This window comes from Pelmatolapia mariae, linkage group LG10_11 (assembly GCF_036321145.2).
Source record: "Pelmatolapia mariae isolate MD_Pm_ZW linkage group LG10_11, Pm_UMD_F_2, whole genome shotgun sequence".
Lineage (NCBI taxonomy): Eukaryota > Metazoa > Chordata > Actinopteri > Cichliformes > Cichlidae > Pelmatolapia > Pelmatolapia mariae.
In genome coordinates, this window is record NC_086236.1 from 32,900,017 (window position 1) to 33,012,196 (window position 112,180).

The window sequence follows — 112,180 nt, forward strand, 5'->3', positions numbered from 1 at the left end:
GTGAAGAAACACACACACACACACGCACGCACGCACACGCGCGCATGCACACGCACGCACACACACACACACACACACACACACACACACACACACACACGTTCAGATACCTGCCCCCTACTGAACCTGAGAACTAGCGAAACTGCGTCAAGTTTAATTTTACAGACAGTAAAAAAATAAAGGTGGAACATTTTTGTTTTCAAAATAAAAGACATCGTCTAAGGCAGTGTTTCACGGACCTTATTTTGTTGGAGGTTTCCGGAAATTGCGCTCGACACTGAAGCTGAATCTACAGCTCTACCGCGGAGGTGGCACGTCTCTCTCTCTCTCTCTCTCCTCTCTCTTAGGAAAGGTCTCGGGATGACAACTTGCAGAGTTATAACCCACTCGCCGCCGTGTCGATAAGCAGGGAATTGTAGATGTTAAAAGGAGGAGAAGAAGAGTCTCGGATGACCTTTAGTGTCGTTGCCAATCCAGTTTTCACTCCACTTTAATATTCGCATCGCTCCACCAAGTCAGAAAAGGGGATCCGTGCGTCAGTGGGATAAGACCCTTTCCACACTTCCTCACCTGAAGTGTCCCCTACCTTACCTTCCTCGGCCAGCGCGTGGAGATAGTGGGAAGCCCGCTGAGCAGACTTGAAGAGCTTTATTTGCCCGAGGCGGAGTGCTCACATAAAGCCGGGTGAAGGACGTTGACAACTGAGAAGTGTGTACATCAGCCATGGGAGCCTCCAGCACTACTTCGAGGAAACTTCCTCTGCTCTACTTTACCTTTCTGTGCGCGCTCACAGGTAAGCTTCTTCACCTGCCTTATATAAATGCCTTCTGTTGTGTTTCCTTGTTTGTTCACATTTCCAGAAGCACACACACGCAAACAGTGGTTATCACTTTGTATTTCAGATCTTAAAATAATGCGACTAACATCACATTTTCATCCATCCTGTTAGCATTAAATATCAAAGCAACATAATGTACATTAGAATGTGGGATTTACTGAAGTCCGACCACGTTGTGCTGACATGAGTCATAATCAGAAACCTGTAACTAATGACAGAAATGACAGCATGGTCTGCTTCTGGGGGTTCTTTGCTGTATGTGTGCCAGAGGATGAAGAGCTGGATTTGAAGCTGAAACACCTGTTTGTTTTTCACAGGATTTGAAACAAGTGTGTTACACATGATTATGTCTTCCAGGGAAGAATAATCCCTTTATAGCTGCTGCAACACTGGCTCAGCCGTCACTCTCTCTAGCAATGTATTAAACTCCTACTTTCACTGATAGCTGTACAGTACAAGCAGCCTACTTTTCCCTCTCTTTGATTTAGAAATTGGGCCACGGTACAGCTGCACGAGTATTTTGCAAACGTTTTGGGGAGCAAGAAGTTTTTAAATGATTAATTCCAGTAAAAAAATGTAGTGGCTGCACCTAGAAGGGAGTATTTTTTTTCTTTTTTTCTGCATTTCAAGAGAATATTAATATTTCTTGAGTTTTGTGTTTCTTCTAATTCAGAGACCTACTAGAGTTCATATAAAGGCACTACTGATTTAATAGTCATTCTCCTTGAAAAGCAACAAGGAACTGCTGGATGTTCACGAGCTCATGAATTTTGAATCATCATTTTATCGTCCCTCTTGCCTTAATTTAACCCTCAGCAACGACAGAAATGATTTTTTTTAATCAGTGTCAGCGATGAAAGAGTCAAACACTCAGTTTTTGGACTGCTCACATGCTTCACTCCACTCTCATATGGAAAAACTGGAAACATCTATTTAAGTTGTAGAGCCCCATCTGCTCCAGGTGAGCACCTGTCACTTCCAAGAGTCTGGGTGCTGACTTTCATATTGCTCTGTGAGACATGAAAGCCAGTGAGAGATACACACTTTGCCTGAATTTGTTCTCAGCTGCCCGTAGCTTATGTGTGCTTTTCAGTGCTGTTGCCAAAACAATCACATTCCCTGTCAGCGAGGGAGTTTCTCTCTGAGGGAGTATTACCTGAGTAACACTTCCATTTTGCACCATCTAGGTTCACTGCGGTGAGACAGTGATTTAAGTCATTGTAAGGGGTGACTGCAAGCAATGTCTGGCAACCAATTTTATCAGCAGGCTATGATTCAGGGTCACAGGACAACAGGAAGATATGAGCACAGTAGCTGACCTTGACCTCACCATCAATCGCCCTGCAGGTGTGTCCTGAAAACACTGAGCAGTCAAGACACAGAGAGGAAATGTTCATGAATAGCACCCGGTGGCAACAGGAAAACTGTGAGCTCTTTGAATCCCAGATGTGTGTGTTAGAGCAGGAAGTGAGCAAACCTCCTCCTACAAACAACATGGTGGTTCAGTTCAAAATCCAGAGTATTGGAGATTGTTATCAGACTCGCAAGCAGCTGCTGAGTGATTGAGGATATGTTAAAAACATATGACTTCACTTCCATACTTACTCTTTTTTGAGTGTGTTTGCACTATGACTACATGATGTACTCATAAGAGTGAAAAAGTTACGAGTGAAAAATTCTCACCAACAGAAAAATGCAGGAGTGAGCATGTGTAATGAACGATTTGAAATTCTGCTACTCCTCTGAGAGGACAACCTTAATGAATAGAATATTGTCCTTTTCTGTCTCTCTGTAATCTTTACAATTTACCACATGTTGATGTATAAATTATCTTTTTCACAGGATGTTCTGACCGTATTCTGTGACCACGTCGGGTAAATAACTTGTTTCTAAAAACGATTCCATGCTTATTATTCTTCCTTGTCAGAAGCCTGGCGACTGCTGTCGCACATGTATTGTTGTTTGACCCATTTTCTCAGAAGGACCGCCTTTTTGTGTGAAAATCTATTTATTTAAGATTTCCGAAACAGTCGCAGCATTTCAAATGTCATCTCGAGGGCACAACTCGCCATGTTTGAAATCTATCCCAGCTGCCATAGGGTGAGAGGCGGGGTACATGCACAGGTTGCCAGTCTCTCACAGGGCCAACACAGAGAGACAGAAAACAGTCCACACTCACACCTATGGAACTTTAGAATCACCATTTCACCCAAACTAACTGGCTTCCTTCCTGTGGGAGGAAGCGGGAGTACCCACAACTCCACACAAAAAGGTAGATTTAAACCCAGAATTTTCCTGCTGTGAGGAACACAGCAGGAAAACCACTGTGCTGCCCCCTAAAAACGAATGTTTAATTCATTGTCCTGCTGCACCATAGATTTTGGTGCCAGTTCAGGCTTTTGGTCAATGACGAATCATCGCAGATTGAGACTGGACTGCATTTGGTTGTCCTACATTATAGCAGGACAACCAAGTCCAAGTCCTGAGTCTCAAAAATGCCTTCAAACTTGTGGGAACCAGGATTTGGGTCCCCATAAGGGCTGTTGGTCCCCACACACACACACACATTAGTAGTAGTAAGACCATCTGAAACAGCTGCACATAGTCAGCTTTACCATTGTGGCACAGTGCTGAACTTCAGTGTTGTCCTCTGATTAATTCAGTGTTACCTTTCCTAATTAAACGTGACACTTACCTTCTGTGCTACCACCCAGCAGTTGTATCTTTTTATATTAAGCCTTGCTAGCATGAACAGTTCTCCTCAGTCACACAAACTCATTAAGATTGTCTCAGTGAAGTTGTGTTTGGGTCAGCTAATTTGATTATATTAGCTTAGGTTCATCAAGCACTGTGCCTAATTATTCACTCGTGTCTAATTGCTTAATTTGCTCTTTGTCTTTTTCTGAGGTAAGCTGTGTCAGTTGGCAGAGTTTAATCCTTTCCTGGTGTTATAGCAGTCTTACCACTAAAAGTCCTTGTCGTGTGTATTTAGCGTTTTATTCCTAGAAGTATGTGGTTCACACCCCTGCGTTCATGTTATCAAGGCATCCTGGTGAGGGGTGCAGACATAGATTCTGAAGAATAAAACTTTAAAGTCAGATTGTTGGCTAATATGATCGTAAAATGAAGGTATTGTTAGAGAAATTGTACTGACACTTGTTCGCTCTGGATACTCAGCACTATTCTTAGATGTTTCTAGAACCAATAAAATGGACAGAGTGCAACTGAAAGAGTTGCTGTTTTAGCTCGTCCCAGCACCGTGTTCTAGCACCGGATTTACATAAGCACACACAATAATCTTGAAGCTTGACGTCACTTATCAAAGACCAGCGGCGGCGATGTATGAGCTATGCCTTATCTCTTCAGCAGCCGCTGTACAATTAATCTTGCATTCTGGACACACCATCTGGCAAGAAAGCACATCTTCATTTGTTTTCCAGGTGTGTCCTGTGATGGACGCTAGTTATTTAACAAGGTCAACCGATACAAGCTTCAAAATGCTCTGTTGGGAGGTGAGGCAGCGGTGTCCTCACCGCTGATGATTGTGAGTGATTTATAATATTAAGTGAGAGTGCTGCGGTAATTATTAATAGTAGCATGTCTTATTTTAACATAGAGTCACTCTTGGCTATGAGCGTTCCTGCTTTAGAAGATAATAGGTATTGAAGCTTGGTATATTAGCACACTTGACATGTGCTAAGTTGAAGTTTCACGCATTAGCACTCAATTCCAAAATGTGTTTTTAACTCTAAGAAGATGAAAAAGCCGAGCTATTCAATGCAGTTTGTCCTGCATATAACTATGGCCTTATCTCTAATTGCCTGTTTTTTAGAATAAAACCAAATAGATGTGCAGCAAAGCCCCTTTTCCACTCTGAGCCGGGATTACAAGGGTTTGAAGGCTGCACTCCTCACGTATGTGTCCCCAGCAACTGTTGCAATTTTGATTTCAGGGGGAAGATTGAGGGATTTATCGGTACATAATGACATACATACAGCAATGCACTCTTTCCTCTTTAGTGAGGTAGTTTGTTGTCCAGTTGTCAGTCTGTGCAAGTGTGCCAGTGTCCCTTGTAATCTTTTATATTTACACTCACTTGCACCCTGTACAAAGCCCAGGAGGATAAGAACTGGAGTGGAGATTAGTTCAGATTCAATCTCACAGCATAATATATCACATCCCAAAAAAGCCACGATGTCCTTCTTTTCTTTCCCTGTAGTTGTTTTCACTGTCTTTGTTCTTATTTCATATCTTCTTTGTGATCATTCAGCATGTTATTATCTACTGAAATTCAAAGAAGTCATGTTAAAAAGGTTTGAAGTCTGCACATCTGCACAAAGAACATGCTAACACAACGCTAGTGCACAACCCAGTGTGACATTAAAGCTGTTGTGCGTTTTTAAGAGATCTTCCCAAGAGGGCAGCAGCAACTATAACATCACATTTCCATAAAGACATTTTAAGGGGCTGGAAAAAAGGCTGGATTTAATATAATGCACGTCATAAAGACAGGTCATTTCTTTATTTTATATGTAACCCCTTCATAAATCCTGTTGACTATAGTCTATTTGCCATTATAAGCACAGATATTACACAGAAAAAATGAACGGAAACTTCGGAAATCACTTTCTGACACCCCAACCCAGCAGCGAGACCTGATCACTGTAATGAGCAGTCAGGCTACAGCTGAGTAATGAGAAAGTAGTGTAAAGAGTAGTGTAACAAATTACTTTCTCCAGGGACTAACTATGTAATATACGCCTGCTTATGCTTAAGAGATGTAATGTGTAATACAATGACTCCAACGCCAGTTATCGTTCTCTAAATCTTTGGTTTCATTTGGTACCTCACGCTCTTCTTCTCTTAGCGGTCATTTAGCACGTCTGCAAGATTATTTTTCTGGTCTTTGTCTGAATGAGAGATGTTAACATTCACTTCAGACAGACAATCTCACATTGATACCTCAATCCCAGTCTTATACTGCAATTAAGTCTGGGGTCATTCAACCACCTTGATCTAATTATATTGCAATAATTAGGCCCATTCACAGGATTAGTGATGTGATTGAAGCATGTGGAGCACTGCAGTGCTGGCTGCATTTTTAAGCACTGCATTGACCTGTAAAGACCATGCTCAGTCCAGCCACTGGAGGTTTGATGATTTGCAACTCGTGCCCCACATTCACTGAGTTACTACTATTTTTAAGTCCATACAAACATTCTTATTTTTAGTCTCAATATGGGATAAACTGTGGGAAAGAGACAAAAGAGTAACACAACTAGGCCTGTGTAATGTTACTTGGAAATGTGTGGATGTAATAGAGGAATTTTTCACCGAGAACATGGAAATAGCAGTTAGATGACAGATGTACAGTGAGACATGGTGCCAGCCGTGACTTTTACTGTATGTGGCAAGTGCCCCTTTCGTGGGTTTTCAGTGACATCTCTTCTCCATCCATGGACCCAGAAGGAAGAAGGCCTCCTCTCTGGGGTCATGAGAAAATCACTTGGTGACTTTCCCAACGATCAGCTCTGGCCTGGGGACTCTTAAAGGCACAGACGCTCGTGCTTCTTTATTTTGTCTTTCTTTTTCTGTCTGTCCCTCCCCTTCATTCTTTCTTGACCAGAAACCTGGACATAGTGGCTGTTTTGGGGTGTTGATTGATTTTTTTCTTTGTTTGTTTTTTGAGAACATTCCTGCAAATTCTGACAGAAATCTTATCTGGACAGTAAACATATTGTTGTTTTTGATTTGGGCTGTTATTCCCAGCTGATATTTGCATTCAAACATTTATGACCCTTTGCAACCCTCTACGTTTATACATAAATGTAAGGCGTGGAGGAGTTATGTTGGTTTTATGGGGTCTTAAGAACATTATATACTGTGGAATTAAACACACATTGCAGACTGCAGTGTCAGCCTTATACCCACTGTTTAATTCAGGGTTGCCTGTGATGTGGCCAGGCTTTGACAGCATACTAGCTAATGACTATTTACAGCTGAGGGAGCCGCAGGAGGCTTATCAGGTGGTTCTTAAGGCCAGTCTGAATCCTTTGCTGGGTATTCTCCCTCTATTACCAGTGCATCAGCAGTCTGATGTAAATAGCCCTATTATGGTAAACACTAACTGTTAACTAATAATTAAGTCTTTCACAGACACTGCTAATTGGAATATCTGGCTCTTGTCCAGATTGTCAGAATTTTCATTTCAGGCTTGTAAGTTTCGCTAAATTCCACAAAACACTTTCAACACATTAGGCTTGTAAAATAGAATCAATGTAACATCTGCTAGTAGAATTGGTTCTCTTTAAAAGCATTTCAGGAGAAGCAAATTATACGACATAGTGAAATAAATCCAGAAGTGTTAACCTGAACCTTCAAAATAAAATCATCCACTCACTTCTACACGTCACCAGAATTTATGGTATACGTTTCTAATGCAGAGGTGACAAAACCACTTCTCAATCAAATCAGGAAACAGCATGCTTATAATAAACTGGCATCCAGTCATTTTATTTATTTTTGTTTAAGCTGGTACCTTTAGTGACAATTTTGATCTCCTTATTACAGTATGCAGTCGAGTAGCAGAGAGAAGGTAAAATATTTTATTTTTCTTTTAAAAAAAGAAAAAAAACATAGTTGTCACAGTTATTTAATGGGGTTTGAAAAGGTCTCCTAAGGCCAAGGTCTGTAGAATTCACTCAACCCACAGGGGATGGAGTAAGAAGAGCCTTGACTCCAGCCACTTTAGTGAACACATGTAGCTTGCTTCCAGTGCTGCTAACAGATGTTGCAACCAGAATTTGTCAACAATCGCACATTTCCTTCACCCGTCCTTGAGAAAAACTAAAGCAGAAGTCAATAAAGCAGCTCACAGAAGGTAATGAAGTCATGGGCTTAGATGAGATATACCATGTCAAGTTATTCTAAATGAGGGTGAGGGTTAGAGGTTGATACTCTAACAACTTCACAGAGTCATAATCCTGGACATAATCCTAGGTTTTTTTCTTCAAGTATTAGGGCAGGTCATACGCACACTCAATGATTACTTTATTAAGTGAATAGACTTCATCATTTTCAAATATGAACTCGTTTGATGCCTGTGACACACACAAGAACTCTGCTACAACATGTATCAGGAGCACATCACTGGTTGCTAACAGGAGAGCTAGCTTCCTCATCATGGAGGAAGCTAACAACAAAGGCACAGCAGTTCAGAAGTCGAGCTAGCCCAGCAGCTTTTATTTGAATTCTTCCAGCGCTTTTTAATTTAACCACAAACTGAAAAGCTCATACAGCAACCAGGGCAGTCCTCATGTCATGTGTGAGTAAAAGGAGTTGTGATCAGACTGAGAGGATGATAGGAGAAACTAGCAAAACATGCAGCAGTGTGTCACGTACACATGAAATAAGACTAGTGCAAATTAATGAGGTTTGTATGTTTATTAATTAAAGTTTAAAAAAGAGTAACTAACGTGATTACATTTTTTAAACTCTTGAAATTCTGATGGCAGCAGCGTTTAAATGTCAGCACTGACATTTATTATCAGCACTGCAATAGCAGGTAGAGGTGTAGTAAGAAAGAATGACGTTAATTTTGGATGATATGACCCATTAAAAATCTATTGAAATATGCTGTTGCACTGATCTGTAACATCAGTTGGGACATATTAGTGGTATTTCAGTCTGACAAGTAACTTTTGAAATGATTTCTTATGCAGCAAAATATAGTTTGGTGTCAAGGCTCTAAATGAATCTCCTCCCGCAGATTTACAGTTGCGAGAGTGATGAGTAAATATACCTACACATGGATTCTGCGGGTGGTGCAGGGGTTGAAATAGCAGGCAGAGAAAACTGATCAAGAGATGAAAAAATTTGCAGCTTGAATAGACCAACAAAGTGGGAAAGCATGTCTGGTATGTGACGTGAAGAGATTGAGCTATATTACTGTGGAGGACACAGTGCAGCTCAACCTGCTTGCCTGAACTAGCTCGCAGTCTTTGCTCCGTTGAGCAGCCCTACACATATACCCCGAAAAGCCGTTAACAATTTTCCAACCATACGTTTTCTTAAACATGTATCTAATTCGAGGTCACGGGGAGCTGGAGCATATCCCAGCAGGTGTAAGGTGAGAGGTACTAGCCTATCACAGGGCTTTACCACATATTGCGTTTAAAAAACAAAAATTTATCATTTTATCATGATATCATTTGATACATACTAGCATGTAGATTACAACAAAGTAACTAGCGTGTGTCTTGATCAATGATGTTATAACTACAGAACACACAGAGCATGTGGACAGACAGGGAATGGCCATTTTTTGCAGATGCTGACACTGACACCTGTGTGAAGAGAACAATTTCTCCAGCTTTATCAAAGACATAATTGCAGTGTCTCAGTGGAAGTCAGATGGAGTAATTGTGTAAGAGGTGACACTGGCAGCTATGTGGAAAAAGCCATTATAGTCACATTATTAAGCTGGAGCCTTCAGGCCATCAGAGGTTGGACTCGTGTTCTCAGCGAGGCAGAAAAAGCAAAGAGGTTCTGTTAGAGAGAGAGTGGGAAGAACAGGTAGGGTTTATGTCCCGTGTCTCTTCAGACGCCTCTCAGGATTAAATGTCATTCATCAGTCTGATGTGGAGTGCTATTTTTTAGTTAGCGTGACTCTTCATAATCCTCTGTCATCTGCTAATTTCCTACTTTTCCTACAATTAAATGTATCAGCACCCGAGAATCAGAGCCGTCGACTTTAGATAGCACATAAAAACATACAAAAAGAGACACTGCAATTCTGCTTAAGAATAATCTGGGAATTTATGGTTGGGCTGCTTAACACGGTAATGCTGCGACCTTTAAAAAAAGAAGAAAAAAACAGATATAACAATAAACAAACACAGTAATCTGGGAAAAGTGTGTTAACAGAGTGGAGACACTTTCAACCCTTACCTTCGTATGGTGCATATAGCAGCATGCTGCTTCATTGCCAGTGGCACACACAGCCATGTGTATTGTTGGATTGCTGTGAACTTCAATTCTCTGAAGTTGTGATGAAAGGTGCATTAAGAAAGGTTTCAGTAATGATCAGCACTGTGTGAACGAATGCTATGATTTGCTCCTGTACTCCAAGACAACCAAAAGCATTAAGGAGCTGACAATTTCAGATCTATTTCAGTGGTTTTACAGGATGAAGATTGTGTCGACAGTATAAGAAAAACTGATTTCCACATACCTTTGGGAAGCATGTTTTTTTGTTTTTTCCTAAGAGGACTAATAACGCTTAGTTAATCATTGATAATTAAGGTAAAAAGATAAGACATATATTCCATCCATCCATCCATTCTCTTCCGCTTATCCTTTTCAGGGTCGCGAGGGAGGCTGGAGCCTATCCCAGCTGTCTTAGGGCGAGAGGCAGGGTACACCCTGGACAGGTCGCCAGTCTGTCGCAGGGCTAACATATAGATACAGGAAACCATTTGCACTCACATTCATACCTAAGGGCAATTTAAAATTTCCAATTAACCTAATCCCATTAACAGCACATCTTTGGACCGTGGGAGGAAGCTGGAGTACCCGGAGAGAACCCACACAAACATGCAAACTCCACACAGAAAGACCCCGACCCGATGGTGGAATTGAACTGAGTACCTTGTTGCTGTGAGACAACAGTGCTAACCACCATGGAAGACATATATTATTTCTTTATAGCAAATAATTTTTGTCACAGCAATTATTATAATACTAAATAACAATAACATTATTATTAAAAATAATAATTGGCCAATAATCAACATTTCTGTCAGTAAGGTTTAACAATGTATGCATTGTAAGATTGTAAGAGTGATAATTGTAAGAATGTATCTATAAAAAGACACTCAGAGAATAAATAACTTACACCCCTTCATGTCACAGTTCTGTCTGTCTTCTACAAGGACATTCATTCTAAGTTTGTGGTTGAAATCAACTGAATTTGCCTTCCCAACACATCCCAAAGCTACAGCAGTGTTCTGAGCACACCTACAGCTCAGCTCTTATTTGACAGACAGATATAGAAGCTGTTCATGAAGGACCAGTGTAAGCGGAGCTTTCCCATCATTGCAGTCCTTTAAGTCCTGTAACCACGAGCATAGAAAAGCAGCCAGCCGCTCTATTGATCACATTATTTCACTGGCTCGTCTGTGACGTTCCAGAGGGCAGCACCCCCTGTCATCTCATAAAATGTTTTTCTGCCCAATCACCACCTCACGTCGAGTCATTAACAACACTTTATTCACCTCAGTTTAGATTTTTTTAAATATAGGACCACATCAAAACAACAGCCACCCGAAGGCGCTCGACGTTACTAGTCACTGACAGAGCAAGAGTAAATTCTTAGCTTATGGACCTCCTTTATTGTCCTTAAGATTTCAATAGTTTTTTCATCACAGAACGCTGTGTCTTTTATCAGCATGATTAAATCTTCCTCCCCCTCCTCTCTCTTCTTGCCCTTTTCCTTTTCATCTTGTTGTCTAGTCCTCCTCCTCCTCTTTTCCTCTTCTTCTTCTTCATCACATCTCTCCTGAAGCCTGCAGCTCGAGCATCTCATCAGCATCAGTGTCTCGGGTCAGCCGGAAGGATTAGAGTGAGGGGCTTAAGATGTCTGTGTAGTGTACATGTACGTGTGTGTGTGTTTTTGTACATATTATATATGTATATATATTCCTCCTCCATTCTTTTACTTAGTGCTTTTAGTGTTTCTGCATAACTATATCTGTAATACTTTCTGTGTAAGGATTTATATTCAGACCTGCATCTGCACTTCTTAGCCTCGCACTTTTGTGGATTTACTCTCCTTTTCTTTAAATTGTTACTCATTCCATATCTCCCTGTGTTTTTCTTCTTTTTCCACAGCTCCTCTCCTCCCTGGGTGGTGCATAATTATAAGCTCTTATCTATTTTTTTGTCACACACAACTACACTCAGGAGAGAGCTCAGTTGATGTCATTATCTCCGATAATAGCTCAGTGGTGCAGCAACCCCCCACACCCCCATCTTCCCCAGACCTCACCACGCTCCACCATATACAATATAATTGCTGTTTATTAGAAAAAAATATCCTCTGCACCGTGACCATACCTTATTCTATCTTGGCACCTCCTCACACAGATAGCCATGATGTGTTTTTCGCTGCTAATAAAGTTTGGGGGTTTTTGACAGTGTAAGGGGATCTCTGCCAATACTGTCATAATTGGATTTCGTTTTCTTCATTTTCAGTCCAAGTGACAACAGCCCTCTGAGAAAACATGAGAAAACATGGTTGCTGCCATCAAATTGCTCTAAGGCCAAAGTGCTCTAATTGCTTAAACTCTAATTCAGTCAAATCCACTGTCAGGCATCAATGATATCAGTGACAGATATAACACAGATTATGTCACAAACAACATAAAGCCAGAGGACCTGAAGTAGAGAAGGGTTGCAGAGTGGCAATGCATATGCAACTCTGATTTGTGCAACTGCAGGCTAAAGGAGTTTAAATGTCTGTGTTTGCTGCTGGGGGCTTCCCAACATTTAATCATTAGTTATTGTAATCTCTGCCTCTCCTTTGTCTTTTGTCCTGTTTCTCCCTGTTTCCCTGTTAAAAGGGAGTTCTTCTTTCCCACTGTCGCCAAGTGCGTGGTCATAAGAAGCCATCTGATTTTTGTTTCTCTGTATTATTGTAGGGTCTTTACCTTATATCATAAAGCACCTTGAGGCAACTGTTCTTGTCTGTGTAGTATAAATAAAATTGAATTGAATTGAATACAGTGAAAAATGCCATCGTCAGCAAATAGTTTACACATAATAATGTCACTTTGATTCCATAACTGGTCATAAAGTATCTGAATTTTGGGAGCCGGGACCACGCCTCCAAACACATTCCTTCCGGTTCTCATCTATATATGTTCCCCCAGCTCTACAAGCTGTTCGTTCTTGTTTACATGCCCCTCCCTCCCTGTCCTTTTTAATCCTTTAACTTAATTCTTAATTCCTTAATTGAAGTATTTAGTACATGGCGGCCAGGCCCGGGAGCTGCCTTCTCCAAACTGCAGAACAATTCATGTCCAAGCCATTCACCTTTATCTACTAAAACGCTGTCAAACCTCAAATGAGCACGTGGACCCAGCGAGTGAAGTTGTCTATAGGACAAAGTGCTCTAATCCACAAGGTAGGTAGATAGGTTGTGTGTGTCCCTACACTCTGATGCAAATCATCAGTGGTGATTGTTAAGTTTAAGGAGAGCTCATTATATTTGTCATTTGGATTATGGGATATTTATCTTCTTAATGATAGTGACAGGCCTAAGATGTAATTAAGAAGACAGCTTGAAGTGGAAATGAACTACTTACTGCTTTGTTAAAGTTTTATCAACCCATCCACGTCACCTCCTCCTTATTGTGTTTGGGATGTTTCACATTGTTATTATTAGATCATTTCTTATGTTAGGACAGTATCCCTAATTGCTCCAGTTAGGGGGTTCTGTTAACACGTGTTTGGGGTAAACGATTGAGGGGGTTATTGTATTTGGAACAAATAATAGTATTCCTTTCCTTGTGGTGATCCCTTTGCTTCTAGTATTTCCAAAGCATTCCCTTTGCTTTTGGTAAATCTCACGACGACCTGATATCAGTCGCTCATGTCCAGCTGTCCTCACATGCAACCATTGTTAAGTGTGAAAATAGAAAAGGATATATGGTCCTTTGAAAGGCTAGTTCCGTTCTGTTGCAGAGAATGTCTGACGTAAGCTCTATTTTCTCCAGACTAAGTACAATGGTATATAAACCGACGTGTAGCTATGAGACAGGAAAGTGCAGAGGAAATACTGACTGTTATAGAATGCAGTGTATTCCTGAGAATTCTCCCTTAATCCTAAATGTCTCTCTGTTGCCTTTACTGTGCCCCCCCCCCCCCCCCCCCCACCCCCCCCACCCCACACACACACACACACACACACACTCCATCTACAACTCCTTCATAGATCTCATGTATCCGTATACAGGAGCACTCTGTGACGTACAGTACAACAGAGCCATGGAATAATATATCATATAATCACCTCTTCACATTTTTTGAAGAGGTGGAAGTCTCTGATCCGAATGCTAAACAGGATCTATCAGGATTAAATCCAGGTTGGAGGCAGTTTAGCTTTTTGCTGACTCGATTTCACAACTGGGAATTTGGAAGTGTTTGCTACATGAACCACAAAGCGACAGAAAACTCTGTCTTTCACACTGCTGGGTCTGTTTTTTAGAACATGCCACAGACAAAATCCTTTCAGCTGAGTATCATTGATGTTTGGAGCATTCATTAGTGACTGGTCATTATGTTCACTGATTTCCTGAGGCCAGCCATCCGTGAGAGTCCATTAACTTCAGACATTAGAGTAATTAGGCAGAGTGCTCACTTTTTGTGCACATATTTTCAGTTTCAGGATTGTTTATGTGGATGTATGCATTGGTGTCCTGAAGCAATTACAAATCTACATTAGGTAGGCAATTGACCTCTTGATGCTATCTTTCTGTATTTAAATTGTTATATAGCTCCATATTATCCCAGCAGAACACTTCAGAGTGCAGACTTACATTGGGCACCTAAAGTGAAGTGAAATGCACAGTTTTCATCTATCAGGGCCTTTTCCTGTTTGGTTTCAGGAGACAGATCGATAGGGCTTTCAGCTTTTTGATAAAGCTCATAATAAGGGATGGATCAGATTACTCAGAATCATCACTTAGTTAACCATCTTATTATGGGACTTTCCATTTTTATGCCACTTTCACATGTTGTTTACTCTTTGTCTTACTCTCTCCTGTAGTTTTTGTTTTGTCCTGTCTTTTGTGCTTGGTCTCTCTGCGCCTCTTTTCTGTCTTCTCTTCAGCTCCAGCTGGTTGTGGCAGATATATGTCCCTTCATGATCCTTCTCTCTTTCCTTTAAAAGAGAGTTCTTCCTCTTCACTGTCTTCACTGTCTTCACCCAACAATCTAAAGGGATCTTCAGATTGTTGGGGTTTTCTCTAACATTGTGGTGTCCTTATTTTGCGCTATAAGACCATCCATCCATCCATTCTCTTCCATCCATTCTCTTCCGTGAGGCGGGGTATACCCTGGACAGGTCGCCAGTCTGGCACAGTTATAAAGAATTGACTCAGTAGTAGACATCAGTAGGCACACTCACATGCACTTAGAATATATGCTCTGTGCACATACATGGCTTTATTTATTTACAAAAGCCTTATAAAACGGCATCACCACACTGTCATGTGAAATGAAAATCCTCATTTGGAAGCAACATGTGTTCCAACCCTACACTGAACACATGTCCATTCTTCCCTAATGTTGTCGGACACCCCCTCCCAGCTCCCGTGAGACTCCTGCCAATTCCCTGGATGCGAACGGTTTAATCGCGGTGGCAGATCCATATATCCCTACACCCCCTCCATCGGCGCGCTCGTGCTGACTTGCTTTAACACACACCCTCTGGGAGCACGAAAGGCAAGCCTCGTCTGATCCGTAATCGCTGTCTCGAGTTTTCCCCCCCGCTCCGCTCCCGGTGCGCCTCCTCCACAATCGCAATCATCAGGAGAATAACTTTACAGATTCCATTTAATAGCAGCTTTGGCATGCATGTGAAACCCACAGAGGAATACAAGCTTCTGTCTCAGCTCCCCCTTTTGTCACCGCCTGTCAGTGAGCAAGATATCACAAGCAAGGCACAGGAGAAATGATCAGAACCCCCCTTAACCGCCAAAACTTGTCACTCATCTGCCTTTTACCTCTTCCCCGTGTTAAAAATAGACCCAAGCTGTCAAGTGTCAACCACATTTTTTTTTTTTCCTTTCTCGGTTTGCCTCCACCGCCGCTGCTCCCTTGGTTCAACGTTTCATAATTTGCTGGCTTTAATACTTTTCTTGGTCATTAGAGGCCATGTGAGTTAATGCTTGTAAAGCTTGCAGACAATACAATAAATAGTACTGTTGTGGCCCTAAAAATAGGGCTTTTTTTTACAGCTGGTATCACAACATTTCAGAGATAACAAATGAATTACAAATCGTTATTTGTGATTTAAAGAGGACTGATGTAAACGTGCAGCTCCCTGCAGATACAAAGTCTCTATAAAGAAAGAATGTCTGGTGCTTTCATCAGGATAGATGGTGATTAGACTTCCCTTCATCAAACGTTTGTTTATGTTTTTCCAGCGTAGTTTAGAACTACAGTTATGCAATCAATAACTGGTACAGTACCAGCAGCGTGCAGAGCGTGTGATAAGATTGGAACCCTGTTTTTTTCTGCTGTACTGAAGAGCTTCATGTAACATGAGTGAACAGACACAAACGTGCACACTTACACGCAGAATTTTAATCTTTGATTGTTATCACTAACAGAGGGCTCATTTATCTTCTGCTTGGTGTTTGATGAATGGGTTATGTAAATAGTTGATACTGCAAATGTGTGTCTGTGTGATTAATTTAACATGGCTTTGGAAATGAACTCTGAGGTTTTAGAGAAACTTTTCTACAAGGACCTTCGACTGTTCGCCGATCTCTTCATAATTTCCGTTTTTTCATTTGTTTCTTTACTTGGTTTTCTTGCTGTCTTTTCACAGCAAGAGGGTCGAGTGTTCAAGCCAGCTGGGAACTTTTTGCGTGGAGTTTGTATATTCTCCCTGGGCCTGTGTGCATTCTCTGTGACTCCAGTTCCATCAAAACGCTGTATTGAATAGGTCAGGGGTGTCCAACTCCAGGCCTCAAGGGCCAGTGTCCTGCAGGTTTTAGATCTCACCCTGGGTCAACACACCTGAATCAAATGATTAGTTCATTACCAGGCCTCTGGAGAACTTCAAGACATGTTGAGGAGGTAATTTAGCCATTTAAATCAGCTGTGTTGGATCAAGGACACATCTAAAACTTGCAGGACACCGGCCCCTTGGCCTGGAGTTGGACACCCTTGGAATAGGTGGTTAAGAAAATGAATGGATGGCAAGTTGTTCAGACATTTAACAAACCAAATAAGAAAGATTTTTTGTGAGCTCACTGCAGATTTATTCTTGTAGATACTTTTGATGTTAAAAGGAGCCTTTTTGAGCCTGCTATGGTCCGACCGTGAAAAAACTAAAGTGAAAGTGGTTGCACTTAATCACAGGACAGCTGATGTGGTACTTACATTTAAACATAGGCTCTACAAGACCATTCTAAAAGGTTTAGATTAGGTAAATCAATTACGATGATTTTTCTGTATATTAAAATGAATAATAATATTTGCAGCTAAAAATCGAGCCAAAGTATTAATACACAGTAAAAACAACATAACATTTTGGTACCTCAATTATTTTTAAGGTACAATACAGGAATGTAGTGTAACATAATACCTTTGCATTCAAATGATGGTGAAACATCTCTTTACACTGAATGGTAATCAACGAATTGAGAGGCTTGTAAATGCAGAAAAATAAGTATGGGACTGCTCTTATCCAGCATGCATATCAGGAGGGAGATGATCAAGGATGATCTCTGGCAGCGGATAATCTTTCTTTGGCCATCCACTCACTTCTTCCCAGAGGACGCTGTCTGATTTCAGTGTTCTCTTTGGTACTTACCCAGGGTCGCAGGAGTCTTTTGTATGATTTTTATATAGCATATTACAAAACTTGCACATCACAGTTGAAAAAGGAATAATTTTGATATGCTGAGGTTAACACAGATGTCTATCCAGACTTGACCTTTATATAATTTTATCATATTAGGCATTTTTGGTGAAATGTGGCAATAGTTTACCTATGAACTGAGTTATGGCCAAAAACATGTTTTATTGATTTTCACCAGAAAATCAATAAAACACGGTTCACATTTTACCCGAGCCACAAGAGGGATGTGACAAAAGCTTCTTGGGTATGCTAAGATAGAACAAGAGTTTAAAAGAAGACCAGAGAATAAGCGAGTGGCTTGACGAGAAAAAGGTAGATGAGACAAAGAAAGATAAGGAAGATTGTGTTTAGAGTCAAGAGGTGGAGGGAAGGGCATGGAACAAGAGAGAAGGGAGAGGGTGAAGGAGAAAGTGAGTACAAATGAAGAGTGCAGCTGATAGGGCCAGATACTGAGCTGGAGATTTGGTGGTTTAATCGAGTCAGTGAGGATTAGAGCCGGATTATGTAGGAATTGTGACATAGCAGCAAGTTAGCCTGGTAGCTTTAATCTGAAAGGCGGACAAAGCCCAAGTACTTGACCAGACAGCTCTGTGTGTGTGTGTGTGTGTGTGTGTGCGTGTGTGTGTGTGTGTGTGTGTGTGTGTGTGTGACATGCAACCAGGTGACATCATTTATGGTGTCAGTTAAAACATACCACAACATGGGCTCAGATGTCATTGGCAGATTAAGTAACATGAGCATGCTGTTATGTGTCTCTACGTTTGTCTGTGGACACATTTTGTCAGCACAAAATCTTTTTTCCCCTTTGAAACCAGTATAACAGCTTACAAAATACCAGTAACAGGTTGCTACTGTAACATGAATGACTTGGTTATGTGGTTCATTTAGAGGAAAATTGATCTACAGCTGTTCTCAAGCTAGTGAGGCATTTTACATTTAAAAATGCCAAAGTATTAAATGTAAAATGAGTATTGAATGGGTCTTTTCTGACATTTTGTTTTATAGAAAAACAGTTACCCAAGAAATCTGGTATATAATCAGAATAATAATAATGAAATTAAATGAATTAATAACATGCTGACTGATGACCCTTGCGGGGACAGGGCCCAGTGGCATTGCTCGAGTCTTCTTGTCCCTGCAGAGAGAAAACTGGCTGCAAATAATACAGAGCAGATCTGAGAGATCACATTTATCCTATGATGAAATTTTTTATAATTTCCACGATTACATCGTCCCCATCTTTGCGACAAAATGTGCCTTTACTGTTACTATATCAGCCTTAGTAGCAAGAGACAGAGAGGCTGTTCAGACCTCTCAAAGTGAGATACTAGAACAAATAGTTATGTTCTGTACAAATTAATCTTTGTTTATTTGTTTGTTTGTTTACTCCATTTGAGAAGGAATGTACAAAAAGTTTTACTCTGACCACTGAGCTGTAAAGGCTCTGAGACAGCATGAATTACCATCCAGAGAAGACCTAAACTAAAACGAGTAGTTCCAGTCCCGTGAGCAGTCCGGCACAATGAAACCTGATCAGAGCAGGTAGGTCAGGCACCCGTAAAGGCAGAAACAGTCCAGTGAGGCTTCTGTACGTGGTGTAATCAGCAATGACGTGCCTCACACGCAGGCATGCAGGCTCATGCCAGCTCTCACCTCAGTGTTTCACACACACACACACACACACACACACACACTCATATCTTGTGGGGACATCTAATTGACATAATGCTTACCCTAACCCTAACCATGAAAAATAAATGCCTAACCCTTACCCTAGCCATAGCCATAACCCAATTGTAATCCTGACACTAAAACCAGATTTTGAGTCTCAAAAATACCTTTAAACCTGTGGGGACCAGGATATTAGTCCACATAAGGGCTGTTGGTCCCCATAAGTATAGTAAACTTCCAATTTTTGGTCCCCACAAAGATATGAATACATGCACATACACACCTCTGGTAAACTGTATTAGGTTTATTGGTTGTGGGTGATAACAAACAAGTCTCCTGTCACCTGCTCACCTCAGCTTAACTGACTCTGCTGGTCTTTAATGACAATTGATGGGGTTCAAAGTAGAGATAACCATTTGACATATGGCTTATTAAAATCTCCAAATATGTGTGTGCCACTACAGAGGACAGGATGAACTTCCTTACATAAGAGCTCTTTTCCAGCCAGCAGTAGCACCTTGGACTTTATGCTTTGCCTTAGTCCCCCGGAGTCATGGCTGCCTCGTGTCCGTTTAAATCACAGTCTTTTCACCTGGACCCAGCACATTTGTTTCAAGCCCCGGTGCAGAGCTGGAGTCGCTAACAGGCTGCAGTCATCTTCACATACTTGCACACATCAAAGTACACACACTTCACCATGGGCCGTGTGTGTAGTTGGCTTTCTATGACTTCATCAGATGCTTGTGTTTGCCTGCTCTTCTAACCCAGTTTGGGTAAGCTCTAAGAACAACTGGAGCAGCCTTTTGTTAGGCTCCAAACATTTGCTCTACACGAAGGACATATTAGCCAAATATGCTGACCATTTTTTTCTCTTTGTTCATGCAGAGAAAGCGATGTGCTAGTTAAGCAGCAGATTGTATCTGTGGAACTTTGGAATATACTTTTCCAAAGCTATAGAAGTAGTAATTTACCATTTTTAAAGTGTAGTTGGTTATTAGGTCTTGATGCATGCTGAATCGTCCAGGTAAGTAAATCCCCAAAAGTTGATTCTGTTCATCTGGACGTAGCGTTTTCAGTTCGTTTGAAAAACGCTACGTCCAGATGAACAGAATCAACTTGTAGTTGGATTAGAAATGGATTGTGTCCCAAGACAGAAGGAATGATTACAGTGACAAATAGCTTTCTTAAGCTGAACTTTTTCTTCATCCATGTGATGTATGTTGCAGAAGACATTTAAAGAAAACAAGCACTGTTGGTCTCTATCCACACTATATATGAGCTAACTGAGCTCCACCCAGTTACCACTCAGTCCTTGTGCAAGGGCTAAAGAAATAAATAAGAAATTAAGAAATATATAAGTTCTGCTAGACCAGTGTTCCCAACTGTTTTTTGCACCATGCACCAGTTTAATGTCAGACAATATTTTCACGGACCGGCCTTTAAGGTGTGGCGGATAAATACAACAAAATAAAATGATACGACCAAGACAAAAACTGTGGTATTTTGTAAATCTAATAATAAACGTGAATTCACTGTGTAATTGTGTAACTTTATTAGCAGCGTCCTCCTGAAATGCGCCAACAACACTGAGAGTAACATCCTCTCTGCCCCATAACGCTCTCTGGTCACTATGGTAATGTGTAAATAATTCTTTCAAAATAAGACACACAACTACAACACGGAAAAAGACCCAGACAAAATGAGTTAACGATAAAAACCCTGAAAACCATAAATTTCACACCCGAGCTTCAACTATCGGGACCCGGTACCAAACAACTCATGGACCGGTACTGGTCCGTGGCCTGGGGGTTGGGGACCGCTGTGTTAGACCATATATACAAAATCGGATGAAAAACAAAATGGAAAACTGACAAAAGACAAACTGAATCTGAAAATCAAATAAAACACAAAATCAGAACAAAGAACTGTGTGTAGTGCAGCTATGGGCTAGCTATACTACATTTCTTATGTTTGTATCTAAAACATAATCTAAAGTGATTTAACACTTAATTCTTAAACTTTCTCGTATTATATGTTTTCCATATCTCCATAGTGGCTTTTGTATGTGTCAATAATGAGAGAAAAATAGCACTTAAAGAGTGCTCATCTTCTCAAAATGTAATTTGGCATCTTATGGATTCATTCAACACGCTTCCAGGCTGATCAAACATATTTTTCTAAAACCCAGGGATTTGACTTGAATTTTATCCTTTAACACAGGAAACTCTCTCTAACTGCTAAGACGAGTGTACATGTTTGAAGCCTGGATGTAGTGCATACTTTAAATCACAGGGTCCTATCTCGTGGCTGTGGCAGCCATGTGTCTACATCCTGTTTGTCCTCGTTGGCGATTTGTTTGTTTAACAGTGGAGCAAAGCAATGCCCGCCATGCTTGAGCAGATCGAGCACAAACAACTGACTTTCGAGTCTGCCGCAGGATATCACTATCACCTCCACTCATCACATAATTAAAGCCCCTCCTCCCAACAGGGCTCTGGTGGTTCTGGACGATGTGAGGAGAGATGCACAAACTGTGAAGCCTCTGAACATCGAATGACTTTTTTAGAAGAAGGGACAGCGACATCCTGTTGAGTCTCGAGTGCTTGGTTCAGTGGAAGGAGAGTGTCTTGCATTATGCATGGTGGTTGTTATTTTCATCACATGGTGCTGTCAGGCATCATTGTCGTTCCTGCTCCGTCAGCACAAATTGCAGTATGTGTTCACAGATTGCTGTCGTGGTGTCTACTTTAACCCTCTCTGTTTTAGTCCCTCTGTACTTTGTTTTACTGGAGTTTGGAAATGGCGCTTTAAGAACCCAGCGGGTCCATTAACAGGTCCCGTCTTCAGAGTGGTGGCTTCAGGTTTGGGGGAAGGAAGAGGTTTTAAAATTTTGAGCTGGTTGTTGTGACAAAGCTGGCCCTCACTGTCAGGCCACTCGAGAGAATGAGAGGGAGAAAGTGGCCGTGCTCTGGAGTCCATGCATTATTTCACACACAGCAAGTGACAGCCCAGCACACAGGCACAAATGCCAACAAATGCTGGGGTGTCACTGAGAGGTATGTGTGTGTTTATGCATGAGCATCTTTCATCTGTGCGTGTGTGTTTCCAGCTTCATGCCACTGCTGCTGTGAAAGCTGCCAGTGTACAGTATACTTCACAGCCAAATAACCTGGATTAAGATGGGAAAGGATTTAGACAAGTTGTTTAAAGTGTTTTGAGGCCATGTTTTGTAAAAGATGGGCGTGAAAAGAACTGCTGCAGTGTCTCAGAGCTCTTTAACAAAGCATCATAACTGAATGAACAAGACAGTAAGCAGAAAGTCATTGGTTTTTGTTCTGTCACTGGTTTGTCTTCTGGTGACTGGTAAACTTATCTGTAAAAGCTGTTGCAGAAATGGAAGCTATCAGAATCTACACTGGTCTGTGAAGGCCCTTCACCTGGAAGATTGACTTATTTGGCTTAAATGTACGCATCATTAGGTCGATTTACACCATGATAGGAAAAAAAGAGAGACGTTAGAAGCTGATAAGATAGAAAACTGTGATTTTTACTGTGTACTGCTGATGGAATCTTTCATCCATAAAAACTGATTGAAGGTTTCTTTAATTACATACTTAGTGGGGTAGGTTAATAACATAACATATTAGGATCAATTAACCCACTCAATAGTGTTAGTTTGTTCAGTGGATGTCTCAGCAACACAATCCCTGCAAACATGTTTGGTGGCACATTATTTATGAGGAAACACCATACAGTGAAATGTGACTATAGTGGGGAAGATGAAACCATAGAACATGTTTTATTATTTAGAGAAATATGACAGAAGGTCACTGATTCAAAAACACAGTTCAACCGTATCTTATCGATATGCTGCTATCAGGTCATAGTTCATAATTCAGACTAACTTGTTGTTAGAATTTTAGTTTTTTTATTTCATTTGAGGGCAAGTGGCTCCATAGTGTTGTGGTTTATGTGTTTAACTAACAAGGGAAAGATCTCTGGTTTGAAATAATCCCTTGGTGTTTGTGTCAGGAAAGTCATCTGGTGTAAAAATCTGCCAGATTAGCTGTGTGTGGTAACCCCTCATCGACAAGGGAGTGGCTCACAGCAGCTTTTTTTCCCCAGTTCAGTTCAGTTTTATTTATAAAGCCGCAAACCACAACAACAGTTGCCTCAAGGCACTTTATATTGTAAGGTAAAGACCCTACAATAATAAAGTATGACTGTCTTCTTAATGTGGGTATGCCCAGATTATATGCAGCCCCACTGGGGGTCCATCTGTAGGCCATGTGACTCCGCCCACATGTTTGCTGGGATACAAAGTATTTTTATATCTAATTTTAGTTACAGTGATTTTATTCTTCTTTTATTTTAGTATTATTATTTATTCTCTGTTACTTAATCATCTAAGAAAGCGATTGCAAACAGCAGGAAATACAAGGGTGGGAGTATGTAAACAGTTCAATTTGTCTGGTGTTAGCAGTCTAGTTTTCAAGATATATGTCTGTGAAGGTTCTCAGTCATCCAGGTCATCGTAGTCAAAGGATTTTGCAATGAAAAGCGTCTGGACTTCTTTAAGTTGCTTGAAGACGTTTCACCTCTCATCCGAGAAGCTTCTTCAGTTCTAAGGTCAAATGGCCGAGAGTCCCAGATTTAAACCCAGTGGGAGTATCCCCCCAAAGAGGGACAAAGGACCCCCTGGTGATCCTCTAATCACATGAGCCAAGGTGTGAAAGCGGGTGTGGGACCTAATCAGCCAGGGTTTCGGGTGAGCTCATTGTGAAACCTGGCCCCACCCTGTCATGTGAATTCCTGAGGTCAGATGGCCCAGGATGTGAGTGGGCATTAAGGCGTCTGGGGAGGGAACTCAAAACTGGATTATAGATGGCAGACAGTTGGTGTCGTAAACCACCGCCTCTGTTCAAAGATGGTCGCTCACAGTGGACATAGATGGCCTCTTTCACTCCTCTTTCAAACTATCTGTCCTCTCTGTCCAAAATGTGAACATTGGCATCCTCGAAAGAGTGACCTTTATCCTTAAGATGCAGATGGACTGCTGAGTCTTGTCCTGTGGAGGTGGCTCTTCTATGTTGTGCCATGCGCTTGTGAAGTGGCTGTTTGGTCTCTCCAATGTAGAGGTCTGGGCATTCCTCGCTGCACTGTACAGCATACACCACGTTGTTAAGTCTGTGTTTTGGAGTTTTGTCTTTCGGGTGAACCAGTTTCTGTCTGAGTGTGTTGCACACACACGTAAAGGAAGCACTCAAAGGAAGCACTCAAAACATGTGGTTATCCTAACTGGGCGTTCATAAAGTCAGCAAAGAGGCACAGAAAAGAAGATCAGACACCAGCGAGGGAGGATAAGAAAGACAGACGCAACAACGTTGTCATCCCCTATGTAGCCGGTGTATCAGAGAAACTCAGGAGAGTTTTCTCCAAGCACGACATCCCAGTGTACTTCAGACCCAGCAACACACTCAGACAGAAACTGGTTCACCGCTGTACAGTGCAGCGAGGAATGCCCAGACCTCTACATTGGAGAGACCAAACAGCCACTTCACAAGCGCATGGCACAACATAGAAGAGCCACCTCCACAGGACAAGACTCAGCAGTCCATCTGCATCTTAAGGATAAAGGTCACTCTTTCGAGGATGCCAATGTTCACATTTTGGACAGAGAGGACAGATGGTTTGAAAGAGGAGTGAAAGAGGCCATCTATGTCCACTGTGAGCGACCATCTTTGAACAGAGGCGGTGGTTTACGACACCAACTGTCTGCCATCTATAATCCAGTTTTGAGTTCCCTCCCCAGACGCCTTAATGCCCACTCACATCCTGGGCCATCTGACCTCAGGAATTCACATGACAGGGTGGGGCCAGGTTTCACAATGAGCTCACCCGAAACCCTGGCTGATTAGGTCCCACACCCGCTTTCACACCTTGGCTCATGTGATTAGAGGATCACCAGGGGGTCCTTTGTCCCTCTTTGGGGGGATACTCCCACTGGGTTTAAATCTGGGACTCTCGGCCATTTGACCTTAGAACTGAAGAAGCTTCTCGGATGAGAGGTGAAACGTCTTCAAGCAACTTAAAGAAGTCCAGACGCTTTTCTTTGCAAACTCCTTTGACTTTTCAAGATATAATTTTTAAATTTTGCATGATGGTTGATACCAATAACACCTCGATTTAATTTAGGTGAAAATCGGGTGAAGGTCACACCAAACGTCAAACTGAGTAAAAATTTTACATTACCCACACTTTATTATGGAGGGTCTTGATAATAATATACTAGGTTTTGGGGGACATGAGTCATATGAAAGGTCATAGAGAGAGCTGTACAGCACACGGTTTTCAATATGATGCCATGAAATGTACCAAACTGATACACAGCAAATATATCTTCTGCTCCAATCATATGGGTAAAACACACCATTTTGCTATGTAATGCTTCAAGACTGTAGGTCAAAGGTCGGGGTCACACAAATGAGGAAAAAGCTTTAGCTCGCATGTTGTAATAAAAACATAAAACACCACAGTTTTAGTATAGCTCTTGCTTTCCTGGACCAGTTGGGTTCTCTGTATATTATTCTTGCCTGCTTGAGTTCATTATACTGCAAACTCTTCTACTATATATGTTCCAGTCCATTTTTCATTTATTAGACCTCGACCACTATAATGCTTCAGTTTCACTATTTGTTTCTCCATTCAGTTTGAAACCTGCTGATAACGACAGAGGGAAATAGAAAGAAAGAGCGGTAAGACAAAAGTCCAAAGTAGAGGAATTACATTGAAATCACAGTCAGAAGAAAGATGGAGGTTGTCTGTCTCACTTTCATTGGCGATTAGTCCGGAACAACTATGTGAATGCTTTGTTTAGATGTGTGTATTTGTGCGCACTGCCCTATTTGTGTGTTTGTGCATTACATCTGAGCCTAGTTCCTCTTTCCCCTCCTGACATTCCACTTCCCGTCACAGAAGCCTGGCGCTTCCAGATAAGGCCTTCCAGTACGTTCTTCCTTCCTGTCATTGCTCTCTACGCCATCCAGCACCAATTCCACCCCACAGAGATCAATCCCACTGATAACAGCTTGCCACCAAAACGAATAATGGCTTCTCCACACTTCAGTACAAAGACTGAGGTTTGTGGGTGAAAAGCAGTCTCAGTGTGGAGAATATCCACGCTGAGCATGGGGTGGAGCATGTGAAGAAGCGACTCAAGTCTGCTGCTCATACTATGTCAGAGTGGCCTCAGATACTTAGTGAGCATGGATCAATAAGTTGTAACCTTTTGTGCTTGATGCATATTGTTAAGGTGCAGCAAGGCTTCAGCAATGAACCTGGCAGAGGCTCAGTGAGAAAGGGTTTGTTAAAGCAGCTGATTAAATGAGCACGTCCCATCCTCCTACATCTATATCCCTGCTGCTGAGGGGGAAGAGGGGCTCACTCGTAGAAAGAGAGAGAGAGAAAGAGAGGAAGAGCATCTGAAGCTCTCTCTCTCTGTTTAATTTTTACTTTTTGCACAAGCATACAGGTGCTTAGTAACTGAAGTTTGACCCCACTGTCTACTGTCCTGAGGGACTCTGGGTAACAGAGCAGGCGGTACACACAATGACTTGATTTAGAATGAGACTCTTACTTGCAAAGGAACAGCACTGACTTTGTTACCCCTCCTCCCCTTTTTACTCCATAACGAAGCATGAGCTGTAAAAGAGAAGTGAAGGGAGTGCTGCTGTGTGACGACTTTATTCACTTTTCAAAAATATATTTTTCCCTTTCAAAAGATGCAGAAGAAAAAACATGAAACATGGAAATCTGGTTTATAGATGCACTTTCTGTTCAATATGCTGGTATATGTACGTTTATTTATGTTGTTTAGAAATAACTCCAATATTATTTACTGCAGAGCTCACACTGACAGCTCTGGCTTCTCTGAAAAAATCAGAAAATACAAATTAGTCTGGAAGTTTCCTCAAGAATATGTGCATTAGTTAATGCTTGCATACTGTGTGAGGCAGACAGTATTGGAGTAATCTCAGATTTGATTCTTTTTTTAAGCATGAAATAATTATTAGCCCTGCGACAGGCTATCGATCGGTCCAGGGTGTGCCCCGCCTTAGGTCAGGCAAGTGTCCGGCTTGCAATACTGGCAGAAAACCAGATTCTGATGCGTTTAACGTTGTCCTACAAGACAATACATGAATCACAGGGGACAGTAAAACTGAGTGCCTGATAGCTTCAGTACTGATCCCAAAATGGAATTAAAAGTTGCATCAGTGCAGCAGTATGAGTCAGTATTTAAAAATAATACACATCTATGAATTATTGTAGTTGTGAAAATATCCTAATAACCCCTTTAGCTAAATAACAAATGTATCCAGAATTAGTTCCATTTTTTTATAATGATGTTTAAGTAAAGATACAGTCATGTTTCATTCAACAAAAGAGACTCATTTAGCAGAAAGCCATTCACATTTTGCCTCCTGCAGCTCAGTGTTGTTGTCACAGTCACTGTCTATGTGTTCAGCACACAGCAGGCAGGACATCTGCTCATGCTGACAGAAAAGATCACATCATAGCAGCTCTCACATAACCTCACGGGTCACCTGTTGGTCCAAGTTTCTGGTTTTGTAGCACAGGCCACAAGCTTTGGCCTATTAATCCTTTGTTCTGAGAGCTTGGAAACCTAACCTTTTAGAGAGTTTCCTTACAAGGGACATCAGATTCACCCTTAACATTACCTGGTGAGACCTCAGCAGATATTATTTTTTGTCTGCTCTTTTTTTCAGAGTTTTGCAGTAATTTTCAGTTCCTTACTCAAGGCACAAACTATATGGAGGAAACACCAGTGCTGTTTGGGGATTGCAATTTTTCTCTGTTTAATAAACCTGGCTCTAAAGGTTTAATGTTACTGATGCTGCATGTGAGAGCGGTGTTTATAGTCTGCCAATGAATTAGAGTCATTTCTATCCACAAAAATCTGCACTGATACCTTTAAATCTTACTATGATGGCAGTAGTATATATACAACATTTATTAATATCTGAATGTTTCAAAAGATTTATGTTGTAATGTTTAGTCAGTTCCATGTGTTAGCAGGTGGATGTCAGTATACTGTTTGGATGTGTATGCTGTCTGCCTGATGCTGCCATCCATCTGCTCGAGCTCCAGATGTGTATGTCTCTTTGGAGAGTCTTACCATGAGCACTGCTTTTGAACATTGATGGGATTGAGTGTTGAGACTTACCAAGGGGCCCTTGCTGCTTTCCCATTTTACCCAATCAACTCTGAGTGCACATGTGGGGTAACTATACATAAACATAACCAATTTAAAATAATTGAATACTATAGTGCTATATACTGTGATCAGTGTCACTTATGTATGCAGGGCCATTAGTGCCAGTAATGACTGGCTTTATGGCAGTAATAGCGGCTATAGCATAATTATAATCTCTCTAGCTACAACAATAATTTCAGTATAAATATAGGTTCATTCAGTGAGATCATTTTGTAATAGATTCACAAACTGCTGTTATAGCAGAAATGATGGCCCACCACCCCCCAGCAGGTCATGGCAGCCACATGCAAGACACAATCGCTTTTATTATACACGTGTTTCCTGTTTTATAGTAAGGAATGATAATGGTATATGAGTCCAAACCTCTCCTGAACTCAGTCACTGAATGACAAACAGTGAAAGACAAACAGTGTTTTCAGGCTCAAACTTCAGACAGCATCTGTCAAGATAGTTACGTTTTATGTTCATTGCCAGAATTATTTCTGACAACCGCAAAATCCTCTGGACACAATGATAACATCGCCCAGCTGAAGACTGACTGAAGCAAAAAGCAACATGAGCAAATTCAGTCCATGTCTGGATTTTCATGAGTGTGATTTACCGTTTCTAAACAAGCCTGGCAGCTTAAAAATGCGATTCTGATTTTTTTCTTTTTTTCTTTTTTTTTGGGGGGGGGGGAATTGCCTAGCTTTGAGAATCTTGATATCCTTTATTTGAGTAAAACGCCTTATGAAGTGAGGCCAACTGCAATACAGTACGAACTAAGAGTGCCAGTCTGAAAGTTTGCTGGTGCTGGTGGAGAGCACTGCCTGACACATTATTTGGGTTAAGATCTGGTAACAGCAAAGGCCACAGCATATGATTCCCATAGTTTAACAAATCATTTACTGGGTCCAGTAAAGATGGGCATCAACACATTGGAAAAGCCCACTCCAATCATTATTATCTCCAACATTTGCTGTCTGAATTGTGCTATATTTTGCATCATATTTTATAAACTCATCTTGTGTTTAATGTTTTAAAATCTTAAACTGCACAATAACTAGTTACCCTGTCCAGCTCCCAGCTTAGACGTAACAATAATAATAATAATGATAATAATGCATGCTAATAATAATGTAGGGTGCCTGTTGAAGCACTCAATACATCTTCAGTCTATCAAGACAACCTGAAAAAAATCAAACATGATGTAAATTACAGTGAGAAAAAACTGTTTCAAATCAATGCAAATTTTCATGTAGGTGTCACCATTAGAATCAGGATCAAAACAAATATTCTCTCATTCTTTCTCATGGCAAATATCAGATGATTCCTCTGGTTACAAGAAGTCCAGTTGTATAAAAGGAAAACAGCACTTAAGCTCCCTTTACTATGACCTTAGTAAACACTTTCCTAATGTCTCAGCTGCTAGTTTAAAGTTCGTCAGATTTATTTTGTCAGTTATTTTTTATTATTTTTTTGGGAGCCTTGGCCAGTCTTGTGTCTCGATCCTATGAGCGTGCAGGATGCCTCTTTTTCTAAGTCAGACACAGACAAAGATTGTGTGCTAACAGTTTTAACACAACAGGACTCTACTAACCATTTAGTGTCATTGCAGTGGCAATTCAATTCAGTTTTATTTATAAAGCATCAAATCACAACATCAGTCGCCTCAAAGTGCTTTATATTGTAAGGTAGACCCTACAATAGTACATACAGAGAAAAACCCAACAATCATATGACCTCCTATGAGCAAGCACTTTGACAACAGTGGGAAGGAAAAACTCCCTTTTAACAGGAAGAAACCTCCAGCAGAACCAGGCTCAAGGAGGGGCGGCCATCTGCTGCGACCGGTTGGGGTGAGAGAAGAAAGACAGGATAAAGACATGCTGTGGAAGACAGTGAGAGAGATTAATAACATCCATCTTTTATATACAGCATATGTTTTTGAGCCATGATAGAGCGAGTATTTTGTCCCTCAACATATCTGGAGAATAGCCAGTAAGGGGCTGAAGACTTGGAAATGTTGACAGGTAAAGAAGTATTTTAAAATAATAACACTCATAATGTGCCTCAGAATCAAAAGCACTGTTTAGTTGTTCACTTCTGTTTCTGGTGTCAGCATTAAATTCTTTCCAGTAGTGTTCCCAGATGAGTGAAGTGAACTTTATACTTGTGGCCTGAAGGTGAAATCAATACTGAATCCTCTGAATAAGGAACACATCAGATCATGTTTTCCATTACATTAAAAGTTAGTTCTTTACTGTCACTTCCAAAGCCAGTTGGGGTAAAATGCAAATAGATAGCACTTCTGTCCCAGGTTTAAGGCAAGCAGACAATACGGAGAACTTGCTCAGTTCCTGACTGAAGAAAATGAGCTTAAAATGAGGTTGTGTTTAATCCCAGCAACAATGCAAAGCTCTCCATTATGTTTATCATAAGAATAAGAGGAGCTAAACCAACTTAAATCTGTGGCCAAGCTGTAAGGAAGGATACCATGTGCTCTAGATGTCCATTCGCATATTTGTGTATGAAATTTCTATCTTTGGTCATTGTTCCTGGTTCTCTGCCAACACAGAGCTGACACTGAGCAAACTGCTATTTTTCCATAAACATTTCCTCCCAGTTCAGAGACTTACTTTATCAGACGGATGTCTCTCTAAATAATCTATCCACAAGTGGCTCTTTGATAGCTTGATTACCCAGGGGACTGTTACTCCTCTGTTCTCTCACTGTACTCACCAAATAACCCAGTCTCACTTGTTTATTGTGCTTATTGCCTCAATCATCAGGTGCTTTTCTTATTCTGAGGATGGATTTTCAACTTAGAAACATCTTGTGCAAAAACAAAAAAGATGTTTCAGTTGCATTAAAGTTGGAAGGGATAAAGAGCAAAATAAGTGTTTCCTCTGGGGACAGTGAACTTTGCCTGTCACTTCCTGCCTCTTTGTTTCTGATGCCCCCCGCCCCTATGTGTTCTCTCTGGGACTGTGTACTTACTAATTAGGATATACAATGTCTTCTGTAAGACGGGAAGACAGGATGTTTTTGAGGATGCTGGGCGTGCCTTAACATATTATTATATATTTTATGTTGACACGGTAGATATACAGCACATCTGAATGAACACCTATCAGTCATGGCTCTCCTTGTTCTTTACAAAGGTGCTGTTAGAATGAAACAGCTGTACTAGCACCTTGCATAGGTTACTGGGATTTTGGGATGCTCATTTTGACAAAAATTACACAAAATAAGCTTTAAACTAAATGCCCTTAATAAAGGCCGTTCAATTTAAACAGGTGGGTGTGTCTCTCTAACGCTTTCTCTCAGTCTCTCGTCCAATCACCAGAGTTCATTGTGTTATTATATCATTATGTTCTCCATATGTTGTCCAAAATAATGGGATAATCCAGAACATACATACCAGAAACCCATCTATGATTTTCTCCTAGCAAGTTCTTTGACATCTTCAGTTAGCATTATTAAGCGTCAGTCGCCCCTCCCCCCATCCACACCACTGCGATATCTTTGTGTCAAAACAAGATGAATGCCTCTTGCTCTCTTCCTGCAGAGCCCTTATCTTTGATTCAGAGCGCCGTCCTTTCCTCTCTCCTTCCTCGCTTCTTTCAAGGGTGTGCAAGACTACGCTCTAAATTATGGAAAAACCCAAACCTGTTTCCAACACCAAAGAGTTACATCTTAAAAGATGAGCAACACTTAAAATAAGCACTTAAAGCAAGATAGAAGCTGTGAATCCTAATAAGAGGAAACTGTCAGAATCTCAAAATCCTTTGGGAAATTTAATGAGCCTGCAAGAATGAGCCAATCATGATGATTAGAATCAGACTGCAATGAAGAACATGTGTCTTTACTGCACACACCTGATTGGGCTTTTGCTCACTAATAAGACAGGTGGTTTTGTCTCTCTCGCATGCAAACACACACACACACACACACACACCTAACCATGCAAACATCAGCATCTGCCACTGCTAGTTCTGAGAGCAGGGAGGCGGTTCTAATGCAGGGTGTGCATTGCACCATGGGAGGACCAAATGGCGTCATTATGGACCGTGTCCGCTCCTTCAGTGCCAGACAAGTTGCTTTCATGTCCCCCAAATCCTAGTCTTTCTTCTGCTCCTGTCTTTTACAGCATATCGCTGTGCAGCCCGCTCTACCCCAAAGGTCAGCTGATTCCTGATCAAAGCATTTCATAAGAGTAAAACCTTTTTGTTGATGATCAACATATCTAATCAGTTTCACTTCACTTTGTGCTGGCTTAGAGCTCCGTGCTCAGCCGGCATCAACAGAAATGCATTATGGATCAAGTGCTGCGATAACACAGCAGCTGAAGGCACGCAGCATGTAGTTGAGAAACATGCACATGTCTGTTGGCGCTCGTGTTACTGTCCTTACTTTTTATGTTTTTATGCTTCCAGCCAGGCCACCAAATCCTTTCAATGGCATCCAGAAACACAATCACCAGAATCTTGTGAGAATCGCATCATAATCACATGTTTTCCCACTGAGAAATAAGCCCGATTCCAAGATAGAAAACTAATGACAGTTCTGTGTCCTGCTGCCCAGAGCTGAATATAAACACAGGAAATGCCACCTGGCCCGTGTGCATTTTTCAAAGTGACACTGATTAACCCAGGGAGGCACCACAGTCAAATACAAACCAAGGTCTGTTTATCAGTACAGATGGCAGCTTACGTGACATGTTAACTCCAAATTTGCTATGTGCAGCACAAGTTTCACATGGACTTATGGATCTTAGATTAATGCTTACTGTATTGTGTAAGTTGTACTTGCAAATTGACTGTTAGTGTACGGATGGAAATTTGCCCATAGGTTTCTTTTTCTCTGGGATTGTCCTGAAATCTGCATTTATCATCTTAGCTTAGCTTATCTATGTGGTGTATTTCTGGAAATTGCCATCATTCCAAATTTGGCTATTTAGACAGCAAGCAAGTGGCAAATTACCTGATATCACTGTGACATGTCCATATGGAAAAGAAATCGAAAAAACTTGCATCAGATTTGGCTTACTTCATATAGTGAATCATATAAGGCTTATATGATTTACTCATGAAAGTCGCCACTTTGTCATTACTTTCATATATTGTTTTAGTAAGTATCCAAAACATACAAGTTTCATTTATATAATTTTCAAGGGATCTTATATCTGTTTTCACTCTTGTATGCTTTTCATACAAGTTTCACACAAGACAGATACAAACTTTATAAGATTTATATATATCTTTTCCACATGGGTGTTTATGTTAAAAACTTATTAAATCAGTAAGTTTCTACTCTTGGTTCACGTAATAACAGTAAAGGGGAAAAAAGCTGTTTGCTAGTCATATGTACTTGTCTGTATTTCATCCAGCTGTACGCTCAGGGAGTCAGACAAGGACAAAGGTCCTAACATTGCCTACGTTGTGTGGAGAAAGGCATGTTTAATTATTGAAATATTGCAGTAGCATTTCTTGGAAAGCAAATAATTGTTTAGAGCTATAACAATAAATGTATTGTATCAAATATAAACAATACAAACTTTTATATAAACAGTAACAGTTGAGCCTTAAGAGTTTTTTCTATTATGCTTTGTAAAATAGCATATGCTACCCTTAAGAAAAGGTCAGTGAGTCAAATGTGGGAGTAGTCCGGCAGCTGAGAGTGTGTTAAAGGCTGTTGGTGTCTCTGTGTGGACAACTTCCTGTCTGACCCCGAATACTGGACTTCACTTTAATGCTGCCTACCAAGACAAACAGACTAATCCTGGAATATAGCTACATCATAGCGCTATCAGGACGCCCAGCTTTTTCCTCCCTGCCGTCATCCGCACAATGCAGAGGAAGTGTGTGTGTGTGGGTGTGTGTGTGTGCGCACGTGCACTTGTGTGTAGAGGTTGTATGTGAGGGGCTGTCTGTGATTTTTATAGATGTATATATAGTATATAGTGTATATATAGTAGATGATGAGAACTTCCCCATCTTTTTCCATAAAGGGTCATTTTTCTATAAAGGCTTATTCAGTTCTACAGTCGTTTTAATCAAAGACAGTGCAGTCATTTTACGCCTTGCTCCTTTTCCTCTTTTTTGTCCAAAACTGCAGGGGAATTGGGGTTCCATTGTTTTCTGTCACCAGATAAGAAGCACTCTTTCAGACTGATGAGGCTGCCTTTTTTTATCTGCATATGTTTAATAAGAGCTTAAAGCTCAGGCCACTGGCATTATTTCGTAATTTTTCCTCTGTGGCCATTCCCACGATGCTTTGATCAGATGGAAGGAAGCTTCAAATTAACCAGAGCTGCCACTATTCTTGTTAAAGGCCTAGCTGCTTTCAAAAACCTGCACACCACAATGCAAAATAAGCACTGCCTCATAACATTAGAACAGGCAAATTATGTCTTATGTCACTATGTGATGTGCAGGAAACTGGGATTACAATGATTGGGAGAAGGGAAGGTGAGAGTTGTCTGTCTGTGTGTGTGTCTAAATTTCAAGATGTAAATTTTTGTTGTAAATGGTCTGTTGACCCATTTTCTGGCCTTTTTTTGCACATCGAAATCTGAGGCAACGTTTATCTCTTTTTATTTAGACTATTAAATTTAGAGCTTGACATTTTCACTGGTCTTTCTCACAATAAAAATGAAACAGGATCTGTAGAGTTGCGCCAGTCACAACAACAGTCATCTCAAGGAGCTTAATAATAAAGTCTGAGTATTGGCTAGCTAAAATATGAAAAAGTCCAACCCTCCTGCAAAGTCGCATATTTGATAGAAAAATATAAAAATTAAATAATTTTACATTGGAAATGACAACAATGACAATTTGTGAATAGTAAAATACTTTTAGCATGAAGTTGTTAGTCACAAACATGAAGAAAATGTCATTTTCATTCCGCTTTCATGCAGGATTGAGCAAATACGACAACTGTACCACAAAAACAGAAATCTCAGTCCCAACAGAACAAAATACTGGAGTTTCCACATGGTACTCTGATTATAATTCAGAAAGTCATTTATGGACTGGTTCTTATGTAGCACTTTTTTACTGAGCACGCAAAGCGCTTTATACAACTTGTCTCATTCACCCATTCACACTCATTCATACAAACACTTTTTGTGCTTAGTATCTGACATTCACTCACATTCATACTGTGATGGATGTATCACAGAGCAGTTTGGGGTTAGTATGTTGCTATCTTCATATTTTTATGTGAATATTTTTAAATTTTTAAGACACGAATTGCAACAATCTCAAATCTTTAAATGTTTAGAATCATAGATTTGCATTCATTATAGACAAGTAACATAGACAAGACTTATGGTCGCTTGGATCTGCAGCTGCACTGTAAGCAAACACTTCACCCCTCTTTGACCAGAATTTTTACCAGTACATCAGCTCCTTGAATAGAAACTGGTGGGATAACAGCAGACTAGTGGATCAGAAGGCTAAAATTAGCTAATAATCTCTAGTCATTTAAGCTACATAAGCTAATGTTTTTGAGGCTATTTTGAGAACAAATAAAAAAAGCAGTCATAGCAACATCCCCACATTATCAGAACAGTTTGAATTTTTGCTATATTCCAGTTAAAGTGTGTTTTAGGGGTGCTCTGGTCAAAACGGGTCTAAACTCGCCCCATCGCAACTTTTTTGAGATGTGTTGCTAATATCAAATTTAAAGTGAGCAAATGAAAACGGTCAAATTTTGCAGATTAAGCCATTTTTTTGACATTTGAAATGTTTTCCATTGTGTATAAATATGGATTTATGAGATTTGAAAACCCTTGCATTTTGTTTTTATTTACATTTTACACAGCATCCTCACTTTTTTGGAATGGAGGTTGTGCCAATTTAAAAATCACAGGCTACCCTAAAACAGGCATGTCTTTGGCACTATGTGAGAAAGACAGACGCATGGGGAACATGCAAACTCCACACAGAAGTCAAGGTGCAGATCGTTCATTTTTCCATCACAGGTATCACAGCTGTGTGACAGACTGGTGACCTGTTGAAACTGTACCCCACCTTTTGCCCTATGAAAGCTGGGAACTAGCACTTTTAACCTTAAATCAAAGAAGTAGTTAAGAAGATGATGGATGGATGGATGGATGGATGACCCTACCCTGTTCCTGCATTCTATTATTACTATTATCATATACAGGGCTCGCAAAATTTCAAAATCCCTGGTAGCCCTTCGGGCAGGGACTCTTCAGTTTTTGGTAGCCCAAAATAAATTTAAGTAGCCCGAATAAAAAAGGGAGCAATTTTTTTTATGTTTTGTTTCCTGTTTTGTTTCCGTTACAATATTATACTTTAATGTATAATATTGTAACGGAAACAAAACATTAATCAAAAAATTGTTGAAACACAAATTACAATATTGTATAAAAATTACAATCATCAACTCAAATACTTGGTTGTAATTGAACAGAAATTTCTATGAACTTGTAAGAACTGTACAACAGGAATCAGTCTGTGTCAGATCCTGAATTTGAAATTTCCACTGAAATCACAGGTAAGAGGCAAGTGGAACCAAGATCTAGGCCATTTGCTTTTTGAAGTTTGCAAAGACTGATAAATTTTGCCAGTGGTAGTTCACTCTTTGCAACATAGTAGGCTGTTCTAAACAGATTTTCCAGGTTGATTTTTAGTATGTTATTTGCAGACTGAGCAATAATCCATTTCTTGCATTTCTCATGGGTTCTAATGGGGACCTTTCTTAAAATTACTGGTCCCAGTAACAAAGGCACTTGTCGACTCAGAAATCGAGGGAAACCAACAACACACCCGGCAGAACATTATGTTATTTACACGGGTGCACATAAGTGGTCCGCATGTGCGCATTCGCTGTCAAAATAAAAGACGCGCACCAGATAAGAAGTTGCAACGCGCGTTTGCGTCCATATAAAAGGCAGTGTTTTTGACCGCTAGAGTGGGATTTTCATGGCACATTCTGCACCAAATCTCTGTGCATTCATCATTTGTTTAAAGCCAGCTCACCTCCTGCAACCACTTTTCCTAGAATACGCGCTTCTTTTGTGGTTCGGACTCCATCTGACATTTCTTTGGAGGTGTAGGAACACCAAAGTAATTGCTTAAAGGAGCTTCTTCGACATCTTTAAGAGTTCTAAACAAATGTCTGTCCTCCTCCAGAAAATCTTATGGACGCAAACAACTTCTTATCTTGTGCGCATATTTTATTTTGACAGCGAATGCGCACCTGCGGACCAATTATGTGCACCCCTGGTTATTTAGCTTGTCATATTCCAGCCACAGAAATTCTTTTGTCCATGAAACCATAAAGCTGCACTTTCTTTTTGCCTTATAGTCTGATTTGTCATAACTTTTCCATTTTGTGGTAAGCTTTTCTTTGGCTGTCACTTCTTCACCCTGACCGGTCTTATTTGGCTCAGCAGAACTAAAATATATATCCTGCTGCCTTTACACACGCACTCACATACAGTGGCGTGTCTAGAAAATTTTTGTTGGGGGGGCCAGGTAGGGGCACAGATTTGGAGAAGGGTGGCAGACGTAATTGGCAGATAATGTTAAAAAAAAAAAATCTACCAACCGTTAACCATAATTCAATAACCCTATAAACCTAATAACCGAATGCGCTTTTAACTCTTATTAGAATGAGATTTTAACCACTACGGTGCAAAGTTTTTAGATACTGCGTTGATAAAGTACAAGAGATACAATCAGTGCTTTGTCAGTGTTTATTCAGCATTCAAGGACAGCAATATTTGCATAGTCTTATTTTCTGCAGTTGACAGGCTAACAAACCCTCCTGTGTCAGTGTCAGCTGAACTTCATTCGACCATGGCCTGCAATGACTTTGCCAAATTCTTCACAGACAAAATCCAAAAGATTAGACAAGCAATTGGTACATCAACAGCAGATTCAGGATATGTACTGTTTACTGAAAAACTGTTTAAACACTATGAAACAGTTTCACCCTATTAACAGCAAAGACCTGGAGGACATCTTAGGTCAACTGAACTCAAAGACTCAAAGGTCTCAAAGACTTTAGAGTCAGACCTGTTACAGATCATGAACTTTTCTTTAATGTCAGGTGTGTTTCCAGAATCACTAAAAACTGCTGTAATTAAACCGATACTGAAAAAGGACGATCTTGACAAGACACAAATGAATAACTACAGGCCGATCTCAAATCTCCCATTTTTAAGTAAGATCATTGAAAAAGCAGTTTCTCAACAGCTCAATTACTTCTTAAAACAGAATAACTGCTATGATGCCTTCCAGTCAGGTTTTAGACAGAACCACAGCACTGAAACCGCTCTGACCAAAGTGTTTAATGACATATGTCTGAATACAGACAGTGGAAAAATGTCAGTCTTAGTTTTACTGGATCTCAGTGCAGCATTTGATACTGTTGACCACAACATATTACTCAAACGACTGGAGAACTGGGCAGGTCTTTCAGGAACTGTACTAAACTGGTTCAAAACATACTTAGAAAACAGGAAATACTTTGTATCAATAGGTAACTTCACATCTGAGCAGACAAGTATCACATGTGGAGTTCCCCAAGGTTCCATCTTGGGACCCCTTCTGTTTAACATTTACATGCTCCCACTGGCACAGATTATAAAGAACAACAAAATAAACTATCATAGCTATACAGATGACACACAAATATATATCACAATGTCACCAGGAGACCGAGGCCCTGTACAGGCTCTTGGTAAATGCATTGAGGAAATTAATGACTGGTTGTGCCACAATTTTCTCCAGCTAAACAAAAACAAAACTGAAGTAATAGTCTTTGGAGCCAAAGAAAAACGATTACAGGTCACCAGAGAACTTCAATCTATACACCTACAAACCACCAACCAGGCGAGAAATCTGGGTGTAGTGATGGATGCAGACCTAAACTTAGAAAAACACATTAAGACATTAACAAAATCAGCTTACTATCACCTCAAGAATATTTCAAGGATAAAAGATCTGATGTCTCAACAGGACCTGGAAAAACTAGTCCATGCATTCATCTTTAGTAGGCTTGATTACTGTAACAGCATCTTTACAGGTCTACCTAAAAAATCAGTCAGACAACTACAGCTCATTCAGAACTCTGCTTCTCGAGTCCTCACTAAGACCAAAAAAGTGGACCACATCAGTCCAGCTCTGAGGTCTTTACACTGGCTGCCTGTCCGTCAGAGGATAGACTTTAAAGTTCTGATGCTGGTCTATAAAGCTCTGAATGGTTTAGGACCAAAATACATCAGTGACCTCCTGACCCAGTATGAACCTTCCAGATCCCTCAGGTCATCTGGATCCGGTCTTTTATCAGTTCCCAGAGTCAGAACCAGACACGGAGAAGCTGCATTCAGCTTTTATGCTCCTTATATCTGGAACAAACTCCCAGAAAGCCTCAGATCAGCTGAAACACTCAGTTTATTTAAATCCAGGTTGAAGACTCACTTATTCTCAGCTGCATTTGAATAAAACACCAAATCCACACTTTGACACTGCCAGTATTAACCTGCAGGGCTGGACTGGGAGAAAAACTTGGGCATTTTGACTAGAGACTGGCCCACCAGGTATTAAAGCCATAAAGTCTTTGAATGAAAACAAACGCTGTTGTGACAGTGATGTACAGTCTTTTTGGTATATGTATGATTTCTATACATTTTACATCAGATAAAAACTTTTTTCGCAAGATTCAGATAATTATTTAATAAAAGCTATATATTTTTTAATGAGAATAAGAAAGAAAAGTATTTCTTTCTGCCCCCTTTCCCTGTTAATGCCCTACCTGGCCCCCTGGCAAAACTTTGCTAGACCCGCCCCTGCACAGTTACCAGCTGTCAGCTACATACAAAAGGATCCTGGTGTTATTTGTATCTCAGAAACAGTTCATAACTTCCCTTCAACTCATTCATGTCACCTAAAAGGTAAACCTGTTTCTCCATCACCTGTTCAGCTCTGATGATTCAGTAAGGACATCTCCTGGTTTCATCTTCATGTTTCCCTCTCACCACATATCCAAACCGACATCATGACCAGCAGCTTTACAGCTGTGGCTCCAGCAAACATCAGCTGATACTAGAAATTAATATTAAACAAATTCTAACAACAGCTGATCAAGCTTAAACGTGCTGCTGTTGTTTAGCGCGACATCCGCTGGTTTCCTCTTTCTGGCGCAAAGTGGGCGATAAACAAACAAGAGAGAAAAGCCGATCAGCTGATCATTGATCAGTTTCATGATTGAAGTAGGAACAGGAGAGGGAGGGGAGAGAATAAGAGAAGAGGCAGTTGTGCAGCAAAGACACAGAATAAATCCAGCTTTGTGTCTTTTTTCATTATAGGTAAAGTACGGGACTAGGGCTGCCACGATTAGTCGACTAGTCACGATTACGTCGACTATCAAAATCGTCGACGACTGATTTAATAGTCGACGCGTCGTTTGAAGCTTTGTAAGATCCCAAAAGACGCAGGAATAAGTAGTAGGATTTAAGAGTGTAATAACGGACTGAAACAGAAGATGGCAGCACTGCATGTACAAGGATGCCAGCTGCCGTTAAACCCCGAAGAAGAAGAAGTAGCTCTATCCCAGAATTCATAGCGCAGCCCAGCTCAGTTTCCAACAATGGCGGCAGCTAGTTAGTTTTAATATTACTCTTATTATTCTTTCTGGGTCACAAAATAAACGTTTAACATATTTTCAGGCGAGAATGTAGCTGTGTAAACCTCAAATATCTGCTCAGTTTATCAAGACACCACATATTTTCAAAAGCGCTCCGACGTTTTCGGAGACGTCTGTTACCCACTAGCTCGATAGCTAGCCGGGGGCAAGGCTCACTAGAGCCCGTGAGAACACCGGACTCCCGGCAAATCGTTTTCAAACCCACCGCCGTCTTTCGCTACTCAGGTTAAAAGTGATATATAAGTCACTTAGATAACTTAAAAATGTTATTGTTTGGCTTTTTTTTAGTATTTTATTTGTTCCTGAGTAAATCGGTTTGGCTGAGATTAAAGTTATAGTTTTTACACAGCTGAATAAACGTCAAGCAGACAACTGGTTATCAGAAGTGTGAGATGCTGGAGAATATACTCCGGTGTCCTGTTACATTTTAGATAGCAAGGAGCAGACGGCTGAGTTTATTAAACTTCACCTAAACAATCTGCAAATTTCATTAAAATTTAATAAACTATCATCTTGTCTTTATTTTTAGTTAGCACATACCTGAAACACTTAAAGCTGTAAGCTAATGATAGTTATATAAGAGCAGATGCACGCTGGTGCAATAAGCTGTACATTTTACGTCCAATGGATGCATGACCTGATTAGTCGACTAATCGCAAAAATAATCGGTGACTAGTCGACTATCAAAATAATCGTTTGTGGCAGCCCTATACGGGACAAACTGTGACTCTTCTCAGCTCAATACCAAACGCATAATATTTTCTCTGAATGAGGGACCATTCCATTTTTTAAGGAGCCGTTGGCAACTCTACTAATGAACCTTGTGAATAAAATAAAGTTCAACATCAGTAACATCATAGCACCCACCCAGCTTTATAGAAACACCGTCATGCTAGCTAGCACGCAGTACGAAAAAGTCAGCATAATGAATATAAACCACATCTGAACTTGGTTTATATCTGACCCAGATAGACTGCAGGTCATAACTTCTTACCTGAAGTTCAGTTCACCTGACACTCGGACTGGCGGCTGCCTCGGGTCTCTCCTCCTCCTGCCTCCCCTCTCCCTCATCCACCTGCTGGCCTCTGTAGAAGCTCCGCCATAGCCACCACCAAACAACTGAGTTATTTTTACACATCGGCCAGCATCTGGCCAATCCACCACTTCTCATTGTTCATGCCGTTACAAAAAAAATTAAATAAATAAGTCATCAGCCCACCGGGCAAATGCCCGGTATGCCCGATGACCAGTCCAGCTATGTTAACCTGTTAATCTTTCACCGAAGAATTGTTTTCTGCGGTGCTGTCTTTCCTGCTTGGCTCTCCTTCCTTTGCTAACATGATGCTCATTTGCAGAAGCCCATGCTGCATTCACTTACACTCGGATATCTGAGCTTCACTGTGAAAACATAATCGTACATTTGATATTTCATTGAATTTTATTGTTTTAGCTTCGGGGTGGCACCTGGGGTGGCCAGTCTGGTTGGAGGGGTGGCCTGTGCCCCCCCAGGCCACCCCGCTGGACACGCCACTGCTCACATAACGCTCAGCGATTCTCTGCGCGATCAACCTCTCACATGTTTAAGCTTCCTGCGGGAGATTTCACTTGTCATGTTTGCATAGTAAACTAACGATTGATAAGACGATGTCAGAGGAATTGGTGCGCAAATTATCGTCACTCACCAATCAGTACTGTCGCTCTCTATACACAGTTCGCGCGATTGCAAAGTGAAAGCAAAAAACAAGCGCAAATTCAAATGCGATTTCAATATGTCACATATAGGGCTGCTCGATTATGGCAAAAATGATAATCACGATTATTTTCACTGAAATTGAGATCTCGATTATTTGATATTTATTTAACAATAACAATGTATTGAATAATGGCTTTAAAGATTGTCAAAAATAGTATAAAATAGTGTGCAAATACTGATAACAGTGCAAATGTTTGCAATATAAAAAATAAAATGTAAACATCTATGTTTAGTGAACTTTGCCATGTCGCTCTGTGGTGCAGCTACAACACCAAAGTTTACACACTATGTCTACTTGATCCACGTCTGACTCCGCGAACCCATAATGTTTCCACACCACTGAAGGGTTTTTTTTTACCTCTCTTTTCAACCAACGGCAGTCACTCTCCTCTCCAAATAACTTCTGCTTAGCTTTCCGAGCTTCCCTCTGTTAGCTCCTCTTAATTGTTGTGCCGCGTGTTCGAAACGCAGAGGTGCGCTCGATTTGCCACACGGAGCAGCGCGAGAGTAAAGCACGAGGGAGGCGCTAATAATCGGCTCAGTCATTTTTAATGATCGTTGAAAGCCCAGATCGTAATTTAGATTAAAATTCGATTAATTGAGCAGCCCTAGTCACATATTGGCAGTGGTTCACCGATGCCAATGACATATTTACCCAGCTACATTTCCAAAAGAATGCAAAAGCATTGACATATATTTTTCCTTCCTATGATAGCCCGACGGGCAGGGCAGGGATAGATTCTGGTAGCCCGACTGGAAAAATCGCTAGCCCCGGGACGTCGGGGCTAGCCCTGATATATTATATGTAGGCAATCACTTGCATTAGTTGTATTTGTTGTTGACAGTTGCTGGTTTGTGTATCTGTCACATGAATAAAAGCAAAGTTCCTTCAGTTCTGATGTGGAATCGAACCAAACTGATCAAATGCACTGTGTGAATATGGTGTACAGGCACTGGATAAATGATGATAGAGTAAAACAGAAATGTATTAAGTATGAGTGTCAAGGGTTCCAGATGTAAAGGCAGAAACTGGATCACTAGAATTATTTTATGCAAATGACCAGTAACGTCTGCTGACATTTAGCTGGTATAATGGTTATCATGTTGACGTTAGGGTAAGTGTGCTGGCATACATACACAGTACAGCTGAGACCCTTCATACTCATTTAGCTGACTCTGCTTTTTTACTATTGGCCTAATTAGAGACAATGGTGAATTGATAAAGTTAGATAAATAAAGTTTTTAAATTTATAGATGATTTTGATTGACATTTGAATTTAAATTCTTTACATTTTGCATAAATATGACAGTATTATGCTTGTATTAGGGAATTCTTTTGGCAGACTGACTTACTGCCATTAGGAGAGATATGACTTGTTACAACCAGCTTCTGATTCATTTTCCATTAGCCACCAGAAGGATTGTTTATGAAACAAAATCATATCAGAAGGGAAACATGCAAGAGAACATTTGATTGGCTAAAAGTTGCTGGCGATGAAAATGTCATCCGTACCCAAACATGACAAGCATGTCTACCATCTACACTGCTGCCAAGTTACAACGAGCAATCACTTCTTCCAGATGTTAATTGGTTCGACTCTCAAGGACAATGTGCAAGGACGGCGGAAGAACATATCAGCTGTGTCTCTTTATAATTAGCAGTCAGCACACAGGCTGAATAAGCATTCACTTTGCATCCCCAGATGTGTTTGTAGCTCTTTAGCAGACTGGAAGAGACCGGGATAATGGATACGTATTTTTGGTAGGTTGAAGGCATAAACATAAACCCTCCCGGCCTTTCGCTATCTCTGTTCTACCAATTAAGCAGCTGCCTTTGTCCTGCTCTCTTCTGTCACTCTCAGGGCATCCAGCTTTTGAGTGGCAGTTTGGTAGTTTGGCGGTTGAAAGAAGGAGACGACACATTCCTCTCTGCAGCAGTCCTAACATTGTGTTTCTCCTTTAATTATCCTGTGAGGAATGGCAGTCTCGCAGTTATCAGAAGATGAGCTCTGCCCCAGTCTTTGGCCCTGAGCCAGTTGTGTGAATGAGAAGTTCTGTGTATATTTGTGTGTGTGTGTGTGTGTGTGTGTGTGTGTGCGCGCGCGTGCGTGTGTGTGTGTGTGCGCGCGCGCACACATGTGTGTATTTATATCCTTGTGGGGACATCTCATTGACACAATGCTTTCCCTACACTGTAAAATCTAATTAGTTCCCAGAACTCAAAAAAATTATGGAAACTCGTTGCCTCAAAAAAATTGAGTAAAGCTTAGCTAAAAATGACTAAGTTAGGACAACTTATTTATTTTGAGTACTCTGTACAAGCTCATTTGTTCCCAGAACTCAAAAAAATTGGATCAAGTTTACGTAAGATGACCAAGTTAGGACAACTTACTCATTTTGAGTACACTGTACAGCCTTGTTAGTTCCCAGAACTCAAAAAAATTATGGAAACTCGTTGCCTCAAAAAAACTAAGTAAAGCTTACTTAAGATGACTGTTAGGACAACTTATACATTGCAAGTCTGCAGTATTAAGAATAACTTGATATTTCTGACTTTCTGACAATACTAATTGTTTACCTACTGACAAACATTTCAAGTTCAACTAAATGAAAAAACAATTTGTGGTAACCTGAATATGATTAAAAATAATTAACAACAATTTTTGTAATGATGTTAAAATGAGCCCAACTTTTATTTTCAAACACAACAAAGTATAACAGCCAACATACTGGACACTGTTCTGCTGAACAACAAACAATTATATTGCCATCACTGTTATAATCTTACAATGAAACAAAGTCTCAGATGTAATTATTCTGAAAATAAGTTTAGGCCTACCACAAGTTTGTTTTGTACTTACATTACTTATATAATCAAAATAAAATATTTGTTGTTCTGTCACAAGTGCAGTCTCTAATTTAAACAACACATTTGTTTTCAATTCCAACACATGAGCTGGAATGTTGTAATATTTTAAGGATGGCTTGTTTCCAGTCCAGGCATTACTGCCTGAATGACTATCATGGATCGAGGTGATTCAAATGTAGGTGCAGAAGAAAGTCTTTAACTTCCCTTAAGTACAGTGGCAGTGGATGTGGGTTGGAGATGCAATGAGCTTGAACCTGCAGGCGACCATCTTCACTGACCACACCATCTGTGACGGAGGACTCATCTCTCCTGTTGTCCTGCAAGCAAACAATCATATTTTTTGGAACATGAACTTAATTGCTTTCTTAAAACATTTTTTTCTGCATTTGGTATAAAACAGACTCCAATTTAGACAATCTCAGGCTCCCTCCCCACCAGAGAGCTGACATTCAATGTCCCAATTGTCAGTCTGGATAGCTGTGACCACCACGCAACACACAATAATGTCATGAAAGCATCATTTTAAAAGGGGCTATGCAAACATGGGCAATAACTTTCATTCTAATGATGTGCAAAATGATTTGGGCACAAAACAAATTTTGCTGTTAGAAAACTTGCAGACTTCACTATATACAGTGTAGACCCTCTAAACTAAGTTTGAAGAAATGCAGACCAAACTGTTGTTGTTTGTTTACTTACACAGCATGTCTTGTAGAATTAACTGGAGTCACAGCAACAGCATAGTGCAGTCATATCTCAAGTCTAATAACAGAAGACAGGAAAAGATCAGTAAAGAAACAACTTCCCCAAACCAAAGCACAAACAAAACAATAAGTAAAACAGGCTGATCTAAAGTATGATTAAAGTTCAGCCTGATTAATATAAATGTCACTGACAGTTGCTAATATATTGGAAAACCAAAAATACTTACCACTGAGTTGATGTCTTTCTGTCCAACAACAGGAGTGCTGGTCCCGAGCCTCAAAGACAGTAAGAAGCAAGCAGAGGGAGAAAAAACAGAACATATTTCAGAAACTGATTTGATCCTTAATGGCTGTGCAATCATTGTAACATAGAGTTTGCTTATGTTGTTAAATAAAGGCTAGATTTAACATTAATAGATGCCACAGATGTTCAAAAGCTGCCACAAAGCATAAAAAAATGGACGTCTCCGAAAACGTCGGAGCATTTTTGCAAATATGTGATGTCTTGATAAATCGAGCAGGTATTTGAACTTTACACAGCTACATTCTCGCCTGAAAATATCTTAAAAGTTTATTTTGTGACCCAGAAAAAGTAATAAGTTTTTTAGCCGCGCTCCTCCGCCATTGCCGCGCTTACAAGTACGCACAGGCTCCGACAACCGTGGTCGACAAATGCGATCCTCCTTTTCCCCAGACTACCCTTTCTGGGTCACAAAATAACCTTTTAAGATATTTTCAGGTGAGAATGTAGCTGTGTAATGCTCAAATATCTACTTAATTTATCAAAATATCACATATTTGCAAAAGTGCTTCCACGTTTTCGGAGAGCTCTGTTATCCACCCCCATCCCACCCCTAACGGCTGCACCTCCCAAAGAATTTTGTCTGGGCTCTTATCTCACTTATTTATTTCAAACGATCAACAGAAAATTTCACCGACATAGTTTTATGTAAGGTTTTTAAGGCTGTGGTGTTAATTTTTAAGTAACATGAGCCCAGCGGCAGCAGCAATGCTAGGCTAACACTAACTAGCTAGCAAGATTTTAAACCTGGTGCTAAACTAAGAGAAGCCACAAATCAGTTTGAATAAGAGTAAACATTTACTCACCAAGTCAGTGTATCAGGTAAAGATCCACAGTAATGACAACAATAATATCTTGAGCTGACGCTTCTCCGGGTTTGCTCAACATATTCCATAACAAATGCACCGTGAACATGCGGACTGATCCGCGAGGGAGGAGGACGGTAGTCACGTGGCATTTTCAAAACACATCTTTCATCCTTCCGCACTGAGAAGCAAAACTTCCAGCTTACTTAGTTTTTCTAAGTTAGGACAACTCAAATTAATTGAGTTTATCAGCGTTTTTGCATAAAAAGTACTGGTAAGTTATTTAAATTGAGTTCTAATAACAAATTGATAAAAATTGAGTTCAGCCTATTTAATATTTTTAATTAAGCACAATATTACATTTTACAGTGTAGCCGCTTACCCTAACCCTAACCATCAAAAATGAATGCCTAACCCTGACCCTGACCCTAAACCTAACCATAACCTAATTGTAACCCTGACACTAAAACCACATTTTGAGTCTCAAAAATGCCTTCAAACTCGTGGGGACCGGGATTTTGGTCCCCACGAGGGCTGATTGTCCCCACAAGTATAGTAAACTACCAATTTTTGGTCCCCATGAAGATGTTAATACATCTTCATGTTAATACATCTTCACACACACACACACACACACACATTCATATTCTTGTGGGGACATCTGATTGACATAGTACTTTCCTTAGCCGCTTACCCTAACCATCAAAAATGAATGCCTAACCCTAACTCTTACCCTAAACCAAACCATAACCTAATTGTAATCCTGACCCTAAAACCACATTATGAGTCACAAAAAATGCCTTCAAACTTGCAGGGATCGGGATTTTGGGCCCTATAACGGCTATAAAGCTGTTGGTCCCCACAAGTATAGTAAACTTCCAATTTTTGGTCCCCACAAAGACATCTAAACAGGCACACACGTGTGTGTGTGTGTGTGTGTGTGTGTGTGTGTGTGTGTGTGTGTGTGTGTGTGTGTGTGTGTGTGTGTGTGTGTGTGTGGTAAAACTTGGACTTCTATTTTTATGAGGACTCAATGGGCTGTGGAGTGAGAATCAGAAAAAAGTTCTGGATTATTTCTGCGTATGTGTGGAGATTAAAGCAAAACGATAGTTTGGGAAAGAGAGAACATTTTTGCTATGAATAATCTTAGACTTTGATTGATGGCTTTTTTCAAATGTTTTGAGGATACTGGACATCTTCACCTTGATTAAAAAAAACTCTCAGCTTGAAGTTAGTTTTCAGTTTCTTCCTTAAATTTCCTCTTAATTTATGTTAAAAGATTAAATAAGATGCTTGGACAGTGCCACTGTTTCTGTCTTTCTTCTCATCTCATCTCTTATCAATTATTCATGGTGCTTTTGTTCTTTTTGTCCGTAAATGTGCTGTTAATGTTGCACAGACTGTGGATCTCAGTGGAACTAGCCAGACTATATTTGTGGACGGTGGAAAAAAAAACCACATCTTTCTGTCTTGCTGAGCATAGTGTACCACATCTTCAGAGCTAAAACTGTTCAGTCAGTATCTGTAATTACCGTGGTATGATGTCAAAGCATTATTTCAAGTTTAAAAGCACTGGGAATACTGATACAATAGTTCTCTACTGGTTTGTTGCAAGCCTATTGAATTAGTGAATTGTTGCTGTCTTGTATAGCATTTCTTCATGGCCAGGTACAGTGCACACTGCCCAATTCTGCTTTTTTGATTTTCTTTTCTTAAAGGACCAAAAAAATCTGCAACTATCAAATATTAATACACTGGATAGGCCAAATTATCTAAATTAAAGGTGAGGATATGTAGAAGATGAAGAGAAAGCACTTTCCTCGTGTCTTATGGCTGTTATTGCACGATATGACCGAATTAGTGTAGAAAAAAAAGATGTCTAAGATTGTTTAAGCACTATTTTATGATCTATGTAACTAAAAACCTGTTTGCAGCATTATTTTAATGCATATATTTATGTTACGGTATTTTTTGCACTATAAAGTGCACTTAAAATCCTTTAATTTTCTCAAAAATCGACAGTGCGCCTTATGTATGAATTCTGGTCCTGGACCAAGGGCGTAGATTTGGCATGGACGGAAGGGACATGTCCCCACCAATATCCAGCGATTATTGAATTGTCCCCACCAATAATTTGATCTCTTCAAGTAAAAGAAAAACCCGATAAAAAGAAGGGGAAAAAAAACGATCTGTCAACGTCTCATTCGCCCAGCGGTGCAGAAAGAGTTAAATTGACTATGTGCACGAGAAAATGCTAACTTCCTGGTTTGAGACCGGATGTGGGGTTGTACATTTCCGGTAGCTTTACTTTGCGGTCAATCGCTACTGCGAAGATATGCTCCAAAATCATGTCCAAAACACGAAAACGGAAAGATCGCGTTAAGTTACAAAGAGCAGAAGGTGGGAACACTCACCACTGTTGTGTCATAAAAAATCTAATGATCAATTTTGACGTTTAAAGAGTTTAGATCGATCAGCTGTTTACATCACTCAACACAAGCAGAACTGCATTACAGAATCAGAAGACACATCGTCCACATTCAGAAGCACATCTCTGTAATATTCCGTTCTCAAACATATGAATAAAGTATTCTTAATCTGCTTCGTGAGCCACCATTTACTTTATTGCCGCTCGTGCAGTCCAACCACATAACACACACCCACTTCCGTAAACAAAACACTCCCCGTTGCCACTACGGCAAACCACAAGGGACAGTAAGCACGGAGTGCAAACATTATAAACAATACAACATCTCCCTTTTTTTTTTTTTAAGTGTCCGCCAGTGACACAGCTGGTATGCATTTCAAAATAGAACATCCTGAACATGAGGATAAGGAACAGTTTGTTCAACACTGCCATGTGTAAAATTACTGCGGCATCAGACTAACAACAACAATGCAACACGGGATATGCACTCATTAGTACATCGACATTTGACATGTTTATTTTTTTTCCTTAGGGCAGCGATCCGCCTACACCCTTTACAATCACAAGTCAAGAATAACCCTTGGTTTGACCACTCATCCTGATCTGGTGGTCAGTGCAGGGCTAGTGTCCATAGTTGGTGTCTTGGTGTCTCTAGATGGCGACAGGGGCTCTGCTTGTTGTTGAGCTGCGCTATCTGGCTGGGTTACCAGATCGGATGGCGGTGCTGAAGGTGCCGGTGACGCCTTGGCGCCTCTCAGGTGCCGTCGGTTACGCCGTATAGTCTGTCCCTTGCCAGTGCGGATCACGAAAGAGCGGGCAGTCTCTGCAGGTCGGATGATGACAGCCGGTTTCCAGCTTCCGGACTCGTGCTGAAAGCGAATGTGGTCCCCCTGCTGCAGCCTCGGTAGTGGTGCGGCGCTGCGATTGTAGTACCGCCTCTGATGCTCTTGTCTTTCCATCCGTGTTTTTTGCACGACCGTCTGGCTTATGATGCGAGGCACCAGCTGGTATCCAGTGATGGGAATCACTGAGCGCAGACGTCGACTCATGAGGAGCTGCGCGGGTGACCTGAAGCCGTCGACTGGCGTGTTCCTTTGCTCCAATAGAGACAGGTAGGGGTCTACTCCCTGAGCATGAGCTTTATCCAGAACTGATTTGGCCGTTTTGACTGTTCTTTCGGCAAGGCCGTTGTTTTGTGGGTACAAAGGGCTTGAGGTCGTGTGGACAAAGTCCCATGTGACTGCAAAATCCTTGAACTCTCGAGAGCTGTACTGTGGGCCGTTATCTGAGATAAGCTTCTCTGGTATACCATGTCTGGCGAATATGGCCTTGAGCTTTTTGATGACGGACCCTGCAGTGGTAGAGAATAGCCTTTCAACCTCAAAGTAGCGGCTGTAATAGTCCACAACTACTAAGTAGTCCCGTCCACGCCATGTGAAGAGATCTGAGGCCACTGCCTGCCATGGTCTCTCAGGAATCTGGTGTGGAATGAGAGGTTCTTTGGGATTCGCTGCACGCCTCTCCTGACATATGGAACAGTTTTCCACCGTGGCAGCTATGTCCTTGCCCATGCCTGGCCAGAAGAGGGCGTCCCTTGCTCTCTGTTTACTCCTCTCAATCCCCATGTGCCCAGTGTGGATTCTCTCCAGCATATTGTTTCTTAGGGCTGTTGGCACTATGATTTTGTCACCTTTGAAGATTATGCCGTGGAAGTGTGAAATTTCATCTCTGAAATTCCAGAAGTCCAAAAGGGTTTTGGGGCATTTTTTCCTGTCCTCAGGCCAGCCATCATGCACGGTTTGCCTCAGCAGGGTGAGCTGCGGGTCGCATCCTGTTGCAGCCTGTATCTCTGAGAGCTTTTTGTCACTTACTGGGAGGCTGTTTATCACTGAGTGGATCTGGTCCTCCATCCCTTCACTCAGCGCGCTGTCTTGGTCGAGCAATGGCTTCCTGGACAGTGTGTCAGCCACAGGTATGTCTTTTCCGGGCCGGTGCACGATCTCTATGTCGTATCTCTGCAGCTGTAACAGCATGCGCTGCAGACAAGCGGGGGCTACAGAGATCGGCTTCTTCAGTATGTGCTCCAACGGCTTGTGGTCTGACTCGACGATGACTCTTCTGCCGTATATGTAGGTGTGGAAACGCTTGCATCCAAACAACACTGCAAAGAGCTCTTTTTCAATCTGTGCATAGTTAACCTCTGTTGGGGTCAGTGTCTTTGAAGCATATGCTATTGGGTGTCCGTCCTGCATCAACACAGCTCCCAAACCATACTTCTATGCATCTACCTGTAGCCGTAGCTCCTTGGTCGTGTCGTAGTATGCCAGTATGGGGCCTGGTTCTCTGGTTATGAGATCTTTCATTTGCTGGAAGACTCTGTCGTGATTCTGATCCCAGATGAACTCCGAGTCCTGCTTGAGCAGCTGACGCAGTGGTGCATTTACTTCTGATAGTCGTGGTGCGAATCTGGACAGGTAGTTCGCCATTCCAAGAATTGTCTCGAGCTCGTTCTTATTCTCAGGAGGTGGCATGTCCTTTATGGCCTGCAGTTTCTTTGGGTCTGGCTGGATGCCCTCGCGGGTGAGTTTGTGTCCAAAGTAACTCACTTCTGTGGCGCCTATGACACATTTCTCTGGATTGAGACGCACTCCTCGCTCCCTTGTGCGCTCAAGCATGGCACGGAGGTTCTCGTCGTGTTCCTCCTTTGTCCTGCCAAACACGAGGATGTCATCCACGATGGCCGCCACTCCATTGAGCCCTTCGTATGTCTCATCGATTTTCCTTTGGAAAATGTCCTGTGCTGATATTATCCCAAAAGGAAGGCGCAGAAAACGGTACCTGCCAAAGGTCGTGTTGAAGGTGGTGAGAAGCGATGACTTGGTGGTTAATTGGATGGCCCAATAGCCTGAGCGAGCATCCATGACACTGAAGTACTGTGCTCCTGCCAGCTTTGGTGTGACGTCATCCAATGTTGGAAGTGGGTAATGGGGTCTTTTGATGGCTTTGTTTAAATCGCGAGGATCAAGGCACACTCTGAGCTTCCCATTACGTTTCTCTGCGACCACCAGTCCGTTTACCCATTCTGTGGGTTCTTTTACTTTGACGATTATGCCATTTTTCTCCATGTCATCCAACTCCTGTTTCAGTCGTTCCCGCAGTGTGAAAGGGATCCTCCGTGGGGGGCACACGACGGGCATGGCGTCTGGGTCAATGTGTAAGTCGCATTCTCCTGGGAATTTCCCTATGCCTTTAAACACATCAGCAAACTCCTCCATGACGCTTGTGATCTGTACTGACATGACCAGCTTGACTAGGTTTAGATCCAGGCATGCTCTCAACCCTAGGATGGGGGGTGCTGCAGTTTCTACTATGTCAAAGGTCAGCATCTTGTGAATGTCTTTCCATCTGCACTTCAACTGGCAGGTGCCTTTGATGTTGAGTTTTTCTCCTCCATAGCCAGATAGTGTGCGTGTGGGCGGTGCCAAGCTGACCTGCTTGAAACACTTCATAAACAATCGGGCAGGGATGACGTTAGCAGTGGCTCCTGTGTCAAGCTTAAAACTCACAGTGTGATGCGGTGAGCCTACTTCTACGTCAGCGTAAGCCTGTTCATCAGCCTCCCCTTCATTGCACTTTGTTATGGAATCTATGTATAGCTCCGCTTCATCGCTTGGAGTGTCAGGGTTAATAGAGTACACTGGGTTGGGTTGATGTGGTGCTTCTGAACGGCATGCTTTGGCAAAGTGGTTCATTTTATTGCACTTTTTGCACCTCTTCCCTTTTGCAGGGCACTCCTCCTTCTGGCTGTGTGCTCGTGCACATCTTCCACACAATTGTCCCATCTTATTGTGATGAGGTGGCCTCCTATGTTTTTGCTGCGTACTCTGGCGCTTAGCGGATACTGCATGCGCAGGCGCTGCTCCCTGCAGGCTTGTGTGTGGGTCGACCATGGCTTTCAATTGGTTTTGTGCGATCTCATAGGAGCGTGCAATGTCTATGGCTTTTTCTAGAGTTAAATCTGACCCTTGGCTCAGCAGCTTTTCTCTGACTTGTGGGAAACTGGTTGCAAAGACAATCCTGTCTCGGACCATTTCATCGCTGTTAACATAGCCACACTGCTTGACGAGTAACTTTAACTCTGTCACAAAGTGTTCAAATGACTCCCCTTCACCTTGGAGTCTTTAATTGAACTTGTATCTGGCAAAAATGGTGTTCGTTTTCGGCATGAGGTACTGTTCAAACCTGTCGAGATAGGTGGTCAGCTTTTTAGCTTCTTCATCAGATAGCTGCCATGTGTTATAAATGTCTCTGCCTCTTTCTCCTACCCACAGAAGAAGATAGCTGCACTGGGTCTCCTCGGGCTTGCCGCTTAGCGGGCCGCTAAACATTAGCTTCACATGTTGTACGAACCTCCGCCAGGCATCGGGAAGATTAGCTGAATCCCAGTCCATACGTGGTGCAGGAACTCCAGACGAATCCATTTCGCTCTGTCAGTGGGCGTTTAGTTCGATTTACTCTGACACCATGTAATATTCCGTTCTCAAACATATGAATAAAGTATTCTTAATCTGCTTCGTGAGCCACCATTTACTTTATTGCCGCTCGTGCAGTCCAACCACATAACACACACCCACTTCCGTAAACAAAACACTCCCCGTTGCCACTACGGCAAACCACAAGGGACAGTAAGCACGGAGTGCAAACATTATAAACAATACAACAATCTCTGTATAGTGACTGGTCTTATGATTTAAACAGGCAAATGTTCAGCATTCAAACTACAGGTGAACAATAGTCACACCAGATGTTTCCCCATTTTGTCGATATCAGCTAGTCAAGTACACACCTACACAGCATGTTAACAAACCGTGAAAAAAAGCCACACAAAAAATGAATGATTGCTGGTAAGGGTTTCTATACATTAGTATTTACGAAGGGTATGTTGTGACTTACCTTCAGAATTACAGTGGTCCCTCGCTATAACGCAGTTCACCTTTCACCTCGCTGTTTCGCAGATTTTTTAGTGCAAGTTTGCATGCTTTTTTTTTTTTTTTTTTTTTTTTTACATCACATTGTGTCCTGCGTCCTGATCCCTGCAGACGATCTCCTCCGTGACGTCTCTCCTGTACAGTACACAATCGCCACATCGATCGCTAGCAGTGTGACTCTGAAGTGCAGTACTGTATGTCCACGATGTCCATGCGTCAAAAAATAAAACTGGCTACTTGATTTCACCTATCGCTGGTTATTTTTAGAACATAACACCCACGATAAACGAGGGACCGCTGTTTACAGATACTGAGAAATATAACATTTGAATCCCTTTTCTCTTTTGAGAAAAAGAGAGGCGCTGGGGAAAAAATATCGACAAGTCGATGAACATCATTTACAGATATATTGGGTAAATGCCTAAGACATCTATAGAAATGTAAATCGCCGCTTGATTTATTCATTTGCTTAACTTGTTTTGGACCGTAAACAGGGCGCGAATAGGACACCGGAAACAAAGCTCCCCACAGGAGTTTCCGCACCGGAAGTAGCATATGCTAACGTGCACATAGTCAATTACGTTCTCTACTGGAGTCCTACGTCATGTGACAAATATGGCCAATGTGATTGGCTGTGCCTTTCAGGGAGCTCTGTTTAGTTTTAGCAGCGGCAAGCCTGCGCTGGGAGGAGGAGAGGAGGATGGCAGCACAAAGGAAGAACCTGGATATAAGAAAGTATTTTTCAAAGAAACCTGTAAGTCACTTAAAGTCAAGCTCACTCATAAAATGTGCCCGTCATAATAACGCTACAGGCTATGCTAGGCTTTGGCCCACATCAGGCTAAAATTGTATGTAACCATGAATAACGTGTTTTGGAAACTAACTGCACAACAGGCAGCACTATTAGTTATCTCAGTCTCAGAGTAGCATTTCTAATTTTGATTGAAACTGTCAGAGAAAACGGCAGCCTCGAGCAAGCCAGGATATTAGTTTACACAGGCTGTTAAAATTATATGTCTAACGTTAAAATGTTGGTGACACAATAATTTCATCCTAATGGTACTGACATATTCATAGGGTTAATTTTTGAGACAAAATGTCATGAGGTAGTCATGATTTTGCAAATATTCCACCTTGTAGTGCAGTTTGCACAAATTGTTTTAAAAATGCACTCACCCTACAAACATTACTGATGAGTCAAGATCTGCACAAAGTGACAGAAACACTGAAGCAGCTACACATTTTATTCTTATTGTCATGTATGTCCTATTTGTCAGGTGACAGAAGAACCAACACAAAGCTCAGAGAGCAATGGTGACACAAGATCACAGGTGAAATTGGATGATGACTTGGTGGTTCATGAGTGTATTTGAAGCACATGTGTGACTGCATGTATTTGGAATATCTCACTGTTATTCATCAGGTGACAGAGGCAGCTCTGCCATGTTGTAGCTCAGACAGAGGTGAAGAGGCGAGGTCACAGGTGACTGACTGATGATTTGGTGCTATAGATTAACTAGTATTTATTATCATGACAATTGTTAGGCTGCTGATGTAATTGATTCATTAGTGTACATTTGACAAAGAATCTGAATTGACATGTCTCACTTTTTATATGGCACGAATCAATGTGTTATTTTATCAGGTGGCAATATGTCCTAGTGCAGTCAGAGGGGAGGAGCCAGGGCCAAAGGTGAGGCACATCAAGCACATAATAATATTTTAATCTGAGGATAAAACACAGGTACTGAGGCTGAAAGAATTTAACATTATATAATTCACATATAAAACTATGAATTGTAATTTTAAATGGTTTAAAAGCATTTAGAATAGGATATGTAGGCAAGTATATTTCTCCTTTTTTTATCAAGAAGCAAAGACAAAAGGGGGAAAAAAAAGAAACAGGGCAGGGTTTGGTGGTTGAGTTATCCGTCCCCACCAATGCCAAAACCAAATCTACGCCCATGTCCTGGACTCTCTGGACTTGTCAGTATTGGTCATTTAATACCATCATCACCCCTTTGATTTAAACATTCCCATAACTTGACTTGGAAAGTTTTGGACTTTGTGAAAGTGACATCAGGTAGAAAAAAGTCTTGTAGTAGACGTTAGTGGTATTGTTATGTGTCAAGTGTTAACAGCAACAACTTATGGTCAAAGCATCAGGACATTTTCTGATGCAGGTATCCAAAACAACCTACAGGCCAGTATTTAGACATCTGTTAAACAACAGGTACTAAGATGAACTTGGGGACTTTCTCAAATGTGAATGCAGCAGTTCTACAGGTTTTTGTCCACTGGGTTTTTTTTTTCTTGTTTTGGTTTTATTCATTTCATCAGGCAAGGCAAACATGAAAGATTTTCACAGGATGACCTTTATCATCTGGTCTGGGTCCTGATCTTTAAGAGTTTTCCTCCTACTTTATAGATACAGGAACCACCAATCCAGCCTTAGATCTACAGAAAGTGGTCCAAGCCTTATCAGGGGAGGTTTATCTCCATGAGAAAGAGCACGTCATTGCATCTCCACCCATCCCCCAGAGACCGGGTTCAGTGGCAGTGGTGCTCCATGGAGACATCATTGCCACACTGTCATCTTCATCCAAGATCATATGCTCTTTCTTCTTATTCTCAAATCTCTTAAATTAGCTATTTCTCCAAGTTAGACATTATGAGATGTATTTGATGGTAATATTGCAACAGAGGCATCACTTATGTTTGACACCATATCTTTTTATTCTGTAGCTCACTTGCTTTAACATTTTAACCAAAGCAGCTGATAAGATGCTGACAGGAAGCAAACGACCCGCTCCACCCATCTTTTCAGCATGAAATACGTTAGTTAAGGTCATCCTCATCAAAGCATGGTTTCCGCTTTATCTACACTGAGGTCTGCTGAAGTAAACAGGGATCAGTCCGAAGGGTTTCCTGTAATTAGCCAATTAGCACACACAGGAACTTGAGCATAGCACAGTATTTTCATCAAAGCAACAACTCTGGCTCTGAGATTACATTGTAACCTAAATTAGTGACTCCTGTTCTGCTTTTGAGTTTTCAAAAGTAGAATGGGAGGCCTCTCAGCTCCCAGTTTGGATTGTAGAACACTTTGGTATACAGAGTTCATGGTTCACTCAACAAAGCAAAGGGTCACCAGCAGAGATGGGCAGTAACGCGTTACTGTAATCCGATTACTTTTTTCAAGTAACGAGTAAAGTAAGGGATTACTATTGCAAAAAAGGTATTTTTTTGCAAGAGTATCTCATGACAATGACGTAAGCGAGTGCGACGTTCGTGGCAACAGCTGTGTGCAGATCAACAATGGATAATATATCAAGAGCGGGAGAGAGTATGAGCGTGCAGCGTTTAAAGTATGGAAGTACTGACCTTACTTTGAGTTTGATTCCGTAAAAAGTGACAAAAAACATTAGCGTGTGCTGTTCCCTGCGTGGGAGGAAAACTTTGCTTTACAGCGAAAAAAACCCTTAACTTCCGAGCAAGCACCGAGTGCGCTACCACGGAATGGGAAATTCACACACAAACTCGTGGATTCTTCCACTGACCGCTGCGGCACACCTGCACCAGGGCAAACACCCGCCTGCTATACAGGTGAAAATAGAGCAACAGGACCGCTGAGTCTTTTATTTATTTATTTTTTTGCTGTGTTTCACTTGCATTTATTTGAAAGACTGAGTGTAGACACAAAAAATATTTTATTTTATGTGCTGGAATGTGCAGAAAATAGGTTTAAATGTTAAACAAATTTCTTCCAGTCAGAGAATGTTGCATATAATTTAATTTTTGCTTGATGCATAAAGTTAAACGATTAAAACTAATAAAACAAGTTTTAAAAAGAGACTTTTCCATTTGATTACATTTTGTATGATGGATTCTGCAGAAAAAGTAGAATTGGGCTGAAAGATCTATTGCCTTATCACCTATTAAGGTTGTAAATCGTGTTTTTAAAAAGTAACTAAGTAATTAATTACTTTTGAAAATAAGTAATCAGTAAAGTAACGGGATTACTTTTGGGGGGGAAGTAATCAGTAATTAGTTACTGATTACTTTTTTCAAGTAACTTGACCAACACTGGTCACCAGTCAGACCCGGGTCCCTGCTTTCTGGCCATGTGGTTGCCTGCTCACCCACTGAGCTAAACTGGCACCCAGTAGGTTCACTTTCATTTCATCTGTCCAAGGGACATTTTTCTAGAAGTCTCATTGTTTGCAGACCTTCTCCCATGTTCTTCTTAGAGAAGAGTCTCTCCCCTAACTAGCAACTCTAACAACCAAGACGTTCTAGTTTTGTCTTTTTCTTGTTATTCTGAAATTAGGTTTCTGCAGTGGTATCAGGAATGGTTGGAAGGACATTTTGCACAGTTCACTATTCTTGATAGTTTTTACCCTTTCAGTGTTGTTATCACCAGCTTTGGAAGTACTGAAGAACTATAGCACTTATTACACTGGGGGACAACAGTGTAACTCCCACTTTTTTCCCAATTCAAATCTACCCTGTAATTATGTCTGCCAACTCCATATCCAGCTTCCAAAGTGGTATCTCTACATAGAGTGAAGAAACTGTTACTTTGAAAGAGAGAGATGAATAAAAGCTTCTCCAGCTAACCATAAAACACCTTGTTATATCAGACTTAGTGAAATAGCCCTATTAGATCCAGCGAGACCCATCCAGTCCTCATTACGCCCTTCAGCGAATTCGCTCCCATCTGCCCTGCCATCAGTCACCAAGGAATATTTAAAAGTAATTGTCATGAAGCGAGCAGAATAGATTTCAGACCTGCCACAGAGGGAAAGATTATGCCTCACTGACCACTTTAAGAGTAAATCTCAGTGGCCTTGTTCATTTCTCTATTTTTTCTGCCAAGTTTTTTTTTCTATACATGTTTCATCTTTTTTTTCAATGTAGTATGCTCTCATTGGAATCAGGAAGGATTTCTGTCAGAAAATCTTCTTAAAGCAGCACTTGGCAAGATTTTGATGGGGAAAAAAATGCCCATGTGATCAGACTAAATCATGAAGCGCAGCTCATCCACACTAATGAGGAGCTGAAAATTTGCTGAAAAAAAGCTGTTTTCCCCCACTGAAATGTTTGTGTCTGGGTTATCCCTGTTGGGAAGTCTTGTATTCCAGAGTCTTACCGCAAAGATTTGAAAGGATTCCGGCTAGGTGTTTTCCCAAACTTCTTGGCTTAAAAAGTGAACTTATCCATTGCTGGAGTTTCTAATTTGTGTCAAATAGAACAATTTCTGCACGGGCACACTATTCTCTGATCTAGTTTTACATCTATTCTAAATATAAACATTTCAAGATCTCTTGTTGCTGTTTTAGCTTTAGTAAAATCTTCTTCATCCCAGAGAGTCTCCGTTTCTCTTCCTTCCCTTCATCCAATCTGTGAGACATGCAGCAGCCTCTCATCGGGCTCCCTTTAAGCTTATAGCAATCATCAGAGAGCCACTCTACAGTGACTCATTGCATTTATATTTAAGCCTCTTTCTGTCATCTCTACATGTCCACTGATCCAACCATCCATCAGTCAGCACCTCTATAAACAACAGGCCTATCTCACTGCTGCACCAAATCTTCTTAGGGCCTAAAGAGCCATTGACACAATGGATCTCTGCTTCTCCTTGTTTTCTCCTTTCACCCTTTTTAGCAGCATTTATTCTTACGCTAACCTTCCACATCTTTCCTTATTTAGTCTATCTTATGGCTTCACTAGTGTGATTCTTTGTTAGAAGCAATGTTCCCAAAGGAGCATAGCCCACACATTCTCTCATCACTGTCACTTATCTACTCCATCTCCACAGTGACTGAGAAACTGATACCTACACCTCCTCTCTATAGAGATCTCTTTACATGGCGCATTGTTGCCATTCACATTTCACCTGTATAATTTAGGGCTGGAGAAGCAATAAAGCACAAGAGATGTTCATTAGTCCAACAAGTTCAAATCCAACAAGATATTTTGCCAAATCTGTGATGCTTTAAATTGAGCTTTAAATGCTATAAATCAGAATAATTCAGCTTATAATGGGTTTCAACTCACTGTGTACATTTCTATAGCTTTTGGCCACAGGGGGCGCTCCTTGCTCAGTGCCAGAGACTGTCTGTTGAAATAGAAAAGCTAAATAGTGTAATGAAATAAGCAACTCTGTGTCCACTACAGAAGCAAACCTGGTTGGCTTTATTTTGTTTTTATCACCAGCAGTCTAGTTGCATATAAAGTCTCTGTTTCAGTTCTCAAATAATTTTTTGAGAAACAATTCAAAATTCAAATGAATTTTCTGAGAATTCATTTGATTGTGCAGTTGCAATAATGGCAGTTATTGATTAACAGTAGTTCTAATAAAACATTTGACATCCACAACATCATAGTGCTGTTTTTTAATATTATCTGTTTGTTAGTTTTGTGTTTCTATTGCTCCAGAGTAGCCATAATGCAGTTAATTGGCCTTAAAAAAGCCCAGATATTCAGTACATCATTGCACAATGCTGTATAAAAAACCTACAATCAGTATTTTTTCTGATGTCAAATTATTTCAATTGTTAGGACTTTAATAACTACAAGTCACGTGCCTTGACCTCCACCCCTCTGCTTTGGAATATTTAGCCACCACAGAAATAGTTGTTTTGTTGTTGTTTCAGGTAATAGTTTGCTTGGGAAGCCCCTACTTGATTACATCACTTCCTTTACATGTAAATAGTTTTGTTGCGGTAACAACTGTGGCATCTAAATAATGGTACTAATTAGCAGGAAGGTACTGCTGTGCAGTGAAGGAAGCTAATCCATAATGCATGACTTTTATTAGTGTATAAACAGCTTGTTTCAAATGTCTATTTGAAACTATAATGTGGGGTATGAAGAATGTTTGTTCATGTAAGTGGTTTTCCATATTAAAGTTGTGCTGACAAGAGTCCTGTCAATTTTTATAATGTGCCTACGCCTTTCATTTTTCAACATAAACCACCTCGAGGCAACTGCTGATGTGATTTGTTGCTATATAAATAAAACTGAATTGAATTGAACATGCCATGGTTCTGATGAGTACACACAAACATACAATGCACTTTAGAGTTGGCAGCCATGTTCCAGGTGCTCGTGTCCTCGTGACAATTCACAACAGCCTCATGGCAATTTATATTATAAGGTAAAACCCCTACAAAATCACTCTGTGCCCTGTGAGCAAGCATTTGGTGACAGTGGAAAGGAAAATCTCCTTTTTAACAGGAAAGACCTCGGATACAACTAGGCTCATGGAGGGACAGCCATCCATTGTGATAAGTCATGGGCAAGGGGAAAGAGAAGAGAAGAGAGTTCCCAGTTATTAAATGCAATAGTGGTGTATAAACACACAGAGAGTGGAAAGAGATGAGTGAAGAAGAAACGCAAAGCGCCCTCAGCAGCCTAACCTTTGCAGCATAAATAAGGGAAGGTTCAGACTCACCTGATACAGTCCTAACTAAAAGCTTTATCAAAAAGGAAGGTTTTAAGTGTATTTCAAAATTAGAGCACACATATGCCCTTAATCTAAACTGGGAGCTAGTTCCACAGGAGAGCGGCCTGATAGCCAATGAAGAGCAGCTAATATGGGAAAAGTCCACTTAGTACTCTTGATTCAAACCACTCCAGTGCAATTCCTTTAATACTAACAGTGTGTTTTAATTGCTGTAGTAAAATACTGTGGTCAACAGTATCAAATGGACAAGCACTGAGATGCTTGTCCATTTGATACTTTTTGACCACTGTCAAAAAGTCATGCTCCAGTGTGTGTGTGTGTGTGTGTGTGTGTGTGTGTGTTAATTTATATTGGGTTCACATACTTTCTGCATTTCTCTGTTATGGGTCCCTGAGAAAAAAAGGTGAGATATGTGGTTTCTGTTGACTAATTCCATGATTCAAACCACCCTCATTTTATAGGAGAGACTGACATTCCCCTGAGAAAACCTTTGATTACACTAAACACAAATTATGCACAGTCGGTGACTGAGGTTTATAGCCTCTGTCATTTATTTGTCATATTTATCAACTACTTAAATGAACACTTTAACTAATAAAAAAAAGTGTCACATATAAATATGTAAGCAAAGACCTTGTTTTTTTCTGATTTGGTTGTGTGTGCTGCAGATGTGTTTTGGCTCTCTGCTGCCTCTCTGTGGTCTTAAATAAACATTACATTTCACTGTGATAGTGCTCTCTCTATTCAGCTTGCTTTCATTATCACTATTGCGTTAAATCCAGATAATGCACAAGTTCATCTGTGATAACATCTGTGGTAATGTAACATTATAAACTGTGTAAGAAGAGCCGCATGCATATAAAATCATGGATACAGTTTTATAATAATGTCCTTGAAGCAAACTTTTTTCTTCAATGGCAATTATTAAAAAGAAGCTAAGCAGATCCTCATTAATCTTATAATATTATTCTGCTTATAACCTTTTTATTATAAAAAAAAATATGACATCAAACATGAAACAGGCATGAGAAACAAAGAACAATCCAAACATGTTTCCTGCTGCACCTTCAACTGTACAGGTAATGATTCAGAGTCAGAATTCAATTAAATTGAATCACAACATTCAGGCAGTTTATACTGTAAGATAAACCCTGCAATATTACATAGAACATTCTAGCAACTGGAGCAAGCACTTGGTGATAGTGGGAAGAAAAAAACCTCTTTTAATAGGAAGAAGCCTCTGCTCTGGGAGGGACGGCTTTTTCTTCTACCACGTCTGGTTGGCTGTGAGGGGGGCAGACAACAAACACACTGTGTGAGAGTCAGAGATTAACAATAGAAATTAATATAGAGATTACAATTATTGATTACATGTACAGTGGTGTATAAAAGTAATAAAAAATCTGTGATTTTTACAGTGTGCTTTTTCCCTTTCTTCCTTCATCCAGGCATATGGGCCAACTTTTTAATACCCCTGAAAAATGTAGAAGTGATCGAGGGTCAGTATGTGGAGCTGCAGGCCCGGTACACTGGCGGCACCCCAAATTCCAAGAGTATCGCCTGGAACTTTTTGATGCCTAACACCAGCCAGATGAAGATGGTAAGGAAACAATTACACTTAGGTGTAATATATATTAAGCCAAGACAAGAAAAGACTTAAAGGTTTCTAATACTACTGTGCTGTGCAGATAGATGATCCAAAAGGAGGATCACAATCAAATAGATTTAGGGGAAGAAAGAGAACTCAGGAAGGGAAAGGATACAGGTTTTTTTTTTATTATTTCCTTAGTGACTCACCTTACTTTACTCTTTACAGGAAGAAACATTCATTAAATGTAAAAACATTTTCACTGATAAAAAGAACAAAACTTAACTGCAATCTATTCAGAGTCTTATGTGTTTAGACAAGATAAAGTGAGCAATTCCCCTCTGACAAATTGTTCAGTTCTATTGTATTTTATTTATACAGCACCAAATCACAACAACAGTCACCTCAAGTCACTTTATAGTGTAAGGTAGACCCTACAATAATACAGAGAAAAACCCAACAATCACATGACCCCCTATGAGCAAGCACTTTGGTAACAGTGGGAAGGAAAAACTCAGTTTTAACAGGAAGAAACCTCCAGCAGAACCAGGCTCAGGGAGGGCGGGGCCATCTGCCATGACCGGTTGGGGTGAGAGAAGGAAGACAGGACAAAAGACATGCTGTGGAAGAGAGACAGAGATTATTAACTAGAAATGATATGTATAAACACATAGTGAGCGAGAAAGGTGACTGAAGAAGAAATACTCAGTGCATCATGGGAATCCTCCAGCAGCCTATACCTATTGCAGCATAACTCAGGGTCACCTGATCACACCCTAACTATACTATTTTAGCAAGAAGGAAACTCTGAACCCAAATTTTAAAAGTAGAGATAGTGTCTGTCTCCCCAATCCAAATCTGGTTCCACAGAAGAGGGGCCTGAAAACTGAAGGCTCTTCCTCCCATTCTACTTTTAAATATTCTAGGAACAACAAGTAAGCCTGCAGTCTGAGAGCAAAGTGCTCTAATGGGGTGGTATGGTACTAATTATGTAAGTAACTAAGTGAGATTTTTTCCAAACTGCTAATATATGTTTACTATGCATGATATAATAATAGTAATATGGAGAAAATAATTGACAAGAACCTATTGTGCCTTTTCCAGCTCTTGGTTTTGTTTTTGAATGCTATTAGAGTTGCTTGGCATCATTTGTAGTTGAAAGTAATCATAAATACCAATGCATGAGGTCTTGGTGCAGCCCCTCAGTTCATCTTCTCTCTTAAACAGACAGTTTTTGCTCCTCACCATTCTTACCTTTAAGGTAACGGGCGACGATGCTTTTAGATCACTGTGGAGTGATTTTGGCCCACTCTTCTTTGCAGAATGGTTTAATTCTTTCACATTGGAGGGCTTTTGAGAATAAACGGTCTGGTTAAGGTCCTGCCAAAGCATCTCAATCAGATTTAAGTCCGGTGTTTGACTATTTTGATCACTCCAAAACCTTCATTTTTTCTTTTGCTGCTGTGTTCTGGATCACTTTCCTGGTGCATAACTTAAATGTAATTGAACTTCAGAATACAAGCTGATGGCAGGAGATTGTCCTTCAGGATTCTCTGGTATAAAGCAGAATTCAAGGTTCCATCAGTTACAGCAAGTGATCAAGGTCCAGACCATCAGATGACTAGATTACTCAAAGAAAACAGATTTTAATCTAAGAACATCTTTACCTTTTACTGTAAATGATGCATCTGCCTTGAACCGTTCTATTTATACTGTATTTCAGCCCCTTCCACTGCAGAGATACATGTGCTGGAACTAGGTTTTATATCAGGCTTCTTTTGTTGTGTTTTGTTTTTTTATTGTACAAGAGCCATATTCGTTAGAATGTAGTGTTTATCTAATACTACAGACCTGCATAATTTGTGTTAATTAAATTGCAGAGAATGAGAGCTGAGAATTTATAGATCAGGTTCAAGAACATTAATATTACTGTTTAATTTGGCCTTATAGGTGGAAATGTGAAGGTTAGATTTTATTTTAGTCATCTGTTATTTCTATCTGCAGTGATTTATAACCCTAGTTACAAAAAATGTTAATAAAAACAGAATGCAGTGATTTGCATGTTTTATTCACAACTGAACATAGAAAACATGTCCAATGTTTAAACTGAGAACGTACCTTTTTAAAGATAGGGTGTGTTAAATCTCACCACAGATGTGAATAGATAGCAAAATGCAGTCGACTTTTCTTAGCCCACCCAGTTCAAGTGCATAATCCTATGCATAATCTATGGTGGCCACTGTTGGGCAAAGAACTCTGGCTGCTGTTGAATTGTAGTGAGTGTGGGCTGTCAGTCCGCCGTGCACTGTTTACCTCAGCTGCCAATATGTATCATGTGTAGTTGCTTTGGAGAAGGCTGTAAAACTTTGTGTAGAGTCCAGTAAAGGTTGATGATGTGAGTGAAGTTGGCCCCCCCATCTTCTTCAAAACTAACAAAAGTGGTATCAAACGTTTGTGCTACGTTTGTGCTGGTTTGTGCTGCAAAAATTTTCATTTGTGCCGCTTTCATTTTAAAGATTTTAATAAAAATTTCTAGAGGTCATCAGAGGTCAACCAGCCCCCCCACATTGATGGAATCAAACAAAATTGATGTCAATCAACTGTGCTACGTTTGTGCTGGTTTGTGCTGCAAAGATTGTCTTTTGTGCTGCTTCTGTCTTAAAGATATCAATGAAAATGTAAAGTTTAAAAGGTCAACCAGCCCCACATCACCCAAATCAAACAAAATTGATGTCAAACATTTGTGCTACGTTTGTGCTGGTTTGTGCTGCAAAAATTTTTGTTTGTGCTGCTATCATTTTAAAGATATTAATAACAATTTCTAGAGGTCATCAGAGGTCAACCAGCCCCCCCACATTAATGGAATCAAACAAAATTGATGTCAAATGTTTGTGCTACGTTTGTGCTGCAAAAATTTTTGTTTGTGCTGCTATCATTTTAAAAATATTAATAAATTAATATCTTGATGCATGCTTAATCATCCAGATAGGTAAATCCCAAAAGGTTGATTCTGCAGATCCAGTTTGTGAATGATGGTGTTGAAAGCTGAACTGAAATCTATGAATGGCATTCTAACGTATGAGTCTATAGTGTCTAGATGTGTGAGGGCTGAGTGAAGGGCAGTTGAAATTGCATCATCGGTTAAGCGTTTTGACCGGTATGCGAACGCAAATGGATCCAGGTTGGGGGAAAGAGATAATTTGAATTGATGCATGACTAACCGTTACAAGCACTTCATAATGATTATTATCTTTATTATTATTATTATTATTATTATTCATAATGATTAATTGTTGTGTGTATGAGGGTACAGTTGTCCATTTGTTTGTTTTGTCTGTTGTGTGTGTGTAGGTGGTTGGGGGTGTCTGTATGTGTATGTTCAGTCCATGAGTTTAATGTTGGTCAGATGTCAGGAGTTCAGGAGTCTGACAGCTGTAGGGAAGAAGCTGTCCCGGTACCTTGTGGTCTTAGTCCGGAGGCTCCTGTAGCGCCTCCCAGAAGGAAGAAGGGTAGATGTTTTGTATGGCAGGAAGTGGTGCTCCAGCGATGCGCTGGGCAGTTTTTACGACCCTTTGCAACGCCTTCCAGTCCGAGGCAGAGCAGTTTCCATACCAGACTGTTATACAGTTGGTCAGGATGCTCTCGATGGTACAGCGATAGAAGTTCACCAGGATGTCTGAGGACAGGTGGTTCTTCATCAGAGTCCTCAGGAAGAAGAGGCACTGGTGAGCCTTCTTGACCAGCTTGGAGCAGTTGGTCGTCCAGATGAGATCCATCGTTGTCACTGATGAGGCCAATCACCACGGTGTCATCTGCAAAGTTAATGATGGTGTTGGAACCATCAGCAGGTCTGCAGTCATGGGTGAAGAGGGAGTAAAGGAAAGGGCTCATCACACAGCCTTGTGGTACACCGGTGTTCATTGTAATTGTAGATGAGCAGTGGTTATCCAGCTGGACATGTTGGGGCTGGTTGGTAAGGAAGTCCAGTAACCATTTACACATGAGGGAACTGACGCCTAGGTCTGTCAGTTTCCTGATGAATTGTGAGGGGAGGGTTGTATTGAACGCTGAACTGAAGTCTATAAACAGCATTCTGGCGTAGGTGTTGTTATTGTCCAGGTGTGAGAGGACAGAGTGCAGCATGATGGAGACTGCATCCTCTGTGCTCCTTTTCTGACGGTATGCAAATTGGTGGGGGTCCAGGGTGGGGGGGGAGAGACAGGATTTGTAGTGTGCTAGGACCAGCCGCTCTAAGCACTTTGTAATGATGGTGGTGAGGGCTACTGGGCGGTAGTCGTTTAGGCTTGATGGGTTGGAGTTTTTGGGTATGGGGATGATGGAGGTGGAGTTGAAGCAGGCCGGTACCACAGCGTGGGCCAAGGACAGGTTGAATATGTCTGTCAGCACTCCTGCAAACTCCCCAGAACACGCTCTGAGAACACACCCAGGGATGCCATCAGGACATGCAGCCTTGTGGACATTAATCCTGCTCAGCACCGCTCCTACATCGGTGGGGGAGAGAGTCAGTGGGTGGTGGTCCGGCGTCACGTCTGCTTTGGTTGTAGTTGTTGGATTCCCTCGCTCAAAATGAGCATAAAAGTTGTTGAGCTTGTTGAGGAAGGAGGATGCAGGGGAGGGTTTGGTGGTCCTGTAGTCTGTAATGGTCTGGAGTCCTTGCCACATGCGTCGGGGGTTGGAGTTGGAGAAGTGTTCTTCTACCTTCTTTTTGTAATGGTGTTTGGCTTTTTTGATACCCCTCTTTAGCTTAGCCCTAGCTATACTGTAGGCGTGTGCATCTCCTGACCTGAAGGCAGTGTTGCGGGCCTTCAGGAGGAGAATGTGGAGTCAATGTGATCCGTAAATTTTGGTATGTCCTGAGATTTGATTTTCTCCCAGGTGTCATCCACATACCAGAACCATGACTTGGTGGTGTTCCTGTGTAGGAGAACTACCCAGGAACCATGACGGTACTGGGTCTGAGACCCAGTTTTTTGTGTATTTTTGTTTTATTTTGTTGATTATTGTATTTTTCTCTGTTTCATGTTTTATTCTAAAGGGGTCTGGTGCGTTTTTGTCATTGTGTTTAGCTTCACTTCCCTGTGACATCATTATGTTTAATTTCAGTCAGCTGTTTCCCCATATGTTTACCTCCTGATTACCTCCTGTGTATTTAAGTCCTCTGTTTTCTGTGTTTCATTGTCAGGTCGTCTGTTGTGCTACGCCATAGTCTCATCATAGTTTGGTCACAGTTTCATAGTTGTCATAGCCTGTTCTCAGTTTAGTAGTAGAGCCCTAATAAAGGCTCTCTTTTGGTTTAAGTTGACTTCTGTCTCCTACAGTATCTGCTTTTGGGTCCTGTTTCCAAACACATCGGCTTAACCTGCCGTGACAGATAACAAAGCCTGGTTTTCCACCTCCTCCATGCACAAATTGGCCACAATGGGTGAAACTGGGGAACCCATGGCACACCCATGTTTCTGTCTGTACTACTGACCCTTATGCAAAATAGGTGGAATTAAGACACAGTTCCAAAAGCAAACACAATTGATCAGTGCTGAGAGTGGTCCTGTTGCTGAGGTTAGGGTGATCCTGTAATCTCTTACAAACTACCTCCAACGCTTCTGTGACTGGGATGCAAGTGAAGACAGATGTAACATCTCTCTTCACTGTAAATGTACTGTTTATAAGGTTGGGGAAACCTGCTGTCAGCTGAGACTGAAGAAGTCACTTGGATGAGTGACGAGAATTTTCTCCCACTGAAAATGTCCAGATGAACAGAATCAACCTGTGTGGGGGGACCTCTAGAAATTTTTATTAATATCTTTAAAATGAAAGCGGCACAAATGAAAATTTTTGCAGCACAAACCAGCACAAACGTAGCACAGTTGATTGACATCAATTTTGTTTGATTCCATCAATGTGGGGGGGGCTGGTTGACCTCTAATGACCTCTAGAAATTTTTATTAATATCTTTAAAATGAAAGCAGCACAAACGAAAATTTTTGCAGCACAAACGTAGCACAAACGTTTGATACCACTTTTGTTAGATTTGAAGAAGGTGGGGGGGCCAACTTCACTCACATAGGTTGATGAGTCAGTGAAGCTCACTTCTGTCCAATGTCAGTGATACTAAGGTGAGTTGTTGAAGATGTCCTGAACTTGTCTCTCTGTAAGCACTGCTGATTTTACCAGTGTTAGTGAAACTTTCTTTTCTTTGAAGTCTTGCACTTGGATATTTAGCAAATAAATCTCTGGAAATGTTTTGGATAAATACAAAGTCCATTACATCACTGACCTGGATGTCAGTGACACAGGTCAGTGATATCTGTTATGCACAACTACTTCTTCTTGTGCTTTCTTTTATGTACTAAAAGACCAAAAAAAACCTTTTTTTAATCTTCTTTTTGTTTCATGTGACGCTTGCTTTCTGTCCTTCTGTCCAGATAATCTCCTACACCGAAAACACGGTGAAGGTGTTTGAGGGACAGTTTAACGGCCGTGTCGGTTTCTTACGTCAGATGCCATCATCAGATGTGTCGTTCTACATCAACAACACCCGGGAGTCCGATTCGGGAAGCTACATCTTTCAGAATGTTAATGATGGTATTACTGAAACGGTTACCCTGGATGTGAAAGGTAAGAGAAATTCACCAGTCGCACAGCTGTACTTCTCAGATTCACTGTGAAACAGTAAAACAGAAAATCTTGTAATAAAACATTACATAATCCTTTCCCCTCAGTCCCTCCTTCTGTTCCGAAGTGCTCTATGTCAGGGAAGCCAGAGGTAAAAGGAAATGTTACTCTGATCTGCATGTCCAGCTCTGGGAAACCTATCCCTTTGTACAAGTGGAAGAAAACCAGCCCCACCTCTGAGGTCTTCTTCTCACCCATGCTCAGTGAGTGCACAGCAAAAAAACAAAGAATCATTGTTTGCTATAAATGTGAATTGCACGCCATCTTTTGGGATTGTCACTTAGCACATCTTTGAGAACTGTTATTGAATGGCCACTGACAACCCATTCTTGCTCGTAAGGAAGCATCTGATTGGTGGAGTTCTCTAATAGCATCTTTACTTTTCAGTATGAAGCACTCGCTCTTGTTTTGTTTGAAGAGTAGATTTGTCAAATCATCGCGTGTATTTGTAGACTAATTTTGTGTTGTTGTGTGTGTGCATATACATGGGAAATAATGTGTCTTCATGTGTGTTTGACTGTCTTTTCCATGTAAACTGCGGTTTTAGATGAGAAGACTGGCACTCTGAAGCTGAACAACCTGAGCAGCAACATGTCGGGGAAATACGTGTGCACAGCCAGCAACACGGTGGCAGAAAAGACCTGCGAAATCGACCTGCACATTACCAACTGTACGCAGCAAGTGTAACCCTGGTTATGGTTTATTAATAAAAATAAGTGATGAAAAATAGTAATGGACCACACATTCAGATACACTATTATCAAGCAGTCACACTCAGCATGAACAGCGAGTATCGATGTAATTAATGATTCCATTCACGCGTCTCAATTATTTCTGTTGGACATGATCATATCGTACTAATTTCTTATGACTGCTCACACGTCATAAGAAAACTAAATGAATATGCAGCGAACTTGCTTACATATACATTAAAATATTACAAATATACAATAATTTAACAAAAGTATCACTATAAATCCCTATCACTCGTGACTTACACAGATTCAAAGTAAAAAACAAACCCTGTTTGCCAGACATGTTTAACGTTGCTAGCATAAGTCTGTGACATTTAGCTTAACCATTAGCTTAGCTGACTTTTCTATTCAGCAACTAAGAAAATTATATACTTTATACTTTTGTCATAGTTGGCTGAATTTGTCTTACTTTAACATGAGTCTGGACAGCCAACCATGCCCAACACAACCTGGCATCCTGGGAATATATAATGATGCAGAAGCCTGAAAACAATGGACAGCGGTAAATTAGTGATCAACATCTCAGCATTATTGTAGTGTCTTTACATTACAATATAAAGCGCCTTAAGCCAACAGCTGTTGTGATTTGTACCTATATAAATGAAACTGAATTGTAGCTTAAAACTGATTTGCTAGGCCACAACACAACTGGTCACCTGATTAGTCCATCTTTATGTCAAACAGAAAGGACATCTTTACATGACTCAAATATCAAACATTAATCTGCTTTTCTAGCCAGTGCTATACAAGTACTATTGATTCTACACAAAATGAGGTAATAAAAGTGTTTTTAAATTCTTTGAGATAGTAATTGTATGTTCTTTAATTCCAGCCAATAAAGTGGGGGTGATTGTTGGTGCCACAGTTGGCTCAGTGGCTGGCTTCATCTTCCTCCTTTTTGTGTGCCTCGCTTTTGTCTTCCTGATAAGGAGAAGAAACAGCGAGGATGACTTGGCCAATGAAATCAAGTGAGTCAATGTGGCTTAAATGCAAGCAGAATTTTATCATTTAAAATTCGTAACAGCATCTCAGCTGGCCAGCAGATCTGAACCAGGACCCTTTTGCCACAGTTCTAAACAGTGTCAGTTCAGGCAAGTCACAAGTCGCAGCGTTGGTAGATGAAGTTCTTGTTGCTGCTGCTTTGAATCAAATTCATTTTAGTCCTTTGCAGATGACCCAGGTTTTATTTTTGGCTTACACCAATTGCACAGGAATGCACATTTTGATCTTGCACATTTCTCAAACTAAAGTGATTCTATCACTAGCACTGGGTATTTGCTGCTGCTTGAACCATCGACTCGATGCTTTTGTTTTTCCCAGTCTAAGAGAAGAACACCTGTTTAAGAAGCCTGTATTTCAGATTTAATTTTCATATCCTGTGATAGCAGAAACAAATTACCATAGTTTCAAGATTTAATGAAGTACTCCATTTCAGTGTTACTGTGAACTAATTATGCATTTCTAAAAGTAATCTACACGTCACAAATAAGTAATCCTACACCTCAATGTCTACAGGGAGGATGCTCAGGCTCCCAAGCGTGTGTCATGGGCTAAGAGCGGCATGGGTTCTGACATCATCTCCAAGAATGGCACCCTGTCCTCCATCGCCTCCAGCCCACACCACAAAGAGTCCTCCCATCACCACAACAACCACCACCACCACCTGCAGCAGTATCCACAGCGCCCCCCCTCAGACACTGCATCCATCATCACCGCCACAGGCAGCAATGCCGGCTATAGACCGTCCCGCCACCAAGGGGCCTCCACTCCCACCCATTACAGCTACAACAACAACATCACCCTGCCACGTGAACAGCCATTGTCCCCCGAGGCCGGCAGCAATGGCGGTTCCATGCCCAGACCCGAGCGCTACACCCAGTTGCCCCAGGCACAGGCGCTGCCGCAAACGTACAACCAGCCTCGGCTGCAGCTCCAGACCGCTCCCTCCCCGCCACCACTACCCACCTCCACCATCATGGCCTCCAACATCTCCCGAATGGGAGGAGTGCCCATTATGGTTCCTGCACAGAACCAGGCCGGATCTCTAGTCTAGCATGAGCTAAAGGAATACTGTCCCTTTACGTTCTCACAAAGGGTCAATTGCTGATTTTTCAAAGGGACTTTAATATTTAGCAAAGAATTCAAAATGAAAAGGTCATTTACTGATGCCAACAAGCTCTCAGACACACTGTTTACTTCCTTTAAATATACTTACTTATAGTTCTTTTGTACTCTGTATGCACTGTACACATTTGAAACTATGTATAGATATGATTTTCATACATTTGTCCAGTATCCTCTTTTCTACTTCATGGATTTTAATGTTTTCGTTTTTAAGATTTAGATTTTTAAATGTAATTTCTTCCAAACTGTTTTCCTCCTGCCATTTATGAACCGCAGCTGGAACCCCGTGTGTACTAATCTCACGGGCAGAAAAAAAAAGAGCACCAGCATGCTACACTTTATCCATTGTCTTTATTTAGAGAAACTACCTGAAGGACTCATAGGTCATTACTGTTTAAGAAGGAGAATGTTGCTCATAAACACTGGGTTTAATCTATGTATTATTAACTCTATTTCAGCACCAGACATCAAAAAACAATATAATGTGTTGTGTGATAAAGTTTGCCTTTGCAAAATATCCTAATCCTTTTTTTTTTGGCTTTGCTTCTGTTGGGTTTTCAACTTATAAAATGCTTTTAAACTCACTTCTTTAAATACAGATGAGCAAAAGCTTCTGTTAATACTGAGCTCTGTTTAGGACTGCAGAGCATTAAATTTGCTTATATTCTTGAATAGTACTAATAACTAATAATTTAAAGTTGCCTGCAGCATTCAAATTGTAAATATGTGAATTTTGGGGGTAATTGGTAGCACATTGTTGGGTGCAGCCTTTATGGACAACAGAAACAGGCGAGCTGGAGGCCATCACCTGATGAAGCCAACAGGACCACATCATCTGCAAAAAGCAGAGATGAGAAGTGGGAATGAGAATCAGCACCTCCAAGCTGTGGGTAGTGACGAAAGAATGAGATTGCGAATACAAGCAGCGGAAATGGGCTTCCTCCGAAGGGTGGCTGGCCTCTCCCTTAGAGATATGGTGAGAAGTTCGGCCATTAGGGAGGGGCTCAGAGTAGAGCCGCTGCTCCTCCACATCGAAAGGAGCCAGCTGAGGTGGTTCGGGCATCTGACAAGGATGCCTCCTGGGGGAGGTTTTCCGGGCATGTCCCACCGGGAGGAGGCCCTGGGGCAGACCCAGGACACGCTGGAGAGATTATATCTCTCAGCTGGCCTGGAAACGCCTTGGTAAGGCGTTGATAAACTGGAGGAGGTGGCTGGGAAGAGGGAGGTCTGGGCTTCTCTACTTGGGCTGTTGCCCCCGCGACCTGGCCCCGGATAAGCGGAAGAAAATGGATGGATGGACGGCGAAACAGGGGACATGTTTGCCTTTATTACCACTTTGTGTTGGCATTCTTTTGTAACTAAGTCATCATCTGCGTCATCGGCATAAATTCATTACATACATTCATTATTTGGACCTGTTCTTCTAGACTTGCGCAAAGAGCTTATAGCATTAGAGAAAGACACCCGGTGATCACACAGTGTTGCACAGTGAGGATAAAGCTCTCGCTTTTAACAAGAGGGAGTAGGAGCCACCTTCTTTGACCAGCAGTGGATCAAGAAAACTGAAAAAATATACAACCGGCTATCTGCCACAACCCAACCGGTCGTGGTAGATGACCGCCCCTCCCTGAGCCTGGTTCTGCTGAAGGATTCCTCCTGTTCAAAGGGAGTTTTTCCTTCCCACTGTTGCCAAAGCGCTTGCCCATAGGGGGTCATATTATTGTTGGGCAACTAACAATAATATGACTTTCTCTGTATTATTGTAGGGTCTACCTTACAATATAAAGCGCCTTGAGGCAACTGTTGTTGTGATTTGCTGTATAAATAAAATTCAATTGAACTGAAGATCAAAAAGAGGCCACCAAATATATCAGCTAGCAGCAGAGCACCGCTATGCATCGCATCAGGATTAGAACCATAAGGCAGGTCTCCTTTCAAAATAGTCCACCACACTTCAGTACTTATGTATTTAAACTCCTTGGAAAAAAAAAAATTGTGGATATACAATTGTGTAGCACATTTGAAAAAATTCTATAGTTTCTTTACTTGAGTATATCAAGTATTCACATTCTACTGACAGAAATATTGGGGGAAATGTTAACAAGCATAAAGCGCACGAGAGTCTGTTTAGAAGCCTCGAGATACAATGTTAGGTCAGCAAATTTGAGCCATTTTATGAAGTTTCATTCAATCTGATGGAGTTTTTGGCTAAAAACCTAAAGACTCCATCAACATTATTGCAGGACCATCAGTCTTTCAGCAATGTTGTTCTATACGCTACCGATATTCCTGGAATCTAGACCTCTTTAGACTTTCTTCATGGACCTTGGAAGTTAACAAATGTGTTTCAGTTTGCTTCTAATCTGAAACGAATAAACTAGATTTGGTTCAGAGACTATTTTCCATTTCCAAAATGTGTGGACATATTTTGAATAAAAACTGCTGTGAGGGAGGCACTGTTTTGTAAAAAATCACATTTGTAAGAATGTATCCAAATAGCTAAGGTCATTTTAATACACTGAATGATCCCAGAACTTCTTTTCAAAAGTTAAGAGCTAAAACTATTTGTTATGTTTTTACACGTTAGCGCTATTTGTAATGTCTGTTGTTACTGAATATGATTTAGATTTGGAAAAGAGAAGAAAGCGTGGTCATATTCTGCTGTAGTGTAATTACACTGGAGCATATGTTTGTTATTTAAGCTTTTTTGGTTAATATGCACAGATATTTTTACAATTATTTACATGACATTCTGAGATGAAGGCTGATGATGTTGAAGGAAAACATACTGTAAAAGCATCTCATGCAAACCACTTGAGAATATAAGCTCAAGACTAAAGCCAAGATTTCATGAGGGAAGTTGAAAGAAAAGAGGAAATCTGTTTGCTGTGCATTTAAGACTCTGTGTCCTTTAAAAGTGTACATTATGGACATTCAAATGTATTCAACGCAAGCCTTTATTTTTGTATTGTACATGTATAAAAAGCACATTAAGAAAAGTGAAAGAAGTGCTCACTATCACACTGAGTTATAAACCAGCGTGGATTGTATAACTGCTGTGGACAAGTTGGTGGCCAAACAAATATGCTTATTTATACAGACGGCCTAAACTGTAGACAATAATGTGCAGTGTGCACTTGTATCTTCCATATTTATGTTCATTGAAAATGCCTTGTATTATATTTTCAATTAAAATTAAAAAAGATCAGCTGTTTGTGAGTTTTGTTTTTTGTTTTTTCTTGTTTTCCAAGTTTTACCAATTTTGTCTTCTTGGCGAGCTTATAGAAGGAAGGAAGGATTGATGAATGAGCTTGAAGGGACACAGGGTTTTCCTTGGGAGTTTTTTGTTAGAAAAAAGCTGACAAGGATCTGTCATTAAACAATCCAGCACCAAGAGAGGCTCAGCCACTCCTTTAAGTAGCGGTTTGGGACAAGGTCATCACAGGCAGGTGCCTGATTGCCAGCAGAAGTGTGGAACCAACAGGCAGAAAATCCCCACTAAGTCCCGCTACTGCACAAAAACAAGCACACACATGTAAACACACAAACCAGGATAGCAGAGGAATGGAGTAGATAGCTTGAGGTGGAGAGATGGACAGGAAGTAGGAGGTCAGCATGGAGAGGACAGAGGGAACCGATACAGAACTGATGAATAATCAGCAAATACAATGATCGCAAAAGTATGTCAATCCCTTAAAAACATCCTGGGATCAGAGTTTTCTGTGTGAACTGAAAAAGATTCTTTGATCTTCATCTTTTTGCCAAACACATTTCGTTTTTCCAAGATCAGACCTATACATCCTCTACAGCAGGGGTGGGCAACTCCAGGCCTCGAGGACTGGTGTCTTGAGACCTCTACTGAACCCGCAGTAATTCAACACAACTCACACTGTTACACTGGAGGCATAAAAATAACCCCTAAAAAGAACAAACCCGGTGATTCTATCAGCTGTAATGGTATCATCTGTCCACAAGGTGTCAGATTTTATTGGTCGATTCACTGAGCAACACTTTGATATCCATAAAGCTAAAACACTTCACAGGTTCACCCTAACAGCCTGATTGTTTGCTTTGCAACAATCCCACCAACTTCATATGTCTACATTATTGCTGTTGAGAGTTTGATGAGCCAGTACCTTCTGCTTCTGCATAGTCTTTATACAGCAATAAACAGCTGTGAATGTTATTGTGTATGAATTTTCTAGAATGAGGCTGTAGAGGTGCTACATAAATCCCAGTGAGGTTTAGCCTACCATGTTGTACTGGATGGGAGACGAGGAGGAAGCCTGCTGGAGAAACTCACACTGATTTAAAACTGAAAGAAAAAAGTGCAAAAACAGAGAAAAGCCTTACATAAATGAAGAGCTTTTCCCCTCTGCTCCTCCTTCATCAGATCTCTTTCTGGTACAGGACGATTCGTGTGTGTGTATGGATGGATTTATGTGGATGGACCAAAGAAGTTCAAATGAAACATGGAAGCACATAGCTGAGTGAGTAGAAAATAGGAAAGTGCTCAAAGCTTTAGCAGTGTGTGAAAATTAACCAAAACAACAATAATGTTTGTCAGGTTACATGGATGAAAATCATCACTTCATAAGATCACTCAGCAGCAACATGACTAAGGACAAGCTCCTGTTTGACTCTAAAAAAAAACCTTCATATTTGAAAGTCCTGAAGTGCACAGTGTCATGTAAAAAAGTAGACTCTAAAAGTAAAAATAGTATTTTATATTCAGTCCTGGATTTAAGAGGGATCCAGTGCAGAGGAGCCAGTATAGGAGAAAAATGCTCTCCCTTTCTGTTCCCTGTCAATTTTGCTTTGTTTTTCAGAAAATCCTGATAGTAACAAATTACAGTAGTCAACAGGGAAGCAGCAAAGTCTTAAACACCACATGGGCTCATCCGGGATTTAAATCTTGAAGTTGGATCAGTGACTCTTGGCTGAATGTCCTGGAGCTGTATGTGAGGCATTCAGGGAACACCAGTCAATCACAGCTACAGTGTTAGCAGAGATTATATTCTTCATGAAATGAACAAAATACAATTACTGTTCTCTTAAACAAGCAAAAAAGAAAACCCACAAAAAACAACCATGCTAAGTAAGCTTTTAAAATGTCCTTATAAGATCCCAAAAGATTGACTCTGTAAATCTCGACGTAGCGTTTTCAGTGGGAAAAACATTCTGTCACTCAACCAAGTCACTTCTTCAGTCTCAGCTGGCTACAGGTTTCCCCAACCTTATAAATAGTACAAAACAATACATTTACACAATGACTGAAACTAGCACCATTGACAAACAATCGGCTGTGAGGTCAGTTCCTTGATCATTAACATGCAAATTGTCTGAGACTAAAAAAGTCACACATGTGCAATTATGTCTAGGTTAGGTTCCCCTTGTATCATTGTCCTTTGTGTACCTTTGTGTGTGTGTGTGTCCTCTTTTTCTGTGTCTCGTCTCCCTTAACTGTTTCCGTTGTTTAGAGCACAGGATTTCTTTCTGTATAGACAAAATTGATGTTGCACTGTACCACCTAAAGTTACATAATATTAGCTGCGCTGTTCTGACTTCATTTTTGTAAGCCAATTGAAATTCCTTTTTGCCTTGATGCTTGCATAATATTTTTGCTTTCATTTATTCTCATGTTGCTTTATTATCCATCCATCCTCTTCCACGTATCCTTATCAGCCTATCAGGAGCCTATCCCAGCTACCACAGGGTGAGGGGGGGGGGGGGGGGGTACACCCTAGTGCAATTCATCCTGATCGGTGATTGGTCAAAAGTCTAGGGTGGCAGAAGGGGGAAGAAGGGGATACCTGATTGGTCAAAAGTCTAGAGTGGAAGAAGGGGAGAGAAGAGGCTTGTGATTGGTGAAAAATGTGCAATAAAGGAGACTTCTCTTTTTCATTCAGTCTGTTGTCTTTTTTCTTTATCAGGTGATGTTTCCAGCTCCTTTATCCCACCTGACGCCTGGACTGCCATCTGTGGTCTTCAGCATGATCACAATGTGTTATTTATGTATTTTGACTGGCTTACAATGACAGGACAGTAAGCATTATCAGTGCACATGCAATAAAAGCATGTAGTTGTCTCTCTAACATTGATGAGGATTTTCCTTTGGCTCTTTTGAACCAAAACAGGTTGGAAAATCCCCTGAAATTAACAGCAATCGAGAATGAATTGCTTTCTTCTCTTCTGTGTTATTATGATGTACAAAGACTAGCCATTAAAGGAGTCTTTTAGGTTGCCCCGATGAGACGATGTAATTGTTTTACTTTTATACTGGTAAAATGTGAAGAATTATTCATATCATTGTACTGTCATTTACAGACATGCAAGAAATTAAATCCATACTGTGAACTCTGGACCCGTACACGAAGAGACATTGTTGCACTTTGCTGCCATGTTAGGGTCCACTTGTCAAAGGTAAAAGAGTTGTAAAATCATGACAAAGTTGCTATGAGAGATTATGTTTGTCCTGTGACAAAGTATTTGAAGAGGGGTCACTGAATAGTTCATTATGAAAATGCTGTGATCATATACCTTTCACAGTCACTCGACCTCAACCAAGACTATCTGGGGGAAATTTGACTGTCATAACAGATAGATAATAGCTCTGTTATTGTTTCCAAATCAATTCCAGGAAACACTGAAGCTTTTGCAGAGGCATGTGTTGTACAAATACTTGTGTTTGCCACCTGCTTGTACACATTGCTTCTGTGGTTCCGGTCTGTTATGTGTTTTCTTATGGACATTTTAACAATAACCTGCAACACACCCAGTGAGCTTGATTTGAAGTGGGTTTAATAAACACATTGCAATGTGGAGAGAGCATCCCAGTGAAACACTAGGATCATCCCACTATCTGTTTAACGTCTCCCATTACAATAGCCTCACTGTGTTAACATTCCACATGCATGTAAACTGGTGATGGGAGTGCTCTTACTATAGTAAAGTGAGAACGTGATATTACTATAACTAAATGCGATATGATTAAACATGTGATTAATACATGAGAAAAGAAATTTGCCTCCACAGTCTCTACATAGTTTTGTCTTCTGAGCCTGTTGGCAGAGAATGCTATTTGTGTGCAACTTAATAAAAACGTATCAAACATATTTCTCTTTCTATAGATTTTACTTATTTATACTTGTATGTTTTGTCAGTGCCCTTAGGATTATTGTGATGTTGATTCAAAGAAGATCAGTAAGTCTAAGGCAGACTAAAGCCCAACTTAGGCATTCATTAAGTGAATCCACAACTCACTGTTACTATAACACAGGACACTTTATTAAAGTGGATGAAACAGGAATACAGCACTGCAGGGTAGTCAATCAGTGAACTTGATTATGAATGCAATGCGAGGGGCTTTACATAATCAACTGTGTACAAAAAGTCAAAAGTGCCTGTCAGGTACGCTGGAATCATACACGTTACCATCAACAGTATCATTGTGAATGTTACACACTTAAAGAAAGTTTACAATGAGCAACATAGCCATACACGGGTAAATGTGTAGTAAATGGCAGTGCAGTAAATCTGCCTAGTACGATATTAAATACACGATACACTTACGACTTCATATATGTCACATCGTTTGTAACGAGCCACGGAAAGCACCACCGGGTACTGCAGATGTGAAGGCGCGTGGATACAGTCTGTGCGTGAGTGAAGGCAGCGACTCGGCTGAGCAGCTCCTGTGGAGGTTTGGTGAAGACCATACTTCTCACCCGGCCTGCTGACGATGTGCAGGGGCATCTGGAATTATAACACGAATTGCTAGTGTCGCCATCATCAGGTGTAGCCACTTGAAAAGACTAGAAATGTACGGTGGCCCCTAGAGACAAAGCACTTGCAAACTCCAAAGCACTTGCAAACTCCAAAGCACTTGCAAACTCCAAAGCACTTGCAAACTCCAAAGCACTTGCAAACTCCAAAGCACTTGCAAACTCCAAAGCACTTGCAAACTCCAAAGCACTTGCAAACTCCAAAGCACTTGCAAACTCCAAAGCACTTGCAAACTCCAAAGCACTTGCAAACTCCAAAGCACTTGCAAACTCCAAAGCACTTGCAAACTCCAAAGCACTTGCAAACTCCAAAGCACTTGCAAACTCCAAAGCACTTGCAAACTCCAAAGCACTTGCAAACTCCAAAGCACTTGCAAACTCCAAAGCACTTGCAAACTCCAAAGCACTTGCAAACTCCAAAGCACTTGCAAACTCCAAAGCACTTGCAAACTCCAAAGCACTTGCAAACTCCAAAGCACTTGCAAACTCCAAAGCACTTGCAAACTCCAAAGCACTTGCAAACTCCAAAGCACTTGCAAACTCCAAAGCACTTGCAAACTCCAAAGCACTTGCAAACTCCAAAGCACTTGCAAACTCCAAAGCACTTGCAAACTCCAAAGCACTTGCAAACTCCAAAGCACTTGCAAACTCCAAAGCACTTGCAAACTCCAAAGCACTTGCAAACTCCAAAGCACTTGCAAACTCCAAAGCACTTGCAAACTCCAAAGCACTTGCAAACTCCAAAGCACAACGGAAGTGCTCCAGGACGCTAGGGGCAGTGTTGAGCTTTTGTTACCTAGTAACTACACGAGCCATGAAGTACCAATGACCGGATTTGGGCTGTAGGCCGCATTTTAAGGCCGATACGTATACACACACACACGTATACACACACACACGTATACACACACACACGCACGTACGCACACACGTACGCACGCACGCACGTACGCACACACACACGTACGCACGCACACACACGTACGCACACACACACGTACGCACGCACACACACGTACGCACACACACACGTACGCACACACACACGTACGCACACACACACGTACGCACACACACACGTACGCACACACACACGTACGCACACACACACGTACGCACACACACACGTACGCACACACACACGTACGCACACACACACGTACGCACACACACACGTACGCACACACACACGTACGCACACACACGTACGCACACACACACACGTACGCACACACACACGTACGCACACACACACACGTACGCACACACACGCACACACGCACGCACGCACACACACGCACGCACGCACGCACACGCACACACTGTCAAAGATACTTGTCTTTGAGTGAAGATTTAAGGTGATAAGACAAATAACTGCAACTTGAATCTGTAAGCTCAGTATTTAACACAGAGTTCATGTTAACTGCCGTAATAACTAATAATGATTAATATAATAACTATAATATTGGCCATATAATATTTACATTACCAAAGTGATATGACTTTAGTCTCATGAACAACATTAGCAAATTGTTATTTACTAACTAATCTTAAATGACTGTTCAGTACAGAAATGAAGCCCAAAAATCATGTTTTACTGTACTGTGGTCTCAGCCTCAGATACATATCAAATCACACAAAGCTCTTGTAGAAACAAACAAACAAAATATGTTCTCCTTCGTTTCTGTCAAACAAAGTTGTATGACACGTTTCCAGCCGTTAGTATCATGGTTGCTAGGCAACCTGGGAAGCGCGTCGGTCATTGGTACTTCATGGCTTGTGTAGTTACTAGGTAACAAAAGCTCAACACTGCCCCTAGCGTCCTGGAGCACTTCTGTTGTGCTTTGGGGTTTGCAAGTGCTTTGGGGTTTGCAAGTGCTTTGGGGTTTGCAAGTGCTTTGGGGTTTGCAAGTGCTTTGGGGTTTGCAAGTGCTTTGGGGTTTGCAAGTGCTTTGGGGTTTGCAAGTGCTTTGGGGTTTGCAAGTGCTTTGTCTCTAGGGGCCACCGTAGAAATGGGTGTAATGCATTAGATGCTGGCTAGCGCGCAGCTAACATTTACCCTAAAGTAAGAGTTAAATGTAATTTCAGTTAAGTCCAGGAGCGTCTTAGAGTCTATAACTTACCGTAAACATAAAAGAAATGCCAGTTTCCATAAAAAATAGCGGACTTACCGGCTGCTTCGCTGTCCCGGTACGTGTTGTTGTTGTGGTGACGCAACTTCCGTCGACTGACGATTGGTAGTCTAAAGTGGGATTATACATCAAAAGAAATACCATCACAGGTCACAAGAGTAGGAACACAAAGCGTCAAAGGAAATCTATGATGTTCATCTCTCCATCATTTATTTAAATTAATTTATTTTAATTCAGCCAGAAAGGAAAACGAAGTCATGAGCCTGAGGAATACTTTAAACTTTATGCACAATACTCATGGAGTGGTGTAAACGTATATCAAACAGCCAACAGGCGGTATGTACTACGTGAAAAATGGCGCCATCTTGTGGCCCCTTTCTGTCACTATAATTTATTCAAGGCTTTGTGGAAAATGCTTCACCTGTAAAAGTTTCAGTCACCGGCGACATTTTTTCATCAGCAGAACGTTGACCGTCATCAGAATGAACCAAATTCGATGACGTCACAAAAGTCAGAACAAAGCACAACCAATCAAAATCTTGACTTTGATCTCTGAAAACCCTTAAATAGCGGTAAGTTCGCAGCGTTCCTCACAGCAATCAGTAGCGATTAGATGACATTTGCTCCGTGTTTTTAAACAGTTTTCTAAAGAGATTTAAAATCTTTTTCAAGGACATTTTAAAAGTTTTAAACCAATCAGCTAAGGTTTGACAGCTGTACCGACCAGTTTCCTCCAGTCTATTGAAGCAGACTGTTTTCAAAAAATGGATAGAGGAGACAACTCACAAAACGATGTAGCACAAAACGATGTTGGTGTAGGGCTAGCGGTCAATGAGCTGGGTTTGGCACTGCAACTGGAAGATCTTGTAGCAATTCACATGATGCTCCCCTGGCAGTTGCGCGTAGCAGGACCCTGGGAAAATAATAGAGCAGATATGGGAGTAGGAGATAACATAGAAAGAAATCCACCCCAACAAATAGAACGACCCTTGGTCATTAATGGAGCAGAGATGGGAATAGGAGATAACATAGAAAGAAATCCACCTCAAGAAATAGAACGACCCTTGTACAATAATGGAGCAGAAGACTTTGAATTAAACCCAGCTGAGCAAGAAGAAGATCCGATTATTGACGAAATGAGGTGGTGGGAAGATGAGGGATCTGAGAGCGACACTGAAAGTGTTCCTGATGACAGTGATGACGATGGAGACAATGGCCAGGATGCTCCTGTTCTATTGCCCCCCAGCCCAGTACCAGGAGGTTTGAGGAGGAGACCAAGGGAGGAGGAGGAGGAGGATGAAGAAGAAGAAGATGGGAGAGCTAGAAAAATGTCTAAACGCTGAATTTTGAGCTGAGCTGGACAGTCAGTGTTGCACCCATCTTCCAAAGCTACATTGTGTTTCTTTCTGCAGAGGAGCTTGCATCCAATAAAAGCAGCAGGAACAAACACAGGAAACAAATAAAAAGGAAAAAGTGAAAAACTGCAAAGCAGAAAAGGAGGAAGCAGACACTCAAAGAAGGAAGATAAATAACAGAACGAAAAGAAGAAAATGTCATGGCTGTGTGAAGGCAGGCAGGAACCCAAGAGCAGGACTCACAGAGGCAAATGTGAAGTCAAAACACCCAGCTTTATTGGGAGTTTGCCAATTGAACAGAAAACTGACTAAACTGGGAAAGCAACAGACAGGAAAACAGAACAAACAGAGTAGAATGAAGAACGACGCAGCAACGACGAGCAGGGGAAGACTCAGACACTAAATACAAGAGGTGAACGGGACTGAAAGAAAACAGCTGGGAGACACGGCTGACACTGATTACACAGACGAGACAGGGAGAGCCCAAAACTGAACACACTGACATAAGACACAGACCTTCAAAATAAAACAGGAAATGCACAGACTGGACTCAGAGACCCAGTAACAGGCAGAGAACAGAAGGAACACATGGGCAGAAACTAAACAGAGGGAACACAGAACCCAGTGTCCTACATGTATCATGCTCAGAGACTGAATCTCGGCTGGCCCCCTCTGACCCACGATCTTAGTTTCCTGCCACCAGGGACCTGTTTACCAGACTTCCCCTATACCACCTGTGGATATCTATTCAACCTGTGACCCAGTATGATTGTGCATACAAGTGGAAAGCAACATATGTGTCTCATATCACTGGTACCTTGTTAGATGGTGATGATTGTGGTCTCACTGGTCGCAGACATAGAGGGAGTGGTCCTATTGGTGGCTCCCACATTAGGAAGCCGGGGTTGGGGCCTTCCTATCACCATTGTGCTAACGTAATTATACAATAAATAGCATTTACAACACCACCATCTTCAAATAGAAAAACACATTATGGAACGCTATCAGTTGTGTATTGGCCTCCCCAAACCCTGGACCTCAACATTAGTGAATAGTGGGATCATCTTGACAGAGAAGGGAAGGAAAGGCAGCCAACACCCAAAGAAGAGCTTTGAATGCATATCTTTATGCCGCCCCTCCCTGAGCCTGGTTCTGCCGGAGGTTTCTTCCTGTTAAAAGGGAGTTTTTCCTTCCCACTGTCGCCAAAGTGCTTGCTCATAGGGGGTCATATGATTGTTGGGTTTTTCTCTGTATCTATTATTGTACGATCTATTGTACAATATAAAGCGTCGTGAGGCGACTGTTGTTGTGATTTGGTGCAATATAAATAAAATTGAATTGAATTGAATTGAATGTCCTTCAAGAAGCCTGGAGAACTTTTCCTGAAGACTACTTTCACTATAATAAAAAAAAAAGAAAAAATTAAAGCAAAGGTAATGACTAGTTTGGGTGTTGTAGTCCTTTAATAATCAAGGAAAAGTATTAAATCCACAATTTAAAAAATGCTTTTATTATAAATAATCCTGGTGTGGATTAGTTACTTACACATCAAACCAATGTTTTACAAGCAGAAGAGTGCTCATCTGAGTTTTTACAAACCCAGAGTGAAATTCACACAAGTTCAGCTTTCATCACCTGATCAGTGCGCCACTGAAGCAGACCCACTCTGCTCTGTCTTTGAAGATTCACCATGAGAAATTGGCATTCCTTGCTCTAACTGTCCACAATATGAAAGTCACAGGAAAAACCGACATGTCTTTTTTTATGTTTGTTTGTTTGTTTTAGCCCACTGTGGTGCCACTTAAAATCCCTGTGTTTGAACAGTACACTTCAATTCTGCTTTAACAGCAATCCTTGATGTGCAGGGAAACATCAGGGTTAGCAAACTCACAACACGAGTCTTCTTTCTCTGGTCCACATGTGTAATATTTATGTTTTTGTCTATTGAGCCACTCCATAGAGCTTCACCTCAAGTAATATTTAATTGCAGCAGAGAATAAACCAAGGGCGTCGATTTGGCATGGACGGAAGGGACATGTCCCCACCAATATCCAGCGATTATTGAATTGTCCCCACCAATAATTTGATCTCTGCGAGTAAAGAAAAACAAACCCGATAGAAAGAAAAAAAACGATCTGTTAGCGTCTCATTCACCCAGCGGTGCAGAAAGAGTTAAATTACTTTCTCTACTGGAGTCCTACGTCATGTGACAAATATGGCCAATGTGATTGGCTGTGCCTTTCAGGGAGCTCTGTTTAGTTTTAGCAGCGGCAAGCCTGCGCTGCGAGGAGGAGAGGAGGATGGCAGCAGAGAGGAAGAACCTGGATATAAGAAAGTATTTTTCAAAGAAACCTGTAAGTCACTTAAAGCCAAGTTCACTCATAAAATGTGTCCGTCATAATAACGTCACAGGCTATGCTAGGCTTTGGCCCACATCAGTCTAAAATTGTATGTAACCATGAATAACGTGTTTTGGAAACTAACTGCACAACAGGCAGCACTATTAGTTATCTCAGTCTCAGAGTAGCATTTCTAATTTTGATTGAAACTGTCAGCGAAAACGGCAGCCTCGAGCAAGCCAGGATATTAGTTTACACAGGCTGTTAAAATTATATGTCTAACGTTAAAATGTTGGTGACACAATAATTTCATCCTAATGGTACTGACATATTCATAGGGTTAATTTTTGAGACAAAATGTCATGAGGTAGTCGTGATTTTGCAAATATTCCACCTTGTAGCGCAGTTTGCACAAATTGTTTTAAAAATGCACTCACCCTACAAACATTACTGATGAGTCAAGATCTGCACAAAGTGACAGAAACACTGAAGCAGCTACACATTTTATTCTTATTGTCATGTATGTCCTATTTGTCAGGTGACAGAAGAACCAACACAAAGCTCAGAGAGCAATGGTGACACAAGATCACAGGTGAAATTGGATGATGACCTGGTGGTTCATTACTGTATTTAAAGCACATGTGTGACTGCATGTATTTGGAATGTCTTGCTGTTATTTATCAGGTGATAGAAGCAGCTCTCCCATGTTGTAGCTCGGACAGAGGTGAAGAGGCAAGGTCACAGGTCACTGACTGATGATTTGGTGCTATAGATCAACTAGTATTTATTATCATGACAATTGTTAGGCTGCTGATGTAAAGTGATTCATTAGTGTATATTTGACAAAGAATCTGAATTGACATGTCTCACTTTTTATATGGCACGAATCAATGTGTTATTTTATCAGGTGGCAATATGTCCTAGTGCAGTCAACGGGGAAGAGCCAGGGCCAAAGGTGAGGCACATCAAGCACATAATAATAATTTTAATCTGAGGATAAAACACAGGTACTGAGGCTGAAAGAATCTTCAGTGCTCTCAGATGACTAAAAAGATGGCAAAGGTTAACAATGACTCAAATGAGATTAAACAATGCTGCTGTATGCCATGTCGACCAGGAGAGACTGGACAGTATAGATGTAAAACCAATATGCCAGCAGTTTATCTCAGTTAATGAGGGGAGAAGGCATGTGGCATTGGCTGCTTCACATAGTGAGTTGTTGTGTGGGGCACCAGTAGTCCATGTCTGTTGCTGTAATAGTAGTTCACGTTTAGAATAAAAAATCCCAGCTCACTGATTTGATCAGGGCAATAAAATGCCTAAAATGTTGCATAATTTTGCTGAGAGATCTTTTACTTTGTGGCAATCTTAGATGAGTAGTTTTATGGACAAAAACCACCAGGTCATTCAGTGTTCCCTTAGTGCTAATGTATCAGAGATGTTGGTGTATTATAACTGAAGTAATGTTGTTAAGTCCTTAAAGTCATATTCATTTATTGTCATGACTGTATTTGAAGCTATTTTTATTTTTGTATGATACCTGATTTATATGGAATATGGCTGAAGTAAACTAAAGCCTAAAATACTTAGTCAGTCATTTGTTTAATAGCATTTTAACATTATATAAATCACATATAAAACTATGAATTGTAATTTTAAATGGTTTAAAAGCATGTAGAATAGCATATGTAGGCAAGTATATTTCTACTGTTTTTATCAAGAAGCAAAGACAAAAAGGGAAAAAAAAGAAACAGGGCAGGGTTCGGCGGTTGAATCATCCGTCCCCACCAATGCCAAAACCAAATCTACGCCCTTGGAATAAACACCAGCCTTCAGACCAGCTGCAAAACAGAAAAATAAACACGTGGACAAAATGCATAAATTTGCTGTAATGTAAGTTAATAAAGTAAGTTACATACCGCAAAAGCCAATAGCTCCTCCAGTCACACAACCACTGTACACAGCGTTCTTCCACTCAGATATGCCTCTGTGCTGTAAGTGAAAAACAGGTACAAAAAAGACAGTTATTACAAAACACTTTGAGTTATCACACAGAAAGTGTTTTGTTTTTCATCTGCATGGCAGGAGGTAGTTATGGCAGATAATCAATTAATGTTGGAGAGAGCATTCATTAATAAGATAAGATAAGATAAGATAACCTTTATTAGTCCCACACGTGGGAAATTTGTTTTGTCACAGCAGGAAGTGGACAGTGCAAAAGTTATGAAGCAAAAATTAGAATAAAATAAAATAAGAATAAATACAGTACACAACTGTACAGAATAGAATAAAATAGAATACTATATACACTAGAATAAAATGGAATAAAATATACAATAAGATAAAAATGCTATATACAACTGAGTAAAAATACAACGATGCCAGAAAGATTATTGCACATTTGTGTTATTGCACATTTGTGGATGTGTGTGTTTATCTGTAACAGTATTCTCATATTAATTACCATCACTTTGTTTAGTGCCTTCTAATGATTTGTTAACCTATCCTTTAACCACTTCTGCAAACAGCCTGTGCCTGACTTTATCATAATACATTACATGGTGACAATTGAACAAAGCATATAATTACTAAACCAGGTAGCAGTGGGAATGTGAGCATGATTTTGGAAGAAATCATAGAATTCTAGGAAAAAAGGGTGGGAAAATGTTTAGCAGCTGTTTTTGTCTTCCTTCCAGCTGTGTCCATTTGTTGGTGACAAATGTTGCTGGATAGTGATGTGGACATAAGCATACCTAACTGAGTGTGTGAGGCAACATTTCCAGCAGTACTTGCAGTTGTAAAAATACTATATGCAATGCTAGATGAATATTATGACTGTTACTGTTTTAGGAGCAATAGATTATTATTTTTACTCCTGTTTTTTGTTTCCAGATTAAAACTAAATAAAGAAAATGTTGGACTTTGATTTGTGGGGAATACTGACAATTAAAGCATCAGGCCTTAAGCTCAACAGGTCCAAGCAGCTATGGCCTGGGTGCTGCACTGTTACAGGACCATGACGGGGAGTTATGGCCCGTTGCTTTTTGTTCTCGCACTCTCACAGATGCAGAGAAAAGATATTCGCAGATCGAAAAAGAGTGTTTAGCATCTGTCTGGGCCTGTGAACGTTTTGCCCACTACATCCAAGGCATGGGTCATGTACGTGTACAAACTGACCATAAGCCCTTGGTGCCTTTGATCAACTCATACGACCTTGACCAAACGCCACTGAGATGTCAGAGACTGCTGATGCGACTGATGTGATTCAATGTCACTGCTGAGCATGTTCTCGGTAAACAGTTAGTGGTGGCGGACGCACTCTCCAGACATCCACTGCATGGATGCTATCAGTCCGAGACAGACAGCCGGGTCAAGGTATATGTGAGCAACGTAGTGACAAGCAAACCTATCAAGTCACATAAGTTGGAGGAAATTCGCAGTGCTACACAGATGGACCCAGAGCTTCAAAAAGCAATCATTTTCATGAGACAAGGGTGGCCTCGGAGAATGGCAAAGAGCTCATCACTGCAAGGCTTCTATGCAGCCAGAAGCCACCTTTCAGAATCAGACGGTCTAGTGCTCTACCACGATCACATTGTAATTCCCACAGCACTCAGACCCAGTGTCCTTGACCAATTACATGAAGGCCACCAAGGACTAACTAAATGTAGAGTGCGCGCAAGATCAACAGTGTGGTGGCCCAACATTGGACTTCAAATGACACACAAGGTGAGATCATGCAACTTTTGCAGAGAGCACAAGCCTACACAGCGACGGGAACCCCTCGTGACTACTCCTCTGCCCAATGGCCCCTGGCAAAAGATTGCAGTACTCGAAAAGACATTGTTGCCCAGTCCAGTCAATAGGGACACGGTTTGCCAAAGGGGTGCTCCAAAGGGAGACTGAGGACTATCTCCTTTCTATGTTCTAAGGGCAGAATAATCCCTTATCAGGACTGAGGGTAGTCTACCCCTGTGATGTCGTACGTTCTGACAACACTGTTTTATATTTAAAGTACTTTTGTTAAAGGGGAAGATGTTGTGAGATTTGTTTTTGTTGTACTAGTAAGGCTACTATGGGGCCGGCCACTAGAGGTCGCTGGAACACTGTATGTTTTCAGAAAATTGATGTAGCCAGGTACACTGCTGCTACAGTTCAATAAAAGCAGTTTGTGCTGAAGAAACCCTGCGTCTTATTGCCTCCTATCATGACAGAGCTTGAGCAAGATCTTACTATTTCACAGATGTAGCGTATGGCTGAATTGTGTAAGTGTGACTTATACTGTCCTCAATAAATCTGTGTTTGTTTAATATAGGGCAGAAATATGATAAAATACTTATAATTGTAGAGTTTGTTTTCATGGAAAGTGAGAATTGTTTTTGTTTTGAAACAAAAATATCTGAATAATAATCATTTTTAAATAATCTCTTTAGTCACAATAAATTTGCAGTGAGCAGGAACATTGCGCACTGAAGTCCTGTTTTTTTTTCTAAATGTAGGTATTATCAGCATCCGATAAAGATCCTTCTCAAAAAAAGTCTTTACCAAATTTTAGACACATTACAGAAACATAAGAGCTTCTAAAAGCATCTTGGCCATTTGGCAGCTGTTGAAACACATCCAGACATATTGGAATATTAGGATATATATTATTGGACTGGAATATTAGAAACTACATGTGTAGAATCACCAGTCAAAATTGCACTCACACAGTAGTCCTGAGGAAATAAACATTTTTGTCGGTCTTTTTTGATAACTTGTGAAAGTCAAAGCTTCCAAAGAATAGATTCAAATGAAAAAGAAAAAGAAAAAAAAACTTGTGTAATTTATCAGGAGTGATTATACTAAATGCAAAACAGAAGCAAATGAACACACAACTGGGGTAGAATGTTTATTAGAATTTGCAATTAGCGATGTAACATTCACCTACATGACACAAAGGAAGTCATAAATATGCTAATATGCACAACTCTATTGAAATGAGCTTCTTTCATCGGGGGATGATATCCACTGATATACCTCCATGTAGCTGGATAGGGATGGAATGCACAGATACCTGTCGCTCTGATGACACAGTAAATAAAAGTACAAAATTAACAGAGTCCATATCAAATATTTAGATACACGTAAAAAGAAATTAGAAATAAGTCAGAAGAGCACTGGATAATTAGTGAAAGCAAAAAGTAAAGAAAAAAAAGCTTTGTAATGCACTGCACTGCACCCATAATAGTATTGTTTCCTCTCCTGTACATGGAGTAACAGTGCTAAGTTGGCAGATAAAAGTGCATGGCTTTTGTATTCAGATTAATCACTTTTTTAATCAGAAACCATACGAAGACGTGTGTGGATGCAGTATGCAGTTTAATTTGTCTGACAGTGTAGTCCTTATGAAAAGAATCAATGTACAAAACCATCACTGGTTAAGAGGTCATTTTATGATTTCAAAAATCAATGAAATTCTGTTAAAATTAAAAACAAGAGAAAGTAAAGTAATGAAGGAAAAGAAAGCAGTAATAACTATGTATCACTGTACCAAAGTGGTGTTATGGTCATTAATAGCATGTCATGCTCCATAAGTGAAGTCTGTTAAAAGTGGGAATCGGCTGTTCCACTTGTTATTCAGATGGTCACCGTTTTGTGGCCTGAGTTTGATGCGCAGGGAAGGGAGGAAGTGAGCTCAGCGAAAGGCAGTAGTCGTAGTTGAGGTGAATATGATAATGTTGATGGTGAGGATCCATAGTTGGTAATGGTAAAAGAGGGGAGGTCATGCAGCTTGAACCAGAGGAAAGTAAGGTCAGAAATGCCCTTGGAGAAGGAAGTTTCCATCACACTGCTGCCTCTGGCTTGGTGGCGCTTTAGGTAGGACACAGGACTGAAGAGGAAGACAGAACAAACTACCTTGATATAGTTTCCAACATCCAAGCTGTTCAGACAGGCAATATTTCAAGTACAGAAAATGTCACTGTTTTCCACTGTGCTGTGTAAAACGCTACAAAAGTGAGCAGAAGACTGTGTTTGCATTTACCTTTTAAGATGTAGTCGGTCAGCAGTGTAGGCACCTTCTCACTGTCCTCCTTCATGGCATAGAGTACTGCATGAATAAAGCAGACAACAAGGCTGAATGTACTACTTCTGCCTTTTATTTGGCTCTATTACAGATGTTCTGGTGTGGTCTTACTCTTTGTGAGCATCTGCAGGTCATCAACAGATGGAGGGGTGCTTTTCTTCTCATATGGAATAACCGTGTTTAGGTACTGAAACAGAATAAAGGTTCAGAAGGCTTTCTAAGACTAATAAGAGAGTAATAAGTAGCCTCTGTTAAACTGAAGGATTACATTTCTCTCTTTTTCTTTTCTTTTAAATTAGACTTTTTTGTTTGTTTGTTTAAATTAGAATTTTGTTCAACCAAAGTGCAATCAAGCTAGTGAGTTACTTGTAGCTTTACATTACAAGTAACATGAGAGTAGTATCAATTTGTCAAGCTACTTTTGACAAAATATCATGAAATTCTGTTATGTCATGGAGATGTGCCCTGGCATGACGTCAGCCACGTTCGTACTACTGAAATACTGGATTAAGCCTGAAATCACCAGGATTAGTCCAGCTCCTGTTTTGCAGTATAGCTCTAAGAACACCAAACTTTGAATCTGAACCGTCCATCATTGCAAACCAATCTAAGTACTGAGAAAACCTCTGTCAACATACAGTATACAGTTGGAGATCTTCACCCTTACACCTGCTGGTCTTCTTTCCACAGTGCATTAGCTCAGTTCAGGCCAGCTAAGGTAGCCTTTATTTTCTTTGCACCAGTGAACCTTGAGAAGTCAAAACCTTGTAGCTGGTTCCAGCTGGTGGTTGCAGCTGTTCACCAGAGGCATCTAACAGGCTTTCTAATTTCAGGCCTACGCCTAAGGATGGCCAGTCGCCTTACACTCACGGCTGACTACAAGAACCAACTGTTCACTTACTGTCTAATGAAACGAGAACTCCTAAATATGTCATTATATAATTTTTTCCATCTGTGAGTATTCATAATGGGTTGGCTCATCTGTGCATGTTTGTTTGGTTTTTTTTGTTTTTTATGTAAAACATTTAAACCTTACCTGCTTGTCATTCCCTGTGCTTCCAAATGTCTGTCTGATGCCTGTTTGTAGAATGTTGGAAATTCCCTCCATGCTGAAACGCTGTAGGACACACACACACATACAAAGATATAGTGACCATTATTACAAACTACCAATTCATATGACAAAATTCATTTTTTAATTACTCTTCAGCAGATTTCAGCATGGTATCATTGTGCAATTTATTGTATATATTGCATCCACTTCCTTAAGCCATTGGTACGCTCATATTAGTTCAGTAACAGAGAGTAAGGTACCAAGAGCCAGACTCACAGCACTCAGACTGCTGCTACATCGAATGGAGAGGAAATCCATTAGGCAGTTTCTCTCTTGCTGGATAGGACTGCACTGGGCAGTTACTGTACATAGATGATGGGTCACAGCCACTTTATAATCTTTCCTGGAAGATAATTTAGAGGCTAATGGCCTTTAGATATCCATTATACTAACAGTTAAAGAGGATGGGGAAAGGAAGAGCTTGCAGGCACTCTCATTTTACCTTTCTGTAATTTACAGTGAAAGGTTTAAAAAAGAAATCTGCACATTCATAAAATGCCTCATATTGTTAATATTTGAGATTAGCACAAGTGGTGTGATGGGGCCAAGTAATACCCACCTTAACAAGCATGGTCCCTGTCTTCTGGCCTGTGGTGCTATCGTTGCCTCCATTCACGGGCACCGTCCCTCCCCCCTGCAGGCTCATGGCCTTGTCCCGACGTCTGCGTTTGCTGCTGTCTCGTTGCTCCTTCTGCCTGTTCTGCACCTCCATTAGTGCTGTGATGAATGTGTTCTTCACCTCTTTCTCAAACTCCAGCTCATCACGACGAGCCAGCTGGCTGACGAGCTCCTCTGAGTACTCGCGGATAGCAACTTCCACCCGGTGCAGCAGCTCAACAAGCGCTGAGCTGGGCATCAGGCTCAGGCCTGCAGGATGGATTTGAGAGCGGAAAGGTTGTGGGAATCATTAGAGTTAAGCAGGATGCTAACAGTAAAATAATATTCTTTGAATAGTCTGACTATTTGGAATCGGTGCCACTGTGACAGTATTAATTACCAGTAATGTATACTAATGCGGCCCAGGGTAATTTTTCTATATGAATAAGGTACTGTTATATGAATAACATAATGAGCAGTCCCTGATGATAGCTCAGTGTATAAAGGAAGGAAGTGCAATCAGTATTTTGTAAAAAGAACACAAACAAAACAGCAGCTTGGGAGAAACATATCTGACAATGCAGCTGGTACAGTGTAATCATTATATTACATCGCAGATGCCTAAAGACATTGTCTGTGGCTGCTCATACTGTAATGCTTTAGCTCAACTGGGAAGTTTTTTTGAATTACAAATTTGATCATGTAAAATGTATGTTGAGGCAGAAAATAATATTATATTACACCCACACTAGATATAGTACCATAACGTCCATTTACTGCACGTAAAGTCTCCACCATTTAAAAAAGAATTGTGAAATAACAAAATGAATACACGAATGAATATCAATTTTGGTGACGAAGCTTGAAATTATTATTTTTATTTTATTTTTTTTTATTATTTAAGTCTCTCTCTAGCTGCAAATTAATTTCACAATAAGACCAAGGCTCTTTAATTAGTATACACTTCCCCCAGATACTTGAAAAAAAATCATTTTATCAGCATTATTAAATACTTAATTTCCTAAAAAACACGTTTGTCTTTGATCCATATATTCATGTATTCTTCCACTGTACAGTATTTACTTGCTTCATACAATAAAATTCCAGAGTAAAAAAGAATGGTGTTAGAGAGTGTTAGCCAGTTATTTTAAAAAAGAAGACAATGTGAACAAAACAGCTGGTTTCGTCATGGCTATTAAACATGAGGTGTTTCCACCACTTTGGTACATGTGACCAGTTTGCAAGGTGAATATTGTGCAGGGTGTTCATATTATGACACACATATCGTGTCAGTCACGGAGCAGTTTTTTGTCATTACATTGCAACTGTGAATCTAAACTATATAAAAAGGCTTTTGACTCCAAATATCTATCTGTATCTGTAACCTTTCGAGTGCTCTTCTCAATGGTGGAAAAGTAGAAGTACAAATAGCGTAAAAGTAGCTGAAAACCACTAAAATATGGAAGCAACATTTAGATATAGTAGCCAAAAAGGAAAGGCTTATTTTACTCATTTAGTACTGTGGGTGGCTTAATTTATTGTACAACCACCATTTTTCTTTGTTCTTATTATGTTGATTTCTCTGTGCAGCCAAAATTTCATGTTTGCTAAAGTGAGCTTGGTAATGCTAACTGACATAGCTGATAATCCCTGCACAGATGCGCATGTGCTACGTGTTTAATGCTGTTTCTGTTGATGTTTCTTTAAGAAGGTTAACTAATTATTATTTACAGTTTTTAGTTGTAAAGAAAAGTTATTGACCTCTTAAACTCTCATCTTCAAACTAACTAAATGAGATAACTAATGGACACAGATGGATAGTTATAGTTGTATTTGAGACTTATTTTTCCCTGAACATTGTATCTCTGCCTTAGGTTTAAATGGATTCATGTTGGAGCTTTTATGAAAAGGGTGATGATAGTTTTTAGCTTTAACTGATGGTAATACCAAATAAGAGAGTCCCACCTTTGGTATTTCATTGCTATCTTGAGGTATGTACCTTTATTTTGACCTAAAGGATGACTTTAATAGGAAATTATCACATTTCTGACATGCTACTTAACAGAAAATATGCACTTTTTATGAAGTCTAGTCTATTATATCTAGTCTACGAGGTAATCCTGAACGATAGCATTAGAATAAATTAGTTAAAACAGCTCAGTCAGGACATTGCATAAGTCAAATAAAAATAAGAAATAACCAGAAATATGGATTATTCACAGCTTTACCTTCATAGGAGCAGTTGTTGTTTGAAGCCTGTGACAGCTGCCTGATCTCTTCTAGCAGGGACAGATTGGTCCTGGAGGAGGAGTGACTGACCTCTTCCTCCTCATCCTCCTCAGTTTCACCAGGATCTGGAGAATTCTCCATCATTTCAACTATCTCCTCAATGACCTTGAAGACAGAAATGGAGGGATTCACAAATAAACAAGCTGACCAAGCTGTTTAAAGAGTTTACACCCTACAGGTATGACTGAGGATTTATCTATTAATGAGTTTCTGTGGACTTTACTTTTGTGTTTCTGTGTTTTTAACTAGATTTTTGTATTGTTTCTCCCACTTTTAATGTTAATGTACCTATATATTTTAACTTATTTGCATTTTTCTGTGTAATTTTGAGTATGTATTACATTATGACATTTTTTTTTGGGGGGGGGGGGGGGGGGTTTCCCCCTTTTAATCTGTAGTGGTTCAGTCCAGAATCTATTTGGGCTGTGGCTTAACCAATTAGCCAATTAGCCAGTACCACCTCGTTAAATTTAATTGGTCAACTTGTTTATTTGTGAAGGTGTGATTGGTCCACCTGGATTTTTTCTGTTTCCTGTTTTTTATTTAAACACACACTGTTTGACATTTTGCAATGACGCTGATGAAGGCCACAAGCTGAAACGTGTTGGTCATGAAAAATTTGCCGTTCACTTGATTTTTACACACACACAATCAGACCTGATCTGCTGTGATAAGAGCTTCTTCATTCAGGCAGTTGGCATTGTCGTTCTTCTCATTCATCTCCTCCTCCTCTTTTTCATGAATCTGCAAATGATAAATTATGCCAACAGATTACTGTGGTGAGGATGCCAGCAAGAGTCAAATGGTGACATCTTTGTATTAGAGTAATTAATTAAAATACATTCAGAAAAATAAATCAATTGGTGTGTTTGAATGAGAGCTCATTCAGGAGTTGTTCATTTTTTCCCTGCTCTATCCAGCAAAAAATGGCAGACAGATTTACTTTGGCAAGTAGAGTAGTCTGCGTGAGCGTGCTTGTGTTCATAAAGTTTTTCCATTTAATGTTTGATAATGGGTGTCAGGAGCTCAGCCCCGCCCCCCAGGACCTGAAGCAGTAGACCTGGGCCCCAGAAATGTAGAGGCCCTCCAGAGCATAAGAGCCCCAGGTGGACCACCACAGGGACAACCGCAGTTCCCACTCAGAGAAGAGCAGAGGAGAGCCCTGGGGAGGGGTCACCCAGTAGCCACAGTGCAGACGCCCCAGGTGACTGCGGCAACAAGCCCACAGACTCCACTGGCTACACCGGAGCAGACCAAGCCCGAGACCCAAGGACACCCCAACCCCCACCAAGAGCAGACAAATCCAGGGGGCCCAGGTCCCACCAAGCAGCCACCAGGAACAAGCCAGTACAGAACTGAGCATCCAGGCCCAGATACCGAGAAGTACCAATGCACCAGCAGATGGGGGCAACAGTCACTGGCAGGGAATGTGTCAGGGTTAAATAGGCCCCCACACCTGAGGGAGCCTGAGATGTTCTAAGAGAGAGGGGGAGTCTAAGGCCTGACCTGACATGTACACATAGACAAACAGGCAGACACACACCCTCTTTGGAGACACACAGAAATGGATGCCGTACACACACTTTATACTCCCAGGTCCAAACACCAATAACCCCCAGATAGGCAATCAGCCCCCAGATTCAGGAGATGCCCCCCCTTCAGTCTGGGGTGGAGACAAGCAGACCATCCTGGTCCCCACATCAGGAGAGCAGCCCTCCAGCCCAGACCCCAACTGGCCACCTGAGTTCATTTCAAAGTCTGATGTTTAAATATTTAAAAGGTTTTACATAATTTACTGTTACATTACTATCACATTTTAAAAACCACTTACTCGTTCCATTTTTAAAAGCATGTAAATAGACTGCATCCTGTTTACGTGTGGAATTGAAGGAGGAGGCTAAAGAGAGGGTGTCTGTCTCCTGAACCTGAACTGTGAGCAGGTTCCACAGGAGGAGATATTTTTGTGAAATATCTTTACTCCTCACAACGTTTCCTGGACCTTTTACGTTAGTGATACATGAATCATCTTTTTCTAGCACAGTGATTCCCAAAGTGTGGGCTGGGGTCCTCTGGTGGTCCACAAAGGTACTGTAGATGGGCTACAGCACTAACAGAACAGTTTGAAATGACTCGCAAGTATATTGAGTTAAATATTTTTTATAAATGTATTTATAAAAAATATTTAAAAAAGTGAATAAAACATTCGAATAGGAGCTGGTTAGTTTGTGATATTGCTCATTAGCCTGACCTAAATTTGATGCTCTTGTATTGACTGTCACTGCCAGTGTTATGTTTGTTTGTTTTGATTTTAATGACTATTGTAATAAATGCCAACTCTCTCTTGGTGTATGATCGCCTAACCCTACTGGATCTCCGACCTTCTGCCAAAGGCTGGGCAAAGTGGAACCAAGCTGGACATAAAACTTTGCCCCCGCTAATATCGGAGATCCCGGCTCACCTGTGCCGTGTTCCAGATCCACCACTCCGGCATAAGTGCCGTCGCCGGGGTCGCCGGGCTGGCTTCCTGGTGAAGCTGAAAGCTTCTTTAAGGTATTCTCTTAAGCCCTTATCCAGAAAACAAGGAGCGGTGCCAAACTTCTGTTTCTCTCGGCGATCGTTGGAACCTGTTTGTGCCTGGCTGGTACCTGTCATCGGTCTGGATGGGATGTTCCAGTCCCGAAAACCCTGCTCTCCTCGTCCCCGCCGGCGTGGTGTGAATCTGCGGAACCTGCGGCCTCTGTGTCGGGCTTCTAAGACGGCTAGCGACGGGGATCCGCCACTTACCGCCAGGATTGGCCTGGTAAATGCTAGGCTAGGTCCCTAGCGAACAAAACGTTTATCCTGAAGGATTTTTTCACATCCCGAGGACTGGATTTTCTCTGTGTGTGCGAGACGTGGCTGAGCGCTGGTGAGTGCAGCATCTTCTCAGATCTTCTACCTGGCGATTGCTGCTATTTTAATTCCCCGCGTATGTTGGGCCGAGGAGGAGGAATAGCTACGATCTTTAAAAGTCATTTCAAATGTAAGCAGCTATCAACCCCGTCGTTCACCAGCTTTGAACTGTCTGTGTTTGAGTTGGGCTGCTCCCACACAGTGTTGTGTGCGGTGGTTTATCGGCCTCCAAAATACAATAAGGACTTTGTGAGTGATTTTGCTGACTTCTTGGCTGAATTCATGCCAAATTATGATCGTGTTCTTATTGTTGGGGATTTTAATATTCACGTGTGTTGTCCTGATATGCCCATGGCGAAGGGTTTTTTAAACCTTATTGATTCATTTAATCTGATGCAATGTGTGACCGGTCCCACACACGAACGTGGACACACACTTGATCTTGTTTTATCTCATGGTTTTTCTGTTTTTAACATAGAGATTTGTGATGCTGTGTTTTCTGACCACAGTCCTGTGATGTTTGAAGTTCCTCTTGCCTGTGCCTCAGTTAAACCTCGCGCTGCTGCTCAGCGCTGTCGTGTTTTTAACTCCTCCACTGCTGAGCACTTTTCAACAGTTTTTAACCAGATCTGTAAGATCCCGGATTTTTTATGCAGCCAGACTGAGGAACTGAGCTCATGGTTTTATTCCACCTGTCGGACTGCTTTGGACACTGTCGCTCCATTAAAAACCAGACTGCCTAAAGCTAAATCTGAGCCCTGGCTGAACGACATGACCCGAGCTGTCAGACGCGACTGCCGTCGAGCTGAGCGCAAGTGGAAAAAGGACAAATTACAAGTGTCATTCCAGATGCTGAAGGACTGTTGGCGTCAATATCAAAGAACTGTAAAAGATGCCAAAAGAAAACACTTATCTGACATTATTTTGTCAAACTGTCACAACCCGCGCGTTTTATTTAAAACTATTAACTTTGTTCTTAGTGCACCATATACTGATTGTATCGAGCCCTCATCAGAAGCCTGTGAAAACTTTTTACACTTTTTTATTGAGAAGGTCTCCTCCACAAGGGCTCAAATCTCTCCTTGTGCTCATGACCTCTCAGTCTCTGTTTCCTGCTCTGCTGTCTTTGACAGGTTTGAGCCTGTGACTCTGTCCTTTGTAAAGGAGACTGTTGGTCATCTTAAGCCTGCAGGGTCTCCAAATGATGCTGTCCCGCCTCGACTTTTAAAAGAGGTGTTACCTACAGTTGGACCTTTGGTTCTTGAGCTGGTAAACCATAGTCTGATGTCAGGTGTTGTCCCTAAAGATTTTAAACATGCAGTAGTCAAACCCCTGATTAAAAAACCTGCTCTTGATCCTACAGTTCTTGCAAATTACAGGCCTATCTCCAAACTACCTTTTCTCTCCAAAATTCTTGAAAAGGTAGTTTACAGCCAAATAATGACCTTCCTGGAAAAGCAAAATGTGTTAGAGGTTTTCCAATCTGGTTTTAAACCCTTTCACAGCACTGAATCAGCCTTTTTATAAGTTTTTAATGACATATTTTTAGCTACTGATGCTGGGGATTGTGTTGTTCTTGTGCTTTTAGATTTGACAGCTGCGTTTGATACAGTGGATCATGCCATTTTATTCTCTCGTTTGGAGCACTGGGTGGGCATTAGGGGCACAGCACTGGAGTGGTTCAGGTCTTACTTGGCGGGGCGAACTTTCTGTGTCAGTCTCGGTGACTATGTGTCGTCCTCCGCTCCCCTCTTGTGTGGTGTCCCACAGGGCTCAGTTCTAGGCCCCCTGCTCTTCTCTTTATATCTGCTTCCTCTTGGTTCTGTACTGAGAAAGCACGGCATTGCTTTCCACTTTTATGCTGATGACTGTCAGATCTATGTCCCTCTAAAGAAAAAAGGCAGATACCTCACACAGCCATTACTCCAGTGTCTCGATGACATTAAGGCTTGGATGTCTGTCAACTTTTTAAAATTCAATGATAAAAAGACAGAGGTGATGGTTTTTGGTAGCCCCACTGAGACCCCCAATGTGTATTTAGATTCCCTGGCCCAGTACATTAAGCCAACTGTCACAAACCTGGGGGTCAAAGTGGACTGTGATCTGAAGTTTAATAATCAAATTAAGGCAGTGGTAAAATCTAGCTTCTTTCACCTCAGGCAGCTGGCAAAAATAAAGCCAATTCTTTCACGGCAGCACTTTGAGACAGTGATCCACGCCTTTGTTAGCACTCGGCTGGATTACTGTAATGCACTTTATATTGGGGTCAGCACATCATATATTACCCAACTACAGAGGGTGCAAAATGCCGCAGCTCGTCTTTTAACTGGCACTCGAAAGTTTGAGCACATTTCCCCTGTTTTAGCTTCACTTCACTGGCTGCCCATTTCTTTTAGGATTCATTTTAAAATTCTTTTATTTGCTTTTAAAGCTCTCCATGGCCTCGCCCCATCTTATCTCTCTGAGCTGCTACAGCCTTATACACCCACCCGCTCTCTCAGGTCAGCTGATCAGTTGCTCCTGAATGTACGCAGGACTGGGCGTAAACTTAGAGGAGATCGTGCTTTTGCTGTAGCAGCTCCAAAACTGTGGAACGAGCTTCCTTTAGAGATTAGACAGGCCAGTTCTTTACCTGTTTTTAAATCACTCTTGAAAACCCACCTCTTTACCCTGGCCTTTGACACCACGTGAGATGTTGGTTTTTATTTTTATTTTATTTTAGTTGTTTTTAGGTGATTCGATGCTGTTTTATCTTGTTTTTGTTTTAATATAGGGCTGTTTTAATTTTATGTATTATGTGTTTTATTTATTTATTTTTGCTGTTTTCTGTTATTCTATTGTTTTAACTTATGTTCTGTACAGCACTTTGTTCCTGTGCTGGGTATTTTAAAGTGCTTTATAAATAAAATTGGATTGGATTGGATTGACGTTTGTGTCCCAGTGGCAGATGGGTCACTATGACTGAGCATTAGCAATCTATAGTGAAACAGCCTATGTTTTTATATTTTTCAAATACAATTTGAGAAATACATCACTTTCTCTTGAACTTTTATTGAAGATGAATTTTCTGATTTTTAAGTTGGTCTGCAGCGCTCTTGACTTTGATCATGGCTGCTCTAGCAATGTTCAAAACTTATGGGTTTCCATTAAGCCTCAGCTATACTTTGTCTGTGGTGCTATTGAGCAAATAGATAGCATGATAACATATGATGGTGCATGTACCAAACATTTTTTAATTAAGCACTGTTACCATACGTTTTATTATCAACTTAGCATTTAACAGTTTATCCATTCCTCAATGCTGATACAATAATGAGAAAGTGATAAATATCCATGTTACAAAAGGAAAATCTATTTTGTGGCTCTACTCATTTCGAGTTAAATAGAACTACATTTTTATAATATTTAAAAAGTGTGGCAGGAGAAACAATCAGAGGTATAAATGCAGAGAAAAGATTTTCCTCATAGGAAGCTGTCATATGTTAAATATTTTGTGTCTCTCTAGGTATAAAACCTTTAGCTTGAAGGCATGAATGTGATACATTTCCACAGCCACCCTCTGCTCCTGTGATAACCACAGTTCCTCTGGCCTTCACCAGTCCAAACATGGCGTAGAACGCTAAGTGTCTGCTGTCCTGCTGAATCTGACAGGCAATCAAGGAAACAGAGGAGGAGGAGGCAGAGCTCAGCTGAATGCCAGACCAGTCAAGGGTGGTCAGGCATGCTTTCAATTGTCAGCATGAAATGAATCTTACAGGAGCAGAAACTAGTCATACTATTCATTTTAGCACATCAAGATGGAAAATAATGACACACAGCATTTGTCTTTAAGAAAAGCATCATGATTATCCTTACAAACACAGAAATTAGTGAATGTAGTTAACCATTTATAGCAAGCGAATAGACAAACATGTAAATATTTGACTGTGAGGTGCATTTTCTGGGTCAGACATGTTCATGTAAGGATGAAATGTGTAAACAAACATTAGAGTGGACCAGAGAATGAGCTTTCCATTCATTCAGCACCCATATTACACCACAGTGTTAAGGATGCTCATCAGAATAGTTTGCAATCAGTTCAGTGTATTCATTTATATTTAATACTAATTTACGACAAGAGTCATCTCAAGGTGCTTTTTACTATTGATGAGAATAAAAATTTGCATAGAAATGGTGCAAAACTATTCCTACATGTATATATTAATTAGATTTAAACTAAACATGAAGGTGTGGCATGAAATGTACCTCCTGGTCAGAGATATTGCCGTTGATTCCTTCCGAGTCGGTGCCGTCCCAGGTGGCGGTGTAGTTGTCAGTTAGAGCATCCCACACACTGCAAAACAACACAGACCCATGTCAAAATGCAAACCTACTCAAGCAAATATCAAAAAGAAGTATAAAGACACAATTTTTGCCCTCAGCTCTTGCCCTCAATAGATTTGTTTTTCTGGTTGTAAAAAGCCGTGTACTCAGCCCTATGTTCAGCAGCCTGCAACTCAGTCAATATTTCATTGTGGTGGAGTTCAGGGCTGCAGGGGAGCAGTGCACAATAGAAAAGAAGTGCAGCTTACTACGTGTTAAACGGTATCCTCAGCAGAGATTTAGATAAAGTTCCTCACATCATTGTACAAAGTGTTCTCCAACTCTCCCAGCGTCTGTCTGATGCAGAGTGAAGTAAAAACTGGGAGAGAAGTGTCCTTTGTGTCTGAGCTTGTGTGTGTGTGTGTGTGTGTGTGTGTGTGTGTGTGTGTGTGTGTGTGTGTGTGTGTGTGTGTGTGTGTGTGTGTGTGTGTGTGTGTGTGTCACTCAGAGGTTGGCTGAGGCCTGTTTCCCTGCTCCCAGTGGCACTGCCCCTGCCTGCTTACACAGTGGACTCCATTGAGCTGGCAGCTTACCTCACCAGTCATGCCTGTGTGTCATGGCTGCACACACCAGGCCAAAGATTAGTTCTAGTTTTCCTAAAAGTTAACAAAGCCTGATGGCACCTCTCTGGCTCGTGTTTTCAGAGGTATATTTGTTGCCAATGCGATTCTAATTTGCAGGATCATTAACAGCTCTGGTCGCAGAGTTTGCCTTTCTATATTAATGTGGCAGTACGCTACAAAGTGATTTCAAGTGCATTGGTATTGCTTTAAAACTAAAGAGCTTAAATCAGAATACAGGGAAAAAACTGCTTAGAAGTGTCAACAACATACCACAATCACACTGTAGACACAGTGCACAGCTGCACTGAACACGCAGTAAGTGTTTAGGCAACATGCTGTAACTTGCACTGTACTGTATTTTCTAACTGTTGGATATCTATTCTGTTATACAGTATTAAGGACCTTCTGACCAACAAAATATACTGTGCACCTCTCCAGCATACCAGATTTTAACTAACTAACTAATAGAACTAATATCCTAGATGCATGAAGGAGCGTTTCCGCAGGTCCTTCCTCCCTGCAGCTGTCAGACTGTACAATCAAAACTGCTCCCAACAATCATAGATGTTTACATCTGCGCTGTAACTGCAATAATTTAATCAACCGATTCGCACTACAACCTGGGTTTGCCTCTTATCTGTAGTTAATTTTATTTAATTTAATAACTGTTTATAGTAACTATTGTCCTTAATGTAAATATGTAAGAAAAAATGTGTATGTTTCTGTTCTGTGTCCTGTGTACTGTTTGTTGTATATGTGTCTTTTTGGCTGCTGTTACAACCAAATTTCCCCTTGTGGGAAAATTAAAGGATTATTCTATTCTATTCCATTCTATTCTATTCTATCCTATTCTATTCTATTCTATTCTAATATATTGTTACAGGATACAGTATCTTATTCTATATAAGATTTTTATCTAATCTTTCCTTTCTTTAACAGCCTTGAGCTAGTCGCCCATGCTTTCAAATCCAGATGGGATTACTGCATTTAGTACTGCACTAATATCACAGATGAGCATGTGCCAAGGGCAGTGCTAGTAAGCACATTTTTTACTATTTCAGCCTGGTTACACACTGAGTCTAGCTAGCTGACTGGTGGCTGTAGCTTTATATAACACTTCAAGTGGTACCAGTCTTCTTATGTGATGCTTTTTCCTATAAATAAAACTGAAGAATTTAAATGCAGTAAAGCTAACGTAACCAGTCACAACCACATCAGAAACCAGAGCAGCACATGACGAGCACGTTCTGTGTTTATAACACATGGTTGGTCATCTGGCCTACAGGGAGTGGAAGTCCATGTTCCGACGCTGTCCTGCTGTGTTTCCTGGCCTGCAGCCACACAACAGGAATCATTCTGTTTAAATTTCTAGCTCTCCATCAGCTTGACAGATTCACTCAAAGCTGAGTTTCAGATCAGGTGACTGCAGGGATTACTCCAAAATGTGCCACATAGGGTTTTCAACCAAGCTGCAGATTTAGACTGGTGAATAGTTTTGTTTGTGTGTCAGCTTCTCCTGTTTGCTCCTGTGTGACATAACAAAACACAAACCTTCCAGTTTCATTAACACCAGTACCACCTCTTCATGGTACAAACTCTTCTGAGGAACATGGAACACTCATGTATGTCTGATTGAAATGTATTTCTTATGGTTTCCTTATTTATGACACTAGTGTATCAATCCACCCACTGCCTTGCACTCTGCTCTGTACTCACTCAGAGCTTTATTGACCAATAAAAGCTCACTTTTCTCACCAGAAATTAATCATTGCTCAAAGTCATATAATCCTTTCCAAAAAACTCTGCTGTCACACCTACAGTCAAGCTATATTTAGCATGATTCAGAGAACGCCTCAGAAGCTGCTAACAAGAGGAGGAGGAGGCTCTGGCAGTCAGAGGAGAGGCAAAGACTGGGACAGGGCCAAAGCCAACTGAGGCGTACGACGCTGCACACTGAATAATTCAGCATGCAGCCTGACATGGTGGAGGTGGGGAGGGTGGGGTCACAGTGCTGATTGACTGCATGTTTGGGGATGTTGTGGTCTGTGTGTGGAAATGTTTTGGCTTTTGTTCCAGGCTGCCAAGTCGTTTCAGCCTCCAGTGTGTGTGTGTTGTAAATGGAAGCATAATGAGCATATTGCTAACTGATTAACATGAAAGGCTGTTCTTTTTTATGTCTGTTGATATTCTACCTCCTGTGTTTCTTTAGGGGACTAGGCATGTTTCTAAAAATGTTCTTTCATATACTTTCTGTGTCAACATAACTGTAGCAGAGATCCTGCAGGTTCACCAAAGGACAGAAAATTTAAAGACAGAATATAGATTAATAACTTTTTCACTCAAACATTATTTTTTTTACGATAATTCCAAATAATACAAACCCTTGTAGACTCTATCTACAGTGACAGAAACTGACTTTAATTTTTTTCTGTTTTTAAAGGGATTTTAGCTGGGTTTAGAATTGGTGCCTCAAGTTAAGCTCAAATTGTTCTGGGTTCATTATAGTTTACACACTGAACAGTGTCACATCCTTTATTACCACAGCTGTTTGGAAATACACAGTAACAGATGACTAAAGACTGAAAGATTCCAATAAGTAAACCTTGCTTCAGATATTGTGTCACTTACTCTTCATCTTGCAGTCGCTCCTCGTCCTCCTGATTGTGTGACTGGTTGCGTATGGGCGCCAGGCCCTCCGTCTTGGTGTTGTAATTGTGGAAGCACACATTGAGCTTCTCGTCAAACTCATTTACCAGGTCCTCCATTGACTTGAAGCTCATCATCTCAGAGAAGTTTTCCAGTTCAGAGAACTCCTCACGGGTGATGGAGGCCAGGGGGACGGTGGTGGTGGTGGAGTAGGAGTCGTTGATGAGACTTTGGTCCATCTCATCCATCCTACAGGGCCGGAGGTCCTCAAACTCCTCATCTAAGCACACAAGAGGGGCTTCCATAGTGTCCCCTATCAAGTTAATGTCTGAGTCCTGCAGGAAACAGAGTCATGCAGCATTTAATGAACTGCTTTTCCTGAATTTTGAAGAGCTTTTAAATTCAAGACATTTTAAGTTTGAGCATATGTTGCTTAATCAGCCAAGGCCACAAATGTGTTTAAAGAAAAGGTCTGGTCAGTCACAGCACAAAGGTTTTTCATGATTTCCATCTGTCCCCATCTGCTTTATTAACCAGTGTCCCAGAAGGATTTATTTGGTCTAGCATAAATCATGCCTCTCTGTCCTCATGTGGAATGGCACCAGCACGTCTAGACAAAGAGGAGATAGAGGTAGGTGTGCCAGAAGGGGACCAGGTCCCAGGGGGGACCGAACCAGTTTGCTTTACTGGTAAACCAGTTAATTAAGTACACCAACAATGATTTAACTGATGAGAGCTTCAATATTCTGGGACATGAAATTATAGAACCATTTGTCAAAGTACATTGTATATTATAATCGTGCTATTTTTGTGTTGGTCAAAGCTTTGCTTGATATACACTGAAAAAACACTTAAAGAATTTTGGATTACATGAACATTTTCCATGCAGTTTTATTACATAATTGAACTGTAAAATATTTAATGGAATCTGGCCAAATCATTGGTGTCTATTCAGTTTATACCAAGCACATTTTCCTTAATGATTAATTATTTGAATTAAAAAAAACAACCCCAAACCTTTGATTCCATACATTTCAGCTGATTATTATTTTTTTAATGGTTGTTTAAGAGCAATTTTAACCCATACCACAACCTTTCCTGGACATAACCATGCTTTTTATTACCTAAACCTAACCAATCAGGTTGAGATAGCATACATAAACACATACTATACTGCTACAAGCATGTGCTACTATAGACATACAATATAAGGATCCATATAATATTGATACATTTCATTTTCTGTTAATTAACTAAACTAATTAACTATCAATGTATCGTTTGTTCACAATAAATGTTACCAGAACACGTTCTTCTCATTCAGATGGACTGACTCATGTTCCAGTGGTGATACAAACATATAGGTAAAGATCATTTTTTAACACCATCATAACGCTTTTACTTCAGACTTCAGAGCAGTATTTCAAAATGTTTTAGAAAATAAACAAACTTATTGGTAAAATTTTACTAAAACACAAGAGACCATTAGAGTCCCAAATTGCTGCTTTTTTGTGTTGATTGTTTTAGTATAGTACCGTGTTTTTCGGACTATAAGGCGCACTTAAAATTCTTTAATTTTCTCAAAAATTGACAGGGTGCCTCATGTATTGATTCTGGTTGTGCTTACTGACCTCGATCCGATTTTATGTGCTACACGGCACGAAAAAATCTGTCAAAATGTTTTAGTACGACTTTGGTAAGCTACGAAGCTGCACCGCTTGATGGATTGTCGGAGCATTACGGCTACGGTAGTCAGGAGCCTCGCAGAGTAATACGTACTGTGCTTCAACATAATATTGTGGTATCTGTATAAGGACCCCAAAATGGCACCTGTTAAGAGACATGCTTACGAAGCAGATTTCAGTCACGTTTTGTTATAATCCGGTGTGCCTTATAGTCCAAAAAATACGGTATTTACCTTGGTATGTTTTATTTTTTTCCTGTGAAATTAAGCTTAGCTTCAGAAGAACAGAGAAAACTTACAGGATGAGGTATGTTAAATGTTCCCTTTGAGAAATTAGTTCTCAGATTCTTATATTCAAAAGTTTATTCCATTAGTTTGTGGTTTAGCATGCGTTCCAGAGTTGGTGCCTAGTGTCAAACTTGATATCAAAATGTGGAAAAGATTAATAGAATTTATCTATTTAAATTGGTGAATTACTGTTACTGTTTACACAGTTCGTAGTAAAAATATATAAATAAATATCATACTTCAGTTAACTTAACTGAAGAGTAAAATCAGTATACACTGATAAATGTTAATTAAAAATAGTATGTGTATGTGATTTAATTTAATAAAACCAGAGAGAGTGAAGGGTGCTGACAGTCAGTGCTGGAGTACATCTTTTCTGACAAGTTGTGCTTTGCTCAGGCTGCCTGACGCAGTGTCAGACAGCAGTGAGGACTAATTTAGCTCCTTTGTGCTTTGCTGGACTGTGGCCTGGCGTAAATGGGTAAGTACAGAGAAGTCCATTTAAAAACAAGCTTGTGCGAGTCTCTTCCTTCTCATCGCTGCACTCAGCAAAGTGCTGCAGCCGGATATCGTCTTTCAGAATCTCTCCCTTACTTTCTTACTCTCCTCACTGTGTAGCTCGCTTACTTTGTTTGTTAGTGATCTCCCATTAATGGTCCTAACTCTTGTTTCAGTCCACACTGCAGTAGAAGACAAACACATACACATGTAATGGTGACTGACAACTTGTGTCTGTCAACAGGCCAAATTAGGTGGATCTGGTCTCCCAAATAAGGAGCACAGACATGGAAATTAGTGGCTGACTCAAACCTCGCCATGGGGACTCTTTGTAGGAGGAATTGATGAACTGCTGCTTGAAAATCTGGCAGGCTAAGAACAAAAATTGCAAATTCAATTTCTTAAGAACACTCGTCCCATCATGCAGTAGCCTTTCTGCTTACTGCTGGGTCAGTTTAATAAGCTGGATGTGGAATATTTTGCCATGGCACAGGAAAGGTGGGAGTTTACAGCATCCTTAAAAATGGTGACAGTATAGAGATGGAGCTGTTAGAGATGTGCAGGTACGTGTGTCTGTGTGTCAGCTTTTTTTGTATGTGACCTTCACAGAGAGTGGTAGTGGTCTCAGCATGGAAGTGCCAATTGCACAAACTCATCAGAGGTCATTTAATGCAATGGAACCAAATCTCTAATTCTATTTTTGAGTAGCAACTGCTGAATCAGACAAATCAAAGAGCAGCTCCCTTGCTCTTTTTTTCTAAAGAATTCTTTTATCCTCATTCTTTTGCTCAATACATTTGAGCATTTTTCAAATGATGCCATGTTAAGTGCTTTTAAAAATAATAGGCTGTGGTGTATTAAGAATATAGAATAAAATGTCACATCTTTTACAGCCATCATTGTTTTAAGCTTATAAAAAAGTCATATCAATGTGATTTTGTCCCACATAAATAGAACTGAAAAGGATTCCTTTTTAAATCAATATTTACTGCCATGACAGAAATGGAAATCAAGCAAGTGCATGTCATCAGCTCATCAGAGGGAGGGAAAAAAAGAGGTAATGGGGGAGGGAGAGAAGAGAGGAAACCATGGTTACAAGGCAAAGATGGTAGCAAGATGCAAACGAGGGTCTGGAATAACGGGAAGGACTGGAAGAACAAACATCGGGATTAGAGTGCAGACAAGAAGACAGATTACCTGTGGTTAGAGGAGCCGTTTTTGTCCTGGCTTGGTGTGTAGGCAGGATCTTCTCAGAGAAGAAGAACAGGCACCTCCCTTCACAGCAAAACCCAGAGATGAGCAGCAGCAGTCGCATTCATTCCAGGGCGAAAAAACAGAGCGAGAGGAGAATTCAGGGAGGTGAAGTGTAGTGTGAGCTTTGGTCTGTATCCCTACCCTCACCCGTTAGCCCACAGACACCCTTATCTGTCCTCCTACAGCCCGTTGTTTTCCAATCAATAGGCAGCCAACCCAGCTCATTCAGAGCCTGCGCACTGCCAGGTCCTGTGACGATATCAGCTCTCCTCACCCTCCCTCTCCCCACGCTTGCTTCCCTCTCTAACCTCTCTTTCTCTCTTTGTCCCAGCCCCTTCCTGCTCTCCCTGCCTGCCAGCATTAATTCCCTAATATTCATGAAGTAGGAAGGAGGGGAGGCAAGGGGCTTTGGTAGGAGATGATGCTTGTAGCAAGGTAGCCCACTGTGTACACAGAGTGTGAGCATCTTTTCTTTTGTTGTCTGCTTTGACATTCTGCCATAGACCTGAACGCACAGAGAGGAAAATATATATATATATTGTTAGCTTAAAATTAATTTTTCCTACATATGTGTGTCTGTTTATAGATATATACATATATATGAAAAACATCTTAAAAACATGCTTTGTTTTTTAAATGATGATGGAAATGCAAAGGAAAATGCAGAAATAGACACAAGGTAATGATTCATATACTGGAATATAAACCAGTG

At 40.8% G+C, this 112,180-nt stretch overlaps 2 protein-coding genes and 1 long non-coding RNA gene across 4 annotated transcripts; 1 reads left to right on the forward strand and 2 right to left on the reverse strand.

The window, feature by feature from the left end:
* The first annotated feature begins 313 nt into the window (after window positions 1-313).
* Window positions 314-76,810, forward strand: esama (endothelial cell adhesion molecule a). The gene is made up of 7 exons (XM_063485979.1): window positions 314-793; window positions 63,893-64,044; window positions 70,476-70,668; window positions 70,773-70,928; window positions 71,273-71,395; window positions 72,313-72,448; window positions 72,996-76,810. Exons 1-7 carry the CDS (start codon window positions 724-726, stop codon window positions 73,531-73,533), a joined length of 1,368 nt encoding a protein of 455 aa, XP_063342049.1. The 5' UTR covers window positions 314-723; the 3' UTR covers window positions 73,534-76,810.
* LOC134637706 (uncharacterized) lies at window positions 45,237-46,841 on the reverse strand. The gene is made up of 3 exons (XR_010095161.1): window positions 46,678-46,841; window positions 46,446-46,508; window positions 45,237-46,063 (listed from the first exon to the last, which is right to left on the reverse strand). It is a non-coding gene; the product is annotated as an uncharacterized LOC134637706 (long non-coding RNA).
* A 15,282-nt stretch (window positions 76,811-92,092) lies between the features above and the next one.
* On the reverse strand, window positions 92,093-111,711 carry fez1 (fasciculation and elongation protein zeta 1 (zygin I)). 2 transcript variants are annotated; one of them, XM_063486356.1, is made up of 10 exons: window positions 111,412-111,709; window positions 107,727-108,079; window positions 104,419-104,506; window positions 97,939-98,025; window positions 97,221-97,386; window positions 94,955-95,262; window positions 94,318-94,398; window positions 93,393-93,468; window positions 93,240-93,305; window positions 92,093-93,086 (listed from the first exon to the last, which is right to left on the reverse strand). In XM_063486356.1, exons 2-10 carry the CDS (start codon window positions 108,047-108,049, stop codon window positions 93,070-93,072), a joined length of 1,212 nt encoding a protein of 403 aa, XP_063342426.1. In that variant the 5' UTR covers window positions 108,050-108,079; window positions 111,412-111,709; the 3' UTR covers window positions 92,093-93,069. The 2 variants fall into 2 exon arrangements, with proteins under 2 accessions (XP_063342426.1, XP_063342427.1); XM_063486357.1 differs by lacking the exon at window positions 97,939-98,025 and having other exon boundaries at window positions 111,412-111,711.
* Between the last annotated feature and the right edge of the window lie 469 nt (window positions 111,712-112,180).

Coding starts and splice junctions, on each gene's coding strand:
- esama (XM_063485979.1), top strand. CDS start 724: ATGGGAGCCTCCAGCACTACTTCGAGGAAACTTCCTCTGCTCTACTTT. Junction 64,045..70,475: donor ACACCAGCCAGATGAAGATG/GTAAGGAAACAA, acceptor CCTTCTGTCCAG/ATAATCTCCTACACCGAAAA. Junction 70,669..70,772: donor GGTTACCCTGGATGTGAAAG/GTAAGAGAAATT, acceptor CTTTCCCCTCAG/TCCCTCCTTCTGTTCCGAAG.
- fez1 (XM_063486356.1), bottom strand. CDS start 108,049: ATGGAAGCCCCTCTTGTGTGCTTAGATGAGGAGTTTGAGGACCTCCGG. Junction 97,387..97,938: donor CTCTTATCACAGCAGATCAG/GTCTGATTGTGT, acceptor TCTGTCTTCAAG/GTCATTGAGGAGATAGTTGA. Junction 94,399..94,954: donor CAGGGACCATGCTTGTTAAG/GTGGGTATTACT, acceptor TGTGTCCTACAG/CGTTTCAGCATGGAGGGAAT.